Raw genomic sequence first — 144179 nt, 5'->3', positions numbered from 1 at the left:
AAGATATTCACAGTTTAAAAAAAAATAACTATTATACAGAGTGTACCTATCGTCATGAGCACTGGGTGCTGTATGTTAAATGTTGTATCACTGAATTATACACCTGAAACTAGTATTACTCTGTATGTTAACCGGAATTTAAATAAAAACTTTAAAAAATACTATTATAAAAGATGCTGGGGAGATAAAAAGGGAGATTTTAATTTGGACTGCATATTATTGAATCAATTTTCTTAGGTAAATTGTTACTGTGGCTATATAGATGGTCCTTTTTTTTTTTTTTAAGTAAAGGAGAAAATCAAATGTAATAGGCCTATGTATAGGGAATCCACACTGAAATGGAATTCTGAAGACAATGAGGCAACAGGAAGCTCCATACAAGCTAAGAAGGGCAGGAGCCTGTGGACACAAAGGGGAGAAAACTCACCAGCAAGAAGGTGAAAGGAGATGTTCGCAAAAACAAGATTGTTCTATTATCCAAATGAGTTGAAGGTCTTTATTCTTAGGGCACAGATGCTAAATTTTTTTTGAGAGAGAGAAGAGACTGGGGTGGGCGGTGGAGAGGGGGGAGTGCACAAGGAGAGAAAGAAAATACCAAGCAGACTCCATGCTGAATGCGGACCCTGATGCAGGGCTCAACCCCATGACCCTGAGATCATGACCTGAGCCGAAATCAAGAGTTGGATGCTTAACCAAACTGAGCCACCCAGGTGCCCCCAGATGCTATTTTTTAGATGAGGTATCAGAAGTGTCAGGATGGGGGCGCCTGGGTGGCTCAGTCGTTAAGCGTCTGCCTTCGGCTCAGGGTGTGATCCCAGTGTCCTGGGATCAAGCCCCACATCAGGCTCCTCCGCTGGGAGCCTGCATCTTCCTCTCCCACTCCCCCTTCCTGTGTTCCCGCTCTCGCTGGCTGTCTCTGTCAAATAAATAAAAATCTTAAAAAAAAAAAAAAGTGTCAGGATGCTTGCAACTTACTCTCAAATGGTTCCCCATAAAAATAAAGCAAATGCATCAAAGTATTAACAAGTGGCATATATTGATGAATAGTAAATGAGTGTTGCTTGTACTCTTCTTCCAACTTTTCCTTAGGCCTGAGTATTTTCATAATTAACAAGTCTACCTCTTGCCAAAGGCCAATTCTTCCATGAGCTCTTTTCCAGTTCTGTAAATAGGGATACATTTTTAAACCAAATGGCACTTTGTACTGGTCATTTACTGCATCCTCTGTCTACTTCTATAATTACACAGCATTTACAGTCATTACGATATATTGTCTTTTGTCCTCCTCTCTCCCCTAGGGAAGTTAAGAGGGTTCTGTTACTCATTCTGTGTCCTCTTTAGTGCTCATCTTATAGTTGAGCAACAAATAGCTAAACTAAGCACTTAAGTAAGATATGCTCATCTTAATATTCTTACATAGATTACAGAGCTGAGACATTAGAGGCCTTCTCCAGAGCTAGACTTTATAATCATCAAATAGATTTTAAAAGACGTATCTGAAAGTTACAAAATCTCAAATGTCAAAGGTCAAGTGCATTTCTCAGATGATAAGCTGTGCAAAAACACATTTTATGACAGCCTTTTGGCTGCCCCCCAGCAGGGCCATTGGGCAGAGTATTCAGGCCCATCTGGTGAGAACAGCTGGGTGCCTGCGAGGTCTCCCAACTTGCTGGTCTCTGAGTGACTAATAAAAAATAAGATTTGAATCTCAACTTCTTTCTCCTGATTCACTGTTGTAGTAAGACTATTTTGGGTTCTAGCTTAGCAAAACTACTGGGGGGGGGGGCGGGGGAAGAGACTACTGATTTAGGGAAACTCTTGCCATCTTCTAGCACATTTTCTTTCCCCTAACCATTGCCTCTTAATCTGTAATCTCTAAACCAAACAGTGTCTTCAAACTCATGACACCAAGATCAAGAGTTTCGTGCTCCACTGACTCACCCAGCCAGGCACCTCTTTTACAATTCCTAATCTTTTTTTTAAGATTTTATTTGAGAGAGAGAGCCCAAGAGAGAACAATCAGGTTGAAGAACAGAGGAAGAAGCAGACTCCCCACTGAGCAGGGCCCGATGTGGGACTTGACCCCTGGACTCCGGGATCATGACCCAAGCTGAAGGCAGACACTTAACCAACTGAGCCACCCAGGTGCCCTACAATTCTTAATCTTGATGAATAAATGACTTAAAGGATTTAACAAATTACTACAGAAAACTAAAATCCATAGGACCATTCACAAAAGTTCTTCTAGGGTGTATTTGCTCTTGGACATTGCCCTGCTTTTATCAGACCAGTTAAACCAAACCTACTTTAAAATATTCTATACAAAGACCCTACCACGCTCAGATAAGTTAAAACAAGCATTTCCACTTTCATCAGATCATAAAGAAGTCATATGAGCAGAATTCATCCCAAATCATTTTCTCGTATTGTGGTGACAGTTAAGAGAATTGTGGAGTATGCAGTATAGGTGTGCACATGCAAAGTTCTTATCCGTTGGGTGAAATCAACAGATTACACATGTAACGTAAAAGGAAGTGGCACAACTGCTATATGGAGCTGACAAAATAACTGAATAGAAATAAGCTGCCTTTGGGAAGTAGGAAGGTTTGGGGTAGGCAAGCGAGGGATTTCCATTTTTCATAAAGTCCCATCTTGACTTTTTGTTTCTTTAAATGATATGCCGGCTTAACAATTTAAAAAGAGCCCAGAAAAACCCAGGCACATGAAACTTAAATACACCACAGGTGTTGTGGCAGGTTACATGGGGGCGTCATTTAATAAATGGAGCTAGAAAATTGGATATGAATATGGAAAGATTTCTGACCTCTACACAAAAACGTACTCCAGATGGATTGGGACAATCTTTTGTTAAGTAAACTCTACACCCAAAGTGGGGCTCAAACTCGCAACCCCAATATCAAGTCTCTACAGACTGAGCCTGCCAGGGGCCCCAGTGACAGTCAATCTCTGCGTCAACATGGCTAAACTATGGTAACCAGTTTTTGGCCAAACACCAGTCTAACTGCTGTGAAAGTATGTTTTAGACATGATTAACACTTAAAATACTATGACTAAAAGATCACTTTCCATAACATGGGTAGCTCTCATCCAGTTGAAGGCCTTTAGAGAACCTGAGGTCCACCAAGGAAGAAGGAATTCTGCCTCCAGACACACTCTTCCCTGAGTCTCCAGCCTGCCCACCTGCCCTTTGAAATTTGCCAGCCCCTACAATCTCTCTATATACATCCTATGTGTTGTATTTCGCTCAGAACTCTTAATACCTGGATTAAGCTCTTAGGTAACAAGAGCAAACCTTTAAAACTCTTAGTAAAAATATAGTTATCTTTGTATATTGTAGGGTGAAGATTTCCCAAATAAGACCAAAAATACTAATCATAAAAACTGACCAGCTTGATTACAATTATAAACTGCTACTTATAAAAGGTATAAAAGTTAAACAATACTTAACAATGAAAAGGTATTGACAAATGTTCATAATTCTACCCGCTGATATGTCCTTTCTCAATCTGTCTTAATCTTTCAGACTTCACTTAGCATTTTTTTCATTTCTTTGCGAATTTTAATTGTCTTATCCATTTTTTGGCTACAGTATTTCTTTATATAGATCAGTTTCTCGGCAGAGAAGCCAGTGAGACTCTTCAGCATTACCAAATGTGACCTCTGGCACATATCCAGCTACCTAGCTTATGAACTCTTCTTTAACCAATCACAAAGCAGTCTAGAACCTTACAAAGAGCTCAGCCTTGAATTCTCTAAAAAGCATGCTTACTAATTCAAATTAATTAATTTCAGTTCTTTTAAAAGCAGCACTCAGACCACAGAAAACCGCCAACCAATATGGAACCTTTATTTTTAAGGTCATTTCTGTACATCTGGAGTATGAGAGTAATCCTCTTACAAACGGAACTGATTACTAGAATAAACGACGACGACAAAACCAAACTGGTATTTCATGTGAATCCACAGGAGTTTAAGCTTCAAATCCAGCCAAGAAGTTTGTTACAATCTCTTTCAGCTTCGCATCTGACTGTTCTGAGATCTTTCCATCAGTCCTATTTGGAAATGAAAAGCAGTTCATCAGTTCTGACCTAAACAGAAATCCAATGACTAGCTACAAAATTCAAAAGAATTTTAACAAGACTTTTTATTTTAAAATTTACAAAAAAGAGGCCATCAATTGTGTTCATACCTTATATTGCCCAACAGTGCCTGGTGCTGGCTGATAACATGAGCCAGGAAAGCATGCTCAAACTTTGTGATCTTGCTGGGCTCCAATTTATCAAGATACCCTCTCACACCAGCATAAATAACAGCCACTTGTTCTTCAATAGCCATGGGAGCTGAAAACAAAAAACGCCAAGTAAGTTGCTCAAATAAATAAATAAATGCCACATTAACAAAGAGAAACTTACCTTTTCTAATTATTAATAATAATTATTATTTCTAATTATCTCTACATATCACATACTCTCACTTTCTCTGTGACAAACTCCACATTAATACTCTTTCCCATTTCTCTCCCCGGGAAAGTTTTTTCCTTGTATTTGCAAGCCATAAAGTATAATCTTTGGGCATATTCCACAAGCACTGTTTATCATCTGGAAGCATGTATATGGTTTGAGGTATAAACAATTTGCTGAAACTTTACAGCAAGATAAATAAAAATCTGCCCAATTCCATTCTCTCAAAACCAACGGGGAAAGGGGCGGAGGAAGAGATCTAATAGGTTTTAATTCTTAAAAGAAAACTTTAAGTGTATTTAGTCAAGTTTTCCTGGTTATTCAAATAATGACAGACTGTACTAAAAGTACAACAGGCATCAATCACATTCAAACCACTGTATCTTTAATGAAAGAACACCATGTATTACTCTATGGGCTACTCCCAGGCCCTTACACACAGTACATACACTGGTGAAATGAAAGAACTCACAATACTGTCCTTGCTTCAGCAACTCAGTTAATCGCACACCACGACTCAAGAGTTGCTGAGTGGCAGCATCAAGGTCAGAACCGAACTGGGCAAAAGCAGCAACCTCACGATACTGGGCCAATTCCAGCTTCATGGTACCTGCCACCTGAAGTACGGAAATGGTCAATTCATGAAACAAAAAAATACTTAACCCACTGACAAAAAGCACTATACAAATACGTTATGATTTTAACCTAATGACAGCCCTTCTCTTTGACAAAGTGATGCAAATTACCTGCTTCATGGCCCTGGTTTGGGCAGCAGATCCAACACGGGACACAGACAAACCAACATTAATGGCAGGGCGGATACCTTTGTAGAACAATTCTGTTTCCAAGAAGATCTACAACATACATAGAATGCTAATAAGCTTAAAAAGCAAAAAACAAAACCCAACCACAACTATTTTCAAGATTAAGTAAAAAAACTGAAGCCCAACATCTCCAAGGAAAAATGTTAAGTGTCTTCTCATCATAAAGAGCCCCTCCAATCTTTCCCAGCACATATCAACTTACATACTCTATTGCTAAGATTAAGAGATGTGAGGAGAAAAAACAGGTGATGAATTTCTATTAAAATATATGCAGATGAAGTGATTTGACCTCTGAGATTTGCTTCAAAATTATCTAGGGCGGGGAACAGCGGTGGCTGTAAATGACACAAAAATGAAGTTCACTACACCACAAACTGAAATGGGTGAGAGATACGTGGGGTCATTACACTGTTCTCCGTACTCTTCTACACATTTGACATTTTCCACAGTAAAAGGCATTTAACAAATCAGTTCATCAACCCTAGTTCCAACCAATGCCTTGGAACCATCCAAAGCTTTTACATTTATCTTAATCATAAAGTAATACCTGTCCGTCAGTGATGGAAATGACATTTGTTGGAATGTAAGCAGACACATCACCAGCTTGTGTTTCTATGACTGGTAAAGCAGTCAAGGAACCACCACCAAAAGCATCGTTCATTTTGGCTGCTCTCTCTAGCAGACGAGAGTGTAGGTAGAACACATCACCAGGATAGGCCTCACGACCAGGGGGCCGGCGGAGCAGCAGAGACATCTGACGATAAGCAACAGCCTACAGTACAGGAAAGGGTTATAAAGTTCAGTTACTCAAAGCTCAATTTGTCACCTTCAATTGTGGTGCAAACATACAAACAGATTCTAAAAATATATATCCTTTGACCTGTTTGGATAAGTCATCGTAGATGATCAAAGCATGTTTGCCATTATCTCTAAAATACTCTCCCATGGAACAGCCGGAATAAGGAGCCAGGTACTGAAGGGGAGCAGCATCAGAAGCAGTAGCTGAAACCACAATGGTGTACTTCATGGCATCTGGGAAGAAAATAAATTGTTAAGTTTCACTAGGTTATCAACATTTTGATTTTAGAGACTATTGTAATAAAAATTAAGTGCTTTACTAAGTAATTTATCAAAGTCAGATTAACTAGAGCCAAACAGCACCTATTTTAAAGAAACTGACAAAAACCTTAACATTTATTGTTGTTTTATACTTATTTTACTTATTGAACTACAGTAGTAGAAATTTCAGTTCATTGGGGACTAATTAAAACCAGCCTTCATCAAGTAGAAGCTATTCTAAGGTTAGCAACAATAGGACTCCCAGAGAACAATCAGACTAAAGTTCGTTCTTTCTGACTAAAGTTCGTTCGTTCTTTCTCTCTCTCTTTCTTTTTTAAGTAAACCCTACCCTCGAGGGTTTGAACTCATGACTCCCAACCCCAAGAGTTGCATGCTTTACCGACTGAGCCAGCCAGGCATCCCTGGACTAAAGTTCTTTAATACCTGCATCTGTAAGTCGCTTCACCAACTGGGCAACAGTGGATCTCTTCTGACCAATAGCAACATAGATACAGTACAGCTTCTTCTTTTCATCAGTTCCATCATTGAAACGTTTCTGGTTAATGATTGTGTCAATAGCAATTGATGTTTTGCTTTAAAAAGAGAAGTAAACATAAATCTTAGTAAATACTTCAAAGGATTTCTCAACTTAAATTTCAGTACTACTTCTAATCCTCATCACATTCCACTCTCCCCATATATCCAAAGCATTTACCATTCCAAGCCTAAAAAGTAATCTTTCCACAAGTAAATTTTAGTTAGAATGTTTAACAAGCTTTACCCAGTCTGTCGGTCACCAATAATCAGCTCACGCTGACCACGACCAATTGGCACCAAGCTATCCACAGCCTTAATGCCAGTCTGCATTGGTTCGCGCACAGAGATTCGAGGAATGATCCCAGGGGCTTTCAGGCCAACTCGCCTACGCATCTTGGAACCAATTGGACCCTGTTAAACAATAAAAAGGAGCCCCCAAATCAATCAGTTTTGATGTCTGTTAGAAGCTACAACCACATCTAATAACCGTTAAACGTACCTTTCCATCAATGGCATTACCAAGGGCATCCACAACACGGCCTAAAAGCTCCTCACCAACGGGAACATCCACAATGGCTCCTGTTCTCTTCACAATATCTCCTTCCTTAATTAGTTTATCATTTCCAAACACGACAACCCCAACATTGTCAGGTTCCAAGTTCAGAGACATACCCTACACAAAACACACAATTGAACCCCCATGAAGCCTGAGTAGTACTTCTTCCCATGTCAACACTACAGGATATGAAAACAGCTAGCAAAAAAAAAAAAAAAAAAAGTAGTATTGTACTTTAGATCTGGTTTGCTCAAGTATTTTTACGACAAACAACCTTCTTTGGTCAAGACTTAAAACAGCAACATGTTCCCCTGAATAATCCTAGGACGGCATCATGATGTGCCTAACATGCTCCTTTACCGCATCCTCAAGGAACCAAAGAAGCAAAGAAACTGAACAGGTCAAGCTTTTTTCACGGCATTTCTTTTGTCTATGGCTTTTAAACCAGGTGATCGGTATGAAATAAAGTGATCAACTGGAAATTTTAAGACACAGTTGATTTACATCTTTTTATCTGTGAGTAGTGCCATAAAGTTTAAAAAATTATACTAAGAACTCATCAGGTTAGTAGAAATTGAAATTAAAAGCTACCCAAACAAGGACAAAATGCCATAATGTAACAGTGGTGGGTCATCTCTCATCATTACAACTTTAATTCAAAATGTAAGATTTTTAGGTCCCTAATCATTACTCAGGAAAAAGGCTATTCCAGGAACGGAGTCTGTTCAGTAATTAAAGCTCTGTAGAAGTACTTAGAACAAACAGATGAGTATCATGGAATTTCACTGCAAGTTAACGTTCAATACAAGTCACTAACCACATGTGGCTATTTAAAATTTGAATTAACACCATCTTACAGAAGTCAGAGAACTTACTCTTCTTTCCAATTAACACATCTCTACATATCACCCACTCTTTCTCTGTGAGAACTCCACACTGTACACACTCAATAGCCTTACGTGTAAAATAGTTATCATACTTAAACAGCACAGACATAAAATATTTCCATCACTGCAGGAAGTTCTACTAGACAATACTAGACTCTTAGATCCTAAAAGCTAAAAAGAAACTCAGAGTTCATTTATTTCAGCCTCACCTTTCAAAGCTATGTAACATGTATACACAGAAGATACAAGAGGCTAAATTTTTTGCCAAGGTCTTACAGCTATGGAGAAAATGTTTGGCTCTGTAATTATTCTTCCATATCAAGGCTTTCACCATACCCATCACTAGCCAGAGGACTAAGACTGTCTTTTCCCAGGCGTGCTGAGTGGGTAATCATCCCCCTCCCCCTCCCCTGCCTGGGGTCTACCCAGGTATCATGCTCTGCTTTTCTCAGAAAACCCATGACTCCTACCATTTGTTTTCATCCCACTGGCCAACTAGGCTAAACCTAATAGAAAGTAGACTTCTATCATCGGAGGGCTTCTGATAACTATACCACTAGCTTAACAATAATAGGTCTACTCTTACAAGAAATACAAAGTCAATGACTTTCAACTTTCCACCAGAAATGAATTTAGTTGAAAGTTTGTAATGCTTTTGTATAAGACGATCCTAATGGCTATAAAACAGACTTCTTAGAATTTGGCTGAAGGTTTCCTCAATTTTTTAATTTCAGCACTAGTGGCTACAATTTCTGTATACATCAGTCCCTAAAGTAAAAACCAAAACCCTTAAGTTTATTCTTTTCACAATCTATGATAATGACTAAATACTGAAGAAGTTGAGATTTAAAGTTAAAATACAAAAAACACTAGCACAATCTCTGAATTACTAAATAAATAACTCAGAGACCAAACCTAAAACACCAAATCTCATTTTATAATTTACCTTTAAACCTGAAGAAAACTCTACCATTTCTTCTGCCTGAACATTTCTCAGCCCATGTACACGGGCAATACCATCACCAATGCTTAGGACACGCCCAGTCTCTTCAAGGTCAACAGAGGTATCAGCTCCAAGAATACGCTCTTCAAGGATAGAGGACACTTCGGCAGTGCCTATTGAAAGAAAAATTCCATTGCAAAAATAGCCTTGTCTCAAGATCTTTTTAAAACCCATTTCCCCAACAACATAAAAACTATAATTTTATAATCACAATAACAGAATTATTCTAAAATGTAATATGCATAGTTCTATTCAAAAAAGCTTGATATCTACCACTACTACAAATACAAATCCAAGTGACTGAGAGAAAATTTCACAAGACAAATGTAAACCAGATAAGAAGCTAATCAAATTAAGCAACACCATTATAATAAGAACTTTCGCCTTCTACTCCTTTGGTTTAATTTCTAAGAAATTTCTATCTATGCCGAAATCTTACTTTTTGGCTAAACTCTGCAGGAAGCTTAAAAATGCAATCTGTTGTTTTTTTTTTTTTTTAAGTAGGCCTTATACGCCCAGTATGGAGCCCAACAAGGGGCTTACACTCATGACCCTGAGATGGAGACCCGAGCTGAAATCGAGAGTGGGACACTTAACCGACTCAGCCATCCAGGCACCCCAAAAATGCAATCTATTTTTAAAAGCAACTGTTAACAAAGTATAAATATCTTTCCCTTTAAAGACATGCAAATACTCACTATTCTTCATCTTAGCATGTGGGAGATTTATGTATTCACTTGTTTAATCTTTAGTTCAAAAGCTCCACTCACACATCCCCAAAGGAATTCCCTAACCTACAGCATCTTCCCATGTCACCTCCCCACTTCTCTATTTGCAATGTGCAAATTTATAGGTTGCCACGTATAGATCAGCAGCTATCACCTTCAAAACACATGAAGGTAAAAGTTGTTTACTTTTTTCTAATGTTTTTTAGTAGAGGAAAAATACATCTTTCATATTTCAGAAAGGATACCCACCACCTGAATGTGTACTTTGTTTCCACCCAGGGATATTATATCAGGATAAAAAAAAGCTATAGTATCATGAAAAAAGAAGTATTTCACTAGAACAAGAGAACCTACCAAGGCAGGGCTAAATGGCACATTACAGGCAAAGAATCTGAGATTTGTAGCAACTAAAATTAAGAGAAAAAAATTAACAAATGAAAATTAAAAAAAAGTTACTTAACCTATGTAACTTATTTTTTCCCTTAATGACAAGGCAATAAGTGTGGTGTATGTAGACTTAGAAATAATAACTTACCCGTCTTCTGAAGACGAGTGTTAGAGGCATGGAGGTTCCTTGCAGCAATGAAAGAGGATCCCAAAGCATTTTTGGAGACCTAGTGTATAAACATTTTTAAAAAGTTTATTTAAAAAAAAAAAAAAGCCTATAATAAAACTGGCAAGCTTAAACAAATGTGGGTTTAGTTTGCTCAAATTATCAGTTTGATCACATTATCAGTGAAAATATTAATTATATTCAAAAATTTTGCTTAAAATTGGAAGGCTATTAATCACATGACAAAATAGCTTTTGATATATGCAAAAATGTATTAAGCGCTCCTGGTAACACTAAGTATTTTATAAAAAGCATATTTTAAAAACCAACAGTTACCAATTATCTTTTCCTTTAAAGGCATCAGGTACTATTATTTCATTTTTAGATATATTTCAGCTGAACTGTGGAAATTCTCAGTAAGATAAACTGCTTCCTAAAAGGGGGAAATATCAATACATATCCTATTTTACTTAAAAAACAAACAAACAAAAATTAAATTAGTAAATGTTGGAGTTTTATTAGAAATTAAGTATGGCTTGGACTCTTTTTTTTTTTTTTTGTCTTGACTTCGACAAAGCCTACAGCAATCTGGACCCCTGCTTTCTCCAAGTTGTAACAAAGTGATTGGTCACCGTCAATTCTGAACCTACTACTTTCTATAGGACCGGATGAAAACCGTTAAAAATGTTTTTTGCGAATAGTTGTATTAGAACAGTAAAATAGCCAGTACTGATAGTACGTTTAACATGGAAAAAGTAAGTAAACGCAAGCCTTAACTTCAAGGGCGATAAGGAAGGGCATTGACCTTTACAGGCATTTTCCAACCTATGTTCTACCTTGAGTTCTCAATCACTGTCTGACGATTCCTCAAGTACGAAATCTTAACACATGTCAAAGTACCACTGCACAAAGTCTTCTTTCTGCCTGAGACAATTTAGGCTTCACTGCTGTCACGGTATCGGCCACATGAAATGTACATTTGCACTGTACGGCGTTTCACAATCGTTTCAGTATTCAGCACTGAGATCGCCTACTTAAGTATTCAGAAAAGCACCTTCATTTATTGCTTTCCCCTGAACCGATCTCCGAGCAGAGGTGAAATGCCGGGGCGTGCTGACCTTCATACAATGTCAGGCTTCCCTAGGTCGCTTCAACTAGAGCTACCAACAGTGCTAACCTTCAGCGGGGCAGTCCCGGTGAACCAGGGGGGACAAGCCTCGCCGTTTCAGAGCAGCCGTCGGAGAGCAAGCGCCCCGGCCCTGACCTTCACCCACGGCCCCCTCTCGGACAGCTCTCAACTGAAGTCGTGAACACCCCCTGAGGCCCCATCTCTGGACAGCATCAAGGTCACCACCTCCCCTGCACAGCTCAACACCGTCCCGCACCGATGGCGAGCAACAGGGCCCTTGCGCCGCCGCCCAGCCCAAGGCCGAGCAGCCAGCAGTGCAAGATGGCGGCACCCGTCAGCCCCTCACCCTCCATGCAGCAAGAGCTCTCGAGTCAGCACATTACCAGCCACCTGCCGGGCCACCTCCCTGCCGCCGGTTCCCCGCACTCACCAGCCCTGCCCGCCGAGGAAGGGCGCGGGCTACCGCCGCGGCAACGCGCACGGACAGCATCTTTGCAGGATCTCCTCGGGTTGCTCCTCTGCAGCTGCAGCCTCCGGACCAACAGGGACAAAATGGCTGAGCGGCGAGGAAGGTCAAGGCAGCCGGCCCACCTGACCCGGAAGTACCGCCCCTCGCGTTCACCCACCAGACGCGAATCTGCCTTTTGCGGGAGGGTTGGGGGCGGGGTTACTTTTTTAAAGTATTGTTTTTAGATTTAAACTTAAAAATGAGCGATTAGACCTTTGTCAACTTCGGCCCAGGCTTTCGTTAGAGATTTATTTTGACCTATTGAGTTGACCTTGTGGTTGCCCCTGGCGACCATGTGGGTAGCGGAACCCCCTACGATGCGGTTTTCGGGCCCAGTCAGGGCTGGGGACTGTGTAGGCGTCACCTTGTACTGGGACGCAGCTGGTTTGAAGGTGACAGGAGGCTGATGATGTGGAGTCCGAGATTACAGCTTTTAAAGCCTTGTAGCAAAGTAAACAGTTATCACCGGGGGCTTGCGAAACTGGTTAATCCGTGGATCCCTGGTCCCACCCCCAGACCCTCTTAAAGTCGAAAATTTGGAGCAATCTGAATTTTTGAGAGGCACCCACACCATTCTAGGTGATCCATTACGCACTCAAGTTCGAAAGTCGCAGTTCTTTTAGAGCCTATCTAAATGAAATCTGTATATTGGAACAAATTGTTTAAAAATGGTAACAAACACAAGGAGTTAAAGAAGAGTGGTTGCCAGCTCTACTGAGAATTGTGCAGGATCAGAAGTCTTAGCCGAGACTGGACTAGGATTCAAGGTCTCCTCTACCAACAGCTAGTTTCAGGACAGCAGGGACTATGCTTTTACATTTCGAATAAGTTGGGGACGGTTGAGCCTCCGCCCTGGGCTCAGGTCATGATCCCGGGATCCTGGGATAGAGTCCCACATGGGGCTCCCTGTTCAGTGGGGAGTCTGCTTCTCCCTCTACTCTATCCCCCTGCTGGCCTGCTTGTGATCTCTCTCTCAAATAAATAAAATCTTTAAAAAAAATAAATTTGGAATAAAATGTAAATGATAGGAGTGCCTGGATGGCTCAGTCAGTTAAGCCTCAGCCTTTGGCTGAGGTCAGGATCCCAGATTCCTGGGATGTAGCCCTGTGTCTGGCTCCTTGCTCAGCCGGGAGCCTGCTTCTCCCTCTCCCTCTGCTGCTCCCCCTGCTTGTGCTCTCTCTCGCATGCTCTCTCTCTACCAATAAATAGAATCTTTAAAAAAACAATAAAATAAAATGGAAAGGATGAAGAAAAAACACCTTCCTATACCGACACATCAACATTGGGGCAGAACTTCCCCACCCACACATGCACAGAATCTTTGTGATACTGATTTTTACGATATGCACAGAATTGTTGAGGGGGAGATATGGGGTGTCTTATCTGGTTTACACCCGAAACCTTAATTTGGGTGGGGCATATGAATATCTGGATTAAAAGGGTCATGTCCTAAAATATAGCTTGCAAATGTATGGTCAACAATCTCTTATCTAATACTCAACTCCGTTTTCAAGGTGAGCATCCTTCTCGTCATGGGTAAGAGTAGGCTAACAGAAAAAAAAATGGTTTGTAAAAACAGAAAGGTTGGAGCCGTATTTTGTGAAATTTGTAGTGATGAAAGTGGACAAAGGGCATAAAGATAACTTTTCTCCCATACTCAGGGGCTGTACCAACTTACTTGAAATTTGGTTACTGAGCAGAGACACATTTGACTAAAACAAAACAAAATAAAAAAATAAGCAAGCTATACAATATGGTATTGGCTAGTCAGTAAAATTCTTTTGAAAAAAATTTCATCATTTTAAATATGCATATGACTTAGAAGAAAGATATTTAGTGCTAAGAGTGATCCACGATTTGATATTAAACCACATATATCAGACCATTGAGTACATTGAGTACATGGTCTACCTTTCCTGTGTTTCACAGTATACTAAGGAGGCTGCAGGCAGCAGTGTGGTCTTACTAGCCTTCAAAGATAAATCAAAACAAGAACATTATGGTCAGACTCTAGCTCTACTACCCAGTCTTGGTCAAGTCATTGAATCCGTGTGTGTGTGATTTTTAATGTGAAAATATGTAGAATAGTGTGTTCTTTTATTTTTACAAGGTACTTGTAAGAATGAAACTAAAATAGGAAAACATAGAAAACTATACATTGCTGTCTGTGTAAATATAGAGAACCTCTCATAGTGTTAACCACAGTGATGGAGGGAGAACTTTAGGGAAGGCAAGAAATGAACGAAAAATGGCTGAGTGGCAGTGACAGTGCCAGCAGTTGGATGCTGTCAACTGTTGTTTTTTTTTTTTAAGTTTTATTTATTTAAGTAATCCCTACACCCCAGGAGAGACTTGAACTCATGACCCAGATCAAAAATCCCACTGTTCTGATGGAGCTAGCCAGGTGTCCCAACTGTCAACTATTTTAAAACAGTCTCCAGCACATGTAGCTCTTTGATAGTGGAAACTAAAGGATAAGATAAGACTGCTGCAGCTCATATTGCTAGTTACTCTAGCAATAAAAATTTTAAGACAGTGCACTCCTTGTGGAAGAAACTAATATCTGCTCTCCAAAAACAAGTTTCAGGTATTTTTTTAAGACAAGTGATTCAAGTCAGAAATAAAAATATAAGAAAGAAAAAAACCAGCCTGGTTCTAGACGGCTGTCCTGCTCATCTAGGAAATGATACCACCGAGAGCAGAGATAGCCGCGAAGCGGCAAGCGAGAAGAGGCTCGTGGTGCGGGAGCCTTGGACCAGCTTTGCCCAAGGACTCGGAGGCCGGAGTCCTCGTAAAAACTACAACTCCCAGAAATCCCGGGCTCAGGGGGCGGGACCAACGGCGTGTGGGCGGGCCCTTCAGAGCAAGCTGTGAACTTCTCCCGCGAGGAACTTCTCGAGAAGTGGCGGGAGCGGCGGCTATGGAAGCACAGGAAGAGAAAGAGGCGCAGGTGATGGGCGGGAGTGGGGATTTATGGCCTCCTGGAAACGGCATCTTTGACACACTCTCCCCGCCCGCCGATGTCCTGGGCGCACCATGTTTACTTTTTTCCTCCTTCCTACTCTGCTGCTCCATCTTGAGTCCCGCCTTCAGGGTCTGCGAGCCCCACTCTGCTTAGACCCCCGGGAAAGGGCGTTTCCCTTCCTTCCCGGGGCTCTCCTTGCTTCGACTCAGGCTTGGAGAGCGGTGGAGGAGCCCCTTGGTACGAGATTCCTCTCAGCCGACTGGAGTGGGACTTCCGAATCCAAACCCGTTTTCCAGCCAAGCCTCACTGTTCACCGCTGCTTCCTAGTAGGATTTTCACATCTGACGTGCTTTCTCATCCAGCATCCCAACTCTAGGTGCCTCTGCGTACAGTGAGGCTTCTGGTGTGTTCAGGGCAACTCATTTTTCAGACTTTGCGCGTATAATAATGCTTTGGCACCTTCATACTAAGCTTTGAGATCATTCGAGTGATGCAAATTACTAGCCTATACTGCTTTGTAGCTTTAGGAAAGGGTGGATTATTTGATTTTCTTCATTGGGCGTATTGTTTTCTGATTTTGTTCATTGGTTGCTCACTTGTTTCCTGATATCTGCTATCTATCTCTGTAAAGAGATAATGTGAAGTAAGTAGGTTGCCAGAATATTTCTAGAGAAACATTTTGTTTGCTTCTGATCACTCTGTCATATTTGCTTCATGCTATTACAATAAACAAATCTTATAATATTTGTTTTTCTTTTAATGGTTAGGTTGCTGCGTGGTTAAAAAAAATATTTGGAGATCACCCCATTCCGCAGTATGAGGTGAATGCTCGGACGACGGAGATTTTACATCACCTTTCAGAACGCAACAGGATTCGGGACAGGGATGTCCACTTGGTAATAGAGGACTTGAAACAGAAAGCAAGTGAATATGAAGCAGAAGGTGAGATTAATTACAGAGTTTTGAATGAGATAACAACTCGATGATAACATTTTGTATATATGACATTTTATAACATAACACTAAATAATACAAAATTAATTGTGTGGACTGCTTGTTAGTTTTGCTTTTACTTCACCCAGATTTGCCTCCCACTCCATTATTATAGCCACTTAATAAGCCATAAATTTCATTATAATGTAAATTTTTTTTAAAAAAAGATTTTATTTATTTATTTGACAGAGAGAGAGACAGCCAGCGAGAGAGGGAACACAAGCAGGGGGAGTGGGAGACTAAGAAGCAGGCTCATAGCAGAGGAGCCTGATGTGGGGCTCGATCCCATAAGGACGGGATCACGCCCTGAGCCAAAGGCAAAGGCAGACGCCCAACCGCTGTGCCACCCAGGCGCCCCCATTATAATGTAAATTTTATTAGTACTCTGATACCAAATAGTAACCCCTAAAATATGTGTCTAAACTTAGCCTGACATACAAGCCTTTGGTTTTTCATTTATGTATTTCTTTGGTCTGTTTCTGGTGTCCATGCTTTAGTTATAATGAGCCATCAGGACATTCTGAGGTGGCAACCCTGAACTGCAAGACTTGAAGAATCACATTCTCACTATGTGTTCATGGGATTGCATTAGAATTTTCTGCTGTGCATATGTAGCTTGAAAAAGTGCATTGAAGACACCTGTTGTTTTTATAACACAAACTACACACAAAAGAATTGACAAAAACTTTTCTATGGGTTGGAATATATAAAAGAGGAAGAAAGTGAGACCTACAATTGCCCTGTATTTATTTATGTGTGTGGCATGTGTTACATGCAATGTTTTGAATGTAGTGCAATTTATATTGTAATTCTACTGTTTATGGCATGTTTCCAATTTTCTTTTTTTTTTTTTTTAAAGATTTTATTTATTTATGTGACATAGAGACAGCCAGCGAGAGAGGGAACACAGCAGGGGGAGTGGGAGAGGAAGAAGCAGGCTCACAGCGGAGGAGCCTGATGTGGGGCTCGATCCCATAACGCCGGGATCACGCCCTGAGCCGAAGGCAGACACTTTAACGACTGCGCTACCCAGGCGCCCCCCAATTTTCTTTTAAAAATTAACATACATACAGCAAAATTGACTTTTTGTTTTGGTGCACTGCTTTTAGCCTATATATTACATTTCTACAACACAACAATACTTTATATACATATTATTTTATGCAATTGCTTTTTAAATCAGGAGAAAAAATATGCATTTATGCTCCTTATAATTCTATAGCTACCTTTCCTGATATTCATTGTTTTTTGTGTGTGCATTCGAATTATTGTTTGGGGTCACCTGCTTTCAGCCCACAGAACTTCCTTTAGAATTTCTTCTAAGTCAGGACCGCTAACAACAAATTCTGTTTTTGTCTATCTGGGAGTTTTTATTTTGCATTCATTTTTGAAAGATAGTTTTGCTAAATGTAGGATTCTTCATTGATAGTTTTTCTCTTGAACATTTTGAATACGTTATCCCATTGCTTTCTGGCCTCCATTGTTTCTGCCAGGAAATCAACTCTTAATCTTATTGGGGTTTTCTTGTAAATAACAAATCCTTTTTCTTTTGCAGTTCTCAAGATTGTGCCCTTACCTTTTGTTTCAGCGTTTTTACTTTGATATGTTTGTGGATCTCTTTGCATTTAGTCCACTTGGGTCTGTTGAGTTTCTGAGTTTTTTGTTGAGTCATTCCTTGGATGTGTAAATTATTATTTTTCAATAAATATGGTAAGTTTTCGGGCATTATGTATTTGCTTTTTCTGCTTCTTTCTTCTGGACTCCCATTGTGTATGTGTTGATATTCCTATGGTGTTCCTTATTTTTCTGAGGCTCTCTCTTTTTTTTTTCTTTTTTCTTTTTTACTTTTTTCCTCTCTGTTCTTCAGCTTCCATAATCTCTATTGCTTTATTTTCAAGTTCACTTATTATTGATTCTGCTACTTCAAAACTATTGTTCATTTTTTTAATCAACTTTTCATTTTAGTTATTGTACTCTTCAACTCTAGAATTTCCATTTAATTTTTTTTTTTTTTTTTTTGGCAATTTCTGTTTCTTTTCAGTATTCTCTATGTGATGCAACATTGTCCCCCTATCTTTTCTTACTTCTTTCATCATGGTTTCCTTTGGTACTGTGAACTTGTTCATTGTGGCTATTTTGAAGTCTTTTCTGATAAATCCAATGTCTGGTCATTCTGACAGGGAGTTTCTGTTGCTTGCTTTTTACCATAGGTCATGCTTTCTTGTTTTGCTTTCCTATATATTTTTTGTGGAAACTGGACATTTTAGCTAATGTATTGTAGCAACTCTGAGTACAAGTCTCCCAACACCCCAGCCCCCCGGAACTTGTCGTCATTGTTGTTTTCTTGTTTGTTTAATGACTGACTGATTGTGTTTAATGAAGTCTATTTACCCCTGAGGGTGTTAAGCCTGCGATGTTGCTCCTCACGGAGGCACGTATTTAAGTATCCCCACAGTCACTGTGGGATGTCAGTGGTTTTGGTAGGCTTGTCTTCCTCTCTTTCATGGACCACATCCAACTGTAAAATTCTGCTAATTAACAGCTGACTATTGTTTCCAACAATGCTATGGGACACAAATTGCTCTACAGGCTAATCCAATCAAATTCTGGCACCCTTAAAGGAAAAGTTTTGGAGGGCAGTGTTTGATCTGTGTTGTGACCCAAGGATGGCTCCTCTTACATGTCTTACTTTCTGCTTCTCCCGCGCAAACTAACTAGCCTGCAGTTTAACTTGTGTCTTGACTCTTCTCCCAAATGCTTTTTACTATAACTTACACAGTTCTTGAGAGTCTCTTAGGCTTGGACTTCTCCAGGCTCTGTGGCAAATGAATTCGGCTCCTTTGGGAAGATACTGGGAATTATCTCTTCTATGGCTTGCTTCTTCCTCTGCCCCAAATCTCTGAGCCAGGGATCCGGAGTTGGAGGTAGAGACAATAACAAGCTTTTCTCTGAGTGGCAATGCCAGTGTAGATGCTGAGTGCTTGGGGGACATGGGAGTACAGCAGCCTTATGTTCCCTTGGCTTGCCTTTCCTGCTGTGGCATTGCTACCTCATGAGTTGGTACAAGGGCTCTTGGGTCCTGGAATTCTCAGCATGGTAGAAGCTCACCCACAGTAGAGCTTCCGTTCCAAAAACAGTGGCTGAGTGGAGGAAGAGAGCCCATACCTCTCAAACACATTCACCTAGGACTTAGTCTCAGCCACAGATAGCCAGTGTCAGGATGAGAAACATTGAAGAGCAATTCTTCCTGGACAGAAAGCCCTCTGTCTGGGAGCTGTGGGCATGGAGATCCCTGTGTTCCTAACTACAACAGTCTGGAGTGGAGCGTCCGCCTCACTGAACTGGGAAGGAGAAGGAGAGGGTGGTCTTAGTTTAAATATCACAAACTCCCACCTTCCTTACTGAATTTTCATAGATTTTCTAAAATAGATGTTTCTTTATTTGCTGTTTGTCCTTAGGACCATTTCCAGAGGCTTTAAATCATCTGTTTTTTTGTTGTTATTGTTGTTGCTTTTTACGTGGTTGGGTTTCTTGTTTTGTTTTTTACAGTTTTCGCCAGTTTCACTGGAGAGCAGGTATGCAGATCTCCTTGCACTGTTAGGCTGGAAGTCTTAACTCCTGGCCTACTGATTTTTGACAAGGGTAATAAGACAATTCAGTGGAGGGAAGAATAGCCTTTTCAATGACTAGTGCTGGGATAACTGAATATCCACATGTACAAGAATGAAGTTGGACCCTGCTTCATACCATATGTGAGAATTAATTCAAAATGAATAAAAAACCTAAACATAAGAGCTGAACCTAAAATTCAGAAGACAGGGGCGCCTGGGTGGCACAGCGGTTAAGTGTCTGCCTTCGGCTCAGGGCGTGATCCCGGCGTTATGGGATCGAGCCCCACATCAGGCTCCTTCGCTATGAGCCTGCTTCTTCCTCTCCCACTCCCCCTGCTTGTGTTCCCTCTCTCGCTGGCTGTCTCTATCTCTGTCGAATAAATAAATAAATAAAATCTTTAAAAAAAAAAAAGTAAAAAAAATAAATAAATAAAATTCAGAAGACAACATCAGTGTTTATCTTCATGACCTTGAATTTGACCATGGTTTCTTAGCTATGATTCCCCTAAATGCAAGCAACAAAAGAAAAAGTAAATAAATTGGACATCATCAAAATTAAAAACTTTTGTCCTCAAAGGACACCATCAAGTAAATGAAAAGACAGCCCATAGAATGGGAGAAAACATTTGCAAATCATATCTGATAAGGGATTTGTATCTATAACATATGAAGAACTCAATAATAAAAAGATAAATAACCCAATAAAAAGTGGGTATGGGGTGTGAATATACATTTCTCCCAAGCAGTTATAAAAATGGCCATGAAGCCAGCATTATTAGACATCAGGGAAATGCAAATAAAAACCATAATTCCACTTCACACCTACAAGGAGGGCTACAATAAAAAGAAAAATATTCAGGTCTTGGGTTATCATTTTATTGATCGTTACTAAATTCTGTGAGCGATTGCTATGCAAAAATAATAGTAATCGCAATAACTGTTGGTGAAGATATGGAGAAATTGATGGTGGGATTGTAAAATCACACTGTCTCTTTGGAAAACAGTCTGGTAATTCCTCAAATGGTTAGACATAGTTACCATATGACTAGCAGTTCTACTCCTAGGTACATACCCAAATATGAAATGAGTAAAGACAGAATGTAGGTTAGTGATTGCTAGGGCTTCATGGGTTGGGGAGTTGGAATATGATGACTAAGAAATGTGGGGGGTTTTGAATGGGTGATGAAAATGTTCTAGAATTGATCGTATTGTTGGGTGCACAACTCTGTGAATATAATAAAGGCCATCAAATTGTATACTTTAGGTGGGTGGATTGTATGATCTGTGATAAGATTTCAATAAAGCTATTAAAAATTAAAATAAAACAAACATCTTAGTCACCACAGAACTCTTCTGTCTTTTCAGCCAAGCATCTTCAGAGCCTTCTCATGGAGAGTGTGAATTTTTCCCCTGCCAATCTGTCCAGCACCGGTTCTAGGTACCTGAATGCTTTGGTTGACAGTGCAGTGGCCCTTGAAACAAAGGATACCTCACTAGCTAGGTAATTGTTGTAACAATTTAAATTTCTGTAGTCATATAAACTTTAAGTTCTCGACCAAAGGACTTTTTGTTTCTCTGGGTAATTCTACACAGGAAATTAACAATAAATGCAAAAACACTGAATTTACTTAATTCCTCCTTATCATTGCCAGTGAGTTTGTATAATTAATTCAGATAAACTTGGTGTTTAAATTTTCTTCTTCCAAGATTAGGTTTGTGAAGGTTGGTACTCATGTATATTTGGAAAGAGATTAGTTATCACTTACGTTGCTCCCTGTAAACAGTAAGAAAAGAAGTAGGCTAATTATGTCTGATTAAGCATAGTGAATTTTGGTCCTGTCCCCCCTTCTGCATAGAGTAGGTAAGGATCTTTGTTCCTTGTGACAGGCATCCTACCTATATAATAATAATATTCTTTCCAACAACATTAAGAGGAAACTGAAGCTCAGGAGAGGTGTGTTAAATAACTTCTCCAAGCTGATAAATGGCTGATAAATGGCAGAACTGGAATTCCAACACATTATTACACCAAAGTCCATATGATTACGACCGGTGGCCATTTCTTAGCTAGGACTACCACTAATCAGAGAACTGTATAGCTATTCTACTTAATTGCCCATATAAGGACTTGAAATTAATATATATATTCAGATATAAGAACAGATATAAGATATAAGAACATAAGGCTATATTGCAGCAGAAATATAAACTTGAATTAATTCAGCAGACACCAAATACCAGTTAATACGCTAGGCATATAACCATAGCTATACACACACACACACACACACACACACACACACAGAGGCACTGGGGAAGTAGAGATGGACAGGATACTAACTGTCAGCAAGGACAGTCTGCTTATGGTCAAACAAGGGAGATGGGTACGTAAAACCATAGCATAGTTTGACATCTGCAACAATGCAAGAATGTACCAGCTACGCACAGAGAAGGGGTAGTGAGTTCCAGAATGGGAGTAAATCTTATTTGAGTTTTGAAAGACAAATGGAAATTTGCCTGAAGAAGGGCTTTTCAGGCGATGGGAACAGCATATAAAAAATGCGTAGAGAAAAAAATGCATAGAGGTATGAAACTGTGATGATAGAAAAATCCATATAGAGATAAATTCATTGTTAGAAATGAGGAATAATTGTCATTATTGTCCTTAATGTCCCTTTATGTGACCAGATTCTTTTTTAGTTTTATCCCTGCAGTGAATGATTTGACCTCTGATCTTTTCCGTACCAAGTCCAAAAATGAAGAAATCAAGCTTGAATTGGCAAAACTTGAAAAAAATCTAACTGCAACTTTAGTGTTAGAAAAATGTCTACGAGAGTAAGTAACTGAGTTGGAAGTGGTGACAATGTTTATCATAAGGGCAGTGACAGGATATTGTCAGATTTGGTTTTGGCGGTAGATAGGACTTAAAACAGCACATTAGGAACTGGGGTCCATAAATGGTTTTCTAAGTAAAAAATGATGTGGATGTAGACTTGGATGTTGGGTATAGGCTTTCACCTTTTACTTCGTACAATTTTTTACCTTTTTTTTTTCTCTTTTACAAATAGTCTAGATTTGTGGGTTTTTTTTTTTTTAAGGATTTATTTATTTATTTCAGTGAGAGAGTGTGAGCAAGGGTGGGACAGAAAGGGAGAGAGAATCTTAAGCACACTCCCCACTGAGCGCAGAGCTCAATGCGGGGCTCGATCCCTCCACTCTGAGTTCATGACCTGAGCGGAAACAAAGAGTTGGATGCTTAACCAACTGCGCCACCCAGGCGCCCCAACAAATAGCCTAGGTTTTATAATTTTGAAAATGTATGTGAACTTTTTTTTCTTATAAGTTATGGTGCAACCTAAAGTCACATTATATTTTGTTTCCCATTCTTATTAGAGCTCTGGTAGCGCTCTTTAAAAAAAAAAAAAAAGATTTATTTATTCATTTTAGAGAAACAGAACGTGTGTGTGCACGTGCGCATGCAAGTGGGGGGTGGGGGGCAGGGAGGGTTATAAGGAGAGAATCTCAGACTCCCCACTGAGCATGGAGCTTAATGCAGGACTTGATCTCACGGCCCTGAGATTATGACCTGTGTCAAAATCAATAGTCAGGGGCGCCTGGGTGGCACAGCGGTTAAGCGTCTGCCTTCGGCTCAGGGCGTGATCCTGGCGTTGTGGGATCGAGCCCCACGTCAGGCTCTTCCTCTATGAGCCTGCTTCTTCCTCTCCCACTCCCCCTGCTTGTGTTCCCTCTCTCGCTGGCTGTCTCTATCTCTGTTGAATAAATAAATAAAATCTTAAAAAAAAAAAATCAATAGTCAGATGCTTAATCAACTGAGCCACCCAGGTGCCTCTAGAGCTCTGGTATCCTCCTGATGCTCTGGACCTTCTTTAGGTCCCTGTTGCCCCTGAGATTAGATGCTGTAGATCAGGAATGTGGATATGCACAAGTAATTTGGTGATGTGTAAATTTACTTCATATACATATTGAATATGTATATGCAAGGCACTCTGTCATGTCACTTTTAGGAAAGAGTTCTTTGGGACCTCCATAATTCAAATTGGCTTGGATATATTAAATCACTTCTTTAAGCAGCTGGTTTACTTTCTCCAAGAATAATTGGCATAGATTAATCTTAAAATTACTTAGTGTTCCTTGAGAAAAATTCCAGGTGGCAACATGGTGGTGGGGCGGGGGAAGATGACTTGGAAGAATACACGGTAGCTAATCTGGAATATAAAATATATGGGAGAAAATCCAGCAAGTATATTACTAACTTTGGGCTAATCCAGAGTTGAATCCCAAAAGTAGTGGAATTTCTTCTTTATAATAATTCCACTGAGAAGAAGAGAATGTTTTCAACTTTACTTTTTAAAGGGATCTAAAGAAGGCCGAGTTGCATCTGTCTACGGAAAGGGCCAAAGTGGACAATCGTCTTCAGAACACAAGCTTCCTAAAAGCAAAGTCGGAGGAGTTCAGGTTTGGAATCAGAACTGCGGAGGTGTGTATGAAGGACTGAATATATTTAGTTCTTTTTGTTTTTTTTTTTAAGATTTTACTTATCCATTTGAGAGAGAGAGCATGAGAGGGGGGATAGTCAGGGGGAGAAGCAGACTTCCTGCTGAGCAGGGAGCCTGATGGGGGGCTTGATCCTGGGACTCGGGGTTCATGACCTGAGCCGAAGGCAGATGCTTAACCGACTGAGCCACCCAGGCGCCCTTGTTTAATTCTTTTCAGACTTCTTGTTGACCTTTGTCCTCACAACTAGGCAGTATTATTCCTACCTTTTTGCATATAAGGGAACTACAGAGATCAGTGACTTGCCCAAAGTCATGTAGCTGCTTCGCGTCGGATCCAGATTCACATGCAGGCAGCCAGGTCCCAAGCCCAGACTCTTAGCACTGCACCCACCTTGTGGCAGATCTATGACTATTTGAAATGATCTGCATGCTGCATAAAAGTGCTTAGATGCATGTATAGTTTTTCACCTATGATTTGTAGCTTCTCACCCCTGTGTTATATAATGAAAATGTGTCATGACGGTCACTTTCAAGATACTGTTTTTAACCGAACTCCCTTTTTTGGAATTACAGGAGCAACTTTCAGCCAGAGGCATGGATGCTTCTCTGTCTCATCAGTCGCTAGTAGCACTTTCAGAGGTGAGCTCAGTTTAACCCAGTTTAGTGTTCTTTAAAATCTTAGCACACAATCTGCTTTTTCATTTTTTTTTTCTGTAGAGCTTTGTTCACTATTGAGCTGTTTTTCTTTATCTCTGTACTTTATGTTCACTAGTATTTATACCTTTATTACTTGGTTAGCTGTAACTATCCTCACGTTTGTTTGGTTTCCTTTATTACCATATGCTAGAAACTCTTTGCTAGAGTCGGTTATATGTTATTGATTTATTTATAAAATAAATTTATTGAGGGATTATGTGCTAACCATCTAGGTCCTTTTCTTCTCTTTCCACTTATAGTAAAAATGCAGGCCTGAAAACTCTACAGAATGCAATTCTAGGTTTTTAGGTTGTATGAGTGTCTCATTTATTTTGGTGGGAAGGAGAAAGAGGGGGTTTTGCTTTGTTTTGTTTTATTATTATTTATTATTTTATTCTTAACATTTTTTACACTTTAATTTTTGGAATCTAAGGTTGAGTTCATCGGTACATATTTGAGATTCTAATTGTTCCCTTACATTCTGATTCCTCTTAATCACATTATTCTTTTTTTTTTACAGCTTTTATTTATTTATTTGACAGAGACAGAGACAGAGACAGCCAGCGAGAGAGGGAACACAAGCAGGGGGAGTGGGAGAGGAAGAAGCAGGCTCATAGTGGAGGAGCCTGATGTGGGGCTCGATCCCATAACGCCGGGATCACGCCCTGAGCCGAAGGCAGGTGCTCAAGGACTGCGCCACCCAGGCGCCCCTAATCAGATTATTCTGTACTCCTAGACAGCATACTTAGATCCTATTCTCTCTCTTTTTTTTAAAGATTTTATTTATTTATTTATTTGAGGGCGAGAGAGGAAAGAGAGAGCGTGAGCGGGGGCAGGAACAGAGAGGGAGGGAGAGGGAGAATGACAAGCAGAGTACGCTAAGCATGGACCCTGAGATCATGACCTCAGCCAAAACTGAGAGTCATACGCTTAACCGATTGAGCCACCCAGGCACCCCTATTCTATTTTTTTTAAAAGATTTTATTTTTAAGTAATATCTACATCCAATGTGGGACTTGAATTTACAACCCTGAGATTAAGAGTCACATGCTCCATGGACCTAGCCAGCCAGACGCCCCACTTAGATCCTGTTCTTAATAAATGGGAGTTTAACTTTGCTCTTTTAAGCATCTTATAAGGATTGTTTCCATTGGAAGTAAGCTTGTTATTCATATATCTTTGACCCTCATTTGACCTATTGATACAATTTGATACATTATTTAAAATAGCTTCATGTTAATGCTTTATTATGTTTTATTTCAGAAATGAACTGTGTTTAGTTCCATTATGAATATCTCTGTCACTCTGTGACTCTTGTGTTTTTTCCACCCCCAGAAATTGGCGGAACTAAAACGACAGACTATACCTTTGAAGAAAAAATTGGAGTCTTATTTAGATTTAATGCCGGTAATTATTTTTATAAACTTAAAAAAAGTCATCTCCAGCTTTCCCCAAGGATACTAAATGATCATAAAATACTAGGTCCATGTTTAAGGATTTATTTAAAGTCCGCTAATTTCAGTATTGTATGTTCACTGGATACACTTCTGTAAGGTTTTTGCCTTTTGAAAAAAACTGTTGCACTTTTTCTCCTTGAGTCCTGGGTGATGCAATATAACCTCTTCTTGTTTTATTTTTCTTTAAAAGAACCCGTCCCTTGCTCAGGTGAAAATTGAAGAAGCAAAGCGGGAATTAGTAAGTAGTTCCATTTTTTTCTTCTGATTTTTTAAAAAGAAAGAAAAAACTGCTGATATAACTAAAGCTCCCTTCATCTGTCTTCTTTGCTTCCTACTCAGAGGTAAACCACAGTCCCAAAGTTGCATTTTTTAAAAAAATTTTTTTTGTTTTCTTGAGTCAGCTCTACACCCAATGTGGGGCTTGAACTCATGACCCTGAGATCAAGAGTCACATGCTCTCCCAACTGAGCCAGCCACGCACTCCACCATGTTTTTTTAAAATACTTTTTGGATATATATATATATTTCTTTCCATAAAACATGCATAGTAATTTTTTATCTCTTTTAAATTTTTGCTAGATTTTCCTGGCTGGAAAAGGGGGGTCAAGAGACATAGAATATTTTAGGCAAAAGAATTAACAAAGGTATAAGAGCTAAAAAAATGGAGGATTTGCCTAAGCTTTGGCAAGTGATGCACTCCAGCTGCTTAGGAGTATACAGTGGATGGTAGGGCTAAAGATGATCAATTGGTTTATGATATAAAGGATCTTAAATATAAAGAGGTTTGAACTTGGAGGCTCTAGGGGACCACTAACATTGCTATGTGTTTCTTTATTTTCTAAGCTAAAGAGAAATGTGATCAAAGCTGTGCTTTTTGGTAAGGACAATTCTTTAGACAGATTATTCTGGAATCTGTATAGGGTGGATTAGAGGAAGGAAAAAGAAAATTGCAGAAACTGGTTAGCGTATTTTGACAAGGGGAGAAGTAATGAGACAGGGGCAACGAAAGTGGGAAAGAGGTGACGTGAGAGAAGTTGCAGAAGTACTTTGGTCAAGCAGTAGATGTCGGAAAAATGGGTTCATGTATCTTTATACTGATATAGCGACTCATCTCTCTAAAGGGTTTTTCCCCCTTGAGGTGTTTATTAGAATTAGGAGTCTGAAAACTTTTGGGGTGTGGAGGATAAGGGAGAGATACATAAGCAAGAAATATCTGAGAGCATATTTAATATTTATAATGGTATTTTTTTAATTTCTTTTTTTTTAAAGATTTACTTATTTATTTTAGAGAGAGAGCACACCAGTCAGGAGAGTGGCAGAGGGAGAGGGAGAAAGAGTCTTAAACAGACTGCTCACTGATCATGGAGCCCGATGTAGGGCTCGATCCCACAAGCCTGAGATCATGACCTGAGCTAAAATCAAGAGTTGGATGCGTAACCAACTGCATCACCCAGGCACCCTTAAAATTCTGTTTTAATGTTTTTCTTTTTTGCTTCCCTTACTTAAATAACACTAGAAGTTCAAGCACCTGTTTTATGTCCTTATTTATAGAATTTATGGTGTTTCTTTCTTCCTTTAGGATACCATTGAAGCTGAACTTACAAAGAAAGTAGACATGATGGAATTGTGACCAGAGTCAAGTAAGCTTCGTCTTCCCTAACAGAGTACATTGAATAGGACTTGAAAGAATTGTTTTCTCTTGGCCTTCCTTAATAACTTTGCTCCTGTGTTCTTAGAGGAGATAATAATGTCACTGTTGATGAACAGTGGTTTCTGGTTATATATTGCATTTCTGTGCCCAAATACATAGTTTTCATATTAAAAAGCTTTGTGGGTTCTCTATGTTGCTGGCAGTTAAGTGTCCCTCGCTGGGTCTCTTTGGTGAACATTGTGACATTTGTCATGCTGTCACTCATGAGGTCAGCTAAGTGAAGAGAAGAGTTCTGCAACTTGGTTATGTTTCTCCCACTCCTCCCTCCAGGGCTCTGCTGTCATTCCTTCTGATCAGCTCACCTGCCTACCTCTAAATGTTAATATATGCAGGAATTTAGTTTATGAAAGAGTTGACCTTTTAAATCAGTAGTGGAGAGATGGATTAATTCAACAAACAGTGCTAGATCCTTACTTCACGCCTTATGTTGGGATAATCCCAAAGATCAAAGATTTAAATATTAAAAAAAAAAAAAAAAGATAGTGAGAGGAACCATGAAGAAGCTTCAATGTTTTGACTCTTAAATAATCGTAGAGTCAGTAACATGGGTCCCAAATCCAGGAGTCATAAATGAAATGATAGAAATATTTGAAATTTCAGAAATATTAAAAATTCCTGTGTGGTAGAATCTTGAATAAGTAAAATCAAAGGACTTCACAAATGTGGTGTAGGGAAAAAGAAAGAAATTTTTCACTATGTTTCTTTTTGGACTTTTTTTTTCCTTTTTGGACTTTTAAAAATTGTGCACCATGTGATTAAGAAGCAATCAGTTAAAAAAAAGAAAAAAGAAGCAATCAGTTTTGTTTTGTTTTGTTTTTGCCATCAGTTTTTTACAGATTATCTAAATGACCTTAAAAATTTCCCTCTCCTGGGGCGCCTGGGTGGCACAGCGGTTAAGCGTCTGCCTTCGGCTCAGGGCGTGATCCCAGCGTTATGGAATCGAGCCCCACATCAGGCTCCTCTGCTATGAGCCTGCTTCTTCCTCTCCCACTCCCCCTGCTTGTGTTCCCTCTCTCGCTGGCTGTCTCTATCTCTGTCAAATAAATAAATAAAATCTTTAAAAAAAAAAATTTCCTTTTCCTTTCCCACAAATATGTGGAGATACAAAATACAAGAGACATTTGTATTTCCTTTTTTGGAAATTGTCCATATCATTTAGCCATTTAGGTATTGCAATTTGATCTTTAGCTTAACAATTTATAGAAGATCCTTGTATATTAGCTAAATTAATCTTTTGTGATTTGCACTATAAATATTTTTTTCAAGTTTGTCATTTGTCTTTTGACTTAATTCCAGTGTTTTTGGTGAGGCAGCTTGGTAGATTGATTGTGGAAATGACCACAGTAATTCCTCTTGTCCCTGGGCATTCATCCTTTATATTGTGAATTTGCCACTTCTCCCAACAAGAGACGAATCTCCACCTCTTCTTTCTGACTTGGCCTTATGATTTGTTTTGGCCAAGGAGACAATAGGAAACATAACAAAAGCAGAGGATTAAAAGCCGTGCATCAGAGCTTGCCCTGTCTTATGGCTCTGGAATTCTGAAACCACTATGTAAAGAAACTTGGACTGTTGAGGATGAGAAACTACATGGAGCAGAAACAAGTAATTCCAGCTGAGCCCTGCCCCCACCCAAGACCAAGCAGGCTGTCAACTGCCAGCTATGTGGACAAGGCCTTCTTAGACTACCCAGCCCTGGCCAAGCCATATGCAGCTGCAGAGATCAACCAAGCCGGCCCAGGCCAGAAGCCCACACAGTCAACCCATAATATCATGAGAAATAATAAATGATTTTTTGAAGCTTATTTAAGTTTTGGACTGGTTGTTAGCTGTAGTAGCTAATTGATAAATGTAGCTTGTGAAATTAATGTTCAAAGTAAAAGGAGAGCAAAAAATATACATTGTAAGAATCAAAGAAACTTGGTACCAGCATAAGTTTATAAAACAGTAATTATATTAAATGTAAGTGAGAAAATGTTTTAGTTAAAAGATAAAGATTGAAAGAATAGGTTTTTTAAAAAACCTCTAAGTATATGCCATACATGAGAGAAATCTTAAAAGTAAGGATAGATGGATCCACAAGTATGATATATTACATACTTCTTTTAGTAATTGATAGAATAGGCAGAAAAAAATTACCAAGGATACAGAATATTGAAACAACACAATTAACAAACTTGATCCAAGGGATGTATAAAGAATCCTATACCGACCTGCCACTGGATACCTGTTCTTTTTAGGTGTATCCAGAACATTTACAAAAATTGTCTAGCGGTGCCTGGTTGACTCAGTCAGTAGAGCATGTGACTCCTGGTCATGAGTTCAAGCCCCGCACTGGGCATGGAGCTTACCTAGGGAGAAAACAAATTGTCCGAATAGTGGGCAGTAAAAAATCTCAACCACTACAAGAGCTCTGAAATCATAGACAGCGTATTCTCTTATCACAATGCAATTAGATAAAAATAAGTAACTAAAAAGTTTTATGTTTGGAATTTAAGAAATACATTCTAAATAGCCTATAAATCAAATAATAATATAAATTAGAAAATACTTAGAACTGAACAATAATGAGAACTATATATCAAAACTTGGATTTCTTCTTCCCGTCCTGATGGAGAAGAGTAATCAGATTGACTGTCTTGCTTTACACAGAAAAACAAACAAAAAATAGAAAACTCTAGTCTTCTGACATTGAATAACAAAGAAGCACAGGACATTAATTCGTAAGAGAAGAGAAAAAACAAGGTGAGCCCTATGACTGCCGTAGCTTACCGCATGGAGATAGATAAACCGGACTTAATGAAAATTAAAAACTTTGGTGTTTCAAAAGACACCATTAAGAAAGGGAATAGGGGCACCCAGCTGGCTCAGTAGGTGGAGCATGCTACTCTTGATCTCCCAGTTGTAAGTTTGAGCCCCACCTTGGGTGTAGAGATTACTTAAAGATAAAATCTTAAAAAAAAAAAAAAATGAATAGACAATCCACAGAATGAGGGGAAATACTCACAAATCACATATCTGATAAGGGACTTATATCCAGAATCTGTAAAAATTCTTACAACTTAATAATAAAGACAACCCAATTAAAAAATGAGTATGGGATTCAAATAGCCATTTCTCCAGTAAAGATGTACAAATACCCAAATAAGCACATTCATGAAAAGATGCTTTACATCATTAGTTATCAGGGAAATAAAAATCAAAACCACAATGAGATGCTGCCTCATATTCTCTAAGATGGCTGGAATAAAAAGACATAATAACAAGTGTTGGTGAAGCTGTGGACAAATTGGAATCCCCATACACTAAAGTGGTACAGTCATTTCAAAAAACAGTTTGGCAAGGTCTCAAATAATCAAATATAAAGTTACTATATGACCCAGTGGTTCAACCTCTAGGTATATACCCAAGAGAAATGAAAACACACATCCACACAAAAACTTAGCATGTGTATGTTTACATTAGGATGATTCGTAAGAACCCAGATGCCCACCATCTGATGAGTGGACAAACGAAATGTGGGTATATCCCTACAATGGAGTATTATCCAGCCATAAAAAGGAGTGAAGTACTGATACATGCTACACCATGGATGAACCCTGAAATCATTATGCTAAGCGAAAGAAGCCAGTCATAAAGACCATATGTTACAGGATTCCATCGACATGCAATGTCTAGAAATGTACAGAGACAGAAAGCAAATTGATGCAGCTTAGGGCTGGAAGGATGAGAGATAGGGGGTGATAGCTAAAGGGTACAGAGTTCCTCTTGAGGTCATGGTAGCACATGTCTGAATATATCAAAAACCATTGAATTATGTACTTTATTTTTTAAATTTTTTAAAAAGTGGATTCCACACCCAGAGTGGGAGTGTTCAGTGCGGGGCTTGAACCCACGACCCTGAGATCAAGACCTGAGCTGATACCAAGAGTAGGACACCTAACCAACGGAGCCACCCAGCTGCCCCTGAGTTATATACTTGAAATGGGTGAATCATATGGTAAATAAGCTGTTGAAGGAAAGGTATGCAGATTAAAAAAGAAGTAGAGCTGTTTCTATTTGCAGATGAAGTTAGTGATGTGAGCACCCATCCCTGGAAGTGGATGTGGGGTGTGGGCAAGCAAATATCCAAAGCAGTCCAGAATTAAACCTTTTGTTGTAATTCCATTTCTAGGCCTCTAACCTGCATATTTTCTGGAGACATCAAATATACCCATATGGATGGGGGTTGGGGGGGCAGTGTATGAGAAGGAGCCTCTGTTTTTTTTGTCTCTAATTCTGACACCTGGACTGCATGTCTATCTATAGAGAACCATGGCTTTACCCTGAAATACTTCTTTTTTTTTTTTAAAGATTTTATTTATTTATTTGACAGAGAGACAGCCAGCGAGAGAGGGAACAGGAGCAGGGGGAGTGGGAGAGGAAGAAGCAGGCTCCCAGCGGAAGAGCCCCATGTGGGGCTCGATCCCAGAACTCCGGGATCACGACCTGAGCCGAAGGCAGACGCTTAATGACTGAGCCACCCAGGCGCCCCTACCCTGAAATACTTTTGCATTGATCTCTTAAGTACAGAGACATTCTTAGATAATCATAGTGAAATGGTCAAATTCAGGAAATTTAACATTGGTAAAATATTACTATCTAATATATAGTCCCTACTTAACTTTTTCCAGTTCTCTGAATAATGTGCTTCATGGGTGGGGAGATGGGTGAAATAGATAAAGGGGATTAGGAGATACAAACTTCCAGTTACAAAATAAAAAATTCACAGGGGTGAAAAGTGCAGCATAGGGAATATAGTCAGTAAGACTATGAAAATGTTTGGTGACAGATGATGACAGACCGCACTTACCATGGTGAGCACTGAGTAATGTATAGAATTGTTGAATCGATATGTTGTACACCTGAAATTAGTAGAACACTATATGTTAATTATGCTTCAATTTTTAAAAATGTGGGACGCTCAGGGGCACCTGGCTGGCTCAGTCGGTAGAGTGTATGACCCTTGATCTCCAGGTCGTGAGTTCAGGTGCTGTGTTGGGTGTAAACCTTACTTTAAAAAAATGTGGGGGGCGCCTGGCTGGCTCAGTTTGTGGAGTATGCGACTCTTGATCTTGGGGTTGTAAGTTCAAGCCCCACATTGGGTGTAGAGATTACTTAAAAATCTTCAAAAAAAATTGGGGGATGCTCAGGCGGATTAAAGGTTTTATATATATATATATATAAAAATTTCAGAGCAATTGTTTTTGCAATCCAGGACCATACATTGTGTGTAGATGTCTCTGTCTGAAGCCCGCTTTTGATGCCTGGTTTTGACCATTTTGCTTTTACTGTTTCATGAGGCTCCCATTCCTAGGTCTATGAAACTTTTCCCCTCCAAATCCAGGGGTTTGAGCTAGTCCAGCCAGCATGGCACAAACCTAGGGACAATGCATTTTGAGGTCCAAGCCCTGAAGCATCACTGTGCTTTGCCCCACGTTCTGCCCTGTGGGAAGGGCAGTACTCGCAAGAGATTTGCCTTTACCTCTACTAAATTAAGAAGTTGTGACCTAGGCAGGGGCTCGAGTTTCCAGCAGAATGGGATTAGCTATTACAGCTTCTGCTGCTTGGGAGGCTTGTGAAGCTCGATACTGGGTAAGAAGTGTGGCATGAATGAAAAGATGTTTCTCATCAAAATGTGTCTGAAGCTATTTTAGGAGCAGACTGAGGATTGTGTGTGTGGATGTCCTTGGAGCCTGTTTGGTTGCCGCGGGATCTTTTTCTTGTGATTGATCACGGGCGCACATGACGGATGGCGCACCACAGCCTGGCTAGGACCCTGTGTCTCCACGTCCTGGCTTTGATGAGACACCACCCAAAGAGGCCACTGTGCCAGCTATATTTAGTACCGTGATGCACGCAGGTCCTTCTGACCTTAGCTTCCTCTTACGTTGTACAGATACATATTTTTAGGTTTATCTTACAGCACCCAGGTCTCACATTTACAGTTCTTTAAATTCTGCAGCAGCGGTCGTGGGCTGACAGCCTGCTTCCGCTGTGTTGGGAAAAAGAATTGCTCTCTCTGCCTTTTCAGGATCCACATTTTCTACAGCACGTTCAGACGCTGAGCTCGAAACCTTGTTCTTGCGCGTCCTAGCAATGTGACCTTAAAGATGCCATGTAAACTCTCAGGTGTCCAGAGGATATAATAGCTGCCCTCCGTCCCTTATCACTCATTCCATTCATTCACTTATTTAGCAACAAGCTTTATTAAATACTGTCTGTTAGGCTGTGGAGCCTCAAAGATAAATAAGAATTTCCCCTCAGTCTCAGAAGGCAGTTTATAAAATCACAGAATATCAGACTGGAAGGAACTGTCCAGTCCAAATTTTAGTCTTGTAGACCAGGAAACTGAGGCCCAAAGAAGTAAAATGACGGCCCAGATGTCATACCGAGTCACTGACCAAGTTGGGATTAGAACCCAGATCGCTTATTTCCCAGCCCAAGGATCTTTGCTCTGTATCACCTACTTTTAGCTAAACTGTAGTGAGCTTCAATTTCCCTTACATTAACATTGCGAAATTAGTATCAATGATCGAGAAAATACACAGTAACTAAAACCTAATATGAAATCAGAAAATAATACCATTTTGGAGGCGCCTGTGTGGCACAGTCTGTTGAGCGTTTGACCCTTCATTTCAGCTCAGGTCATGATCTCAGGGGTGTGAGATCAAGCCCTGTGTTGGGCTCCACGCTCAGCACAGAGTTTGCTTGGATTCTCTCTCCCTCGCCCTCTGCCCCTCCCCCCTTCTCTCTCACTCTGTCTCTAAAATAAATGTTTAAGAAAAAAAAAGAAACTAATACCATTTTTATATCAATTGGAGTTTATTCATCAAAACAGCAACAACAGATACTTGAAAAATAGTTGTCATGTGTGTGTGAGACATGGTACATAGTCAGCCTACAGGTTTTCCTGTGTGTGTGTATAGATTCTGGAGCCTTCCTGATAACTTCGTTGTCCCTGTCTCATCCCGTTTCTTTGATGGGGACCCCTGTTGTAGTGCTGCCCGGGATCACTGGCACAAGTTCCCAATACCAAGTGCTCTCTATTGGCCAACAGGTTCCTCTCAGACATTGCATCTGTTTTAAATGGCATTTAACTGCGTATAACAGAAAACACAAAACCATGGCTCAAACAAAAAAGAGGTTTATCTTTCATATGTAGAATACCAGAAGCAGGTAGTTCAGGGTGGAGATGGGGGCCTCTCTGGTCATCAGGGACTTCGGTTTCTTCTGCGTGATTCACTATTGTTTTTTTTTAAAGATTTTATTTATTGGACAGAGATAGAGACAGCCAGCGAGAGAGGGAACACAAGCAGGGGGAGTGGGAGAGGAAGAAGCAGGCTCATAGTGGAGGAGCCTGATGTGGGGCTCAATCCCAGATCGCCGGGATCACGCCCTGAGCCGAACGCAGACGCTTAACCACTGTGCCACCCAGGCGCCCCTGATTCACTATTTTTTAGCACTGGTTTTCATCTTCATGTCCTCTAATGTTGCATTATGTCACTTCACTGTCATATCATGGTTGCTACAGCACCAGCTTTCAAGTCCACATCACTTCGGACAACCCCAGCTGCAAAGGTGGGCTAGAAAATGTAGTATTTTAATGGGCACATTGTTACACAGAATAAATTTGGGCTTTTGTTACTTAAGGGTGAGTGAGAAGAATTAACAGGGGGATGACTGGAAGTCCCTGGCACAGAAGAAACCCTTTTACCTCCCAGTCCTGGGTTGAATGTTCTCTTGTAGCTCCATTCTGTGGAAATCAGATTTGCAGAGATTAGATTTCCTTTCGTTTTATTCAGCTTTTCCACTTCTCTTTCTGCCACTTTTTGTTTTAACAAAGTTCAGTTTTATTTCTCTTCCAATTTGAGATGTCAGACTCCCTCTGCTTGGATTTTAAAGTAACTCTTCTTAACATTTGCTTCATATTCTAGTTATGTCTTTCTTTGTCCCTAGGTTTACAAGTGTATATGCTTTTATTTAAAAAAAAAGATTTATTTATTTGACAGAGAGAGAGAGTGTGCATGAGCGAGCATGATTTGGGGGAGGGGCCAAGGGAGAGAATTTTCAAGCAGACTCTGTGCTGAGTGCAGAGCCTACCGCAGGGCTCAGTCCCACGACCCACGAGATCAAGACCTGAGCTGAAACCAACAGTCAGATGCTCAATTGAGTCACCCAGGTGCCCACAAATGTATATTCTTAACTTTCTTTTTGAAAAAGAACGTATGTGGCAAAATCAGAAGTGTATAGTTTGATGAATTTTCACCAAGTGAATATACCCATGTGCACATCACCCAAATGAGGATACATACGTAGACTATCACCTAGAGACCACCTTCCATGTGCACCTCCCAGTTTTCACTCTCACAAAGGTAATAAAAACCCCAACTTCTATCACGTGGGTTAATTTACCCTGTTTTAGAACTTTATTTAAGTGAAATCATACAGCGTTACCTATTTTGTGTCTAGCTGTTTTCGTGCGTTATATATTTGACATTGGTTGGCAATGTTGCATACAGCACAAACTTGTTTATTTTGACTGCTTTAAAGCAGTGATTCTCAGTGGCTGGGGAGGGGGTTTAATGTCTCCTCCCAGGAGACGTTTGGCAGTATCCAGAGACGTCTTCGGTTGTCACAACCAACAAAGTGCTACTGTCATCTAGGGGAAGGCTGTTAAATATGCTACAATGCACAGGTCAGCCCCTCATTCTTGCTGACCATCTGGGTACCCTATTTTGTGAGGTGCTTGTTGAGTCTTTTGTCCATTTTTCTATTAGGCTGCTTGCCTTTTTCTTATTGATTTGTAGGAGTTCTTTATTTATTCTGGATATGAGATCTTTATCAGCTCGAAGTATTGCAAATACCTCCTCTCATTTTGTGGCTTGCCATAGTACTTATTTATTCTTTTTGTTTAAAAAAATTTTTTTTCCAAAACCAGAATCTTTATTCTGCTACTAATCATTGAAATCCTTAAGGTGAACTGATGCTCCAACAGCTGCCCGCTTGGGTTTAGGTGTCGTTCCTCCGTGGAATCGTGCCTATATCTGCCATGTGCAATTTTTAGGTGCCTCACTTGACCCCTCCCAGTGGTATTTCATCTTTTCGCCTCAGCACTCCAGTTACGCTTTCTCTTCGGTTTGGCAGGGCAACCACATTTGCCACAGGTCGACTTCTGCAGGTGGTAGTCCTGACGACCACAGCGAGGGCACAACGTGTGCGTCTTACTGTGACGTCATCTCGTTCCTGCAGCTAAGACTGAAGAGGCTGGAGGAGAAGGCCGCCATTTTATTTGTTTAATGGCATCTTTTTGATGAACAGAATTAATGTCGATACCCACTTTATCAATCTTTTCCTCTTTCGTGTGTGCTTTTTGCCTTCATCTTTAAAGCTATTTTCTCTGGGTTTATAGCTGTAGGTTATCAGCTATTTTCTTTTAGCACTTTGAATATATAATTCAAATATTTTCTTCCTCCCATCATGTCTTAGTTTTCTGTCACCGTTTAACAATATTACCACAAACATAGCATCTTAGAACAAAACACATTTATCATCTCACAATTTCTGTGGGTCAGATATCTGGACACAGCTTATGTGGGTCCTGGACAAGGCTGCAGTTAAGGTGTTAGTCTGGCCTGGGTTCTCATATGGGGTTTGACTGGAAAAGACTCTCATGTTCATTCAGTTTGTTGGCTGAATTCATTTCCTTGAAGTTGTAGGAGTAAGGGCTTTAGTCTCTTGTTAGCTGTCAGCTGAGGTGCCTTCAGCGCTGAGTAGCTAGCTACCCAAAGTCCCTTGCCAAGTGAGATCCTCCAATATGGCCACTTACTTCTGGAAGCCAACAAGGGAGGTGGGACTTCAGTAGATGGCAGTAGACAGACGCCATGATCTCTCTCTCTCTTTTTTTTTTTTTTTACATTTATTTATTGGGACACCCGGTGGCTCAGTCAGTCAAGCATCTGTCTTCAGCTCAGGTCATGATCTCAGGGTCCTAGAATCAAGTCCTGCATCAGGCTCCTTGCTCAGCAGGGAGCCTGCATCTCCCTCTCCCTCTCTGCTGCTCCCCCTGCTTATGCGCTTTCTCTCTCTCTGACAAATAAGTAAATAAGTAAAATCTTTAAAAAAATAAGATTTATTTATTTATATGAGAGAAAAAGAAAGAGAGAAAGGGAAAGTGCGTGCACACGCATGCATGTGGGAAGGGGCAGAGGCAGAGAGAGAGAGAATCTCAAGCAGACTCTCTACCAAGCAAGAAGCCCAACACAGAGCTCAGTCCCACCACCTGAGACAATGACCTGAGCCGAAATCAACAGTTGGATGCTCAACTGACTGAGCCACCCCCAGGCACCCCCCTGTGATCTAATATAACATAACCGTGTAATCTCATCATTCAGGTATTCACGTAATCATGTACTTCTCATCACCTTTGACTTACTCCCTTGATTAGAAGGAAGACACAGGCCCTGTCCATCCTCAAGAGTGGGTCATACAGGTCACAAACACAGGAGGCAAGAATCACAGGGGCCACGGCAAGAGTCTATCTACACATCATTTCTGTTGAGAAGTCGCCTGTTCATCTTAACATTGTTCATTTGAAAGTAATGTGTATTTTTTTCTGTGGCTGCTTTTAGGATTTTCTCTTTAGCTTTCAGCAATCCCATGATACTCTAGGTGTGTTTTTCTTTGAACTTCTCTTAAGTTCCATGGAACTTCTTGTATCAGTGGCTTGATAGTTTTCATCTAGTTGAGAAAATTCAGCCATTATGTCTTCAAACATTGCTTCTGCTTTATTCTCTGTTTTCTTTCTAGTATTCCCAAGTACCCACATTAGACTTTCTCACTGTTATCGCAAATGTTTCTTGCACCCTTTTCTGTATTTTCCGTCCTTTTTTCTTTCAATGTTTTCTTTTTTCCCTCTTGAGTCTGGATATTTGTACCAATATCTTCCAGATTACTAATCTTCTTGTTAATCTGCTGCTGTTAGACACTTCCTCCCCTCACCACCCAAAATCAAGACACAGCTTTTATCGTATCTTTAAAATATCACAAATAGGGGCGCCTGGGTAGCGCAGTCGTTAAAGCGTCTGCCTTCGGCTCAGGGCGTGATCCTGGCGTTCTGGGATCGAGTCCCGCATCGGGCCCCTCTGCTGGGAGCCTGCTTCTTCCTCTCCCACTCCCCCTGCTGTGTTCCCTCTCTCGCTGTCTGTCTGTCACATAAATAAATAAAATCTTAAAAAAATAAAAATAAAAAATAAAATATCACAAATAAGTGAGGAATCATCTGGCATCTTGCTGTTTCTGTAGCTGGGCAACTTAGCTCTCATTCATCAGCCTGCTGAACTGCATTCCTTTTTCAGAAACATAGATACCATCCAAAAATTTTTTGATATCCTTGTTTTTAACTTACTGAATCAAAGCAGCTGAATTTGGTACAAGTTCAATGTCGTTTCCTTCAAGAATTAACTCAGATTTCTGGGGTCAAGATACTGAACAAGTGATGCTAGGCCTCATCTGAACCCCATGGATGTATTTTTCACCCAAGAAATTTTGGGTTTCAATAAGAGAACCCTTCTTCTGAATAACAACATTGATAGTGAAGTGAGCGTACGCAGACCACATCTTGTAACAGAAGCCCAGTGTAACACCCTTGGTCATGTTCTGTACATGACTACACATAGTGTGAATGGTAGCCAGTTCCTTTCTATTTCTCTGCCGTTTGTCAACTTGGAGCTGCTTCTTTTTCTTTCCAAGGAGACTGAGATCTACACTGATGCGTTTGAAAGTCCTCCACAGGGTTCCTCTGGGGCCCTTCACAATAACAGTGCATCCCTTCAGAGGGATGTCGACATTTTCTGGAACGTCAACAGTCTGATGAGAACAGTCCTCACTCTCACAGTAGATGTGGCAAAAAAGGAACCTTGTGAGACACTTCTGTTGTATTACTGCCCAGCTTTTCGGCATTCCTCTCCCACGCCATTTATGATTCAGCACATTTCTCAAAGGGGAAAGATATGGTCAGGTAGCAAGAATTTCCTGTCCCTTTTGGGAAAGGAAGAATCAGCCAGACTAAGAATCAAATTGATATGAGACAGATTAACAGGAGAAAGTAAAATTTTCCTGCATACGTGGAATCCACACAGACATGGAAATTCCAAAGACAGGCAAAATAGAGTATATATGTCAGTTTGAACCAAGGAAAAGGGGGTAGAGGTCTGGGACTTCAAAAGGAAAACATGCAATTTACAAGACGATGAAAAAAAGTAAATGTTTGGTAAATGAATGTTTGCTGGGCCACTATAAAACAATGGCACATAGAGAGGAGTTTGATCAAACAGGCCTTGCTATGTTCCTCCCTGTCCACCATAACTAGTTCATATCATAATGTAGTTATGGTAATATCTCTTTTCCTGGAGCAGGTCCTCTATGAATTCTTTTAGGCAGTTGTGGGGGAGGTAAAGAGCTTTTCCTGAATTTGCTGGGTTTTGATTGCTTTTTAACTCAATAATTTTCACGCCAAAATGGCCCATCTTGGCCCCTAAACACTCGGTTCTTAGAATTTCCCTTCTCTCTGGAATCTTGGCTCCTTGAGTGCTGGCTGCCTGGGCAGCTCTCCGATGCCTTCAAACAGAATTTTCCTTTTCCATTTTTCTAGCCTTTCCAGTTGTTCTCAGCGAAAGGATTAATCCGCCCACTTTTATACTTTAATGTAGATTTCTCTGTACCACCCCATCTGGTCTGAAATTTATACTTCAGTTCACATCCTTTTCTAGGAAGCAGATATCATCTCACAAACCTGATATCAATCGATCATATGTTTGTAACTGGCTTACAGACCTCTGCAACTCTGGACATATAAAGTGCAAACATCGTAGGGGCACCTGGCTAGAGCATCGTAGAGCAATGCAACTCTTGATCTTGGGGTTGTGAGTTCAAGCCCCACCTTGGTTGTAGAGCTTAGTTTAAAAAATAAATAAATATATTTTTTTTAAGTGTAAACATTGTAATTCATCTCTCTTCTTTCATTTCGTTTATTCACATGGGACAGAAGTACCAACACACGCATTCAATTCAACACCAGGTAGATGCAAATGTTGTGGGAAAAGCTCTAAGCCCTTGGTTCATCTAATAAAGTCATTGCCCAAGGAAAAAATTTCAGAGGGAAGGTGTCTAGACTTGCTCTCTGAGCAACAGTATCTGTTTGGAATAAAGCGGATTTCTTAGAAAAATGTATGAAGCCGGGTATGACAGGGGGCTTTCTTTGCTGTTCATCTGAAATTCAAACTTAACTGGGTGTCTTGTATTTTTATTTGCTAAACTGGCCACCAGTGTGTATTCTCCCCTCATGGTGTCTCTAAAGAGAATTGATTCCAATGTTATGGATATGTTGACAATGGGAGTCACAACTTTCATTGGTCATTAATGCAAGTAAAAAAATGGGAATAAATTTCATTTTGAACCCAGCCCCTTATTGAATTATTGTTCTAATACCTTTTCAGTTGGTTTTCTTGGCTTTTCCAGTTATGTAATTATTTCACAGCAAATAATGGTAAATTAACTTCCTCCTTATCACTTTTGGTTCTTCTCATTTTTTTTCTTAGGAGGTACTCTCATGTTATGGTAATACCAAAGTGGTGATGGTGGTAACAGTCAGTGTTTTAGTCATTATTGCTGTATAACAAACTACCCCTACGCTGACATAAAACCACCATGGATTCTGTAGATGGGGCATCTGGACAGGGCAGAGTGGGCATGACTTATCCTTGCTCCTTGCTCTCTGGTGTCTCAGGTTGGGAAGATTTCAAGGCTGGGGATGATTCACTGGCTGCTGGTTGGAATCATTGATGTCCTCATTCAACATGGCCGATAGTTGTGCTGGTCTCAGGCTGTCAGGCTCTGGCCGGCACATTTACACATGACCTCTCCGAGTGATCGCTCCGTGATGGCTAGTTTAGGCTCCTTCCCAACATGGTAGCTGGCTTTTAAGAGTGAACATCTCAACAGAGCAAGGCAGAAGTGTATTGCAGTGTTATGATCTAACCTTAAAAGTCACAAAGCATCACTTACACCATACTATATCTGTCCAAGCAGATTCGCAAAAGACCACCCACAGAGTCAAGGGCAGGGGAGAAACACAGACTCCTTACCCAGCGGTTGGATTGTCAGTATTACATTCTAAGAAAAGCACGTGGGATAGAAGATATCCTTGAGGCCCACTTTAGAACATACAGTCTACCAAAGGAACGGCCTTACTGTGTTCCTGAGTTGAATAGAAATTCTCCCTCTAAGGGTATTTCACCTTTAAGCCTCAGTTCCAATTTATTTATTTATCATGTCAAAGAAGTTCCCCTATTCTGATTTTATTAAGTTTTAAAAAAAAATAATAGGAAAATAATAAATAAATAAATAAATAAATAAATAAATAAATAAATAAATAAAAGAGGTGCCTGGGTGGCTCCGTCGGAGCCTACTTAAGAAAAATTAAAATTAAAATTAAAAATAAATAAGTAAATAATAGATGGTGAATTTTCTCAAAGGCCTTTTCAGCATCTGTTGAAGAGGTATCAAAATAAGATAAAAATGAACAAGGCTATGTTTGCTCTCTTTGAGCCATGTCTGCAGCTGATCCCTTCATTCAGTGAGTATTTCTGAGCACTTATTGTGTGCCAGACCGTCTGCTAGGCACTCAGACAGAACACTGAGCCAAAGCAGAAGTCGTTCCAGCCCTCAAGAAGCTTATAGCCAAAATGATCCGGATCCAGTTCAGTGCCTGAAATCTGGCTTTGTGCCAAAAAATGCAGGAAGGGGAGTTTCTTCCCACTTTCCCACCCAAATCCCAAACTCAGTAGCTTGGGCCTGCAAACTCTCTCATTTCCATTTCCGTGCCATCCAATCACAGGTCTGAATTGTGCTTGAAGGCACGGGGCATTTACATGTATAATTTTAGCCACCAGAGGGCAGTCACATTTAAAAAACACTTTCATAGGGGAAGAAAGGACAAACCCAATTCCTTGAAAAGTATCCCCTGGGTTCCGGGGCTCTCCGATCCCCATGGTGGGATTCTCTCCAACGGAGACATAGCCCAGCACCCAAACCACTCTCCCTTTTCAGGCCTGGGGATCCCACCAGTTTATCACAAGGCCTTGAGTGGAGGATGATGTCATGGAAACTGACATGGACCATAATGAAGTAGATTAGAGGGTCTCCCAAACCAAACACTTTAGAAGAAGTTAATTGCATAGGCACCCCCACAGGGAGGGACCTAGGGCACCCACACACCCACCTCCTTTCAAGTCCTTACTGAGGGGAGTCAGTCAGTGAGCATTTATGGAGCCGGATCTCCTCAACAACCAGCCCTGTATGGGCAGGGGTGAAACAGACTTGTTCTGGCTACAGAGAGGGGCGTTGCCTGCACAACATTATGAGAGAGCAGTAAGGACAGCCCCAAGGCAAAGAGCCTCCGGTTAGGGTGTGCCTTCCCTCGGTTCCAGGGGAAGCTTCCAGGAGGCCACCCAAGACAATAGCTTCTCCAGATGCACTATGAAGCACTGACCCTTGGGGTCCTGCCAGTGAAGGTGGTGCTTCCAGAAAGCCCAGTCCTTCTCTTTCCTAGCCTAGAATGAGGGATCTATTTCCAGTTTGTTTTGTTTTGTTTTGCTTTTTGCTTGTCTAAGGTGTTTTGTCAGAGCCCCACGTCCCCTTCCCAGTCTGGGGCTTGAGCAGCTTTGGGAACACATAAGCAACAGAGACTTTCAGCCGTCTTCCTACCCGCCTGAACGAGAAGAGGGAAAGGGAGGAAAATGATTAGTATCTCAAAAATATTCTCCTTCCACAGGGTTGTGAGACTGCACAAGACCTAGCCCAAGACTGGCATAGAGCAAAAACCTGATGGGTGTTAATTATTCTATGTCCACAGTTCCTTTCTGGAATTTCCCAAGCTCTAAAAACACAAAGGTCTTTCATAATTCATTTGGCGAAACTAATCTGACCTGAACTCATTTGGCAGCAAAACTTCACCTGAACCATGATGCCGCTAATTTTGGTCTATGTGCACCCCTTGGTGTGAGTACTCATGTATTCCACTGCAGAAATCTATAGTGCTTGGTCACAGGGTGTGGTCCCAGACTCCACTGCGTGAGTCGTTGAGTCTATGGTGTAAGTACCTGCTTGTCTTTCTAAAATCGAAGATTCTGAATTCTGAAACATAACTGGCCCCTAGGACCTGTTTTTAAATGAAATCTAGGTTCTATATCTTATCTTTCCTATTATCTAGCTATGTGATATTAGATATGGTGGACAGACCCTAGGGTGGCCTGCATTATGCATGCCCTGTATAATCCACTCCCTTTGAGTATGGGAAGGACTTGTGACTTGCTTCTAAGTAATAGAATATGGCAAAGGTGAAGAGATTTTAAAGGTATAATTAAAATCTCAAATCAACTGATTTTTATTTGATCAAAGGGAAAATTATCCTGAGTGAGTCTGAGTTAATCAGGTAAAAGCCTTTAAGAAAGGGACTAGGTTAGGGCACCTGGGTGGCTCAGTCCATTAAGTGGCTGACTTGATTTTGGCTTAAGGTTGCGAGATCATGCCCCAGGTTGGGCTCTGAGCTCAGCAGGGAGTGTGCTTGAGATTCTCTCCCTCTGCCCCTCCTTGCCCCCTCTCTCTCAAATAAGTAAATAATGTGTGTGTGTGTGTGTGTGTGTGTGTGTTTTAAAGAGGGACTAGGCCCTCCCTGAGGTCAGAGACTCTCAGATGTTGGCTTTGAAGAAGCTGCCATGCTGTAAGTGGGTCTCTGGAGAGGGCCATGTGGCAAGGAACTATGGGCCTTTAGTAACGGAGAGTATCCAGCTGACCACCAGCAAGAAACCAGGACCTCAGTCGGGCAATCATGAGAAGATGAATTCTGCCCACGAGGGAATTCTGCCAATAGCCTGAGGGGGCCTGGAAACAGATCTTTCCCCATTTGAGGCTCTGATGAGACAGCAGCCCCGACTGATACCTGGATTCCAGCATAGCAAAACTGGGAAACGGTGGATGCAGCTAAGCCAAACCCAGAATCCTGATCCATGAAAATTGAGCATTATAATAAGTGTGTGTTGTTTTAATCCACTAGATTGTGGTCATTGGTTATGCTGTATAGAGAATCAGCACATTGGACACATCCCTTAACCTCCTTGGGCTCCAGGTGTTCATCTGCAAAGTGGGGCAGTGGTTGGTCACACCTAGATGTCTTTCCAGCTCTGGCTCTGAAGACTGCATCTACGGGGCAGATCCTGGGTGTTTTGGTGTTGGGAGGAGGGAGAACGATTTTCTTCATGCATGAGCAGATGCGGGGAAGGGGCTGTGGATGCCAAGGAGGTGAGCCACTGAGGCTTCTGCTGCACAAGCAGGAAAAATGCAGGCAACTGAGGACTCACCCTGAGTCCCCAGTGACCCGGCTGCCTGGCTGGACGCTGACCACAGTTGGCATCGCTCCTGGCTGCAGGAGCGATCATCTTTCAGAAGCAGGAAAAACAAGCATCCTCTTTTCCGTGCTATGTAAGGGAAGCTTCGCCGCACTGGGCACTCGCCCCCATCTCTGTCAGTTTAGCAAGAGGCAAAAGATCCCCTCTCACACTCTTCATCTCCAGACACCTAAAGTTCTTGGGCTGGCGACCTCAGGAACTGACCTGGGGAACTCACGGGTAGCTGAGTCAGGGAGGGCATCAGGTTTCCTGTGAGCTCTTGGCAAACTCGGAAGTAGGTGAGGTTGTGCCTGTGTGTTCTCCCACCAGGCCAATCCATCATGTCCCCTTACTTTCCACACTCCTGTCGCCTGTCACAGGGGCCCCAGACCACTAATATGTCCCAGAGGTGGCGCATCAATTCTCAGTCTTGCCTCCCCCAAATACTCCCTCAGACACAGCTGACAGGCTCGTTTGACTGGCTGAAGCGATTGTCCCTTATTAAATTCCTTAGGGGATGATCTCATTAAGCCTTGTTATGGGTCACTTCTATTTCAGGGAGAATACATTTGCTGGAATCTTTCTATGGGCAGCTAGTTAATTGAAACCTGAAGTAGGGGGTGGGGGAGGGGTAGGCGCCGGCAAGGTGGTGAGCAGGTGGGCAGCGAGACTGGCTGGGTGAGGAGCTAGGAGCTGGTGGAAGGAGGAGGCAGGGGGTCCGTGTGAGGGGGACTGATAAGACAGAAGACACAGGCCATGGAGGGGGAGGGGAGATAAAAACAAGGGCACCCTGCAGCCTGATCTGCAAGATAGCCTCTGAGCTGCCTCCCAGCCTCTGTGCTCAACCCTGCCCGACACATGAGTCCAGACCAGCATGAAGCGATAAGGGCCTAGGCCAGGATGTGGCAACAGAAATGGAAAAGAAGGAGATGGGAGAGGACTTGGAAACCAATTTAATACGAGGACAAAGGAGAGGAAAGTGCTCAAGATGACCTTGAAAGATCCCTGGAGGATGGGGAGACGTGCCAGCAGACAAGCCCAGCAGAGGCCTCAGATCGATGCCAAGCTCACGGCTCTATCGTTTGAAGAATCCCTCTTCACCCAGTCTGAAATAATGACCGTACCCAGTCTTCTGGCTCTTCAGCCATGATGTGCACAGACAGGAAGCATGAGCTGCGGACCACCGCGAACCGGCGTCTCTGCCGGCACTGGGGATGCAGTATAAACCAGCGCACTGCCCAGGCCAGGCAGCTCCAGCCCCTTCCGGGCAGCTAGCTCCTCTCAGAATGGTTTACTTCAATTCCCTTTTCGAATAGTCGTGCTGATCTTCACCATGGACACTGTGCCCGAGAGCCCGTAAGGACGGAGGAGCGTTTTGTGTTGGGGACCTTAACATCAAGTGAACTTGGTATGGTTGGAAGACAGGTGGCCGCTGATTAGTCAAGTGGCCGGGGTCTTGAACTTCTGGACCTGGCTTCTTCACCTGTAAAGGAGGGAGGGGGATTAGGTGATTCCTGGAAACTCTCCTACCTTTCTTTCTTTGCTTTGTTTCATGCATGGGCAAGTGCTGCGACACGTTTGATTTCCACAGAAGTGTAGGGTCGTCCTTTAATGCAAAAAAACAATAGTAGTGTGAGCACCCACAGAGTGGGCGTGCGGTGTGACATGGAACCTCTATTCTCTACTCCTCGTGTGTCCACGTGGAGGTGGCTCCATTGAGCCCCGTTCCTGGAGTCTCCCTGGCCTCTCTCCCTCTGGAAGAAAGACATCTGGTTGGAAACTTGGACGGAAGGAACTGAGCATGCTGCACTAAGACCAGCTTCCCAAGTTCACATGTTGAAGCCCTAACCCCCGTACCTCAGAATGTGGCTGTATTCGGAGACAGGGCCCTTAAAGAGGGGATTGGGTTAAAATGGAGTGGTTAGGGTGCGTCCCAGTCCACCACGGTCTGCGTCCTTAGGAGGTTAGGACACAGACCACACAGACTGAGGAGAGGCCACGTGCAGACACAGTAGGAAGGAGGCCATCTGCAAACCAAGGAGACCTTAGAAGAAACTAACCTTGCTGACACCTTGACCTTGGACTTCCAGCCTCTGGCACCACGAGGAAATAACTTTCTGTTGGTTAAGCCCGTCTGTGGCACTTCACCATGCCCGCCCCCGTGAGCTAATACACTGTTCTCTTTAGGACCTGCCTGCCTCCAGAGGGTGTATATCCAGAGCCTCTTGTCATGCACCAAACCTGCTTTAGGGGGGAGGGCTGAGTCTGTCCAGGTCTGTCTGCTGCCACGTGAATGTCCGTCTGCAGTGGCCGGGATGGCGCATGTGTACCGTGTCCTCCAATCTAGTTTGTATCTGCCATAAAGTTGACATTTAACGTTCATCTATTTCTTGTGTCTTATTTCTCAATTGGTCCCAACCTAGAGGAGGAGAAGAGGCGGGGTTATTTACTGCACCTCCACCCCCACCCCAGAAAGAAAAGGAAAGAGCACCATAGCCCATGTTACATATTAAACCCCTCTCTCAGTGGTGCCCTCACTGCTCCCAAGTGAGCTCTCTACATCCAGGCCCACTCATTCCCAGGGTGGCCTGGCTCTTAGATTCCACTGGGAACCCCACCTATTACACCTTTCCTCTCCTCTATGCTGCAAAATTCTCTTCATTCTTCAGGTCTTGGCTCAGAGGTCTCCTCCTAGCTGAGTCCTCCTTGGGGCCCAGGTCATGCTTGCAGCTTCCTCATGTCAGCTCCTATGACTCTGGGTACATATTCCTATTATTCTGTCCTACCGTCCTGTCTGTGTTCTCCACTAGGACAGATAGGTTGAGCGCTGCGCCTGGAAGGATTTCTTCTGGTCACATCTGTGTCCCTAGTTCTTGGTGCTTGGCTCCAAAGCAGGTGTCCATAAAGGGCTGGAGTATTAATGAGTGGCAGGATGACATTTTGATATATTAATCTGTGTGTTTCTCATAGTTTTCCACCCCACCCCTTCCATTTCAAGTGGACTGGCTGGTTGGTAATTCCTTCATTTGGGCTTGGTGTAAAGCAGAGGAGCCTGAGTTCAATGACTTCCTGTCCTTTGAAAAAAATCTAAACTCACTGGGTTTGGGGTGTGTGTGTGTGTGTGTGTGTGTGTGTGTGTGTGTGTGTGTGTGTGTTGTGTGGGAAGGGTAGGAGTAAAGAGGGGGGATGGCTTTTGAGAGAGAAGAAAACATGAAGGCCTAGAAGGGGAGAGAAGTGTGGGTGCCCTCACCCTTGCACAGCCATCCATGATGGACGTGGCCAGTCCTCCTTTATGGGGTGGGAGCAAAGATTTCTGCTCCCCAAAATGACATGGAAACAGAGCGAGCTGCCACCCATCACTGGGCTTTAGCAAATCATGTATCTGCATTGGTAGAAGACAAGACCCCCACCCCACCTTTCTGGGCACTTAAGATCTGGAGTCCTAAGTGAGGAAGGGAAATGAAAATTCAGCAATGACTTGGGGCGCCATTAAGCATCTGCCTTCGGCTTAGGTCATGATCCCAGGGTCCTGGGATGGAGCCACATTGGGCTCTCTGTTCACCAGGGAGTCTGCTTCTCCCTCTCCCTCTCTCTCAAAATCTTAAAAAATTCAGCAATGACTGACATGGACTTTCCTGCCAGGTGGGGGCCTTGGAGTAGAAATTAAATAGATTTCTAGGACATAAAGAAAGTGGTGTTTCTTGCATACTTAAGTTGGGAGGACTAGATTATCATCCACTAGAAATGAATTCTGGATCCTCTAAGTCCTGAAATGCTCCTCCCTTTCCCCCTCTTCTGACTCAGAAATTTTGCCAAGATCTGAAACTGGTCCAAAATTTATCCCCTCGTTTGTCCCCTCGACTGTTGTCTAGAGTGCGGCAATTTGGGAGAGGGTTTTATCATTCTCAAGACTTTATGGTGACTTGTCCTCTCAGCAGCCTGGGGCAGCCCCAGAAGGCGAGTCCTTCAGCCATTGGATGTTCCCTTCCAGAGATTAAAGGTCCCAGTAAAGGAAAATTATATCCTTCCTTCAATGAGGATGGAGAATAGAGTGCTGCTCAAAGTCAAGCCACGTGCACGGGAGGGTGAGGCACCCAGGGAGGCCAGAGAAGCTCTGCAGGGAAATGAACCCAGGCGGGTAAGGGGTGGGGGTGAGGCTATGTCAGACAGGAAGGATCCCTCTAGCCAACACTGGGCCACGGGAGCAAGGTGCCCAAGAATGCCAGGAGATCAATAGAGCTCTCTCTCTCTCTCTCTCTCTCTCTCAGGCCCAGCTAGTCTACTGCAGTTAAGACCTCTTAGAAACCACAAACATCTCTCTCCCATCTTTAGCCCCTCTCTTGTCCCTGCTGCCCCCCTCTACCTTGGTGCAGAGCCAAAGCTCCCAAGGGATGGTGTGGTGAAAGAATGTCGACCTCCTCACCCTCAGTAAAAGCCCAGGGACACACCATCTGTCTCTGAGGTAGACTAGGGAGGAGAATATACGTTGAAAGGAGGAGAGCAGACCAGCAAAGACAAGAGGTGGGGACTGGGCAGGAGGGGACAGAAGAGAGGAAGGAGAGCTTGGGTTTGGGTGCCCCCCAAAAAACAGAGTCTGAGACAAGAGCTGGCACACAGGTAGTTAATTTGGGAAGCTCCTTGGGAACAGGAGGGAGGGACTGGGAAGAGTGGCCTGAGGAAGGAGGGAGAGCCATTCCGGGGGGAATGCTACCACTCTGGTCTCCGTGGAGGCTGAGTGGGACATGGTCCTGCTGGTTGCCTCTGAGGAGCACTACAGCAGGGGCCACAGAGTTGTCCACCTGAGGGAAAGAAGGAGGGTCATTGGTCCACTAGCTCTGGCCTCTGCCGGCTGAGTGTCACCCTGTGAGCTGTTGATTACTTCTTCCAGGTTCCTCCAGAGTCGATGGTCTGCCGCAGAAGGGAGGCCCCAGGGCAGGTGACGTTGGCACACAGGCAGCCAGGGCACAGCGCAGGAGCAGAGGCTGAACAGAAGATGCAGCAAAAGAATGGAGAGAGAGGAAGGGAAAGAGGGCGGGTGCCACGGGCTGGGGTGGACAAGATGAACACGAATAGTTCCTGTTTGGGGGAGAGTGACAAGCCCAGCAGAGGCAGCACAGTGGCTGCTGGGGACCCTCCGCAGAGCTCCTAGAACCGGCTGCGGTGAGCCCTCAGTGTCATCGCCTTGTCTGCTACCAGACTCTGGCAGGCACAGGGGAGCCTTGGCAGTGACGGTATGTCCCCACGCTCTGGTAGCCAGGAGCAACCTCTTTTGGGCCTTCCAGGAAGTTACACTGTCTCCTTAGTGTTTCTGGCTCTTCTAGTTCAACAACGTTGACTTAGGGGTTCTGGCTGAAAACACACCTCTCCCAAGAGGCAGACTGATGGCATATGATTATACTAAAGGGTCATGACCATGACCTGCTGAAATGGAAGCGAGCTTCCTTCAGTCCTTGTGGCGATGGGAAATCCAGTTTGGGGCATGGTTGCCACCCCTACTCCAAACCCTCAGTGTCGGGCAGATTTGATGAGATAAGCTCTTGAAGCTTCTGAAGTTTAGAAAGGCCTGGAACATTCCATATTTGTATTCTATCTGCACTGTAGACCCAGGCTCCTCCCATAGAGTAGGACTCTTCCCACACAGCACTGACCTTTCCTTCTCTGATGTATTATCATACTACTAATAATCAATAGCCCAGTTTGATCTCTCAACTGTCCTCTTTTTTTTTTTTTTTTTTAGATTTTATTTATTTATTTATCTGACAGAAAGAGAGCACAAGCAGGGGGAGCAGCAAGCAGAGAGAGAGGGAGAAGCAGGCTCCCTGCTGAGCAGGGAGCCCGAGGTGGGGCTCAATCCCAGGACCCTGGGATCAGGACCTGAGCCAAAGGCAGACACTTAACCGACTGAGCCACCCAGGCACCCTTCTCAACTGTCTTCTTAATGTTCTTTTCCTTTGAGTTATTCTTGTCTTCTTTAATAGTGAATTCCAGAGTTTCTTGGTTCCCAGTACACCAGAACTGCGAAACGGTTGGGGTTGGGGCTCAGTAAGAATGTATAGTTACTGTATACATGTGTGTGTTAGACTGTGTGTTAGACTGGTCCTCCTAGGCTGTCAGATTGTTGTGATTCAAGAATTCTGAAAAACCTGGTTAACCAAAAATACCTCCCTCCTCCCAGCTGACCTGCCTTGCCATCTGTGATTCCTATCTTTTATGTCATTCCTGGATGGCTTCTGGAGAAGCCTTTATTTTAGTTTGACAAAATGCCATCGCCTGGGAGACATCACGTGTTAGTCAGCTATCACTCTAGTAAGAATTGGCTTCCTTAATTAATTGTTGTTAAGATGTGAAGACTAGAAGCTTAGAGATTGAGTCCTAGGCCAGGATGTTTTGGTTGTCAGAGGTGGGGAAGAGAGAGGCAAAGAAGGCTAAAGTCCTGGGGGCTTGAGTGGTGACAGTGGCAGCACTGACTGGGTCAAGGAGGGTCCTAGATGTAGTGAGCACAGACACACCAAAGAGAAAGTGATTTTACAGTTTTGCCTTAGGTAAGGCCAAAGTGACCTCCCATGAACAAGTTCTTAGTTCTCTGAGGGCAGAGACTGGGCATTATACATTTCATACATCCCCCAGACTGACCCACAGTGCATACGTGGGTCTTCTCTTGGGTGACAGAATGGAGCCAGCTTTGCACACACACATGAGTCTGTGAGTCCTCCCCATCAGTTAGCGGGTCTTTTGCCCTTCTGGTGATTTGAACGACTCACAGCAAAAACCACCGCAGGATTAAAAAGCTAGAGCAGCTCTACTGGGTGCTCTAAGGGACATATTTCTCCAAACAAGCAAAACTAGCCAAACAAAAACATTATTTCTGCAAAATAAAAGGGCTGCCTCTAAGGCCCCCTTCTCGGCCTGATGGTTTCTCCTGGTTTTCAGTAAATGACAGGAACTCTAGAGGAGGGAGGCCTTTGGAAGCTGCCTGGTGTTCCCTGGCCTGGCTCGTGAGGGCCCCCCCAGCCTGCTGCCCCCACACGGGTTCTGTAAATCCCTGCTTTGTCTTTTTCCCAGGGGCCCCATCCTGTTTCCCAAAGCCTGGTGCCTCTGCACTCACTCCTCAAGAGAGGAGTCACATGAGAGACGACCCTCCTTCCTTTAATTTTAGGTTATTGTTGCTGCTGTCAGTCTATTGAAGTACTTTAATGAATGCTTGTATTGTTCTCAGGCTGGAGCCTTTTTCAAATGATCAGCACATTATAAAACACAATAATGAGTCTAATTCCCACCCCCCCAACACATACACACACACTCACACACACACAATGGCATTGCTAAGTCCCCCAGATATGCACGGTAGTGAAGAGTCTGGGATGTAGGGGCAGCAGAGCTGGGTTTGGCCCTGACTCTCCTGTTCAGTGCTGGTGACCTTGGGCAAGTCCATTCATTCATTGATTCATTCATCCATCCAGTAAGTATTTATTCAACATTTCCTTGTATCAGTCATATAATCTCGGCAAAATGGTTTTTTTTTTAAGATTTTATTTATTTATCTGAGAGAGAGAGAGTGAGAGCATGAGCAGGGGGAGGGGCAGAGGGAGAAGCAGACTCCCTACTGAGCAGGGAGCCCCATGCGGGGCCAGGACCCCGGGATCATGACCTAAGCCGAAGACAGGCGCTTAACCGACTGAGCCGCCCAGGCGCCACTCTCTGCTAAATGTTAACAATGTCTGCTCTTGCTACCTTTCCTGACTAGACGAGCTAACGAAATCGTTATGAAGTATTCTAGGTAAACTCCAAACACACTTGTGTTGTTGGCATTCATCAGCAAAGAGCTTAAAACAAAACTGGAGGGGTGGGGGAAGAGGGCCCAAACCACAGCACTCCATACATCACTTGTACAAGAAATATACCTCTTCCGGGCTGTCTGGCTGTGCTTGTACTTTGGGAGCCCAGCCTTTCCGCAAGCCGGACTTTGCCTGGCATACCCTTCTTTTCATTTCTGTTCTTGGAAACCCTGCTTTCTCCAACGCCCTAGTCGAAAACTTCCTCTTCTACGAAGTCTTTCTTGCTCTTGGGCATTCATTTCTTCCTCCCACAAGTCCTTCCCCTGCTTTGGGGATCGCCGAGTCCCACCTATGAACTACTGTGATTTGTTTCTAGATTGAGCCCTGTTACCAGACAGATAGCAGTGTTCTAGAAGGAGGCAAGAGGTGTTCTTTTCCAGGAAGCCTGGCTCTGCCCCTTCATCTCATGGGACCTTGCTCGAGCACACTGTCTTCTCTGAGCCTCAGTTTCCTCTTCTGTAAAACCTGCCTTGCCCTTGCTGACTGTGGGGAGGATGAATGAGATACCACATGCCAAGGGCCCAACACAGTGTGCCTTGCTTTTACTGGGTAGGCTTTCAATAGCTGTCTTTTAAATGAAATCGAGGGGCATGCAGGCAAACTTTGGTGGGCTCTCCTAAGACACAAATAGAGGAGGTGGCCACTTAGTAGGTGCAAATGAGGAACTTTGGGACCATCTCTACACAGGATTTGGTACCTGAAATATCACCAGGAAAGGTGAATTCCTCCTCAAAGGCACTCCTTTCTGTTTCAGTACCACTGGGAGAGGCAAAGCGTCAAGGCACTCTACCTCCCCAGGGGTTGGGCGCTGACAGCATTGAGCGCCAGTGAAAAGGTGGAGACACCACAGGGCAGGGAGGTGAGGAGTCTAAGGAGAAATTTAGTAGGACTGGTCTTGCTTAACATAACATTTATTTAAAACCAAGTATGTTAATTTTCAGTCGAAGTTTTTACCATCACACCAATTCTCTGACTACAGTTGCGTGTTCCAACGATTCAGGTCCATTCTGACATGAATTTCCCTGAGTTAGTGCAGACCCCAGAAGAGTGCTCCCACTTAAGATGCCAGGAGCAGGAGGAGTCCCCAGGCTACCCACACTTATGCCTGGCAGACTATAGATTTGGGGTTTCCTACAACTCTCCCCTAAGTTCGATAATTCACTAAATGTCTCACAGAACTCAGGAGAGTATGTTACCTAGGATTATTGGCTTACTTCAAAGGATACAACTCAGGAACAGCCAAATGGCAAAGAAACATGGTGGAAGGGGGTTGGAGGTTGGCGCAGAGCTTCCACACCCTCCCCGAGAGCGCCACCCACCCAGCATCTCAATGTGCTCACCAGCATGTGGTCTCCGTGAACCCTATCGTTCAGGGGGTTTTATTGATGTTTCATACAGATTAGTCATGACTAATTAAATCAGTGGCCGTTGGTGACTGGACTCAAGCTCCAGCCCTTCTCCCCAGCCCAGAGTGGGGGTGGGGCTGACCGGTCCAGCGTGCTCCTCCCAGGAGGACTTCTCCAGCAAACAGCCCCCATCCTGAAGCTACCTGTGGGCCCACCCAGAGAACCCTCATTAGCATAAGCTCAGGTGTGGTTGAAAGGGCTTTCCTAAGAATGACAAAAGGCACTCTTATCACTTGAAATTCGAAGCCTTTTAGGAGCCCTGTGCCAGGAACTGAGGACAAAGACCACAGTTTTAATTATGCCCCAGATTCCCTGATGTTGTTCTTACTTAAATATCACAGTTTTCAGAGCTGGAAAGGGGAAAGTGGGGGACTGGGGACCTTCTCCATAAGGCTGGTGTTTCTGTGGCTCTGAAGCCCTTGAATCTTTTCTTTCCAATTCCAGTGTGTCTTCGGAACTATCCTATCCACCCCCAACAAGGAAGGTTCCCTGGGGCTGCAAGCCCTTCCCTTCTTTCCTAAGGCTTTCCATCCTTCGCCTTCAACAGCAACCAGATTGAGCCTTCCCCCTCCCAGAGCTCTCCCTACCCCCTGGTGTGGTCCATGTGGGGTCAATTCCTTGCCGGGCTATTTGCGGGCTGGGAGGATCTACTGTCTGAGGTCTTGATCAGAACACTCAGCAGAGGGGGAGACGTCACACCCTGCTTCGCTATTAGCGCTGAAGGAACACAGCCCAGACTCCCTTCGCTCACCTGCAGCCCCCCACCTCCCTTCCGGCCATCCATCTCCTCATTCCTCTGCTGTCCAGCCACAGGCAGCTTGGCCCCAGGGTTGTCGTCCTCTGAACATCCCAGGGGCTTTTCCACCTATTGCCCCCTTTTCCCCAAGGTCAGCTTCTCTGCATATTTTTCCATCAGTCGCAAACATTTATCGGATCGCCCTGTCTGCCGTGCTCTGTGCTGGACACCAAGGGAGCTCAGAGGAAGGAGGCATGACCTCTGCCCTCAGGGCGTTGCCTGTCTCCCTCCTTTGTAACAACAGTCAGGCAGGCTCCAGGCCTTCCCCGAGGCATCCCTCACTGCCCTCAACTGCAGGCCTACCTCCTCCCAGCCTCTCACCCACTTGGCATCTGGCACCACTTCCTTGTCCTGACATCCCGTCGGGTTTCTGTGTCTCCCCAGCTAGATGCACAGACGGACTTCCTCCATTCACACCCGCGTTCTCGTGTCAGCCACGGAATAGTGCCCCGCTGCGCTCTCCAGTGAGTCAGGCGGGTGAGGAGGGTACGCAGGAGAGCAGATCTTACGAAGGGAACAAACAACCGGAGGTGGGCAGTGGGATGCTAGTCGGACGGCATGTCCGAGGAACCCCTCGCTCCTCCCACCCTGGAGGTCACACAAGGTCGAGTCCTGCGTCATACAGAGCTGTTTCTTACATTGAAAAATGAGAGGACAACACACCCTTGCTGAAAATTTGAAACTGTCCGTTGCATTTATTTCCATGTTTTAATACAAGTCATGACTTGCCATATAGCGGGGATGGCATGGGGGCCACCTGATTGGAAAGAGGGACAGGGAGCCGAAGACAGAGAAACCTCACTCAGCCACCCCAGAGCACAGGGATGCTAAGGGAGGTGTCCCCTCTGAGCCACCCTCAGCCACGACTGGCTCCACTTTCATGGCCTCTTCTGCCCTGTTCCATTCTGGTTCCAGATGAACTTGGGAGTTGAGCTGGCTGCATCACTGTACTTAACCAGCGTGAGTCTGGGTGCCTGAGGGAGGTGCTTGCCTGGAGGGTTGCCATCAGAACAAGGCCCTGTATATGGAATGTTCTCTCTGAGCCAAGGATTGTGCTGACAGCTTTACATATACGTCACTTCACTCTGAGCCCTTACAAGAGCCTGCCAGGTAGTGTCAGCAGTTACCTGTGTTGAACAGGTGAGGACCCTTATGTTTGGCAGGGTTACCGAACTGCCCAGGGGGTCACTGCTAGAGGGAGGCAGAACTGTTCCAAATTCAGATCCGTCAGATTCCAGAGCCCCTAGTGCTGATGACCATGTGACCCTCTGCTGCTAGGAATCCTTAGACTGTTCTGGATGACCTTCCACATGGAGGACATAATTTAATTCTGTGGACTAATGCTCTGAGGCAAAGCGGGTAGTGTTAACTCTGGAAGCGGTGACTTGTCTGGGGTTCTGTGGCCAGTGCAGTGCAGAGGCTCAACACGTCCCCTCATAGCACGTACTGGGAGATCGTAGTGAATGCTGGTCATGCTGGGGTGGGAGGGTAGAGGGGTGGGTGGTTACGCTGAGGTAGGGGTAGCCTGGTTCTTAGCAATCTGAGAAGAAAGAGAGGGACAGTCCTGAGCCCACAGATAAGAGTTCTGTCTCTCCGATCTCCCATTTTCCTCACCTAAAGAGTGGTCCTAATAGTAACATCCACCTTACAGGAGGAAATGGCAGAAGTAACCTGCTTGGTCAGGAGAGAAGGGGCTATAGTCAAAGCAAAGGCCAGCCACACTCTGATGCTACTTACTGCTCAGGCCACGGTTTCTATCAGGCACCTGCTGCAGGCCCAGCCCCAGCGCGGGTAGTACACCAGGTGTAAGCAAGGATGCCAGAGAGTGATTCAGACAGGTCTGGCTTTGGCCTCCAAGACTTAGGACCGAAGTTGAGAGGAGAACCACTGCTACGATTCAGTAGTAACACTGCAGGTAGGTTAAGGGATGGACGTGTTTGTAGGACGGTGTCTGTGAACAAAGGGATCGTGATCAATTTCTGGTAGAGACAATGGGATGGAGGGGGTTGCTAGTGATGTAGATGGGGGGAAGGGGGTTGGGCTGGTTTTATGGAGATGGGATTTCAGGAGCTTGGAGAGCTGAGCATGTGACCAATGTGAGATTCTGGGAGACAGTTCAGTATCTCTACAGCATTGATGAGATAAGATCGCCAAGGAGTTGTTTTAAAACCAAAGGTATTAGTCCACATTTATTCTTTCACTTCAAGACTGACAGGTGTGAGTTTTGTAGTGAAATTTTCTCTTTTTCTTCTGAAAGAGCTTGGGCTCTTATCACTGCCCCACAACTTCTCAAATTCCTTGAGGACTAAGGTAGCAGGGAAATAAATGAACAAAGGGATGAACAAGTGAGTTCAATACACACAGAATGTTCCTCCGGCACCCGGTATGTTCTCAGTGAGTCTCAGAGTGGTAGGTGGTGGTAGAGGTTGGGAGAGCAAGCCCTAGAGTTGGACTGTTTGTGTTGGAGTCCTGCCATTTACTGATGTGTGACCTTGGGTGGGTCACTTTAACCATTCTGGGCCTCAGTTTCCATTTTTCTCACCTGGGGCTGGTAATGGTACCGAGCTTATATGGTTGTTATGCGGATTAAATGAATGAATCCATTTAAACACATGCTACAATGCCTGGCACATAGTGGGCATTCAAAAAAAGTTAGCTATTAATATAAAATTATTTATCAATTTATTCGTTTAATCATGGATGGAAACTTCCCATGCTTGTGGGCAGTCAGCATAAGTGAGTGAACTGGGGGAGCTGAAGCGTGTGATCTAAAGGGGAGACTGATGTTAAGGGGAACTTGGGGCCAGCGGATTTCCATAATCTCCTCCTGGGTAGTGTCACTCCAGGTGCCAGCATGGCTCCTCTCCTGAAAAAGTAAAGACCTTTTACATTTTCTTCTCAAGCTTTTATTTATTCCTTTACTTCTCGAAACCCTGACTTTGGGAGGGCCGGCTCTTGGCTAGATCTAGAGCTGCGTTTTGTTCTCCGTATGTCCTGAGCCTTGTATCAGCCAGATGGCCGGCGCCCACTTCCCCTTTCCTCCAGGTCCCGCGTACAGCATGTTTCTTTCAATCACAGACCTGAAGGAAGGGCCTCAAAAACTCAGAGTACCCCGGGGCGTCACCCTTCCCACGGTGAAGTGCAAATGAGAGGAGTGACTCTGCAGAGGTGGAATTTGGGGCGTCTGCAACGCTAGCAGGGGCGGAGCGGGCTCTCCCCGGCTGACCCTGTGTCACCAGCAGGTGGCGGTCTATCTTCCAGGCCTGCAAGGTTCCCAACCAGAAACTTGAACGGGATGTTGATGCCACTGCGAAAGAGGATCACAGCCCAGTCTCCTCGAGCCGAGCTGTCGGCATCCGTGAAAAAGTGGGGAGAGAAGAGAACGGAGTCCCTGCTGGAGTCACTCAAGGATTCAGACACTACGAGCTTCATTCGGGAAGGCTTCAGAAGGGGTGAGTACTGAGAAGCGCACGGAAAAGGGAGTGTTGTCCTTCTCTTAGGGCATTATCCTTGGCTTGCATTGACTGATTTCCGACCCTCTGGGAAGGACATTTCTGGAAGGGAGCTGCCTGATCAGATGGATGGAGCGCGGGAAAGAAGCCCGGGAAGCTGGTGCCTGCGCCCCCGGCGCTCTGCAGCGGGAGGAGCGCCTATTCCCTTCCGCCAGATGGCGCTCTCTGGCTTTCCCTCGGCTTCCCGCTCCAGTCCCTGGAGGGTGCCGCCGCAGCGGCCGCTCTAGCCGACCCGTGCGGGCTCTGTGGTTCCGGGCGGAAGTGAGGCGCCGAGCGGAACGGCCTCTGGTGACATTTTCTCCGGGCGGCGCGGACGAGTGAAGGGACTTGGTGGTGGAGGCTGTGGAGGTGGCGAGATTCGCTTTAGCCGCGGCGGGGCTTTGACCGCGACCCTCTGCTCGCCGCCGGGGCTTGTGCTGAGGAGGAGAAGGCGGCGGTGGCCGTCGCGTCCCGAGTCACCGCGGCCGGGGGAGTCCCAGCCGGGGGGTCGGTGCGTGCCCCGACGGGGCGCGCGGAGCGAGCGAGGAGGTGCAGAGCTGCCGCGGAGCGCAGGTGAGCCGGGAAGGTGCGCAGGGCTGGGGCCCGGCTGTCGGTCAAGCGGTGGGACCAGGCTGCGTCCCGGGGAGGGGTCGGGTTTGGGTCGGAGGGGCGCGGGCCGCGGGTGTGGGCTCTGCGGCGCCCGGGCGCCGGGGTCGTGACGGGCCCGGCCGGCGGGCGCAGAGTGTTCTCGCCCGGACTTGGCGGGAGGCACGGCCCGGGTGGGGGCTCCCGACAGGAGCGGAATCCCTGGACGCCTTGTTCGTCCGCCCGCCGTTGACCCTCAGGTCCTCCCGGCGCGGCCGAGCTGGCGGGCGGAGCTCCCTCTCCCCTTCCCCGGGCCGCACGGGTCTCTCTCCTCCGGGGCTGAGGAGGCTGGAGGTGCCGCCGCCCGCGGGCCGTGCAGGGGAGCGGTTTTTCGGCCCCGGAGTTATCTTCACGCAACTTTCCGGCGCCCCGGCCCGTGGGAGAAGCGGCGGCGGTAGCCCTGCCAACTCTGCCAGCTCCGCGAGCTGGGATCTGGCGCCGACACCTGCCCCTGCTCCCGGGAGCACGGGCGGGCGCCCCAGCGCCGCGGTTGCTGTGGCCTAGGAAGAGGGAGAAAAGGCTTCCTTTGGCTGGCGCCGCCTGCCTCTTGGCGCTTCTACTACCTTCGGTCGGCAGACGCCGCCAGTTGATGGGGAGGGATGTGTCAGTCTCCAAAATTGCCTCTTCTGGAGAGTTTGTCAACTTTATGTCGAAAATCGGCGCAGATGTAAACTGACGGGCCCCAATTAAAGATCATTGTCTTCTTTGACTCTTCTTGGGGAGTTTTCACTTCTCCCCAAGTAGCACTTCGTGCTTCGTAATTTCTTTCTTTTGGCACCGACCTCAGTTTATTGTTGGGGCCGCAGCCCCCACGAGAAACCGCAGGTCATCCGTTCTTTTAAGTCCTCCTCTCCGCTGTCGCAGAATAGAGGCTCGCAGGTTGAAGGAATGAACCTCTCTCTACTTGTTCTTCCAGATCGAACCGCCTGAGCAGTTTATGCTTAGATCTGCTTTTCATTTCTTGACTGAGCTTTTGCTTTCTGAATCCATCCACCCAGTAGGATGAAAATCCCACTGATGATGCTTTGTCAAGGTTGGACCTCTTAATTACAATACATCTGGCAGTTTTGCTTAGGCTATTATTGTGTAGTGTCGTTGGGCACATGCTAACAGTTTGAATCACTCCCTTTCTTCTCTTGGGATATTTTAAGGATGGAGGCTATTAACTTTCTAATGTAGTTTTGCTGATCCAGACAATCTGGATTCCTCCAGTAAGAGCATTGCCTTTTGGTTTAACAAGCATTTTTAGAGGCCTACAATTGATAGTTATTACCTGATGTCCTGAGGAGTCACAATGCTAACCGTTTGTTAGTGGGAAGTGTAATATTTTGGCTGTCTAATCTGGCCGATACAATGCTTAGTTTAGTGCTTTGTGCACAGTAGGTGCTCAGTAAATATAAAATTGAGTTAAATTTTAATTCAGGAAACAAAGATGGAGTTTACTGCAATGACCTATGCTGCTTTAAAAAGAATCTTAGTGAAATTTCATGAGTTCCATTGAGAAATAAAAATATTTTTAGCCATTTTTAAATTAGAGTGCTTTTTAGTGTCACTGTACTCTTAAAACCTCAAACCATATTAAGTTTTCATAACGTTAACATTTTGTAGGTGTAAACTTCAATACAAGTGTATTACAACATGAAAGGCAGAGAGAAACTTCAAGGTAATTATACCTAAAGCATCAGCTAAATGATTTCTTAGTGACAACATTTTTTCTGACTCCTTTTTGTGAAAAAGGAGTGGAGTTGGAAGCTTTCCCCAGTGCTAGCTTCATATTACCTTCACAGTGTAGTTGTTACATTACTAATTTAGTTTATATTACTCTTAAATGCATTTATGAAAGTATCCTAATGCTCTTTGTCTTACACTCTTCATGATTAATCCAGGATCTGTATATTAAAGATAAATTCAGCTTAAATTTTAGTGCAGTTTTGTTGGAACTGAGTGCTGAGTGTATGTTATTTTATAAGTGACATTGGTACTTTAAGTCTCCTTACTATTTGACTAGTAACTTCTAGCTTGTGTAACTTGTAAACTCATTTTTCAAGGAGTTGTTTTGCTGGGATCTTCAATCCTATGGTTTTGTTCTGACATCTGCATGAGTAAACTTGATGTATGTGCAATTAGAATGGTTTTGTTCTTTCTTTTTAAAGTTTGGAATTGGTATATACTAGAGACCCAAACTGTATGTTTGTAATTTTGGCTAATCATCTTAGACTTTCCCAATTTTCCTGTATGTAACTAGGGATGTGAAAACAAATGTATATTCATGTTTATATGCTTACAATCGACAGTACTTGAGAAACCCTGTAAAAGATTAAATGTTCTACTTTTAAAATTTTTATTTTTTAAGTAAATGTTACACCCAACGTGGGGCTCAAACTCATGATCCCGAGATTGAGTCACATGCCCTTTGGATTGAGCCAGCCAGGTGCCCCTCAAAATGTGCTGTTAATGTGTTTTCTTTTGAACTATACTGATTATGGTATTCTCTATTAATTTAGGAAAGAACCTGGGGCTAAATAAATTTTCTTGGATAGCTGTAGTAAAAATGACATAGACATATTAATAATTGGGGAAGAGCTATTGAAAACTGAGAAAACAGAGGACAACACATTCAGGTGGAACCTCTTTATTCTCACAACACTAATTTAGTGATTGCTTACTGTGTGCCACCAGTGCTCTAGTTGCTAGAGATAATACTGGTGAATAGGACTGACAAGGTCCTGATGCTAAAAGAACTTAAACATTTAAACCTGAGTTTGAGATGAGTTTTTTAGGTAGGCATTCTAGGCTAGGCAACAGCTTTCCCCAAGTAATGAGTATTAATCCTGACTGGTTAAGTGTGGCCAGTGCCTTGAGTTTACAGAGGGATAGATGTGAAGGTACCTTAGTCTGCTAAAGTGTTATTTTCTTCTTTTAGGGGAAAAAAGCTCAGGTGGAATATGAATATGTGATAGGCATTCCTTTTGAAAGATTTTCTTCATCCTTATGTTCAATGAGTAGAAATGTTACTGGTTTAATTTTATTATTATTATTATTATTATTAATATTACTATTTTAGAGGGAGCAAGCGAGTGAGCAAGCGAGCGGAGAAGGGCAGAGGGAGAAGGGGAGAGAGAGAATCTTAAGCAGCCTCCATACTCAGTGTGGAGCCTAACGCTGGGCTTAATCCTAGGACCCTGAGATCATGACCTGAGCCTAAATCAAGAGTCAGACACTCAATCGAACGAGTCACCCATGTGCCCCACCGCTTTTCATTTTTTATTTTGGGTTGATTCTTATTTGTCAGACTAATTTGATAGTTATTTTTCTTTAGTTTTTTAATTCCAGTCTTAAATTTAAATTTGATTGTTGTGAAACTTTTCTAAATCCTTTTAGGGTTTATCTTTAATTGCACCTACATTCCTTAACTCTTTCAGGGCTCATAATAGATAAGGGAAATAAACAGTGTTTTCTGCTTCTGTGTGGGCAGCTTCTCAGCACAAGTGGGATTGATGTTCAGTTTTCACACTCAGCCTACAGGTCCTTGTGGTAAAAGGAAGGAGCAGGGTGAAACTAAGAAGTATTTTATATTCCTTTGATACATCTGGGCTAAGGGAGGAAATGTGTGTTAAATATATTATACATATTTTTCGTAACATATTAGTAGCAGATGATAATAGTGAATGTGATTTAAAAATAACATAAAGTAACCACTATGACTCAGATTTGATGATTGTCCTGTTTAGGATTTGTGGCTTTATAGTGTTCATTTTGAGTTTTGTTTCTGTTCTTTTTCATGTCTTTATTCAAAACAAGAACCTCCGATTCTGTCACTTAGTAGCTGAAAGAAAGATGTTATAAACCCCAAAGTTATTAATTTGACTTGATTCAATTTTAAAACTACTTGGATAGGTATTTCCTCTTTAGATTAATTAAAAGTAGAAACCTACCCCGGAACTGACTTATTTGTATGTGGGAGTGTTTATACCTGGTTAAATCAGAAGCCCATTTACTGAGTACTTAGGTGCCAGGTGGGGACAGGTAGAAAGATGAAAGAAACAATTTCTTTGTAAGGTACCCAAATCTAGTGAACCAGATGACCTCTAAGTTTCTTTCCTGCCCTAAAATGTGAAGAAAAGTAGGGTCTAGCAGAAAAAGCACTGTATAGCAAAGTATAGTATGGAGTTAGTCTTTATAAAATCATTTTAAATAAGGTATTGGAGAATGACAACCCCCCCCATATGACATTTTTCTTAAATAGGTCTCTAAGTGTGAAAGAAAATGATTGGAGACTTGAGTGTTCTTGTTTGTACTGAGTTCATTTATAAAATACTTTTTCCTCTGCCTGGAATTCAAGTCCATGTATTAGTAAATTAGTTTTGATTGTTCAAAGAGCAACAAAATTAAATCTTTTAAAACTCAGAGCACTCATTCCTAAGAATGTGGATAAACTAGGCTTGTGCTTAGGTAATCTAGAATTTTAAGTTTTCATTACCATGGTAAACATTAGGGAAACAAGGTACTGACCAGAGTGTCCAGAAGTTATTTTATACTGAGTTGCCTGGTTTAAAAAAAAAATAACTTTTATGGTGTTCTGAGTCAGCATTTTGCTAGGTGCCTTATAATTAGAGAAAGGTATTGTTGGGGATAGGGAAGTTGGGTGTGGACTAAAACTCTGGGAAAACAGGACTGTTTTCCTTTCTGTATTAAGAACAAAAACCTCATGTGGTTAAGATTTTAAGTGGTATCCTGTCTGCCCTAGTTTTAATCTAGCATGGAAGCATAGTTTATTCTTACATCAGTGCTTTACCATCAAGGGTTTCCCATTATTTAACTCTACTACAGTCCATCAAATAATTGCTATGGTAGGTTTTGGCACCATTTATCTTGGGGACCTCAGGTCCTAGCATGTGGTGACCCATCTTTATCCCGTCTTTATGTGTACCGTATCCTGAGGGAGATAGAAATGGCCAGAGCAGCGATCTTGGAGGAAATCTAGAACCACTGTTTTAGAGTATTTTTGATTTACACTGATGGTGCTTTTGAGTACTTAGAGGGTCTCATATTAGCCATGGTGCATTCTTTGCATTTGGTAACTTCCTTGGCTCTTGATGCTGGTTTATTCACAGCCTGGGGCTGGGCCAGATACATGTCAGTAGTAGTAGTATCTGCAACATGAAGTGATTTGAGCAGCCATTATCACTCTTGGCCTATTTATAGAACTTGTATCAGTGGAGAAAAGGTTGGCTGGCAAGCAAGCAAAGCTGCTCTCTTCCCGTGGTTTCAGTCTCACAATTTGGGTGGGCCAAATCCATTCAGCTGCATTAATTTTTAGTGTTCCTTTTCTGTACTCCAGTCTTTTAGCACTGCAGTTTCTTAGTCAACTTCACTCATAAAGGAAAAAACCTAAATAACTACTATCACACTGAAAATAATTAGCAGTAATTCCTTACTATCCTGTGATATTTAGTGTTCAGATTGCTCCATTGTCTCATAAATGTATTTTTATACTTATTCAGACTGAGTCAAATAAGGTCTGTGTATTGTTTGGTAATCTAAAGGTTCCCCCTACATTTTTTCCCCTGGCAAATTATTTGTTGAAGAAACAGTTTTCCCCATTCGAATTTGTCTGTTAACATTCCTATGATGGCTTTAAACATGTTCCTCTGTCCGATTGGTCTCTTGTTATTTGGTATTAGGTTTAGAGGCTTGATCAGATTCAGTTTCTGTAATACATGTTGTTGTTGTTTTTTAAGATTTTATTTATTTGACAGAGCACACACACACAAGCAGGGGGAGCGGGAGAGGGAGAAGCAGGCTCCTCACTGAGCAGGGAGCCTGATGTGGGGCTTGGTCGCAGGACCCTGGGATCGTGACCCAAGCTGAAGGCAGACACTTAACTGACTGAGCCACTCAGGTGCCTCTGTAATGTATATTGTTTCTCCTTTTTTTTGTTTTTCTTGTTTCTTGTTTGTTTCTTCTTTTTCTTTGAAGGGGCAAAATATACCTTATAGATGATGTTGAGTAGGTGCATCAGGAGGCACATGATGTTTGGTTCTCTGTGGTGTTAGCAGCTGTTGATACTCATTGCTGAGCTGTATTAATTACTCCTAATTCCTCGCTCTAAATGCCTTTCATCATTCTCAGTTCTGAGGCTTTTATACTGTACCTTGTTTATAGCCTCTTCAGCCTCTTCCTTTTGAGAGCTAAGGGAAGGGATGAGTTGCTCTGGAGAAGAGGGCTATTTCTGCAACATTGTAATATTGTAGGGGTTTTTATTTCAGTCCTGATCTTTGGTTCCTGCAGTGTTCATATTATCCATGCTACCTACAACTTCTCAGTGGAAAACTAACCCCAAATCCAACAAATATTCAAAAGATGTCCTTTGGGAGCAAAATTTGTTTTGAGATGTTGGTGCTCACTAAGAGTGCTGTTGTTATTAAAGTACGTTAGTGGGCGCCTGAGTGGCTCAGTTGGTTAAGCTACTGCTGTTGCCTCAGGTCATGATTCCAGGGTTCTGGGATTGAGTCCTTCATCGGGCTCCCTGCACAGCGGGGGGTCTGCTTCTCCCTTTGCCCCTCTCCACTCATGCTCGCATACGCTCTCTCTCTCAAAAATAAAATCTTTTAAAAATTTTAAAAAATTAAGTGTGTGTATATAAAAATTAGAAAAGTTAATTTTTCTGGGGGCGCCTGGGTAGCGCAGTCACTAAGCGTCTGCCTTCGGCTCAGGGTGTGATCCCGGCGTTATGGGATCGAGCCCCACATCAGGCTCCTCCGCTATGAGCCTGCTTCTTCCTCTCCCACTCCCCTGCTGTGTTCCCTCTCTCGCTGGCTGTCTCTGTCAAACAAATAAAATCTTAAAAAAAAAATTTAAAAAGAAAAAAAAGAAAAGTTAATTTTTCTATTTTAAAAGATTTGGCAACATCACTGTTAGAGACATAATGGACTCTTCCTAGCACTGAACATCTGGGGAGAGGGGGCTTTGTTTTAATTTTTAGTAAGATAATTCTGCTTTTACCTTATTTGTGTTATGTTGCCTAAGAAATTTAGTTTCGTAGTGTCTGCTTTTTGCATCTTTATGCATAAATTCACAAACATTTATATACAGTATTCTAACTAAGGAAACAGATTTACCAGGCTATTAGTGGTGTCTGTTTTTGTCTTATGTTTTTATGTGGAAAGATAAAAGGAGAGTTACACTGTCAGAAATCATGTTGACTCTATGTAATGGAATACATTTTTATATGCAAGTTGATAGTGCTATTAAGCAAACAAGGGGTTTCATTAGTGGTCTTGGTGATTTTTAAAAATGATTCTGTTCATCAGTTTAACAAACATTTATTAAATATTATGTATTAGGGGAAAAACATTATTTATTAGGAACTGAATGAACCGAAGATGAGGAACATAATCCCTGTTTTCAAAGGAGATTGCAGTATAATGGGGCTATAGGGGGGTGAGTAAAAACATTTGCACAACTAACTGGTTTCTTTTTATTGCTTTCTTCATAATGTGCTGTTTCCCTCCTCCCCCATGTTTAAGATTAACTCTTAATTTCTTGGGCTTAAATTTTCTCAGTCTTTGCTATGTGTGTGTGTGTTTGCTTTAAAAACCACTCTCCTAGCAGTGTATGCGTTGTGTGCCACAGTCAGAAAAATCAGGTAATAATTAAGAGGTGCTAATTTTTTTGGATATTGTGATTCTCTCCCACCGTTAGATAGTCATATTATCTGTTCTGATATCCAACTTGTCTGACACTGTAGAGTCACTTTATAATCTTTTGACAGTTGCCCACACCAGCAGGAAGTAGGCATAGAAAACTGTTTGAAAGCCCTGCTTCATTCTAGTTTTATCTTCTTGGGTTGCAATTTGTCTCTTGGTCTCTGTCTTCTGTTATGTTTATATTTTAAAAAGTAAAACAATGGGAAGCTTCAAAACACCTTAACGTAGGCCTTTTTTTTTTTTTTTTTTAAGCTTTTAGGTGTAGGGTGGGCAAAGTTTGGCAAAGAGCTTAGAAAGTGGTTTTAAAGACCCATAATTGATTGTCATGGATTTTGTTTTTTTAAAACCTTGGTCTCAATTATTAGGAAAGTTACTACTACTTAAACAAAGTGAGTCAGTAGAATATGCAAGCTGTAATCTATTTTGTATCTTAACTGTCTTGGAGGCAGAAGTTTCTACTCTCCTAGAATTAAGCTACATTGTTGTTGGTGGTCTCTCTCTCTTTTTTTTTTTTTAAGTTTCATTCATATAAGAAGTGTTATTACAACAGTGTAAAAGCAGTCCAGTTGCTTTGAGTTTTAGTGCTAGGAGAGTGCATCATTTTTGGATCATAGATTTTAGTGATAAATGCATAGTTGAGGGGTGCCTGGCTGGCTCAGTCAGTACAGCGTGTGACTTGATCTCAGGGTTATCAGTTAGAACCCCACGTTGGGTATAGAGATTACTTAAAAATTATTATTATTATTTTTTTAAATAGAAGAGCCTCTTTTTATTGATTTTTTTTTTTTTTAGGGGGGAAGGGGCAGAGGGAGAGAGAGAGAACCTTCTTACCCAGCATGGAGCCCCACATGGGTCTCAATCTCACAACCCTGAGATCATGACCTGAGCTGAAATCAGGAGTTGGATGCTTAACCAGCTGAGCTACCTGGTTGCCCCCAAAATAAAAAGTCCTTAAAAAAACCCCAAACAAACAAAAACCTGAACGAATACATATAACTGAATATTTAAACTGTAAGCCAGCTAACGATTTTTGGATTTCAAAGCTAAACCAGTGAAAAAAATAACTTTAAAAAATTTGCTAGACTGCTGTGAGGCTATTTGGACTGCACTTCCCTTGCTTAATAACTCCTTCCCTTCTTTATATGGCATAGTTTTTACTTTTTTTCTTTTTTAAAGATTTTATTTTATTAGAGAATGGGAGAGCAGACTCCCTGATGAGCAGAGACCCCTGCCCCCTTGCAGTATGGAAAAGTATACTGCTTTTTTCAAATATAAAGATACCAAAGAGATGGTGGTTGTGTGGTTTCTATAAAGTGGATAAAAACAATGGATATTTGTTTTTAGGGAAAGTTATCAAAGGAGTAACCTTGTTTACCTTCTTAAGTGTAAAATTTAGATATATCTTGATTTATACAAAAGATTTTTTGTTGTTATTGTTGATTTATTTATTTTTTTAGTAAACTTTACAGCCAACATGGGACTTGAACCCATGACCCCAAGATCAAGAGTTGTACACTCGGGGTATCTGGGTGGCTCAGTCAGTTAAGTATCTGCCTTTGGCTCAGGTCATGATCCCAGGGTTCTGGGGGGAGCCCCCCCACCTGCTTCTCCCTCTCTCTCTGCCAGGCCCTCCCCCTGATTGAGCGCATGCTCTCTGTCAAATAAATAAAATCTTAAAAAAAAAATTGCACATTCTTCCAGTTGAACCAACCAGGTGCCCCACAAAAGACGTATTCTGGTGTAATTGTGAAAATTGTGGGTAGAACCAAACCGTGAAGTGGCTTAGTATTTATTTAAACATTAATAGCTTATATTAATTGAGCCATAGATTTAAGTAAGGAAAAAATGGCATGTCATTTGCATTTCCTATAGCTGCTATTAAAAAAAATTGTTAGTTAAGCCTTTATCATTATTGTATATATCTGAAAGGCATGTGTTAAGCTAATATGATGCATTTATAGATAAAGTTAGTGCTGAAGTAAAGGGTAACCGCACTTGTTGCAGAGTTTGTCCTTAAAAAAAAAATTTTTTTTTTAAAGATTTTATTTATTTATTTGACAGAGATAGAGACAGCCAGTGAGAGAGGGAACACAAGCAGGGGGAGTGGGAGAGGAAGAAGCAGGCTCCCAGCAGAGGAGCCCGATGTGGGGCTCGATCCCATAACGCCGGGATCACGCCCTGAGCCGAAGGCAGACGCTTTAACAACTGAGCCACCCAGGCGCCCCTGTCCTTAAAATTTTTAAATGATTGGGAAATTATTTAAAAATAAGGGATCTTAAAATGTCAGTGTTTGAAAAAGCAAAATGTCCTCAGGATTCTATTTTAATGAAACTTATTTTTATTATTTATTTATTTATTTTTAAAGAATTTATTTATTTATTTGACGGAGAGAGAGACAGCCAGTGAGAGAGGGAACAGAAGCAGGGGGAGTGGGAGAGGAAGAAGCAGGCTCCCGGCGGAGCAGGGAGCCCCTTGTGGGGCTTGATCCCAGGGACCTGGGATCACGCCCTGAGCCGAAGGCAGACGCTTAACGACTGAGCCACCCAGGCGCCCCTGAAACTTATTTTTAAAAAACGGTATCCACAGGCCGTAGCAAAATCTTTTGCTTAATAAATACTGAATATAAATATGTTGTTAAACAAATATTAGTGTCTGGAAGGTTTTGGGTATTTTTATAGATGCTGCAGATACAGTAATTAATGGGACAAATCCCCTGCCCTCTTGTATCATATTCTATGAAGCAGACAGACAATAAACTATAAACACAAATGAACAAGGTAATTTTAGACTCCTTTTTAAAAATAGAGAATAATGGGGTATGGGTGAGAGAGGAGGGGTTTTAATATATTTATATACTTAGTATATATATTAGTATATTTATAAAAGTCTTTTAAAGGTGGATTTGAATTGAGATCTGAAATACAAGAGCGAGCCAACTTTCAAAAGAGTGATGGGGAGTGCTTTCCTGGTAGTGGGAACAGCAAGTGCGAAATCCCCTGAATCAGAAAAGATCTTAGCATGTTGAAGAATTTGTAGCCTACTGAAGCAAAATGATGCTGAAGTGAGACTTGAGCAACACATGCCTTGTAGGCATTAAAAAAATGTAAGGAGGGGCGCCTGGGTGGCTCATTCATTAAGCGTCTGCCTTCGGGCTCGGGGTGTTGAGCCCCGCATCAGGCTCCCTGCTCTGCTGGGAGCCTGCTTCTTCCTCTTCCACTCCCCCTGCTTCTGTTCCCTCTCTCGCTAGCTGTCTCTCTCTCTCTCTGTCAAATAAATAAATAAAATCTTAAAAAAAAAAAAAGTAAGGAGACGTATATAGAGAAACTGTAGGTCTAGGCAAGGAGAAGTCTTGTTTACCTTCTTCAGTGTACAGGTAGATGTACCTTGATTCACACAGAAGAGATATTCTTGTATATTTATGGGCAAAACCCCAATTTTAAATATCAAGCCTCAAATATATTAGGAAAGCTTATTTTAAAGGAGTCTGTATGAGAGCCTTATCTTTAAAATGTAAAACCTAAATGATCTTTTGTAAAGATCCAGATGTTCAGAACTTTCATTTGGTTAAAGGAGGCTACTTGTGTAGCACAGTCTAGTCTTAGGTTAAGAAGCAGGTTGGAATTCAGAAACCGTTCTAAATATATCTATCTAAATCTATCTAAATATATCTTGGCCATTGACCTACATATTCTTTTCTTAGAAATGAGGATTATATATTTCAGGTTAACTATGAGCAATAATTAATAAAAATAATTAAAATGTTCTGGAAACCTAAATGGAATTGTTTAGGTAGTTTACAGTGTGGATGGAGCACTTATTGTGTGTATCTTTTTAAATTATAACTTTATAAAAAGCCTACAAGTAGGCAATAAAACAGTCACCAGTTTGTTTTTAAAAATAGTGACCGAAGCATTCTTTTAGTAGGCTTTTCATTTGTAATCACCTGTCTTTTTTGCTTTTCAAAATATTCCTTGAGGGGCGCCTAGTGGCTCAGTCAGTTGGGCATCCGGCTCGTGATTTCAGCTCAGGTCATGATCTAATCTCATAAGCGGTGAGATGGAGCCCTGAGTTGGGCTCTGCCCTCAGCAGGGTGTCTGCTTGGGATCCTCTCCCTCTACTTCTTCCTCCATGTGTGCGTGCTCTCTCTCTCTCTCTCTCTCTCTCTCTCACACACACACACAAATCCTTGTTTATTTATTTCTTTTAAAGATTTGATTTTTTTATTTGAGAGAGAGAGCAAGAGAGAGAGCACTAGCAGGGTGAGGGGCAGGGGGAGAAGCAGACTCCCCACTGATCAGGGAGCCCGTGTGGGGCTCGATCCCAGGAGTCCCGGATCATGACCTGAACCGACGCATGACCTGAAACCAGCTGAGCCACCCAGGCGCCCCAATAAATAAATCTTTAAAAATAAAATAACCCTTGAAAGTTTTTGGAACATTGAGGTCTTGGCTAATTCATGGTTGAGTTTTATGTTGTATCTAAAATTGACAGTAGGCTTCAGTAGTAGTGCTTACAGGCACTAGTTTTCTGATGCTGAGAAGCAGAGGCCAGGGCAATGTAGATTGCTCTCATGTCGACTTTCCAGTGAAGTGTATAAGTAAATCTGTTAACCGTGGTGGTTTTCTGTGAGCAGTGGCCCTAGCTCTTACAAAAATGTTATGCAGAAGATGACTGTAACATATGTATATTGTAGCATCACATGCATTTTTTAAAAAGCAAAAATGAGATTTAATAGGTTCATTTAACTTTGATAAATCCAGTGTGCAACTGGCCTCTAACCTAGTTGGAGCTAGAAACTCATTTGATATCTGGGCACTGTTTTTCTCTTTGTATACTGGGTCTCTACTGCTTTTCTTCATGGGCTTCATTTTCCGTTGGGCTTTCCTCTCATGAGGGCAAAGTTGGCTTTCCAGCAGCTCCAAGCTTACAGTTTCCTAAAAGATTAATAGACTTTATATTTTAGAGCAGTTTTAGGTTTGCTGAAAAATTGAAAACAGAGTTCCTATATACCTCCTCTTCAGTTTCCCTATCATTAACATCTTGTGTTAATTTGGTACATTTGTTAACAATTATGAGCTAATATTGATACATTACAAACCTCCAGGTCTCAGTTTTTGTGCTGAAGAATAGAGATACCATAACACGGAATAACAGTTCTGTGGATTTTGACAAATGGCTAATGCCTGTCCATCGTGATGGTATCCAGTGAAATAGTTTAACTGCCTTAGAGATCTTCTTTGCCTCACTTACCAGTCCTGCCCTTTCTCCGTTTCTCCTTGGCAACCATGGATTTTTTTTTTTTTGACTATTTAATAGACTTTATTTTTCTTCTTAGGTAGTTTGTTTACAGCAAAATCGAATGGAAGGTACAGAGATTTTTCCATATACCCCTTGCTCCCACACATGCATTGTTTGCCCCCATTATCCATCATCCCCTGTCAGAGTGGTACATTTCTAGCAACTGTGAGGAACCTACATTGACATCATCACCCAGAGTCCATAGTTAACATTAGAGCTCACTCTTGGTGTTGTACAATTTTTGGGTTTGGACAAATTTATAATATATACACGCCACTGTAGTATTATACAGAATAGTTTCATGCCCTAAAAATCCTCTGGGTTCCACCTGTTCATCTTCCCCTCCTCCAAGCCTCTGGCAACCACTGATCTTTTTACTGTCTCTCTCCATAGTTTTGCCTTTTCAAGAATGTCATATAGTTTGAATTATAGAGTATGTAGCCTTTCAAATTGGCTTCTTTTACTTAGTAATTTATATGCATTTAAGTTTTTTTTCATGTCTTTTCATGGCTTAATGTCTCTCTCTTTTTTTTAAAGATTTATTTATTTTCGAGAGGAATAGAGCATGCACAGGCAGTGGGAGGGGCAACGAGAAAGGGAAAGAATCTCAAGCAGATGCCCCACTGAGCTCAAGAGCTTGACCAGGGGCTCGATCTCACTACCCTGAGGTCACGACTTGAGCCGAAATCAAGTCAGACTGGACCCTTAATTGACTGTGCCACATGGGTGCCCCATAGCTCATTTCTTTTTAACACTGAATAATATTCCATTGTCTGGTTGTACCACAGTTTACTTGAATGGTTACTTGCTGAAGGACATCTTGGTGGCTTCCAATTTTTGGCCGTATATCCTTTAGCACTTTTGACTGAAAATCACAATACTGAAAGCATTCTTTTTCTTGACTTTATTAGTGTTATCAATAGCGAGTATTTATGTTTCTTCCCCCACACTGGTGTAAGAATTTATTATTAGTTTTTCAAAAGATGCCAAGTGTTAGAAGAAATTTTTCTCTTAGGCTAAGACAAGAACAGATCTGTTTTAAAAACAGTAAAATGCGAATTAAATGTTTCTCCATTGTTAATCTAGCATTCAGTGGTTTACAAAATATTTTCTCACACATTAGTGAAATTAAAACTCAAAATAACATTCCGAGGGGGATGCCTGGGTGGCTCAGTTGATTAAGTGTCTGACTCTTGGTTTCAGCTCAGGTCATGATCCCAGGGTGGTGAGATTGAGCCCCACATCCAGCTCCATGCTCAACAGGGAGTCTGCTTGAGACTCTCCCTTTCCCTCCCCCCCCAATAAATAAATCATAAAAAAAATAACATTCTGAGGTTTCTATAGTGTCATTTTGTAGCTGGAAAATAGGCTCAGAGAAGTTGTGTGACTTGTCCAAAGTCACATATGTGCCAGATAAAAAATTAAAGTCATTTTACTGTAAAAATCTTGTGGGTTTTGCATGGCACTTTGCTCTCTCTTAACTTTATCCTAACATTTTTTTGGGGGGAGGAAGCACCAGTTAAGGGTTGTATTTAAGTGTTTCAAAATCTGCAGATTCTCTATATAAACTCCTCTGTATAATCTCAATTTGGTTCTCTAACTTCAAAGCCCTTACACTTTGGTTTAACAAAACTACCACCTAATTATTTTTAAAAAAATAGGATTGAGGATTATCAATAGTAAATATTTACTGAGCATCTCCTTATTTTAAGATATGGTGCTAGGTGGGATACACTGTGGAGTGATGAGTGATAAAGAACTCGGGACTCTGGAGCTGCTTCCCTGAAAATCCCAACTGCGGTATTGAGTTTGCGCAAATTCCTTAACTTTGCCCCTGACTGTAAAATAGGGTGATAGTATTTGCCTTATGGAGTTGTTGGGGGTGGGTTATACGTTTAAATGCTTAGCTGAGGGGCGCCTGGGTGGCTCAGTCGTTAAGCGTCCCTTCGGCTCAGGGCGTGATCCCAGGAGTGATCCCAGGGTCCTGGGATCGAGCCCACGTCAGGCTCCCTGCTTCTTCCTCTCCCACTCCCCCTGCTTGTGTTCCCTCTCTCACTGCCTGTCTCTCTCTCTGTCCGATAAATAAATAAAATCTTTAAAACAAAATAAATGCTTAGCTGAATTTCTGGAGGTTAAAGAGTGTTTTGTTTTATTTTAAAGATTTTTACTTATTTATTTGACTGAGAGAGCACAAGCAGGGGGAGCAGCAGAGGGAGAGGGAGAAGCAGGCTTTCTGCTGAGCAGGGAGCCCAATGGTGGGGCTTGATCCCAGGACCCTGGGATCATAACCTGAGCCACCCAGGCTCCCCTATTTTATTTTATTTTATTTTATTTTATTTTATTTTATTTTATTTTATTTTATTTTTTTAAAAGATTTTATTTATTTGTGAGAGAGCAGGAGTGTGTGTGCATCCAAGCGGAGGGAGGGTCAGAGAGACAGGCAGACTCCCCGCTGAGTGTGGGGCTCAACCCCAGGACCCTGAGATCATGACCTGAGCCGAAGCCAGAAGCTGAACCGACTAAGCCACTCAGACACCCCAAGAGTGCTTGATTTTAATAATGTTATTATTTATATAAACAAATGTAGTGTATTCTTGGGCATCAAACAGTTCTATGCAGTCATGCCAAAGGTGGATTATTTGCAGTTATTTTTACTAAAATGTAAGATTAGCACTAAAATACTAAAATAACTGTTTGTCTTTTCTACATACGTGGTAAGTATTGAGAAGTGTCTAAATAGTGTGTTGAGCAGTACATGTCTGTGATGCTTTAGACTTTTTAAAGCATTCTTACATTGTTTAATATATACATGTTGGTTTCTCTTAACCTGCAAAATCCGTATTTCCATTTCTTACTCAACTTTTTAAGTTTTACAGATAAGGAACTGAAGAACAGAGGTAGAGACTCATCTTAGGTTACACAGTTAGTGGCAGAGCTAAGGTTAGAACCCAAGTTTCTGACTTCTACCTAAATTTTTTCTTTCTCTGCTTTGCTGTCTTTCATGTCATTACTTTTACAATAAAGTGAGAGTCAGGTACAGACAGAAATAGAGAAAATGGTAACTGATTCTCAAAAATTTGAATTTTTCTTTTCTCTCTCTCTTTTTTTAAAGATTTTATTTAAATACTAGAATGAACAAGCAAGGTGGCAGGGAGAGGGAGAAGCAGGCTCCCTGCTAAGCAGAGAGCCTGATGCAGGGCTTGATCCCAGTTACGACCTGAGCCGAAGGCAGAGGCTTAACCATCTGAGCCACCCAGGCACCCTTTTTAATATTTTTTAAAAGATTTTATTTATTTATTCTGAGTTTTAGACCTGAATATTACTTAGTGCTTCTCCAACATTTCTTTGGATGTCTCAAAGGCACTTTAAAATCCCTAAGCCTAAAACCAAACTCTTGATGTTCTTTTCCCCTCCATTCACTACACAGGTCCTTTCATGTTCCCTTAGTGGTTGGTTCTACTGTCAGACTAGTTGCAGAATCCAGAAACCAAAGACTTGTCCTTGACACCTGCCTTTCTCACTCCACATATGTGTTCTATGATCCCGTATCCGTCCACATCTCTCTGTTGCCAGTACCATCAGTCTAGAGCTACTGTAATTTTTGCCTTGCTTTCGAATTGTTGTTGACATTTATTTGTCTTCTTTTCCATCCTGTCTGCTGTGCTGCCAGAGTGCTCTTTTTGAAATACAAATCAGCTTAAATCTGCGTCTCCTTCCTCTCTTTAAAACAGTAGGTTCCTATTTATTTTTCAGGGAAGCCTTCCTGGTCTTTTAGGCTATGTTACATTCCTCTTCCTTTTCTTTTTATGATGCCAGTATATCTTCTCCTTGTAATACCACAGTAGTAAGTTTTATATTTGTTACACAATTATTCAGTTGTGTGATTATTCATTTGTCTCTTCCTTCAACTGTTAAGTACTGTTAGGGAGGTACTGTATATTTCCCAGTGCCTGGCACAGTAGCTGACACCAGGTACTCAATAAATATGTGCTGAATACATGAATGTATCCAGATAACATTGTATAGAAGTGACACATTAGAGGAAGAAGAGAGAATAGAAAGACACAAAAAAAATACCGTTTCTTGAAATTTGACTTTGTGGTGGTTACGTATTAGGTACTTTGAATGTGTTACTCATTTCATCCTACCAAGGACTGAAGTTTTACAAACAAGGAAATTGAGGCTTAGAGAACATCAGCAATTTGTCAGTGGGACACACAGCACTTCAAATTCCCTTTCTTTTCTAGTGTCAGGACTGGTGTTTTTGTGAACTTTGTTTTCTTGTTTGAAAGGTGTTAGATCACCATATCTCATTGTTACCACTGTATTGTATTAGTGCTACTACCATACTGTATGAGTGCTGAGAGTAACATTGATGAAAAGGGACCGAGAGCAGTTTTGGTTATGCAGGATTATTGTCTCTGCTAAAATAGACCCCTCATCTTAATCTAATCAACTCCGTTATCTCGTGAAACTTTGAAATCCCATCTTTGGTAGGTAAGGGATGAAGACAAAATGTCTCTTGGGTTTAGTGACTTGAAATAAAGGTGTTTTTGTTTTTTTTAATACTTTTTATTTTGTTGTATTAGTCACCATACAGTACATCCCCAGTTTTTGATGCAATGTTCCATGATTCATTATTTGCGTATAACACCCAGTGCACCATGCAATATGTGCCCTCCTTAATACCCATCACTGGCCTATCCCAATCCCCCACTCCCCTCCCCTCTGAAGCCCTCAGTTTGTTTCCCAGAGTCCACCGTCTCTCATGGCTCATTCCCCCTTCTGTTTACCCCCCTTCATTCTTCCCTTCCTTCTCCTACCGATCTTCCTATTTCTTATGTTCCATAAATGAGTGAAACCATATGATAATTGTCTTTCTCTGCTTGACTTTGAAATAAAGGTAGTTTTAGCAAACTTTAGGTGGAATGATGGGAACAGAGATTAGATTAGATTGGGTTAAACAGTGGAAGATAAGGAATTAAGAGATGCTGATAGATCCTGAAGTTTGATAGTTGAAGTGAAAGAGCAAGAAAGATGTGTACTTTTGGGAGTGCTTGGGTGGCTCAGTCGGTTAGGTTAAGCATTGGACTCTTGGTGTTGGCTCAGGTCATGATCTCAGGGTTGTGAGATCAAGCCCTGCATTGGGCTCTGTGCTCAGTGGGATGTCTGCTTTAGGTTCTCTCTCTGCCCCTCACCCTCGTCATGCTGTGTCAAAAATAAAATCTTTTTTTTTTTAAAGCGTTTTTTTAAAGGTGAGACTTGGACATACTTTTCAAACTTTTCATTCTCTTGTCAGTGTCTGCAGAGCAGAAATTTTTAATAAAATGAAGTCTTTTTTATGGGTTGTGTTTTTGGTATTATATTTAATAATTCATTGCCAAATCTAAGTTCACTTAAATTTTCTCCTGGTTCCCACTAGCAGTTTTATAGTTTTGCATTTTACATTCATGTTTCTCATCCATTTTGAGTTAATTTTTTTTATTAAAGATTTTATTTATTTATTCGACAGAGATAGAGACAGCCAGCGAGAGAGGGAACACAAGCAGGGGGAGTGGGAGAGGAAGAAGCAGGCTCATAGCGGAGGAGCCTGATGTGGGACTCGATCCCATAACGCTGGGATCACGCCCTGAGCTGAAGGCAGACGCTTAACCGCTGTGCCACCCAGGCGCCCCTTGAGTTAATTTTTGTGAAAGGTGTAAGGTCTGTGTTTAGATGATGTTTTTTTTTTCATGTGAATGTCCAGTTGTTCCAGTACCATTTGTTCAATAGACTTTATGCACCAAATTGCTTTTCTTGTTCTTTTGTCAACGGTCAGTTAAATGTGTTTGCGTGGATCTGTATCTGGGCTCACTATATTCTGTTCCATTGATCTGTGTTATTTGTTCTTTGGCTAATACTACACTGTCTTGATTACTATAGCTTTTATAGTAAGTCTTGAAGTTGGGTAATGTCAGTCCTTTAATCTTCAGTATTGTGTTGACTATTCTGGACCTTTCGCCTTTCCATATAAACTTTAGGATCTGTATGTCAATATCTACAAGGTAGCTTACTTTAGGAACTACAATATCTGCAAGGTAGCTTGGGGTTTTGATTGGGAATACACTGAATCATTGGATCAGGTTGAGAAAAATTGACATCTCAACAATAATGAGTCTTCAGTCCGTTAATATAGACTATTCCACTGTTTGTTTATAACACTTGAAGGTTAAGAGTAGACAACATTGGCCTGTGGTGATAAAGTCGGAAAAATGGTTACTTTTGGGAGAGATCAGGTAATGACTAGAGATGGCATGGGGGAGGCTTCTGGGGTTTGGGGAATGCTCTGTATCTGTGTGGTCATTACATGGGTATGTTCATTTTATAAAAATTATCAAATTGTACACTTAATGATGTGTGTATTTCTCTTTGGTAGTATTTTCAGTATTTCTTAAAAAAAAAAAAAAAGAGTCTGACTATTTTGATTAAAGAGCAAAAAACTTGTATCCAGGGGCGCCTGGGTGGCGCAGCGGTTAGGCGTCTGCCTTCGGCTCAGGGCGTGATCCCAGTGTTCTGGGTTCGAGCCCCACATCAGGCTCCTCCACTAGGAGCCTGCTTCTTCCTCTCCCCCTCCCCCTGCCTGTGTTCCCTCTCGCGCTGGCTGTCTCTCTCTGTCAAGTAAATAAATAAAATCTTTAAAAAAAAAACAAAAACAAAAAACTTGTATCCAAATTTGTGTTTTAGTGGTCCAACACCTACTTAGTAGCTTTGAAATTTTGTGGGTATAGATTTTTTTGGGGGAGGGAAGTAGGTAAGGAATTTAAATATTGAGGATAAGAGCAGACATTAAAGGTTTTGGTGTTCCTTGTAGATTGTTTTTATGTTAGGTAGTTTTTGGTCACAGATATAGACAGAATTTTTTTTTAGAATCAATTTTAAACAGAATGAAATACCAAGGTAGACTAAATCTTGAGAAAAAACTATGTTATAAATTCTGTTTGAAACAGTGTTCTCCCAGGGGTGGTTGGTGTAAGCCCCTATCACTTGGTATTTGACACTAGATTAGATAAAACAGTAGAAGGTTTCCTGTTTGGAACAATCCCACTTTATTGCAAGGAAATAGGATCACTTGTAAGGGTTTTTTTTACTTAAATTTTTGTGACAGAGGAAATATTATATCTTCTACTCTAGTGGTCAGAAGCATTGTTGTTTTGTCATTAAAACATTGACCCTCTTTAAAGTTGCTTTTTTGTCTAAATAGAAAGCCATATTTAGTGCATTGTTTTGTGTAAAGGCAATATTGGAATTCATGAATTATCTAATACTGTGGCTTGTACATGTGCAGAAGCAGTGTAAGTTAACGAGTTCATATAGATTGAAGCATTAGCTGCTTATATTTCTTACAGGTCTGGGGTGGTGATATGAAATAAACAGATGTAGGAGTGCTAGCAGTTAGAATGCCCCATTTTACATGACTGTAGTGCAAAATTTTACCTAGAAGCAGTTTCACTTAATGGGCTGTGCTTGTGTCAACTTGTGGTTTCAACGGAAAATTGCCTGTAGCAACAGTAAACTTCTAACAGAAAATGACTTGAGTTTGCATTTTGTCACTTAGGAAGGACAATACAGTTTCAGTTTATTCATTCATTTTATGTCATTATAATGGTGTTAAAGGATGGTTAGTTGCTCATTAGGAGTAAAATTGAACAGCATAAAAGGCAAACCTTTCTTACAATGAATGCTTAATGATTTTATATATATTGCTATGTCAAAACTCTCAGGAGGGTTTCTTCTAGTGGTTGGTCTTAGATAAGACCCCATCAGTCACGGTCCATTCTCACAATTCTAAGTTCATAGGAAGTTGTTAAACATCTAAGAATATATTGTGCGAAGGAAGACTTTCTTCTGTGTGTTTTATTGATACTTTCATATCTTTTTTTTTTCTCCAATATACTAAAACAACAGATTCACATTTAAAAAAAAATGTTTCAAGTTTCTCCTCTTTATTTTACGCTTTCTCCCTGGGTTAGTTGATATATTCATTTAGCACCTCTGCTTACATTGATAACGTCCAAATCTGTATTTCTGTATTTTTTTCTTCAAGACGTATGTTCCTAAGCATTTGGTAGTTCAAATTAAAGTTGATTATTTCTCTGTTTACTTTTCTAGTAGTTCACATCGTTTTTTTGTTTTTGTTTTTGTTTTTTTTAAGAGGGGAAGAGAAAAAGGGGGGTAGGGGTAGAGGGAGAAAGATAATCTTTTTTTTTTTTTTTAAGATTTTATTTATTTATTTGACAGAGATAGAGACAGCCAGCGAGAGAGGGAACACAAGCAGGGGGAGTGGGAGAGGAAGAAGCAGGCTCATAGCGGAGGAGCCTGATGTGGGGCTCGATCCCATAATGCCAGGATCACACCCTGAGCCGAAGGCAGATGCCCAACCACTGTGCCACCCAGGTGCCCTGAGAAAGAGAATCTTAAGCAGACTCCATGTCCAGTGCAGTGACGGATGTGGGGCTCAGTCTCACAACCCTGAGATCATGACCTGAGCCGAGTCAGACACATAACCGACTGAGCCTCCCAGGCGCCCTCCAGTAGTCCACATCTTAATTTGGGGTTACCCCGTACCCGGTTGTAAATGCCAGCGACCACCCAGGAGTGGGGTGTTCCATATTGTCATATGGGTTGAATTGGTTGAAAGTCTTCTCAATTCTTAACTTTCTGTCTTGTTTTATCTGTTTACAATGAGGGCTGGAAGTCTGCAACTATTGGTGTTGAATTCTCTCTCTCCTTTCCATTTTGTTAGCTTTTGCTTCATATATTTTGAATTTTAGATTTTCCTGATATATTAAGCTTTGTATCATTATGAAATGTCCTTTGTCTCTAGTAATATTTCTTAAGGTTTATTTTGTCTGACATTGATACAAACATTTTAGCTCTCCTATGGTTGTTCTTTGCATAATACATCTTTTTCCATTTTCTCTCAATCTCTTGTATCTTTGAACCTAAGGTATGTTTCTTAGACTATATACAATTGGATCTTTTTTAACCATTCTGACAATATTTTGCTTTTTGGTTGGAGTGTTTAGGCCATTTGTATTTAATACAGTTATTAATATTGGTTGGATTTACATTTGCCACTTTATTTTTTAATGTCTCATTTGTTGTTGTTCCTCTGTACCTTTACTGTCTTTTTTGGAGGGGTTAGTTTAACTGTATTTTTTGAGGTTTTTCTCTTTTTTTTAAAAGATTGCCCTAGGAATTACATCTATATCTTTGTTTATCACAGTCTTCTTCAAATTAATATTTACTTAATTTCAATAAAATGTAGAAACATTGCACCAATAGGGAAGAGCTCCATCTCCTCCCTCCTTTTTGAAGTGTTACTTTTATATATGTGACATTTGTATATTATAAATCTCACATTATAGTGCTGTACTTACTGCTTTTCGCAGTCTTCTATTTTTTAAAAGAAGATAAGAGAAGAAATAAGAATCATTTATAGGGTCTTTTATGTTAACATACATATTTACTGCTTTTTGTTGTTTGCGTTTCATTTTGTGAATTTGAGTCATAAATTCTTTTCTTTTAGTCTAAAGAATTCCCTTTATTATTTCTTGCAAAGCAGGTCTGCTACCAATGAAATTTCTTAGTCTGCTTATCTAGGAATTTTCTTTTTTCTTTTCTTTTACATTTCATTTTATTTCATTTCAAGATTTTTCTCATTGTCTTTCACTTGTTTGGCTATGATGTATCTATGTGAATCTTTATTGAAGTCTGCTTTGAGATGTGTTGAGCTTCTTGTGTGTGGATTGATGTTTTCCATCCGTTTAGAGGATGTTTGGGGCCACTATTTTTTCGGGTATTTTTTTCTACCTCTTTCTCTATTTCTAGGATGCCTGTTATACACATGTTGATATTCTTGACATTGTCCCTTGTGTTTCAGAGCCCCTATTCATTTTTCTTTAATCTTTTCCTTTGTATTCTTTAGATTCACAGTTATTTATTTATTTATTTATTTGACACAGAGATAGCCAGTGAGAGAGAGACAAACAGGGGGAGTGGGAGAGGAAGAAGCAGACTCCCAGCAGAGGAGCCTGATGTGGGGCTCGATCCCAGAACGCCGGGATCACGCCCTGAGCCGAAGGCAGATGCTTAACGACTGAGCCACCCAGGCGCCCCAAGATTCACAGTTTTATTGACTTATTTTTTTCACTGATTTCTTTATTCTGCCATCTTGAACCTGTTGTTGAGCCCTTTTCATGAAATTTCTTTTCAATTTTTTAACTTTCCAACTGCGGAATGTCCGATTGTTCCTCTGTTAATAATTTGTTTCCTGGGGCGCCTGGGTGGAGCAGTCTTTAAGCGTCTGCCTTCGGCTCAGGGTGTGATCCCAGCGTTCTGGGATCGAGCCCCACATCAGGCTCCTTTGCTAGGAGCCTGCTTCTTCCTCTCCCACTCCCCCTGCTTGTGTTCCCTCTCTTGCTGGCTGTCTCTGTCAAATAAATAAATAAAATCTTAAAAAAATAAAGAAAAAATAATAATTTGTTTCCTTATTGAGATTCTCTACTTGTGGATTCATTGTTATCATACTTTTCTTTATTTTTTGAAATGTATATTCCTTTAGTACTTTGAACATATTTAAAATAGCTCTTTTGGGATGCCTGGGTGTCTCAGTCGGTTAAGCATCTGCCTTCGGCTCAGGTCATAATCCCAGGGTCCTGAGATTGAGTCCCACCTTAGGCTCCTTGCTCAGCAGGGAGCCTGCTTCTCTCTCTGCCCCTCCCTCTGCTTGTGCGCTGCTGTGTGCTCATGCACTCACGCACTCTCTCTCTCTGACAAGTAAATAAATAAAATATTTTTAAAAATTAAAATAGCTCTTTTGATGTCTTTGTGAAGTCCATCATCTGAGGACATTGTTTTTCTGGTGACTGCTTTTTATCTCCTGTGTATGAGTCACATTTCCTATTTTTTCAAAGGTTTCTTAATTTTTTATTGAAAACTGGACACTTTAGATAATATGTTGCAGCAGCTTTGGATTCTTACCGTTTTTCCCTTTGAAGGTGTTGCTGTGTTTTTGTTTAAGTAACTGGGATAAATCTGAAATCTGTCTGTCCTGCAGTGTGTTGTTGCTTAAGTCTCTGCTCAGTTTTTTATTTTTTCTATTTTAACTTTTAAACCTGGCTTCCTATTCTTTGCTCTTGTCCTTTCCAGCATAGTTTACTGGTCAGCCAATACTTGGACAGAAATTGTGCTCAAATACCTCCCACCAGCAAAGATTTTTGGCATCTCCTCTGCGTAATCCTGTAGCTTCAGCCAAGAATATGCTTGACCCATTCATGATCACATCCTCAGGCTAGTGGAACCCTTGATTTCCCTGCCTGCCTGCTGCTGAGATCGTCACTTGCACCTGTAATGCCCCTGGGTGTAGGTGTGGCCAACCGTACCAGATTGAGTGAGGCCCCTTTGTAAATGCAAACACAGACCTTGCAGGCCTGTCCCCCCTAATTAGGCAGAACCTATTGAACTGGGAGGTGGGGGGGAAATGGGAGTGGCCCCAGGTAGGACCCCATTGTTCTTAATAAAAGTCCTGCAGGTTTTTATTTTTTAGGATTTAAATCTTATTTATTTGAGAGAGAGCGTGAGCTCGCAAGCAGGCGGAGGGGTAGAGGGGTAGAGAGTCCTGAAGCAGGCTCCCCTCTGAATTGGGAGCCTAACACGCTCAATCCCAGGACTCTGAATCATGACCTGAGCCAAAACCAAGAATCTGCCGCTTAATTGACTATGCCACCCAGGGGCCCCAAACCTGCAGTGTTTTGTTTTGTTTTGTTTTTGTTTGTTTGTCTAAGATTTTATTTATTTGTTTGAGAGAGCGTAAGTAGCGTGCATAAGCAGGGGAAGGGGCAGAGAGGGAAGGAGAAGCAGAGAGCAGGGAGCTTGACGGGGACTCCATCCCAGGACCCTGAGATCACGACCTGAGATGAAGGCAGACACTTAACTGACTGAGCCACCCAGGTTCCCCAGTCCTGCAGGTTTTTAAGCATCAGTACTTCTTTTTGTGTATGCATTTGATAGATCTCCAGAGCTTTGAAGTGGTGGCTTTTTTTCCCCCAAGGTTTATTTATTTATTTGAAAGAGAGAGAGTATGTGCACACAAGTGGGAGGGAGGAGAGAGAATCTCAAGTCGACTGTGCCCAGTGGGGAGCCCGACTGGAAGGGGGTTTGGGGGGGTCCCGGTGCAGGGCTGATCTCATGACCCTGAGGTCACGACCTGAGCTGAAATCAAGAGTCAGGCATCCAACCAACTGGCACCCCTGAAGTGGTTGTTTTGATTAATTTTGTCTTGCTTTATAAGCACATTTTGGGAATATTTGCTAACCCTTTCCCTTGCTCATAGCCAGAGCAAGGCTCATAGCCTTACCAATACTTATGAAACCCTACATACTCTCATAATCTATCACCTCTTCTTCACGCTGAGGTAACCACTATCCTGTCATTTTGGTAATCATTCCTGAGCTTTTAAAAGTAGCTTTACAGCACAACTAAGTATCCATATATATTATGTCATTTCATTTTGTCTTGGTCTGAACATTATATACATTGAATGATATGGGGGTGGATTTTGTTTTTTGTTTTTTTTTTTTTGCAATTTGCTTTTTGTTTTGTTTTTGCTTACCACTGTTTTTATTGTTTTATCCATGTTGATATAGTTGTCTGTTCCATTGCTATATGCTCCTTTATTGTAGGAATGTACCACATCTTATTTTTCCATGCCACTGTTAGTAGATGTTTTGTTTTTGTTTTGTCTATCACAGAAACAGTGCTGCTATGACACATGTGTTTCTCTAGACAGTGTTTTTCAAGCTTTTAGGTCACCACCTATTGGGTTGTGAAATCAATTGACTGAGTCATGACCAACACTAAATTTTTTAAATATATAGAATGAAAAAATATCTGAGTGCTTTACATAAGTTTCTGTCTCACGAATGTAACCACAGGAAGCTCCAGACTCCAAAGTCACCCCTTATTTCCTGCACTCTAATCTTCAGAAAGCACTGCACATCCCCTGTTCTTTTCCCTGCCCTCCTTCTCCACCTCTTTTCTACTTTGGTTCATCATCAGCAAAATCACCAGTATTCTTAACTTCCTGTCTGAACTTCCCCTTTACCTTCTTGCACTGGTAGCACTGTGACTTTCCACTGAGGGCACAGCTTCACCTTGCGAGGGGTAACTGCTTTTTTTTTCTCTTGCAGTCCTTATCCTCTGGCCTGAATTACTTTGTTCCTCATTGCCACTTTTCAGATAATTTTCGTCTTCCATTAATTCCCATATTGCTGTCCTCTTTTGACCACTGATTGTGGTGATTTTTGTTCCTTGCTTAGTGTCATTTTGTCCATTATTACTCTTGTCTTAATTCTTCGTGATTTCAGTATACACAGATGATCCTTCTTACACTGCCCATTTGGTTCTGTGAACTCTCTCATAATGATTTTGTTCTCTACCTCAGCCAGTTATTCCCACAGTCATACACTAACCAGTGCTTCTCGAACTATCTGTTGTGAAGGACTAGTGTGTATATATATATATATATTTAAAAGATTTTATTTATTAGTGAGAAACAGAGAACTTGTGTGTGCGCATGAGTTGGGGGGAGGGGGAGAGGGAGAAGCAGATTCTCCCCTGAGCAGGGAGCCTGACATAGGGCTCGATCTCAGGACCCTGAGATCATGACCTGAGCTGAAGGCAGACACTTAACCAGCTGAGTCACCCAGGTTCCCCAGGACTAGTATATTTTTATTTCCAATACATCATTAGTGGATTTTTTTTGTTAAAATACAATTAATTAGAGTGCCTGGGTGGCTTGGTTGGTTAAGTGCCTTTGGCTCATAGTCCCAGGGTCCTGGGATCGAGTTCCACAACTGGCACCCCCTGCTTTGCCCTCTGTCTCTGCCTCTCTCTCTCTGTCTCTCATGAATAAATAAATAAAATCTTTTAAAAAATACGGTTAATTACTAGGAAGTTGAAATGCTGTTTGGTTGTCATGACAATACCAAATTGCTGTAAATCTCTAATCAATTTTCTTAATTTCTGTACTTCTCTCACTGCAGACGGTCCTTTAAGAACACCACTTTGAGTGGCACTATTTTAGATCTGATGAGTTACCAATAAATGCAACCTTTCTGTAATCTGTTTCATTCACAGTGCTCTTGGACTACCACCTTCTCTTTGCAGTTCACTCATCCCAGTTCACTCCACTGGGATGTCCATTCCATTAGACATTTTCACTTGCCCTGTACCTTCTGGTTGGTATCGTTACAGTCATTTCCTTGTATACACTTTTGTTTCTTTCTTGCACTGATCTAGTTGCTTGGTAAAACTAGAATTCTGTTTAAAACCCAACTTCTTCCTCCTTTGTGCTTGGACTTACACAGCTGAATTTCAGAGGAGAAGAACATACCTGTGTGTGCCAGTCTCACTTGAAGTTCATGCTACAACCCTTACGGTGGGCCCTTATTATTGTCTGAAAATCATATACTGTCCTTCTGTAGTGTCTTCACTTTCACAATACTTTTTCACACCCGGTCTTCTGATCAGCCTCAACACCACCTCATTCATCCTCACTCTTAATGATGACGTTGCTTTCTACTTTGAGAAATTTGTAGTCAGAGGGAACTTACATAGATTCCTTTTATGTTTATCATCAGGGCATGAAAATTAGATTGATACCTTTTGTCTTGACAATTTCTGTCTTAAGGTCTGTTTTGCCTATTAATCATAGAGATAAATAAGCTGGGGGATTATGTGGTTTTTCATTTATATAATTTTTTATTTCTTTAAATCTTTATAAGTCCCTGTGTATGGTAGATGGACATTAAACAATAACACAATTAACTATAATTATGCAAAGTGCTGTGAAAGAAAATAGGTGTGTAATCTGTATATAACAGAGATCCTATTAGTAAGGTGCCAAAGGCTACCCCAAGCAAATGATACTTATTCTGATATCTGTGCAGAGTAGCCAGCAAGACGGGGGCAGGCACAAAATGAATGTGAAAGGCCAGAGATCTGAAAAAGCTGCTCACGATACATTCTTTGTATCTGGAAGAAGTTAGGGTGTGAGTGGCCCAAGATGAAACTGGAGATGTGGGCAGAGGTTTTGAGCAGGGAAGAGCAATCACACACTACCTTCTCCCCTTAAGTTTGTGTTAATGGTTCCTACCTAGTGTGGAAATTGAGTAGTATTGCAAATTATTCTTTTTGACACTATGTAAATTATTGTGCTTAGCAGTTTTATTCTCCTCACATTTTCTGTAGCAAGTGTTACAGTCCTTTTCCATTTTCACAAAACTCCAAACCTGCTCTTTTCACCTTGTATTAAACTTAACACAGCAAAACTTTGCTGACCAAGAATGAGGTCTGATATGAGGGAAACTCCCTCCAGATTTTCACAGTAGCTTCATTTAGCCTTATACTTTGTACTTTCCACTTCTTTTCAGTTAGTGCTTTCCACTTCTCTGTCTCAGAGAGGCGGTATATTGCTTCCTTTCCATGGTTTAGCTCTCCTACCTGTCCTCATCTTTTGTCATCTTAGTTTCTTAATGAACACAGGACTCATAACACAAATGCTGCATTTTGATTGTCCAGAACTGACAACCTGTTTTTAATTTATTTTTATTTATTTTTTTAAAGACTTTATTTATTTGAGAGAGAACACACACACACACACACACACACACACACACACACGAGTGGGGTAGTAGAGGGGTCAGGGGGAGAGGGAGAAGCAGACTCCCTGTCGAGCAGGGAGCCTGATGTGAGGCTCAATCCGAGGACCCTGGGATCATGACCTGAGCTGAAGGCAGATGCTTAACTGACTGAGCCACCCAGGCACCCCTTTATTTTTATTTTTTTTAAAAAAGATTGATTTAGAGAGCACGAAAGAGTGCAAACGCTCGAGAGAGTGAGTGGGGGAAGGGCAGAGGGCCAGACCCTTCAAGCAGACTCCCACTGAGCTCAGGGCTTGATCTTACCACCCATGAGATCATGACCTGAGCCCAAATGAAGACAACAGTGCTTAACTGACTGAGCCACCCAGGCACCCCTGACAGCCTGATTTTTAAAATTATTGCATATAATCCTTTTTAAAGAGGAGAGAGAAACTCAGATAAGACTCAGGTTGCCTTGAACTACTCTCCTCTTGGTCATCCCCCTACTCTTGTAAAACGTTTATAAAATACTTTCTGTTTATGTGGAATCTAAAAAAACTCTTTCTAAAGACATGTTATATTTGCCTTGTAAAATATTGTTCTGCCTGCTGTATAGAGCACAGGTTGGTGGGCAGGAGAACACTGAATATAGAGAGAGAGGAGATGATGATTGTTGGTTGTTCCATTGAAAAATAAATTGTGGAGGTTGTGTTTAGAGTGGTTGACAGTGGAGATGGAGAATGGTAGGCTAGAAATCTGAGGTAGGATTGATAGGAATTAGTGAATGATGGGATGCACTGAGTAAAGGAGAAGGCATTGTCAAGGATAACCCTCAGGTTTCTGACATGAGCAACTGAAGTAAGAGTGGTGCTATTTTTTAAAAAAGATTTATTTATTTATTTATTTATTTAAAAAATATATATAGAGAGACAGCATGCGCACGAGCTTGCATGCAGTGTCGGAGGAACAGAGGGAGAGGGCAAGAGACTCTTAAGCACATTCTGTAGTCAGCACGCAGCCCGATGTGGGGCTCAGTCTCATGACCCTGAGATCAGAACTTGAGGCGAAACCAAGAGTCAGATGCTCAACCAACTGTGCCACCCGGGTGCCCCATAGTGGTGCTGTTTTTACTGAGCTAGGGAAGGCTAGAGAAGGAGCAGAGTGGAGCAGAGTAATTCAGAGATGAGTAATTTGGTTGTGGACATGAAGAGATTGTGGTGCCTTTGTGAAATCTAAATGCAGATGTAAATGGCTTTTTGGGTAGACTGGTATAGAGCTTGGAGAAGAGCTGAGATGGAGAGACAGAATTACTAGTATAGGGATGGTTTTGGAAACTGCATGTAGACAAGGGTTACTTTGATGGGTGTGAAAAGGACCTAGTCCTAGGACTAATAATGCCCGAGGTTTGGTAGAGGAAGTTAAGTCTATAAAGTAGGCTAAGAAGGAGCAACCAGAAGAAAGGAAACCTGGAAGCCAAAGAAAAACATTAGCTTAAGGAGGAGAGGGGAGTGGTTAAACAGAATGCTGCTCAGACATGAAGATGAGAGCCAAACTGTTGGTTGGCTTTGGATATACCGGGGTCATTAATGACCCTGGAAAGAACTGTTCTACGGGTTTAATAAAAGCAGATGTCAGATGGGATTGGGTTGGAGGAGTATGAGAGGTAAGGAAATAGAGGCATGGAATTTAGACAGCTCTCTTAATGAGGTTGTGAAAGAAGAGAGTGGTTTCTGGAGAAGATGTGAGGTTGAGGTGGTAAGTACAAGGGAGAATTTTTCCAAATGAATGAGTAAACGGATGGATGGATGATCTGTTTAAGTGTGAAAAGTTGATGAATGCCAAAGAATAATCATTAGGCTCTAGGGAAATGAAGGGGGGATTAACTGTAATATCCATGTAGAAGGGGACCACCTTTAGACTGGAGGGAAGAACAGCATGGTAGAAAATGCTGTTCTAAGAAAATAAATGCTATATGTTATATATTTACTACTACATTGTGAATTTACTGTCAAACCACGTGGTTGAGAGCCTTTTATTCCATTTATAAGATGCAACTATCATTTGATAGTTGTATCTTTTTCTACTGCCAGCTACTTCTGATTACCTCTACCAGGAAAATCCATGTTTTTTCCCCAGACTAAAACAATATATGCAGTAAATACTCTGATTTTTGGGGAAGATTACTCTGCACACATGACATCCTTCCCCCATGTGTTTAGGGTACTTTATTTTTATTCCACTGCAGGGAATTTTGTCAAAGCTTGTATTTTCACTTCCTGTGACTTTGTGTGTGTGTGTGTGCTTTATGAATTACGAGAAAATTCCACTACAGAGGGGAGACTGTAATAGACTTAACTGACTAAATTTGACCTGAAGAGTAGTTGGTGTCATGAGCAGAAGGGTACAACTCCCCTTTTTTCAGAAGACTTTTCAGTAGACTTTTATGTTTGAGTGGGGTTTTGAATAGGTAATACTTGTACATGGCAGTAGAATCAAGAGGTAAAAACTACGTACAGTAAAAAGATCTTTTGACTCCTGTTCTCTTATTTGCTTTCTTTCCTTGCCAAAGTAGCTGGCGTTAACTATTTTCTTAAGTATCCTCCCAGAGATTCTGTACGTTACAGAGGAACTCACTTATATGTATAATTTTGTTCTTTATTTACACAAATGGTATAATGTATCTTTTTTATTCATTTAACATTATGTGTTGAAATTTGCTCCATATTAGTGTATTAAAGAACCTTTTCATCCTTTATGGCCACATTGTATGGACATATCACTATTAGCTAACTGGTGTCCTGCTTATGATTGATGCTGGTGTTTGTGATTAAAACTGCTTTTTTTAGGCAGCAGAGGTCATTGTAGATCTCAGTAAACTCTTAATGTAAGGATCTTGAAATGAAAGACAATTGAGGTGTCATACTGAAAGACAATGATAATGTCATGTTTTCTTACAAAGAAAAGCAGTCTAGATTTATTTGTCCTACCCACACAATTTATTTACTGAACAAACAGGAGTTTTATGGTCATATTAACATACTTACTTTTCCACCTGATGTTATATTACGTACTTCAAAAGGGTCCAGTGCCTCCTGCTTTCAGAAATTAATTTGAGACTTTTGATTCTTGTGCTTTATGGCTGACATTAATTTTATTTGAATATATTTCTCAAGTATTTCAGCTGTAAGAAACATTTTTATTCTGGAATATATAACATCATTCTCTACAGAAGAATCAGCTCTCGTTGTTATTTAGTTAGAAAATCTTGGTTTATTCTTCATATTTGGAGTATTTAATATCTGAATATTTTATTTCCTGTTTTGCCAGCATGCTTCAGTTACGACACTGGCTGTTCGCTGTTTTAACTTTTACTCCCTCTGTTGGCTTTCAGAGGTGTTACATTCCTTTTGGAGTGGTGTTAGGAACACCATTTATGCTTATTTTCATTTAAGTAAAAAATTAATGATATAAATATGCTTATGAAATAAGCTACATATGGGATTGTTTTACATTAGTGAATGTTTCCAGTGGCTGCGAATGTTCTGGTTTTCATGAATGTGTTGAGGAGCCTTCATCAGAACGTCTGTTTGATCAGCAGCTGAGATCAAGGCCATGAAAAAGAAAAATAGGAATATAGAGTATTCATGTTCATAGTAAGCAAAAAGTAGGCTTGGCATGTTAGATCAATAAAAGGATTTTCTGAGTATCTTCTAGTTGCCGCCTACCATGTATTACACTGACAAGTAATAGAGTTGATAGAGTGAAGTGATGAAGATGTCTATGGCACTTGATTAGCACACCATCTAGCTCAGTGTTTGTGTCTGTTACCAGTGGGACATCATGCTAACTGCCTTCTGTAACATTACGTGTACAGAGTGAGGTATTTACTTGCTGTGCACATTCTTATCACCATCCTTTTAAAGCCAAACCACCAGTTAATGAAGTTTGCTCTGTATAAGTCACAACTCTTGTGGTTAAAGATTATGTCCTGTTTCTCCGTGATTAAGCAGAGTTGTAGCACACTGAGTAGGGGAAGGACGTTAGGTTCTAAAGTTAGCATATAGGGGCATCTGGGTGGCTCAGTCAGTTGAGCATCCAACTCTTGGTTTCTGCTCAGGTCATGATCTCAGGGTCTTGGTATCCAGCCCCGAGCTCAGCGAGCAGTCTGCTTGAGATTCTCTCCCTTTCCCTCTCCCTCCTCCGCTACCCCTCTTCCCATTCATGCTCTCTCTCTCAAATAAATAAAATCTTAAAAAAAAAAAAAAAGTTAGCATATAAGGTGGAAAATGTATGTAGGGTGTTTTCTCTTAAACTCCTTAAGTCATTCATAGACTGGAGTGTACTAGGTTTTCTGGGTTCACAAAGTATTTAGTGGCTGTTTATGAAACAAAACATGTTGAAAACTAGGGTCACATTCAGCCTGATGAGAGGTATGTGGGAACTAGGAAGGACTGTGAGGAAACAGCATAGTCAGGCCTGGCCTCTTAATACGCCTGTAGAGCATCTCCTCCTGAGAGGAATAGCAGATAGGTTTGGTGCATACAATTACTTTGGGTGCTCATTTGCCAAATGCGTGTAATTGGAAGTTGTTGTTTTTGTTTTAAATATAAGTGTGTTCATTTGATGTTACTCCACTGTAACTTCCTCTCTTTGAGGATTTGAGTATAAAAGTGATCATTCTGGTTAACTTGTTTCTGAGACTAGGTTTTTTGAAGCATTCTTTTTCATTTATGTTAAAGTCAGAACATACACATTTAACTCTGTCAGAGTTTTGAGGATCCCTTTCTTGAACAATTTAAGTTTTAAAATTGAAAATCCTTGTTTTGTTCCTTGCTGGGCTTGCAAGTTCAGTAATTGAGGATTAATATTTTGCCATTTTTAGTAGTTGTGTATGCTAGTTTTTTGATAGTACTAAGTCCTTTGAATTTGACTGTTAAGCATAGGACAGATACATTTTAAAGGCCTGTGTGATGGTAACTTTTGCTACTCATTTAGAAAGGTAAGCATGTTGTGTTGATTAAAATAATCTACCATTTCTGTTTATTGATTTTGTGTGTTTTTGTACAGGTTGCTTTCCTGTTGCATCTTTGACCTAGTTTCCTAGACTCTGCTCCATGATTTAATTTGAAAGTCTGAAATGAAGATGGAGGAGGCAGTGGGAAAAGTTGAAGAACTCATTGAGTCTGAAGTTCCAGCAAAAACATCTGAACAAGAGACAGCTAAGGAGGAAGATGGATCTGTAGAACTGGAATCTCAAGTTCAGAAGGATGGGGTGGTGGATTCTACAGTTCTTTCTTCAATGCCCTGCTTATTGATGGAACTGAGAAGGGACTCTTCTGAGTCTCAGTTAGCATCCACAGAGAGTGACAAGCCGACCACTGGCCGAGTTTATGAGAGTGACTCCTCTAATCACTGCATGCTTTCCCCATCCTCTAGTGGTCACCTGGCTGATTCAGATACGTTGTCTTCTGCAGAAGAGAATGAACCCTCCCAGGCAGAAACAGCGGTGGAAGGAGACCCTTCTGGAGTGTCTGGTGCCACAGTCGGGCGCAAGTCTCGGCGTTCCCGATCTGAAAGTGAAACATCTACTATGGCTGCCAAGAAAAACCGGCAATCCAGTGATAAACAGAATGGCCGAGTCGCCAAGGTTAAAGGTCATCGGAGCCAAAAGCACAAGGAGAGAATCAGGCTACTGAGACAGAAAAGGGAGGCTGCTGCGAGGAAGAAGTATAACCTATTGCAGGACAGTAGTACCAGTGATAGTGACCTGACTTGTGACTCAAGCACGAGCTCATCAGATGATGATGAAGAGGTTTCAGGGAGCAGCAAGACAATCACTGCAGAGATACCAGGTAGAGGATGTTTTTTAAACTGACTGTAGAGCAACCGATGGCATTTCTAAGCTGTCAGGCTCAGTTAGATGAGTGACACTTGAAAAAATCCAGGAGACCTGCAGCTCTGTGTAAATTTGAAGACTGCAGTGTGTTAACAAGACATGGCCAATTTTAAAAACCTGTTCTGAGGTTGTGCACTTTAGCACGTCAGCAGGAAAAAAAAATTTAAATGGTTAATGATAGGGACAAAATTATTTTTAAGTAATGGAATTTCTCACAAGTCTCTCTCTGTGTAACACATTACCTGAACTCCCATCATTGCCTTTTTAGCACTGCTTAGATTTAATACTCACTGTTCAGCATTATTACTAAGTAAATTCTCCTCAGGAATAGGCACTTTGCTTTATTATATAGCCACTGTACTCGAGCTTATGGTGTCTGAAACGACATGTTCTTCTATCTTCCGTTAAAGTTTTCTAGTAACTGTACCTCCTAAAACAGTAGTTTTATGAGTTTCCTCCCCGTTCAGTGCATGATAAGATAGTTATCCTTGTGCATTTTTCTAAGTTGTCACTTGCATTGGAAAGGATGCTTTTTTGCAGTATTTTCCCTTTACTCCCCTAAACTTTAAGAAGTTTGATAGAAATCTGCTTATTCTAGCTCTCATTGGTGTAAGGGTGTGTAATTTATTACATGTTTGACATATCTGCTTTCTCCATATTATCATGACTGGTACTGTGTACTACAAAGGCAGTCTTGAGATTTCAAGGTGGAAGAAACATGAGGTCTGAATGGTTCTTAATTGGTAAATTCTCATTATTGAAGAGACTCTTATGATTAGGAACATTTTATAAACTACATGGCATTTAATAGATATGACAGCATTGTTTATTGCTACATTAAAGAGGTGGAGGTTTTGGTTTATAAAATTTTATGGGTGGCTGTTCTTTCCTCCTAGTTTTCTGAAAAGTTTGTTTCTACATGTGAAGACAGCATATTGCTGATATACAAAGAATATTTCAAGAAAAATCATATTGGTTAATTAAACCTGTAGCCAACCAAACTTACATAAACTCAGTAACAAGAACAATCCTATAGGTGTTCATCTTATAATAATAAAAGTCTCATCCATATATTAAGTATGACTTTTTAACAGTTAGAAATGCTTACTGTTTTAATATCTGTTGAATTTATTTGGTAGTTCCTTGTGTTAAAATTGCTGGGGAGGGGGTTTATTTGAAGTTCATCAGTTGAATGCATGAGAGAAGCAGACTTTGGGGTTGTTCTCAGGCAGGTCCTAGGTATATTTCAGTTTTGCATATAGTAATATTTTTTAAAAAGCTTGCTTAACACCTGTAAAATTGTTTGTTCATTCTTATGTCCTGTGTTCTGATCTGTTAATCAAGATCATAATGACACAGTGCTTAATTTCACTCACTAAACAGATTTTTATATAACCACCCCAATATTTTGTCTCCTTATGGAAAGGGAAAGGAAGGTGGGTGAACAAAATAGACCCAGTTATAGAGGTGGCATGAGAAATGTGTTTGTGGGCACTCTCCTGTTTGGCTTACATAGTTAGGTGTGCTTTGTTTATATTATCCAAACCTCCTTGCTAATTGACTACTTTCACCAGTGTTTAGAACTTCTAAAACACTGGTGGTCTGTTTCTTGTCTATTCTGAATTGTATACAAATCAAAACACCAAAGTAAATTAATCTGAATCTGTGATTTAATTTCTCTTGTTCACAGCATGTAGTAAGATTGTGGCTTTTGAAAGTTTGTAGAGTTTCTAAAGTAGTCCTGGAGAATCAAATGGTAGTTAAGGTGCCAGGCCACCGTATATGACTGCCTGGACTGTGCACATGCTGCACAGTTTCAGGAGGTGCTGTTCATGTAAGTGGGTGTGCAAAGCAGCAAAGATGGAACAGCCTAAGTTTAAATATTAGGAAGTTCGTTTCAACTGTCCATATTGCTACCCCTAAAAAATTGTGACATCGTGCATTTTTAATGTAATATGTATATGTCAGTTTCCTGAGTCACATTATGACTTCAGGGAAGGGGATACACTCAACCTAATAGCAAGGGCAATTGTTGAAAAGTTGTATAAATTGTAAAGATTGGATAAGTTATGAACTGACTTGAGTGCAGCAACATGGACATTCAGGTGAACTTAAACTGGATGTGCCTGACAGAATCTCTTGGATGTTGACATTTGAATCAAGCTGTTTATACAGAATGGAAATCAAGAGGAAAATTAAAAACTGAGATTCTTGCTATACTTTTTCATCAAGGTACAACTAATTTAGTAATTCAGAAAATGCTTCATTTATAAGCTTTGTCAGCAGCATAAACATTGAAGTAATTAGGCTAGATGTTCTCTTATGCCAAATTTACAATTAATGCATTTTCTTTTCTTTTTTCTTTTTTTCATTTTTATTTTTTAATGCATTTTCTTTAAGAGTGAAAATGATAGAGACTTCTGTATTCTATAGTGCATGATCATGCTTAATTGAGTTCGATATCTGGAAACAGATGTTTATGAAGAGTGTTTTTTAGTTAACAGTTAACTGACAGACAACTTATTATCCGCACTAAATCATTGTCTCCATGAGGTTTTTGAGACTGTATTGCTGTTTTAAGAATCTGTTTGGAGATATCATATCGAGATAATTCTGGCAGTTCTTGCATTTAGAGGACTTAGAGATGAGCAAAAATAGAGTATTTTGTAGTGAATATTAATGTGAAAATACTTTGTAGTGGTCTTGAGTATTCAGGGCTTTTAATCAAATATCTCCTTTATTATAGATGACCTTTTTGTACTTTTAATCACTCTTTGCAGTTTTATGGTGGGACGTCACTTCTCTGTAAAATCACTTTAAGTTGAAACTAGTTCTGTAAAGTCCGCTCCTGAAAAGAATTTTGATTTTAGTGAATATGATTAATGGACATCAGACTTCATTTAGTTCAAGAAAGTAGTTCTCTGAACAGACTCACGTCCATCAGCGTACATGGGCAACAGGGAGAAGTTTTTTCAATAACTTTTTTTTTTTTATTTAAGATTTTATGTATTTATTTGAGATAGCGAGAGAGCAGGAGTGGGGGAGCAGAAGGAAAGGGAGATGCAGACTACCCACTGAGAAGGGAGCCTGGCATGGGCTCTGCCCCAGGACCCTGGGATCGTAACCTAAGCTGAAAGCAGAGGCTTAACCAACTGAGCCACCCAGGCACCCATAACTGTTTTTGATAAATATTTAGCATAGAGTAAACCTCAGGGTGGCTTCATCTTGTCTTGGCTATAATGACCTGCTTTGTGTGGTTTAATAGTCCACCATATAAATGCCTCTTCAGATTGAGGTTCCAAAAATAGTATCCACCTTTGTAGGTAAGGGTCAGTTTTCTTGGTGGGTTTGCATTTAGAAAATCTCATTTTGCATTTAGAAAAGCTCTATTTCGGAGAATGTCAGGGAGGCTGTTGAGGACAGCTGTCTAAGATCACCTAATTCTCAGTCCGTGTGGCCAGGTTCAGTCCCACTGAAGCCAGAATCCCAATACCCCTTACTCACCATACACATTTATGCACTGAAATGCATCCTGATAAGCTATTATCTTACCTCACAGTGTTTCTGAGGCAGAGACTTACTATGCTTCATCAATTAATTATTGTTTGAAAATGAAAAATAATTTTTTAAGTAGTAAACGCTTTGTAGAAAATTTTGAAAATAGAAAAATGTGAAGTAGAAAATTAAAATCACTCACAATCCTGCTTTTGTTAACATTTGAGTATGTTGCCTTTCATAATATGTAACAAAATTTATCACCCTATGTATACTTCTGTCTTCTTTCCCTCTTAACGTTGCGTTTTGAACATTTTAACAAAACACAATATTCTCCCTAAAATGTAAGGATTTTGAATTATTTAGCTAACTATAAGAAAAATTCCCCAATCTTGGGCCTTTGGGCTGTTTTTAGTTTTTGCTATTAGGAGAAAAGGCTATGAATACTTTAAGGCTCTTGACACATACTGTCAAACTGCTTTTTTTAAAATATATTAATTTTATTGCATCCAGGAGTTTGTGTATTCTTTCTATTGAATATTTATATTTTTAAAAAGTCTTGCTGATTTGATGGAAGAATTGTATCTTAGTGTTATTTTGCATTTCTTTGGTCACTAGTGAAGCTGAAAAATCATGTTTGGCCATTTGTTATTTTGGTAAACATTCTGTTCACATTCTTTGCACATTTTCCTCCTGCCACTTTGTTTTTCTTACTGATTTGTGAGGGTTCTTAGCCTGTTGGGGATTGAAGTACTTGAAAAATTTTTGTATTGAGCAGTGGGAATTCATGGGAGAAGACCCCAAACCCGCATCAGCAGTCCTATAGATTTTTTCCTAGATTGAATATGAAGTGGCTAAAAGCTCCACCTTCCCATTTTAAGCCTCTTGTAATCTTACTGTATTTTGGTAGCTATTTAGGAGACTCACTAAATACATCGATAACAAAACACTAAGACATAGTAATCAGGTGAGAACTGCCCATTTTCAGCTTAGTAAATGTAAACAAGGCAGGTAAAATCCATGCAGTTTTCAGTCTGACTGTGGGTTAGAATCACTTGGGAGCATTTAAAACTAATGATGCCCAGGCCTCACTCCAGACCAATTAAATCAGAATCTCTGGGTATCACCCAAGGCATCATCATTTTTTCCCCAGCTTTTTTGAGATACAGTTGACATATAACATCATGTAAGTTGAAGGGGTACAATGTGATGATTTGATATATGTATATATTGCAAAATAATTACCACAATAGGCTTAGTTAACAATTCTAGCACTTCACCTAGTTATGTGTATTGAGAACTTTTAAGATCTGCTCTCAGCAACTTTCAAATATACAGTACATTGTTAACTGCAGTCACCATGCTGTATATTACTTCCCGAGAACTTATTCATCTTATAACTGGAAGTTTGTATTGATCACCTTCACCTGTCTCCCCATTCAGCCACAGTCTACTCTATGTTAATGAGTTTGGTTGTTTTAGATTTTACCTACATGTGAGATCATGCATTTTTAAAGCTCCCCAGCTGATTACAATGAGCAGCCGGGGGTGAGAGCTACTACTTAGTTAAGTGATGTTTAAGTCTCCCATAGCTAAAAATCATTGCGAAACTGGTAGTCTGACTCAGTTTGTTACTGCTAATGGGTATCAAGTTATGAACAGTGGAATCTAGTTTTTAAAAATCATATTAGTTATAAAAACCACAGCACAGTTTTGTATTAATTAACAAGCATAAGCATTTTTTTCTTTTACTCCACGTAAGTGATTATTTTGAAAGCATGCCTTATTTAAATGTGGTTTTCTCTATGGTACAATGTCTAGATAATGTTATCTTAAATTTGGAAGCTTTGCAATCTTACTGATGGGTATCTTTGGCAATCTCTTATGTTAAAGCACTAAGGTATTATTTTTGGCCTGCTTTTCATAACTTCCTAAAGTTGAGTGCCTATATTAACTTTGTAAATGCAAAAGTGTAATCTTTGCTTTCAATAAGTCTTTTTCCTCAAAGTAGGATATATCTTAGTATTAATAAAAGGACATATGTGTGTTTAAGGTGAGAATATGGTCCCTGTTTTTTTTTTTTTATAGACTTTATTTTTTAGAGCAGTTTTAGGTTTACAGCAGAATAGAGCAGAAGGTACAGAGACTTCCTATATATTCCTTACCCTTACATATGTACAGACTCCCCCACTATCAGCACCCCCCACCAGAGATAGTGATGAACCTACATTGATGACATTATCACTCAGAGTCCATAGTTACATTAGGGTTCACTCTTGGTGTTGTACATTCTGTGGGTCTTGACAAGTATATAGTTAATTGGTCCTTGATTTTAATACTTTAAAATGTCTTGTTTATCAGTGTTTATTGCTGATAGTCATCTCTATGAGGCTGCAACTTACCTCAGTATTCCTAGCATAAGTATTCTTACACTGTTTTCTGAATTCAGCCATTTTTCAGTGTCTGCTGAAAAATAAACAGCACCAGAAACTAAAACAGATCAAAGTACTAGGTATCTTAATTTCCTGTCTTATACACTTAAGTGCTTAAAAAAGTGTAATACTCTTTAAATTTCATTTAGTGTTTCCATAAACCAAACACAAATTTTGGGGAAAGTTATATTCTGATTGAGAAAATTTTTGTATAAACAAGATTTTTTTTTTTTTTTTAAATATGAGGACAAGGGATGGAGTAGTCAGGGGAAAAGGTATAATGTGAACTTAGAGAATAATAAACTCCATGAGGTTTTTATTTGCTAAGTAGACTTGGACCAAAAATTCGTTCCATAGCCGTTTAGGCATTGAAAAGAGGTGGTGTGACAGATTCAACGATTCTCACTATCTAGGAGAAACACTGCTATTCTTAATACTGAGACCTGGGAAATTTTTTTTTTGCATCTTCATAAAAAGCCACTGTGAGATAAACTAAACTGTATTTTCAGAAATATCCTGGAATAAATACAATAGAGCATATCTTAGGGCTGTTCTTCATAAGACTTCTTGGTATAGGTAGATGGGTTAAGGCCTAGATTGATTGATTTCCATCAGTCATTTATTGAAATATTTGAGCACCTGCTATGCAGCATGTAAGTGCAGCAGTGAATGAAAAGTCTCTGCTGTCATAGAACTTCATCTTTTTTTGAGGAGACGGATTAAAATTTATCATATGCTATCAGGAATATACACTATGGATAATAAGCAGGATATAAGAGATAAAGTTTGACTAGGAATGTGGTAGAAAAGCTATTTTAGATAACGCTGTAGTCAAGAGTGGTCTGACGAGATAACATTTTTAATAGCTCCCTGAAGAAAAGAGGTCAGCATAATTAGTTTTATGGAGATCCAATCCAAACCAAAGATAATCTTACCTAGTTCAGGGATAAAACAGTCTATGTAGAGGAACATACCCTAAACTGGAATCCCATGAGATGATTTCCTATTGGATAGTAATAGCTGTACGCTGTCCACACATTTGTTGGAAAGTGCTGGACCATGTGGAAACAGGTTTCTTTAGGACAAGTCAGAGCCCTTAATGTGCTCAGGAGAGGAGGAGCATATGATTTGTAGCATATCCTAAACTTAACCACAAAACTTTTTTTTTTTTTTTTTAGATTTTATTTATTTATTTGACAGAGACAGCCAGCGAGAGAGGGAACACAAGCAGGGGGAGTGGGAGAGGAAGAAGCAGGCTCCTAGTGGAGCCTGATGTGGGGCTCGATCCCAGAACGCTGGGATCATGCCCTGAGCCGAAGGCAGACGCTTAGACTGCACCACCCAGGCGCCCCCCCCCCTTTTATAAAGGCACACCTTTTAGCACTTCCATAGACCAGGGTTTGTAAAAAGCTGACCCAGAGGTATATACATGGGTTGTATATCTCCTTTATGTAGTTTCCTATAAGGAATATTTTTTAACTTAATATTAGAACATTTGATAAGAATCAGTTGAGAATTCATTGTATACTGATTTATTATGGGTCAGCTGTGAAAACAGCTTTTAGAATTTTAAAGTCAAAGCAGTGAAAATATTCAGGGATACAATGGTTCTCAACCAAGTAAATCACGTGGGGAGCTTAAAATAAATCAAACCTTCAGTGCCTAGGAGCCCTAGGTTTTGATGTTTGCTCAACCACTGTAGGTTTTTATGTTCAGCAAAGGTTGAAAACCGCTCTTATAGATTAATAATTAGTTGTATAGTAACAATGCAAGTTGCCAGGCAAATAATATTGAAGCTGTGAAAAATGGTAGTGTGTTATTTTTCTTGGAATTACTTTGCTTTTGTTAATTTAAGTGCTTGCCTATCAGTGCTTTATATGGCTCTTCTTAGTAATGCTTAAGCCATTTTCCTAAATAAGCATGTCTTAATAAAAAATAAGTTTTCTGAATTAATGATGTTTTATCAAATGGCCTCAATGTCTTTAAAGCTGACTTCAGTCGTGCTGGGGGATCTGAAGGAGTGCCCAGGGAAATTCCAGGATTACTTGACAGGGGTGCTGTGTATGATAGGAACTGCATAGGCAGTGTCCTGGAAGAGACCATGAGCTGTTTTTCCAAGATGCAAAGGCAGACAGAGGAGAAGTTTCACATGTGGATGGAAAAGCTAACTCACCTTGACACTGGCGAAGAGAACAAGCAGCTATGGAACCCAGGGAACTTAAAATGCAACTAGTTGGCCAAAGAATTTCCCCTCTCACCCAGTCAGGTGCTTACATGCAGATGCCTGATTTCCAAGAACTGCCACGCAGCCCTTTGGTTCTTGTGTGACGTGTCGAAATGTTGACAGTACAGAATTCCCAAAGACTTATAACAGTTTTCCAGTTAACTTTGCCAAAAATGGGAATATTACAGAACAACCTTTGAATCTTTCACAAAGTCAATTGTGTTAATGATCTGGTTTTTGGATTGTATAAGAAGGAATATAGTTTTGCCTATTGTAAGTTTCTTTTGATGGTGTTTTAAAAATTATAATAGTAAACAGTTTCTTTTTAGAAAATTAGATATTCAAAACAGAGTTGGATAAATTTTAGCTTGTGTTTCGTTATATATGGTTGGAACATAGAACCATATTTAGATGATAATAGGAGTGATCCTCATCTTTATGCTTTTTTCATGCCAAAAATATAAATAGGATATAAGATAGGGAATGTTAGTGAATCCAAATAGGTAAGTGATTTAATTCCTTGAGAATCTTTTAGCATTTATTCTCTACAAACACTTGACTTCCTTCCGTTCCAAAGGAGGGAATCATGTAATTAATCCCACTCTGAAGATCATAAATGGTGAATGTACTGCATGAACATTTTTCTATCATTCTTCCATATGTTATTTAATGACTGCATTTGTTGCCAGTCTTTAATGAATTATAACTTTCAATAACATTTGTATGCAGTAAGAATGAATTAACTTTTGAGGAATGTATACTATACCTCCTATGTAAGATATTGTAGAGAAAGCAGAATAGAGCAGAGTTTGATTATATGCATGAAAATTTTTCATTGCTACATAGGTGAATTTTTGTCTTGAGCATTAACTTAAAGCTCAGTGTCTGAGGCAGTAACCTGGCAGACATCATTCAGTGAAATTGTCTGGTACCCTGATGTACAAGGTACTTCTAGAGGAAACAGATTAAATGGCCACTCTATTAAGGGTGCGTATTGAATGGGTTTTTAAGTTACTAGTGACTAAGTGTATTAGCTAATGTACTACCAATTTAATTTTGTTTTTAATCCCCGGACAGAAAATAAACGGCCCTTTGGCATGTAAAAGGACCCATAGAGTATGTCAAAGGGGAGAAACTATCACAGGATTGAAAGTCTTGCAACATGATAGCTGTTTTTATGTGTGGCCTGGGATTGGGAAATATTGGTATTTTATCTTTTCTGGGTTGGTAAGACTATTGTAAGAAACCGCTAAATTAGGATGAAATTTTTTAGTAGGAATATGTAACTTCGCTAAAACACTGTCGTTTAAGATTTTGCTTTATACTGGATTTATTTACAATAAAAATTTATTAGTCTTTCCCTTCACATTTACAACTTATAATTTCTCAATATGAAAAAGGTTAATTATTTTAATATTTAATGAAGTTGCAACTTTGGGAAAACTCTAATTTTCTGTTTTGTAAGAGGAAGGATAGATGGTTTATATAACAGTGATGACCTTTATTTTAATAATTATCAGTAACTTAGAAAATTGTCAGTACATTTTCTATTTTGTTCTTTATCCAAATATTTGCAACTTCTAAATTAACTGTAATAGAACAAGTCAATTTTTTTTCTTTTCTAGTTTTCATTATGTGAAAAATAAACGTGATTTTTTTTTTTTCCTTTTAGAAACTGATGGATGAGAATTGGGAGTTAACTTTGGGGGAAGCTTGTTAATGTGCTCTGTTCTCTTTGAAAAATGTATGGTAGGAATTGATGAAAAAGGCTAGAAGTCTCTTCTTTATTGTGTAATGACTGTCAGATTTCCTGAACTTGATATTTGACAAATAGGGGTAAGGTTTGTACACCAGTGCAACTTGCAATAAATTTCTTAACATCAGCTAAGCTCTTACATAATGTTAGTATGAATTTTCACCATAAACTATATAGGAGTTTATTATAACTGATGTATTTTTCTCTGAAATGATACTGCAACATTTGTAAACAACCTCAGCGAGTATTTTTCTTTTTTTAGATTAAGTTTTATATCAATAGGAAGAACATACTGGTTTGGGATGACTGACTAGATTTTAACTAATCTGTAATCTTTACTTGAATTTGAGATATTTTCAGGGAAGTTTGTTCTGTCTTCAGTTTCTTACTGGGATCACAGATTTTACTAGACATGGACGTTTAGGCATAAAAACAGTGTTAATTTAGGGGGGTCCCTAGCTGGCTCTATTGGTAGAGCATGCAACTCTTGATCTCAGAGTCATGAGTTCAAACCCCACAGTGGGCATGGAGCCTACTTAAAAAAATAAATTCAAAAAGTTAATTTCAGCATGTTAACATGACTACTTTTCTATGCATGTATAAACTGCTTTAAGCACTTAGTAGGTTTCTTTTTTGTTCCATGATTTGTTATTTGATATATTAAGCATGTACTGCTGTTTTTTATTTTTAAAATAGAACATATGAATTCATCTTTTAAAAATAACACAAATTCTTCCTAGTATTGACTGGATATATTCTAGTTTTTGTTATTAGATAATTGAGCAAAAAGTCTACAGATACATTTTTCCCTTTAAGTGAAAAATGAAAAAATTTCAATGGAATAGAATTATTAAACATAGGTTTTAAAAATTGATATTGTAGGTAGGAATGACATTTAGGATATTTGGGAAGGTTTTAAACAATAATTTTGGGAAGCCTTTCTACATAATTTTGGGTAAAGAGGTGAAAAGAGGTTTTGGTAGAAGGAAAAGGACCACCAAAATATATTGATTTCATTCATAGAATATATTCCAAAATACTAAAATTTATTCTAAAGTAAAATTTGACACTTTGTGGTTTGGAGTGTTTAACCTTAAGAATAATTTTGTAGCAGAAACATACATGCAAATTTCATCCTGATTTTCAGTTTCTCACAGTGCCTTGAAAATGTGTTGCTGTCTTAGGGAATATTGTTTTGAAAAACAGTAAGTTTTTATATGAGTTGTGCTTTAAAATGATTACACCTTGTCCAGATTGCACAGTTAAAAAATTCCTCTTTCAAAAAAGTTTGTTTTTTATTATGTTTATTTAAAGAAATATCAAGTATTGGAGTAGTTTTAATACTTATTTTTATATGACTGCTGTTGTGGATTATTCAGTTCTCCTTTAGTGAGGCAGAGTCTGTATCCCTAAGATTATACCCCCTCATCTATGGGAATTATGTTCCAAGACCCACGTGGATGCCTGAAACCACGGATAGTACTGAACTCTACATATACTGTTTTTTCCTATACAAACATACCTGTGATAAAGTTTAATTTATAAACTAGGCACAGTAAGAGATTAACAACAATAATAAAATTGAATAGTTATAATAATATATTGTAATAAAAATTATATGAATGTAGTCTCAAAATCTCTTATTGTACTGTACTTGCCCTCGTGATGATGTGAGGTGATAAAATGGGTATGTGATGAGAGGAAGTGAGGTGAACGACACAGGCGCTATGACGTGTTGTTAGGCTACTGTTGACCTTCTGACCATTTGTCAGGAGGAGGATCATCTGCTTCCGGACCTCTGTTGACTGATGTAACTGAGACCTTGGAAGTGAAACCACGGCTAAAGGGGGACTGTTGTACTTAAAAGGACTACAACTAAGAAGTGGGAATGACTTTTGGGTCATGCGTGGCATTTTAACATAGGTGTTATTTTAGAAGTATCTAGTGGTCTTACCTAATTTCTCTTGAATTCCCTTAATTTTTCTAGAATTTTACGAAGGGTAAGGAATATATTCTGTTTGGACCTTTTTGTAGTATATAAAGGTCTAACTAATGCTGGGAAGAAACTTCTTTCAACCTAAAACATTAATCTAGACATGGTTGAAATGCTTTTTAAAAATAAAGTCCCATATTTGAACATGTTATTTCTCTAATATGTACATATGAAGTTAGGTGATCCTTAAAAAGAGGCATTATCCCCTCACTAAAGGTAAGTGTGTTTCTGATGCTTTGTCTACAGACTACTTTCTGCCTAGTTTGTACTAATTCAGTGTTCTAAGACATTAGATTTTTAAATCATTTTAACAGCATTTAACCAGCAGGTTAGAACGATCTGGTTATTTGAGCCACTTGTTAGGTGATAATAACTCTTAATTGTATTGATGTGTATTTTGTTCACATTATATTAAAAACGAGTGTAATATAAGCCCAAATAAAATTTAAATTTAGAACACAACACAGTGAAATTAAAATGTTAAGATTTAATATTTTGCATGAAGTGTTTTTTTAACTTAGAAGTAGAATAAAGGATTCTGTCATTTTGGGGCTCCAAAAGAAAAAGCCTGTTTTCTTGTTACCAAGTGAGAGGAATGAGCCTCATCTCAAGGATGTGTGTGCCTGTGTGTGCGTGTGGACACATACACCCATTCAGAATTCTGAAATAAGTTCTGTATTTTTATTAACGTTCTGTTTGACAAGTTGTTGGAGACAGATGACTAATAGTCTTAAAGGGATTTAAATGAATTCACATCATTAATATCCATTCATTGCTTCCTATTTGTATGTAAGAAAGAGAGTTGCCCACGTACACGCCTAGTTAGGGTGATTAAACTGGAGAAAAAGGTTATTTTATGGAATTTCTTTTAATTGTCAAGTAAAGGTTTTTGACCTCTTGTTTATTTCACAGACTGAGTAAAAAAATAACTTTGCTTCATTGCTTTTGTCGTTCTCTCCTGTTAACAGACTTAACAGCAGAGATCCAGGTCTCTGGGTCTAACTATATCTCAATTTACCTAAGATTTATTACTGAAAATTTGTATGTAAGTCAGAATATTAGATATGAAATAATTTTAAGTGTATTAAATTTGCTTGTTAATAAAAGGGATGCTATAGAGAATCTTTTTGTTGCAAATAAAGCACCCAAGTTGATATTACTGATAATTTTCATTTTTAACATATAGCTGAATTTGCCTAATGGTACAAGCTACATGGAAGTCATAGGAAAGATGGCAAACAGGTTTCTTGCTGTCATTTGTTTAGAATAACAGATTATAGGCAAGCTGTCTTAAAGATGGTGACCTTTTAAAGTAATTGTACCTGTTACGTTTTGTTTAGCTTGTGTTGATTTCTCTCTCTCGTGTTTGAATTAAATGATACAGTCAGTGGTGGCGACAATGAAAAAGATTTTGTGGAATGTCATGCATTAGAAGATACAGCATCAAAACCATTTCTGCAAATTTATTAAACTTGAAATTTTTTTACTGTTCAGTAAAAATTGTTCTTGAAGAAAAATTCTTCTCAAGATCCTTTCTAAAAATGGCATGTGTCCATAACCATTGTACAGATAAGAAACTTCTTAATTTGTCAAGAACAGATTGTACACAACATGAATAACTTTGGAGGTTCTGTACTTCTCATTTTTTCTTTATTTTTGTTTTTAATTTCTCTGAATTTTAGGAAAGTTAGTGGGGATTGAAAACAGACTGTTAGTTTACTAGCATTGAGTATATCTTCTTAGCTTATATTAAATTTACCACAACGTAAAATAGAAGACATCCTAAAAAGTGAAGGGATAGTAATCTATGAGGAAGTATATTCTTTGGTAATGAAATCTTACAACTTTAAGATTTGGGGAGAATGTTATCAAATAACTGATTTTTATTTTATTACATTTTCTTTATATCTTTTACCTAACTGCATTTGAAGTGTAATAACTAATCTAGATAAATAAAAGTTTTAAAAAAGAAATGTTTGTTACACTGTTGAGGACAGCATTGGTTGTATTAGTGATTCTCTACCAGTTAATTCACATTAGGTGTTTGGGAGTCAAGAAGCTTGCTTTTCCATAATGAAATGATGGTATTAGTTTGTAGTTAGAATAATTAATAATAGATTTTACATGATGTTTTTGAGATAATTTTCAGGTTTTTTGTAATTGGTGTATTGACAAAATAACAAATACCAATGTTAATACAAAAGTTGAGATTCTTTTCCTTTACGTGTCCTATTAAGTTATCCTCTTAAAAACTGAGGAATATTTGGAAAATAGCAGAATTGAGACTACTTTGAGGAGTAATCAGAAAGGAATGGAGGTATCGTTAGCAGGGAGCATAGACATGGAGATGTGGCTAAAGTCATACCTAATTTGTATGTCCTTCATGTACATAGTGCAGATATTTTAGCTTTGTTCTCTGTAGATCTGAATACTAAAGCAGTAGGTTGTGAGTTTGTTTCTGAAGTAGGAAGAAAAATTGAAAGATAGTGACCTCTTCAGGTGCCCTGTTTTCTATATTTTGAGGTTTTTTTTTTTGAATATCCAGATACATATTTACCCGAGTTATCTCATGAATAACCTCCCAATTTTCCCCAGCTTTGTAGTTAGTGGTGAAATGTTAAAATTAAATTTTCTTTCTTGCGATCAACTTTCTAACTACTCTGATAATCTTGAATATTTGCTTTTACCTCTTTGATCCTTTCAAAATTAACTCTTAATCAGTATTACAGGTAACTTTTCTGGGTGGACAAAATGACCTGTCATTTACCAGTATGATGTGAGGACAGATGTAATGCTTAAAACTTTATTCCCGCCTTGCACACTTGATAATCTCACAAATTTTAATAATTGAGATGAATAAAATGGAAAAAGTACAAAATAGGCATTGATTCAGTTATATTTAGAAAGTGACTTAATGCCAGGTGCCTGGCTGGCTCCATTGGTAGAACATGCGACTCTTGATCTTGGGCTTGTGAGTTCGAGCCCAACTTTGGGTGAAGAGATTACTTAAAAAACAAGTAAAAATTTAATTAAAACATAGAAGTGACTTACTGCCTAAACATAAATTTTCAGTGCATTCTGCGCATTTCATTTCCATTTAGCCCTGTTTCTCATACATGTTTCTTTTCACCGAAATAGCTTTTGATATTATTCCGCAGAAAATATACACACACAGTTTTTGGTATTTAAAGCTGTTTTTCTAGGGGAGGGGGGTGGGGGAATGGGATAGACAGGTGATGGGTAGTAAGGAGGGCACGTATTGCATGGTGCACTGGGTGTTATACGCAACTAATGAATCATCGAGCCTTACATCGGAAACCGGGGATGTACTGTATGGTGACTAACATAATATAATAAAAAATCATAAAAAAAAAGCTGTTTTTCTAGAAATGGCACTTTTCTATATAGATTTTTGTTTTTTTTTCTGGTGAATGTAATTATTCGTCTTTTCCAAGAGCTGCTTTGAAAATGACTGCTTTGTTTCTTCAGATTGTTCTGTGTGTGTGTGTGTACACACTTTGATAGTAATAAAAATATAGCATAAGTATTCGCAAGTATTTTTTTCTCATTTGCAAATATAAATTTCCATTTTGGTCAGTATTTTGGTATATAATGAAAAAGCCTTTTTTCTTGAGTAGGTTCTGCTAACGTGCAAATTTCCTTCTTGAGGTTTGCTCTTTCCCTTGATTCCTCACACCCATACCTTATTCCCCCACACCTCATTCCCTCACCTAGCCACCACACACACATATTCTCCCTTCGTAGACCCCTTGCTTGGGTAGGTAATTTCTAGGAACCCTTCTTTCAGGTGTAACTGTTTTGAATCTGACTATCTGGATTGAGGCCAAGTGTGATTTCCACTGTTGTCTTGATGTTGTACGTAATGGCGCTGGGCCTACACCCTTTAATGACTATGGCAGTAGAGCTTGTGTGGGATCATTTGGCAATAACAGGATAGATTTTTCCTCTCCTCATGAGGGGTTTCAGGAGATTGGCTGTAATAGGGACAACAGGAGGAATTTTCCCTGAGCTTTACTGTGTATTACTGTAGTCATAGAAATGGGAGTTGAAGGGACAAAGCAAAGCATCTGCTGGGCCATTGCCCCACCTTTCCTTGGGCCAAAGACTTAACCAATATAGAAGGAGAAGTGGCATTTCTAGGATGTCTGGGGATACAAGAGGAATTCCTGTCTGCTAGATCTAATTAGACCTCATACTGGGAGACTGACAACACTTGTGTTAGTGGGACGGTTCTGTAGGCAAGGATGGTGCAAAATATGAGATAATCCATAAATGATCTCTGTTTGACTTTTAAACACTTTTTATATGAATACACCCAAACTGACACGACAGTTCAGACAAAAACAAAAGTCCCATTTGTGGTGATCTCAGTAATCCTAGCAAAGCATGTACTTCACAAGTTGGGTTAATCTTACAACCAGTATGAGCACCAATCCAGGCAGTGATGTTTTCTCAAAGCTGCTCGCTTGCAGGCTCTGTAGGGCAGAATTTGCATGTAAAGATAAGCAAACATAATAAAGTAGGACAAGTGCTAATTATAATGGAAGGATGGGGCAATGGACCAGTATTGTGTTGTTATGTCATCTTTAACTCTTGCCATAACCCTGTGAAGAAACTGAGTCTTACAGCTAAGTAGTAGTAGGTAGGACTTCTAACCCGTGTGTTTGCTGACAAAGATCTGTGCGTTTCCTGTGCTGCTGTCGAGTCTCCTGTATATTCTCAGTTCCCTCAACACTGAACAACTGTAATGTAATTGATTCTGGTTCCACCTAAGTAGGACTTGAATCTCTCATCTGTAAAACAAGAATGGTAAATTATGTATTACCTTATGTAATTTTAAAAGTTCTGTGCTTTGGGTTGTCAAATTTGAAAAAGGTTTGTCAGGGATAAACATACTAAAGGATGTTGGTTTTGTTTTGCCTCTTTTTATTTTTGATTCATATTCTTTCAGTGAGGTTTAAGAGAACATTTTTTAAAAAGAATATATTTGATTGAGAAAACTAACTCATAAAATTAAACACTTGATGACAACAGTACAGAAGGTTTAAGGTCCATAAAAGTGTAAACTTCACTCTATCAGGAATGTGTGATGACACAGACACATCTGTATTTTATTATTTGACAAGTTAGAACGGTGTTTATAGGCTAGGAGGTCAGTGGGAGGGTACAGACCTATCTCTAGCATAAAACGGACGAACCGATGTTCTTAAAAAAGGCAGTGGATTGCTTGACTTTTAATCGTAATGACCAGCAAAAATTTCAAAATATTTCAATCAGGAGGAAAAACAGCACTTTGATTAACCACAGACCAAATAGTTATTAGCTAACTGTGTTAAATATACCTTTTTGAGATATGCTTTTAATGATTATAGAAAAGCTAGTAAGTTCGTTATTATAAATTTGTGTTTTAAGATTGGGACAGACTTCAAGGTTTGCAGATGGGAGATTGTGCAGTTTGGCTAATCCTTAAATATTGTAACATGGAATGTACTTATATTAATTAAGTTTTAAATTGGAAATGTTTCCATGTGTAACTGCTTGAAGGGACTATGGATGTTTTTGAAAGTGAAAATAATCTCAGTAGCAGTGCATTTATTTTAGCAGCATAGAAGAATAATCAAGTGGGACGGAGGACAGTATCTCCATCTTTATTCCATCCTGTAATGAATTGTTAGAGTCAGATCGGAAGCATAGAGTCAAATTGTTGCTTCTTTATTAATGTGCTGAATTTTCCTAGCTCCTCATCAGTGGCTTTTTTCCCCCTTTCTTTTAAAAGGCAGATCAAATTTCTATAGGATCTTACCTGTCTCTTAATTCTGCTGTGTAGCAAGAACCACTTTTAAAAGAATATCACAGATTATCACCATCAGTTAGCTAATACTTCATGGTTAAAGCCCAAGCCCTGATGCTAAGTGTTTTAAACATACCTTATTTAATCTTGATTTGCTAATGATAAGTGTAAGATGACCTTAGAACACAACATTCTTAATTGTGGTTTCTTGTTGGAAGAAAGATAAAAAGGCAACCATTCCTTTATTAAAGTTTGTATAGTATTGTCATCATTTTGGATACATTGAAAATGAGAAATGACACTGATAATTTAACTTTTAAGTGTAATTAAAATATGAAAATATTACTGTCTTTGTTTATGATGAATACTAAATTTAAGCTAAGCTATAAGGTGTGCTGTTTGGAAATATGGAAGATACAAGAATGAAGCCAGATAACAAGTTTATGCTTGTATTTCCTACTGATGAAGACTTTCAGACAAGTTATTGCCATGGGTAGGTGATGTTAACTCTGCATGTACATATACAACTATACTCTTTGCATGATTCTACATGTAGGAGTGGTACAATTTTGACTTGACTGTTGACCTGATGCCTCAATTTGGTGGTTGTGGGGGGGGTGATGTGCGAGAAAGAGGTTGTGAATGGTACTAGTGGTATAAAATCTAAAATAAATCACTAATTTTTTGTAAAAAATACTTAACTAAAGCCCTTTTAAAAATAGAACATTTGGTCAAATAGTCAATATTGTACTTGACCCTCATATCTTCTGCACCCAAGTATTTGGACATCACACAGTATCTTGATTCCATAATAATCATTTTGAACTCTGACGAGAACTCCATGAATGATAGAGCTTTCTTTTCTTTTTTAGAAAAGAAAAATATCAAACATGAACCGATTTTTTGCTATTTGAGCTAAAATCCACTAACAACTGATACTGAGGCCACACTATTGAATTTTATGAACTTGATTTACCCTTTTTGGGAGAATTGGAAATTATTTTTAAGTAGTCAACTGAAATTGTCATAATCGTCAGAATTTCATATTGTGACATGTCTGTTCTTTATACGGTGGCTCTTAACAACTCATTTGCTTTTATTTGGTCATTTTTATTTTAAAAATGTTGCTACATAAACCTGTGATTTGAGAACTTTGCTTTAAGGGATAAATACCCCAAATGTGTTCCATCTTTCGTTCAGTGACAGTTTGCACAATGGATGTTTGTATTAAAACTAATCCTTCATTGTGTTCTATTTTAATGATTCATTGGCATATGTATTCATAGTCAAGAGTTTCATAAAATAGGTGTGTCTAATGTTAAACAGTCTTGATCTTAAAAAATCTTTATGGAAATACATAATTTGCCTGCACTTCATAAATAGCTGTTGGGGGAGAAACTGCATTCCTTGATTTCTGCTTTATTCTAAAATGGAGATAGTAGTAAGGGATGTGTTTCATAATTGAATGAAAACTGTATTTTTGCTTTTCGCTGTTGCATTAGGAAAAGGGTAGCATTAGCATTTTAAAGCATGTATCTGTTCTACAAGCATGAATATTGAGTTATTTTAGCATGAGTCACTGCAGTTTAATTACTCTGGAACTCTGCTGCCTTTTTCAGCTAGTTAGGGTGATTTGGAGGTAGAAGGGATCTCTTATTTTCCAGTGAGAACTTTAATATCTTCCTCTAAAATAACCCATGAGGTTGTATATCGTCGCCTTGGAGTGTGAGCTGGTTGTCTTTCTCAGGGAAAAGAAAATTTAAATATCCCTAACAAGACATCCAAAGCAAAATCCTGAAGGTGGATTTTGTGAGTATTGTCTTTCTGTAGAATGTTATAAAATGTATAACATCCCTGATATTTGTAAAGGGTTTTATTGGACATAGAGCTGTTAGTATTCGCCTAATTTCTTTAGAATAGGAAAATATGTATTTGATTTTCTTCTCTGAATCTATTAGTGACTTTTAAGTATTAGCTACTAAGAGAAAGAACTAGATTCGTTCTCTTAAAAACTATAAATTGAGTTTTTATAGTTTGCATCAGTTTTTTTCCTTTAAAAAATCAGTTTTACTCTCTCTGTGGAGTCGTCCCCTTTTTCATAATCTTTTGCTCTTTAGAAATATGACAGGAACTCAGTGTAATTTTGTTCAGTATACTGTTGTCCTCCGTTCTTCATAACCTCCTTTTCAAATGTGTCCCTCATCTTTATAAGCTTGGGTTATCTTTTCCACCTTCACATCATGTACAAACTATTAGATGTATAAAGCGCAGCTTTTCTGAGCAGGTAGAATAAGATAAAGGCAACTGGCATTTAGAGGGCTCTTAGTTGCAGAAGTATTTTTCACCCCAGAAGTTAGATACAAGTATACATTTTCTTTCCTCCCTAGATGGACCTCCAGTTGTAGCTCATTATGATATGTCTGACACCAGCTCTGACCCAGAAGTGGTAAATGTGGACAATTTATTGGCGGCTGCAGTAGTTCAAGAGCACAGTAATTCTGTAGGAGGCCAGGACACAGGAGCTACCTGGAGGACCAGCGGGCTTCTAGAGGAGCTGAATGCGGAGGCAGGTTGGTCTCCCTCCCCTCCCCCTTCTCTAATGGTGTACTGTGCATGTGTCCAGGCAGCTGTTTTCCTTGTAGTGACCCTGCCGATGAGAGCAGGCCAACTAGAGACATCTGGCATTAGAGGATTGTGACTATCCAGGGTGCCATTTATCACTGAAGAGGAGACGTGGGTAGCGTGTCATTCATCTTTCCTAATCTGAAGGAAGCAAACATGAGAAATAATGGTAGGCATAGGTAGATTCCAGTAGACCTATTTCTTGGGTTAAAAATGCTTCACATACATTAAAAACCACCCAGATGGCCTTAATACTCTTCCCCATCCCTCTTCTCCAGGGGCTTCCCTCACTTAATCTGTACTTCCACCTTACCTTGCAGTTTGGGGAAGGAGCTGATTAAACTTGCCCTTGGGGACTGCTCCTGTGCAGGGCTGCACTTTCTTCCGCTTCTCAGTGTGCCTGTCCCTGTCAGTTCCTCTACAGTAGCTCTCAAGTTTGTCTTTGCCAACCCTTTTCTTTCAGTTTCTGCATCTGGTATCTCAGGAAAATCTCTCTCCCTATCTTGCATAAATTATCTGGGCTCTGTGATGATTCTGAAGAGTGATATATATTCACTAAAAAAAACCCCATTGCATTGTTTTTGAAAACATTGCCCAGTGTCTCCAAGTCTCCTTAACTGTGTTCCTCAACACTTTTTCAGCATTCTTTCTCACTTAAACCTTTTTCTTAAAGCATTAGTACTTAAGTTTGAGAAGAGAGCGGGAGGGGATCGAGAGAGTGCTTTTAGTGTGTATTTTCTTACTTTAGTGTTACAGAACGATTATAGTTTCCTAAATTATAAATTGCATTGGCTTTTATGAGCTACTCTTATAATTTAATCACTACCTAAAATATTATGTTTATGGGTTTTACAAAAATAATAATGGGTTTAGAACTTTTTATATTGAAATAGCTAGGAAATAAAAAAAGGAGACTGCGCTCCACAGATCATTGCCCTTAATTCTTCCTTCCATAATCTGGAACAAAATAAAAATCTCTTATTTGTTGAGTTTCTGCTTAATTTATTATAGCTAATTTTGGAGCAGGACCTGACTTTAGTTTTAGATCTGTTTTGACTGCTGACTGTTTGACCTTGAACAAGGTGTTTCTCCTCTGGACTTCCAATTTTTATATGTATAAATACTTGCTTTGCCCAACAAGGATCTTTTAAGGATTTATTAATATATATAAGTACTTTTAAAAATTAAGCAGTAATATTTTATATCAAAGGAGAGTAGTTTGACCACATTTTGTGCAATATGTATTTCTAAGTTATATGATTTGTTCTATACACTGGATAGTTTATCTTCATTTTTCTTCTGTTGACCAGTGATCCATTCTACTTCTACTTTTATTTCCCTGTTTCTTAGTGTTGCTGTTAAACGTAGATCACTGTATAGTAAAGTCTTGGGGAGAACATGAATGATTACTTTTTGTTTTGTTTTTCATGTAGAGAATTTTAATATTAGTTTGAGCCATATGGAATTTTTAATATTTGACTTTTTGACCTATAACAAACCCAGCAGTTTCAGACAGTTCAACTTAATAGTGCAAGGGTACGGGGTCTTAAATTACCCTTAAAGTTACCAGTGTTGGGGATAGCATCACATTTTAAGATTATTTAAATCAATTATTATCTTGATTGTTTAAACTAGCCTTTGTGTACTTAATTCTATTTTTGATTTTTTTTTTTAATTTCAGTCACACAAATTTTTAAGAATATATCACTCAGGTACCTACCACCATTCTTAAGAAATGAAACATTATAAAAATATGTAAGGGAAACACCCATGGCTTCAACTCTGTTCCCCTTCCTTTTCCCTCTCCATTCCAAAGCTGTTTTGAATTTGGTATTTGATGTTTGGTATTCCTGTGTGTTTCTTTACATTTTTACTGCATTTGTTATGTATCTGTAAGCAAATATGTTTTAATACTAATTGATATTACATTGAAGGTAATCATTTGTAACTTGCATTTTTCAACATTTTGTGTTCTTGTTGATAAGGATAGCTCTAGTTCATTTTTCATTGCTATTTAGTAGTTACTGTATGAATATATCACGGTTGACTTACCCATTCTCTTTATTGGACATTTAGGATGCTATTCCAAATGATGCTACCATTTCTTGTACATGTCTCTTGGTACATGCATGTGATTAATTTCTCTAGGATATAATATGTAGAGAACATATGCGTGTATTGGGCAACATATTGTGTGTAGATTTTTGTATATCGTCACTGTTCAACAGATCCTTATCACATTTTCTTAGAAACCATATATTGGCTCAAAGTCTTTTTTTCTAAATCTGACAATGCAGGTATGTGAGTAATAAAACTTAATATACTCTGGTCTTGATTTAATTGTCATAGTGGGAACCCATCTCATAAATTTTGAATATACTTACAGTGCCACAGCAAAACGCTAACAGAATTTATGCTTGCCTACCAGTTTATAGTTTTGAGATTTGAACTATTAGCATCAATGAAATGGTCATTCTTATGGTTTGAGTTTAAGGTAAATGTGTTTTGTTTTTTAAGATTTTATTTACGTACTTCAGGGGGAGAGAAGAAGAGAGAGGGAGGGAGGGAGGGAAAGAGACATTGGGGGGAGGGGCAGAGGGAGAGGGAGAAGCAGGCTCCCCACTGAGCAGGGAGTCTGTTGGGGGACTTGATCCCAGGACCCTGGGATCAGAACCTGAGCCAAAGGCAGACATTTAACCAACTGACCAACCCAAGTGCCCCTTAAGATAAGTGTTCAGATGGTTAATTTGAGTTATCCTACTCTCCCAACAAAATAAAAGCCCAGTCACTGAACAGACTATTCAGGGGTTAATCAGTAGCAGCATCTCAGACCAGGTGTGCAGCCCCACTCCTTTTAGGGTGCTGTAAGTAATCCTTGAAGATAGAGTAGCTTACCTCTTTTTCCAGGCAATTAGACAATGATGGTTTTTTTTTTTTTTAAGATTTATTTATTTATTTGAGAGGGAGAGAGAGAGAATGAGCAAGGAAAGTGGGAGAGGGAGAAGCAGACTCCCAGCTGAGCAGAGAGCCTGATGTGGGGCTCTATTACCTAGGGTGCTTATAAAAATTCAGAGTCCTAAATTTCTCCATGAGGATTCTGTAAGTAGATCTGGTATGGGGTCTGGAAAATCTCTTTTTAGTAATCACTCCCAGGTAGCTCTTGTGTTGGGTATGTTGAGGAAACAGTATCAGTAAATAGGAAAATGGCTTAATTTTTACTTATTGCTCACTGTAAACGTAAATGTAGATGAGGCTAAGACAAGCAGAAATCTGAAGTACTCTTGGCATGGAAGGCTTATAATTGTAAACTAAATTTATTTAGGGTGTCGTCTCCCCCCAGGAAATTAAAACTTTTACAGAAATGATATGATTTTTCCATCAGCCTTCTTATCAAGAAGGTAGCCTGTGAACATGTTTCCATCCTTAAAATAGGGATGATGATCTTGATTGTCCAGAACACTAGTTATAGTGCAGAGAAACAAATCTTGGGTTTCCTGTTCTTAGCCTAGGGCTTTTTATAATCAGACCAGAATGGCCATGTTTCTATTAATAGTACTTTGAAGTCAATGTATCAGTCTTGTGAAGGAGATCAAATTTGGTCAGGCTTCGCTTGTTTTTACCTGGTTCTTATGAACTATAAGATTTTAGTTTTCTGATCTTCTCTTCCCCTACTTTTTAAAGTTGTTTCTCACATTCTTACTGAAAAAACTAAATACAAGGTAATAATTTACTTGTTTTCAAGCTAAATGAATAATGACTTGAGATATTAACCTTTTTCATACCTAATATGTTGCTGTCATCCAGTATGTAATAATTTCCTTTAATGTGCTGCAAATTGGCTTTGGACCAGTTCTTACCCAGTAGATTTGTGATTTTAAAAGTAGCTACATTATTTCTTTTGAAGACAAAAAGAAAATGTTTGCCGTGATAATTTAGTTAATATTTTTTTATGCTGTTTTCTTTCTGACTTGTGTGTTGAAAAGGTCTTTAGTGAGAGGACAAAAATTTAGGATTATAGAGTGAAAGAAGTTATCTTTCCGAAGAGCTACACAGGCAAAGAGTTACACAGAGACAGCCAGCTGCCCCAATAGTTAAATATAAGTGCTCTGATTTATTTTAAGTTTAATATATGATAATTGTGGTATTTACACTTTTTCTACAGGGCTTATTCTTGTCCTGGAACAGGAAAGATTATTGCCACTGACAGTATTTAAGAATCCCAGAGCATCTGTGAGACTCAGTTTTGTGTATACTTTAGCCTTTGCTCTGTCACTGGATTCCTGTGAGGTCGTGGGTTGGAGGGATGACAGTGGAGGATGGCCCAAAGGCCAGAGAATGTGAAGCTGTACGTAGGAGCTCCCAAAGGAATATATGACGTACTGAAGAGGGTTACATTGAGAGAAAAGGACTAATTGCCCTGGCTCTGAGATAGACCAAAGGGGGGATATATTCTTGGAGAAAGCCTTGGTGTCTCTTGTAGAGCATGGCATCCCATAAACTTGGTGGGGTCTCAGCTGACTTGTTATCTGAGTGGCACATTTTATCTAATGGCTCTGACAAGAAATGTGGCAAAACTCTCACAACCATTTAGTCTCCTGAGTTAACATTCACCAGGAAATTTGTATTTATTCCCCATCACTTGACCTCAGTGTCCCTTATTTTATTTTATACTGATTTTTAGACTAAAGAGTAAAGATACTGGCTGCAAGAGCAGATCCTGATTTTAAGTGATCATTTTTAGAACATCACACAAGTTCTGTAAATGCCAGCAGGTTGGGATTACAATTTTTATGGCCCAGATCATGCTATCAAAATGGTTTGAATTGATGTAATTATGTGAAGGTGGTATGTAAATTACTAGTTTCTGGATCTATAATGGATGAATAAAGTTAGAAGAATCTTAAATATTGACGGTAGTTACTGTGTTTTTCTTAAGACACTGTAGTAAAATTGTGAGCAAAAGTAGCATAGTAATTTTTCATTTCTTCCCCTTTATTATTATTTTCTTCTTCCCCTTTCTTTAAACAAAGGCAAAGTGATACTTCCAGATCTGAAATGAGGCCCTGTGGGTGACAGGGTCAGGATGAGGGGCCTAATGAGTAAAGACTGGTTATTCAGAAATATTCATGACTGAGACAGAATATTTCATAAGTTGGAATTACAAATTAGAACTGTAGGCTACCCTCAAATAGAAAAATTAATTAAAAAAATTAGAACCATGGAGATAGAACTGGGCACAGAGATACTAAGAGCTAATTGTGTCATATTCTTGTCATATTTTCTTAATTACTGTTTAAAAGATTTGAGTAATCAAGGAGGAATAGTTTGTAGCAGCCATGATTACTACATTCTGCCTTTTTAGTTTGGTTTAATTCAGTTATCTTGTTTATTTTTAGGATGGTAAGGGCTGAGCCCCTTGCTATGAGTCTACCCCAGGGAGTGTTAAGTGCCTCTTGAGGCTTGGCTCCTTAGAGAGTAGGCATGGAGAATTTGGGGGTGGTTGTCCACATAAATAACGAGCACTCCTATAGTATAAGTAATCATGGTAGCCGGACTTAAAGTGGAAAGAGAGAGAAACTAAGCCCAGTGCCAGTAATGTTCCATGGAGGGGTGAAACTGCCCCGTAGTTAGTATTTGGAAGTGCTCTGGAAGGTGGGTGCTGCTGGTGTTGTACATGAGGATGGAGGGCAATATTCGTAAGTGATTCTGGTCCCCCAGCTGAGGTGTAGGAGCAGCTTCTGAGGACTACAGGGTAGGTGGCATTTTCAGGAGAGTCCGGTTTCCACAGGGAGGTGAAAAGTGCCGTGCACTTTTCCATGAATCTGGCATTCCAGGGGGCAGTGGAAAAGTTGTAGGAAGGTAAGTAGTGGGTGGCTGGAGCAAAGGAGAATAACAGTGGAGTGGAGGATGAGACAGGAGAGCAGTGGATGGGACCCAGAGGCTTGTGTTGGTGGGTGGCCAAGAGGATGGAATTACAATGTTTTACTTCTCATAATCACTGGTTTTCCTCCTACCTCTTCCTCTTGCTTTCTCCTTTTCCACGGGGGCTCTTGTATACTCTCAGGCTGTTACTTCCCTTATACTGTTCTTCTACCTCACTGACCCATCACCCGGCCCTTTGCCAGCCCCCCTGCTAGCGTCACTTCTTCCCCGCTCCAGCACGTTTAAGCCCAGCTCCCTGTACAGCAGCGTTTCCTCTTGCACCCAGCTGGCCAAGTCCGATCCCTGGACGCACTCTTGGAACCTGTATCACTCTGCTTAGCATAGCTGGAGAAAATCAAATGGTGGCAGAATCGAGGGTGGAGTTAGCTTCCTAATCGGCAGCCTCACCCTGGCTCTCAGTGCTGCCCAGCAGATCCCATCTTTCCTTAGGCAGTTCTGTCTTATTCACTTTTCTGAACCCCCACCCTGCTACCCACCCACACCTGTGCTCTGCACGTGGGCTTGCCACATTCTTCACAGATGAACCTTGCCTCAGCCTTCTGCCATCACGCCTGTTTCTTCTCTGCCTTTTTTCCAAATATGGCCGGGTCTCTCCCATCTTTTAAAGTTCTTTATACGTACACATCCCTTTCCCTCAAACCCATTTTCCTTCCTCAGTACTATCCTATTGCCTTTTTCTTCATAGCCAGACTATTTAAAATGTGTCTGTTCTTCCTTCCTTTCTATTATTATTTTTTAAAGATTTTATTTATTTATTTGACAGAGAGACAGCCAGCGAGAGAGGGAACACAAGCAGGGGGAGTGGGAGAGGAAGAAACAGGCTCATAGCAGAGGAGCCTGATGTGGGGCTCGATCCCAGAACGCCGGGATCACGCCCTGAGCCGAAGGCAGACGCTTAACCGCTGTGCCACCCAGGCGCCCCCTTCCTTTCTATTATTCTTCAGCTTGCTTTGCTACACTGGCTGTAGGCCTATCACTCCTCTGAGGCTCTTCTTGCCAAGCTATATGTATGGTTATCTTATTGCTGATTCTAGTGGACTCCATCTAGTCCCTCTTCTCACTGGACCTCTGTGTTGGGCATGGATAAGCACTTCTTCCTAGAAATGCTCATTCCATGGTGTCCTGGCTTCATTTTTTAAGGTTTTCTTCCTGCCTCTCACTTAACTTGGTGAGCTCCCCTTCATCTGCTCATCCTTAATTATTGGTGTTTGTCAGGGTTCTGTTCTAGGCCTCCTTCACGCCTCTACTGCCCTTTACCTTCCCACCTACTGCCGAGGACTCTCTTTCCTCCCTAGACCCCTGTCCTGGGCTTTAGAACAGCATCTCGGCTGCCTGTTGGACATCTTAGAGGCACGCCATCGTCCTGTCCTGAGCAACTACCCTCATCTGTTCATGGGTGTCCTCTAGCGCTGTAACTATCCAGTTACCTAAAGCAGAAACCTAGCCATTATTTTTTCCTAAGTTTGTTGATTTGCCTGATTCCCAGCATTACTAAGCCTCTGTATATACACGTACACGGAGTATCCCCCCATTTTGTTTCTTTATTAGTTCAGCCGTAGTCATTTCTCACCCAGGAAACTATGGCAGTCTAACTGGTTTTCTTGCCTCTCATATTCCCTGCTCTGATATTAGTTCCATTTGTATACTCCAAAAGGAAATTTTTAAAAATGGAAAACCACATCATGTCACTGCTTAAATACTTCAGTGGTTTCCTACTCTCAAGGTCAAGTCCAGACTCCTTACCATGATCTGAGCTCTGCTGACTTTGCCAGCCTCATTTCCCATTACTGTTTTTACTTCATTACCCCACGTTTCGCTGAACTTTTATACCCTAAAGGACAACACAGTGTTCCTTATTGCTACTTCCCCTCACCTGTGCCTACTCTTCCGTAGGAGCGCAGTGTCCTTGATTTTTCCCAAGTCTGGGAAATTTCCCTTTTCTGTGTCTTTAAACGCACTCCTTACCTCTCTAACGGAGCAGTTTTCAAGCCATAGTGTCATGGACTGCTTTTTATAATCCCTGAGTATATCGTGAGTTCATTGAGGGTAGACACCATATACCTCCTGTCTTTGTTCTCCATAGTATTCCTAGCACCTAGTACATAGCCTGTCATAAACAAGTATTTATTGTAGGAACAAATAGATGAGGTCAATTGTTATAGTTGCACAAATCCAGGCTGCTCAGAAGATTGAATGTGGACAAGTTGAAGGTTTGAAAAAAGACTATCAATTTATATTCTTTCCTAGCAGTGCAGTAGGAACAGTGTGTGTGCTAATAGTTGTAACTTCAACATTGAACTAGAAATTGGACAAAAGACTTCGCCACGAGCAAGGTATTAGGGTCAGAGCAAGAATCTGAGTTTACCAAATCAAGTCTTAACCATACATACTCCCATTTAAGCAACCACCCCAGATGTAACAAAACTGGGTTTTGTCTGGTGAATGCCGCCTTTCATATGCTCATCAGATTCAAAGTTACGGCCAATATTTAGAATCCTATTTTTGCTGTTCTTTAATACAGAAAGTTAGCCCTTGCAGGCTAATATAATCTCAATCGCCACTTCTATCTAGAAGCCATTTTAAGCTTTGTGGTCTTGTTTTCTCATATGCATCATAGCCAACTGAAGAAAAAAAAAATATTAAAGAATTGAAAAAAAAAGAGAAAGACCCACAGTTACATTCAAGCTTGATTACTCTTTACTAGCTTTCACCCAGCACCAAAATATTTTTATAGTGTCTTTTGTGACACTTTTTGTGTTATGCATACACTTTTCCAAGTTTCTACATAGACTAATCACTATCTTTGGACATCATTGCATTTTGCTTAAAGTTTTTTCCCTTAGGCTAAATTCTCAGAGATGGAACTACAGGTTCAGAAGATAAAAAATTAAAAGGCTTTTGCTTTAGGACTGTCTATAACTTTCCAAAAGGGTTATACTAAAAGTTTGCAGGAGTATGAAAGTACAAGGTTTCTCAGTGACCTTGAAGCATTTGAGTGAGTGATGTGAAGGGATGAAGGAGGGGGAAAGGAGAGTCGTGTATGTAAAATCTTACTGATTGTGGCTTAGTTTATATGAGGTATCACCAAGGATTCTTTTTTAAATATAGAGACACAATACTGTGTCAGATGACAATATATTTAAATAAAAGTACCTTTTAAAGAGTAATTAAAAATTTGTACCTGTTGCAACTTGGTTTATTTCATAACTCCTAGATATTCTAAGTTTCATAAAGGCCAGTACATTTAAGAGCTGGGTACATAGGCTGAATTATTTTAACTCTTGTTAGAATTGCTTATATTGCTGTGTACTTTGATGCTATGCTTTTAGCCTTTATGGAGAGAGAGTTCTATGAAGCTCATCATTTCGGTGAGGTAGAGAGTGTGTTTTACTGCACCATGTAATAGATGCTTTGTGAGGCCCCTTGTGAAAAAGTTTTTACATGCCCCAGTGCCGCAAATTGTGCTTTTCCAGAATATGTGGTTTCTTTCTGTCTAGTAAGAACTGTCAGCAACGTACAGGTTATATTTCAGTTGCTCAGAACAAAAACTGTGATCTGCCTCTAGCCTCTTCTTTTAGATGTGGTTTTGGGTTTAGATTTTGTCAATTCTACATTCCTTTTGAGAAAAACTGTTAAAATTATTTAAAATTTAAAGAAAATTGTTAAATCCTTCATAAAGCATTCCAGTATAAATATGATATTAATGAGGATTTCTGTTATTTATTCCATTTATGCCTTTGAACGTTTCTGGTTTAGAATTTTGTTTGTTAAAATTCACCGGTAAGCAGTAGAGAACCCCATTGCCCTCTAGGTGGTGACAAACCTGTTATACAGGTCATTTAAAAGCAGACAGGAATTGAATGCAAAAAGCATTGTGGAATAAAATATAATAGAGTGTTATCACAGTTTTTTATTTACTGTGTACTGAAGTACTCAGAGGGTTTTTTTTTTTTTCTTCTTCCAAAGGAATAGAAAGTGAGAGACTTGACAGTTTCGCTCTGGTGAGGTCTTGCACAGCAATTCTGTTTCTGTGATTAAACCTTGATGGGAGATCTGTCAATGAGTTGCTCGTGCTGCTTCTAAGAAGTCGAACTATAGAGCTTATTTTTTCCCCCTTCTCTTCAGGTCATTTGGATCCAGGATTCCTAGCAAGTGACAAGACATCGGCTGGCAATGCACCTCTCAATGAAGAAATTAATATTGCCTCTTCAGATAGTGAAGTGGAGATTGTGGGAGTCCAGGAACATGCAAGGTAGGATATTAAGTGGAACATTCTGATATTTTAAATGTGAATGTGATTTTAATGAGAAGCCAAGTGAGAAGAAAATGGTAATCCTCGTTGCATGGCTGGCATGAATGGTGAGAGCTATTGCTCAGCTTCCTTTGGTTTAAAAAACGCTCTTTGATTAGACATGATATGAGCTTCAGAATGTGTTGCATAATGTCTTATATCAAGAACTTCTCAACCATACATGTATGTGAAATAGAACTGATGTTTTCCTCTCTTATTTTTAGCAAATGTCTAGATCGCTTGACAGATTTTTCTCTTACAGCATAAGTATCACCCTGCTTTTCCCCCTGCCATTCATATTTTCTTGACTTTCACTTTATCTGGAAATATACTGTGAGCAAACAATTAGGAAATACACATCTGACATCATACCTCTATTGCTTGTTTCCTAACGTACCTCTTCTTGTCTTTCATTAAAACTTGTGAGTTACTTTGGTCTGTTCCTAACCTAGATTTCTAGTGATGTTCATGTGACTCAGGCAGTTCTGTTTTTAGAATTAAAAAAAAAGACACAAGACATCAACTTTGTGTAGTATTACAAAAAATTTTGAAATTTGTCATTCTCTAAGATTAGGGGTGAGGGGCGCCTGGGGGGCTCAGTTGGTTGAGCATCTGCCTTTGGCTCAGGTAATGATCCCGGAGTCCCCGGATCGAGCCCTGCATTGGGCTCGCTGCTAAGTGGGGAGTTTGCTTCTCCCTCTGACCCTCCCCCCTCTCGTGCTCTCTCTTTCACTCTCTCAAATAAATAAAATCTTAAAAAAAAAAAGATTAGGGGTGAGCAAACTGTAGCCCATGGGTCAAATCTGGTCTGCTCCCTGTTTTTGTATGGACCTTGGGTTAAGACTGGTTTACATTTTAAATAGTGAAGGGTTAGGTGTGGTGGGGGGGAGGTTTCAAATGTAGAAGAATGTTCTGTGACATGTGAAAATTATATGAAAAGAAATTCAAATAAAATGCATTTACTCATAAATAAAATTTAATGGGAACAGAGCCATACTTGTTCATTTACATACTGTCTGTGGCTGTTGTTGCGCTCCAGTGACAGTGTTGAGAAGTTTAAACAGACACCTTATAGTCCTTAGAGTCTGAGATATTTACCATCTTCCCCTTTGTAGAAAAAAAGATTTACTGACTCTTGCTTTACGATAATCCTAAGAATTAGTTATAGCCCTCCCAGAGGTACTCCTGAGGAACATTTAACACACACACACACACACACACACACACACACACACACACACACACCAAAAATTTAGACTTTGTAATATCTGTATTCTACATTAGCAAACAACTTTTCTCCCGGGCTACAAGAGTTAGGTTGTGATTTCCTGATTGCCCCAAGTAGGTATATGACACAATATCTACATTATCTGGCTCTTGGATCTGATTTTACTCTTTGGTTAGGAAGGTAATAAAACTTGACCAGCATTTCTTCTGTCATGTATATGGAAGGCGAACTTAGGAGTGGAGAGTGCGGGCAAAATACACATGCCTGTAAATTGAGGCTACATTTAATGAGTCTTAATGAGAACTGATCCTAGTTTCTGAGAGCATTTTTCAGGTCATACCTGTTGAGACTTTAAGGACGTAGAGTTAAGTCATTGTTTAACATGTCTTCTCCCCCAAAGTGGCCAGTTCTCAGATGTTATCAGACTTAAACACTTCCTCCTCTGTCCTGTGTTTATGCCATAAGTATGATTGCGTGGCTGCTTCCTTTTTTCTTTCCCGTTTTTAATGGTTATTTCCCCTATTCTGGTGGGAGAGAATTTTCATTCTTCAGTCTTTCCTTAATGCCCTTCTTTTTCCTTTTTTTTTTCTGCCTTAATCGAGAACGTTTTCCTGTTCTCTTTTTTCATCTATTCCCTGCGTGCTGACTTTTCCCTCAGATGAGAGGATAGACCTTCTGATTTTTTCCTTTATTTTAGTATATGTTTGCCATTATTTATTTCACTGTTGTTCCTTACAATATAGAAGACATGATTATCTATTTAATCCCTACTGTAAACCTTATCTTGCCTATTTACAGATTGATAGAGGTAAATTATCTTCAGTTGTGCCAGGAGCACATTATCCATTCACCAACTTCCTCTTGAATTACATTTCATGTTTTAATTTGCTGTTAGTCATGTGTTCCTACGGAAGTAGCAAGGAGTAGGTGATAACCTGTGTTGCTCACCTGATCTCTTTGTCTCTGAGACATACTAGTTGGTCCAGTTTTCTATTAACTTCTATCAGATCTCCCTTCTTTACTGTTTACTTGTGCCTAGAAATGTTACAGAGTGAGCCACCTTTCTTCTTGGCTTCTTTGTTCAACTTTTCTTCCATCATAAACTCTTTAGCTTCTTTTTTTCTACCAGTATTTTGGTATCTGGAGTTAAAATTATCATGATATTTCTGTTAAAACTTGGAAATTGAAATTCTAAGTTCTTACCCACCGCCAATACACTCCCTCTCTCTCCCTCTCCCTCTCTCTCTCCCTCTCGATCTGTAGTACACCCGTCTCCATACTTAATAGGTCTTTTATCCAGATTGTCCTTTTACTCTATAGACCTGTTTGTTCCACTCTTGAACTAAGTCAAGTGACTGGCTACATTTTAAACGACACGCTGTAATGTTACTTTCAAGGACTTTTTCCATATAGGCTCTGAATCATCAAGATGTGTTTTACTCTGACCCTCTGGTTTGAATCCTGTGGAAATGCTATCCTAGAGGTGACCAATTGATGATGAAACCTCAGTGGTGTGAATACTGCCCATATGATAGAACGTACTATTGGCAGGTTTTGTCGGAGTACTTTGAACTGACTCCTGTGTCATTCTGAGGGGATCTTTATTTTTGCTCTTTGGGTCTAGGACTGAATAGTCTCACTGGCTCTTCTGTGTCTTTCTGAACATTTTTCCAGTACTTACTGTAGAGGAGGCCTGACAATCTTTCAAACATTTGAGATTAAAAATCTGAGAAGCAGGTGGGGGGAGAAGCTTTCTTGTTGGTTGCTTCGGAGTGACCGCTTTGGCTGCCTGTATCTCATCTGGAATTTATTTCTTTTACAGGTCTAGGGTTGCAGTTATGAAGTATTGATGGGCTTCTGGCAGGGTTATCGCTTGGAAAAAGGTTTTAGGTTTTGATCCACATCTTTTTGTTCTAATTTGATTTGCATGCAGAGATGTTTTGTTTGGATTTAGTGTCCTGCTCTTATTTTTTGATATTCTACCTTGCTGTGGGCTTTCGGAGAGTTTTTTTTTAAAACTCAGACTTGGTTCTTGAGTTGTTCTCTTTGGGATTGTGGTTGCTCGGACTTGAATTGTGTTGCCATTTTTCCATATTGGAAGCATTTTGTTTCACATTGGCTCAGTAGTTCTAGTTATGATGTGTCTATTTTTTTTAAACAGTTTTTCTTTTTTTGCACGTTGATATCTTTTTAAATTTAGATTTTGATATGTTCTCTTAGTTTCCGTGTTTCTTCTAGTCATAGACTAGAAAGCATGCCTTCTGAATTAATGGTTTGAATGCATCTTTTATGGCTGCCTTGTATTGCTGTGATTAACTCCTGATGTTACCTAAATGTTACCGTTTGTAGATGTTAATTTTGGGACAGTCCCATTTTCACAAGACGTTCTTTGCCAATGAGATACAGATTTTTTCCAGCACCTCTAGTTCCTCTGTATCCATTTAATTTTGCCAGAAGTTTTAATTTATGGCCCTCTGCCAGTATTTGTCTTTGTCCTTCGTCCTTTTTCCATCTCTTCTACCAGCCTCATTGGTAATTGCCCTAGGAAGATGAAGGCATATAGAACAGATCTTTCTGTTATGGAACTGTTGGAACAGTTTCTTTGATACCTGTCCTGTGAAGCTTTTGGGAATAATCAGATCCTTACCTCATTTCACTGTGGTCTTTGGTCTTGTGGTCATTTGTCTTAATGTTGGTTCATCCCTCAACAGAACAACTCATGCTGGAAACCTTTTGCATTTAAGACTGATTGCTTCCTACAACCAGTTTCAAACATTAACCTTAAAAAAGCAAGGGAGACAGACAGGCATTTTTCTGAAGCCAAGGATTCATTTCATCTTCAATTAGGAAAAATAAGTAGGAATGTTATCTAAGAGGTCATGTTCATGCTCTGTAAATGAGAGCAAAAGTGATTAATGTTTAATGTTGTTTTCTTAGGATAGTAAGTTAACTATATCAAAAGCTGGCCATCAGAGCCTGCCCTCTTTCTGTGTTTTTTCTTTTCCACTGTGAAGTCTCTCCTGTATTAGTCTCAGTATATGAAGAGCAGGAAATTATCCTATCAAAACTTACTACTCAGAAAGTAGGTTTTTTTTGGGGGGGGGAGTGAGTCCTAAGCATTTTCTTGGATATAGGACTCAAAATATGACTCTAGGTAATTTTTTATGCCAGTTGCCCATCATATGCAGATTAAATGCTTTGTGAAAACGCAGCCTGCATCTGCCTAGAATTGGATTGGATCAGTTAGAAAACAGCTGAGTATGTTTCCACGCCAGGTCTTTCATCATACAGAAAAGGGGTTTGTCATAATCCATGAAACTGTACTTTGTGGCCTTACCAGAAATTTGAGCCTCTCCCATCCTTCTTTATAGGGCAACTCTGTGGGGCTGATAACAATGTTCTGGTGCCTTTTTCCTTCTGAAATTTTTTCCCTCCCAATCCGGTATAAGTGATGTACACCATCTTATAAAATAGTTGAAATGTTTCTCTAGCACTCTTTGTTTACCAGCTTGAGTCTTTTTGCCCTGTACTTAAAAAGGAAATGTGGTTAAAGCCTTGTTCTGGCCTCATCCATCTCTTAGCTACCATTTTATTCAAGACAGTTGAGATCACTAAATCACAAAAAATGTCTGGTATGTTTTATTGGCTTATAACACACACAGAAAAGTGTTCAGCATACACTTTAGTTTTTGCAGACTGTCCACACTCCGGTAACTAGCACTCCGATCAAGAAACAGAAGTCCCTCCTGTGCCGTCTTCCATTTACAACCTTCCCACCATTGTGCCCCCCGCCCCGTGACTACTAGCCTGCCTTCCCAAAGGAGTTTTGCCTGTATTATTCAAAATCTTAAAGTCAGTGCTAACCTTAGAAGTCATCTTGGAATACTCTGTAATACTCCTGACAGATACCCAGATACCCTAGCACTTCCTTGAACTAAAGGCAGTTTATTCCATTTGGTAGTAGCTGTGATTGTTGTGTAGTAATGATCATCTAAAACTTCCCTCCATAAACTGATTTGTGGTTGTTAGCTTGCTCTTGAGATCTCTGTACAAGGTGAAGTAGCCATGTTCTTCCATGGTGGTTCTCCCTTCTTTGGGAATTGACCTTCCAGTTGCGGTTAAATAGGAGCTGAGAAAGCTTTTGACTGAAGATGGGATCATCACGTAATCCAGAGAATCCGAAATTTTGAAATGAGAGAAACAGACTGAGAGGGTTGAGGCTTGAGTCAAATGAATGAGACCTAGTTAACAACATCATCCTTAGGTTCTTTGAGGTGCTCAGGTATCTTTCCAGTAAATTCTCTTTTTTGCTTAAAGTAGTCCAAGTTGGTTTCCAGTAACTGGAATCATTTGTAACATAATTACGGAAGTGATCTAATTCAGATAGTTGAAGAAGTGCCTCATCTCCTTATTCTCCTCTCTGTGTCCACCATTCCTCAGTGGTATATACTGTCTCTACACCTCTCACTCTCCTACTGTGAGTATATTCTAGAATCTGCTTTGCTGTTTATTGAATGATTCCCAGGGGCCAGGCAGTGCTCCTTACAATCAGACATAGTATAGTGCTTCAGGTACAGTCTGAGGAAGGCATAGTTGCTTAGTGTAAAATAAACTCCCCGATGGAGGCCTTTTTTGGGGTCCTATGCTTAATAACTTGCTTAAGACCCTGTGCAATTGTCTTTTGGCCTTGCTTTTCTCTTTTGTAAAATGGGCAGATTGGATCTGCTCCCTTTTATTTTATTTTTTAAAGATTTATTTTAGAGGGAGAGTGCACTTGAGAGCGAGCGTGGGGTGGGGAGGGGCAGAGGGAGAGAGAAGCTCTCAAGCGGACTCCACTCTGATCTGGGAGCCCAACACTGGGCTCAGTCTCACAACCTTGAGATCATGACGTCACTGAGCTGAAACCAACAGGCAAATGTTTAATCGACTGAGCCACCCAGGAGCCCCTGGATCAGATCCTTTTTAAAGCCACTCCTTTGTATGATCACTTAGGGAGCAGTGCAGGGTAACAGTTGGAACTAAATACCTCTTTTATTTCGGAGGTATTTCTAGGAATTCTGCCAAAGATTACATGGATTCTCTCTGTAGCCATTCATTCTCTGAATTCTGCTAAGTTCTAGCCTCCTTTAATTAGTCCTTGTACAGATGGGCTTTTGAATTATTGGAGAACTTTATATTTTTAAATTGTTAATCTGAGCCTACATTTGCACTCTGCTTTGCACTCACTGTGTTTTGCCTTACCTAATTTAATACACACGTTTGTAAAGCGACAACCTGATGTGAAAAGCAGTGGACTCAAGATCAGACCTGGCTTGAAGCTCCTTGGCCCACCACTTTCAAGCAGTGTGACCCTGGGCAAATCATGTAACCACTTTAATCCTCAGTTTCCCTTTCAGTTGAGTATGAATAGTAACTTCCACATCTACCTCATAGGTCTGTTGGGATTGTCAAATGAGGTGAGACTGCTTAAGAAACTCGGTTTGCTAGTGCCATCAGTCATCAAAACCATTTCTATAAATGTTGAATGGACTCCTTTGGCTGACATTTTTCTGTGATTACAAGATCACTTCATCTGAGTGTACTTAATGAATTGGACAGATCTGGATTAGCCTTTGGACTTTATATAAGTCTCATACTTTAGGGTTTTCAGTAGCTAATCTTTGAAAATGTAGTAGCCTCTGGGTTAATAGCTACTTAGCCCATTCGGAACAAATGATGGGCTTCTGGTATGGTAACAGATCTACATTCTGCCCCTTGCTCTGGCCCTGGGGGATCTGTTTTTTGGCACTTCTCTTGGTAAGGGAGTAACTTCAGGCTACCTTTGTAGGAGCAAGGCCTCTTTGCAGGATCTTAAGAGTCCTTCAGCAGTTTTGCAACTGAATCTTGTCCATTGTTACCCTAATGTTCTTTTGCATCTGGTAGTGCAGTTAGCGGTGGGTCAGAGCTGGAATTCTCCAGCGATCCAGCACCACTCGTATGCAGCCTGTTAGAGCCGCTGCTCAAGACCCACTGTAGTAGTTCACGCGACTGGAGTCCTGTCAGCTGTCTCTGTCACATACATTACATAGGATCTGGTCAGTGATTCACATGTGAGGACAAAAGTAGCAACGAAAGCTTGAGCAGCCTGCCTTCCTCTCATCCGAATCCAGAGTCACTCAGTGATTCATCTGGGAGGCTCATGGTTCTATCATTTGATTGGAATGTGGAACTCATTATGTCACTGTTTCAGAAACAGTTTTCTTCCAGTTAACTCTCGGTGAGATTTATCAGCAAGGCAGTTCTCTCCCTCTGATAAAATACTTATAGAGGACCTTAACTGAGCACCTTCAGCCTTGTTACTTTCCCTGAACTAAAACACATAAGCAGTTCAGATGAGTGAGCCAGGTGTTGTGACCTTCAGGGTAAGGGAAATTGATCCTTTATGCGTGCGTGACCAAGTACTTACTTAGAAATCCAATCTGTAAAGGAGTATTAATGTCTTTGAAGGTATTATTCCCAGGATGGCATAGAACTTTTTTGGGAGAACAGCTTGTACCTATATTTCTTACTGTTTCATTTGGTTAGACTAAGATTGGGTATCTTAATTTTGTTCTGGATTTATATTCTGCCCTGTCCTGAAGACCCCGGAGGTTTAATTGTGTTGAGAGAAACATTATGTTACCTATCCACTTCAGTAACGGATCTAGACATAACTTGAGAATTTCTGACTGAGACAAGACTCTTGTCCGTTTTTAGGCTAAATTGAGAGAGGCGGGAAGGGAGACAAAGAGGGAGGAAGAAGGGAAGGATATTGGTTGTGAGTCTCATGAACTCACACAGTAAACTTATCTTTGTAAAAGTATCAGTCGGTGCTCCTGAAGCCATATTCCCTTCTGGTTTTCCTGTGGTGGGATTAACCATGCTTGTGCTTTTGCTCTCCACCTCAATTGCAGGTGTGTTCATCCTCGAGGAGGTGTGATTCAGAGTGTTTCGTCGTGGAAGCACGGTTCCGGCACGCAGTATGTCAGCACCCGGCAAACACAGTCATGGACTGCTGTGACTCCCCAGCAGACTTGGGCTTCACCTGCAGAAGTTGTGGATCTTACCTTGGATGAGGATAGCAGACGTAAATACCTACTGTAATACAATGTCACTGTGTTTCCTCTGCACTGTTCCCTTCCACTTCCTCCTCCTCCTCTTTGTGACATGGAAGTTCATTGTCATAGCTTCAGCCTCAGAAGCTGTTTGTGGCATTTGTATAATCGAAACTCATGGAAAATTGCCCCCCCTCTTCCTTTTTTTTTTTTTTTTTTAAATTAAAAGAAGTCACTTAGGAAAATAACTTAGCACAGAGAAAAGAATTTCTTCTTTCCCTCAGTAGGAATATGAGAATGATGAATTTATTAGACAGCTTCATTTTACTTGGTGACTTTTGATCTTAGGAAACTCTGCCTTCCTTGTAGAGTGATATTTTAATTACCAGGTGAAAATGGATTTCAGTTTTTGAATCTTGTATTTATTTTTCTGTGTAATAAAATTAATATCTAGACTTGACCACTGTCAGCCCACCCATTGGCACTCCTACGTTAGGGCATTTGCACACATTTAGTCAGGTCCTTCTTGGCACCTAGTAGGGCATGTGCATTTGAAAATCTGTCCTTAAAAATAGGAGACAGAAGTATTACTTTTCTTTTAGCTTAAGTCTTCTGCCTTGTTTCCTGACTTTGCTCCTGGCTGACTTCACACAACACAAATAACTGATATATGGCCCTTTGTGTTTATAAATACCGCTAAGGTGACTTAGTTGGTCTCCTTGTCGCAATAATTCATAACTCTTTGGAAAATGTCTGCTTTTGGGGCAGAGGCATTTCAGATAGATACCCACCATGAGGTTTTCTGGGCATGTGAGGAGAGTAGTGAGAGATCAGTAGGAAAATCCCTTTCCCTCAACTTTTTTTTCCTGGTTTGTTCAAATAATGGGAGAACACAGAAGCCTGTTACTTAGGTAGAATATGAAAAGTTGTGTTCGCCTCTAAGATGTGGGCACTTACAAGTCTGAAAAGACAGTGCCTTCTTTCATAGCTAGTCTCTCCATAAAGGAGGTACAGCAACAGTTTAACACTTGAGCTGAAATAGACCTGATGCTGTATTTGGGTATTTTTCTCCTCTACCATCTAAAAGTGGGAAAATCAAAATGCACCATAAGAAACCAGATGCAAAGCACATAAATGACACTGTAGGTTTTACAGTATCTAAATAAGCAAAGGGTGGTAGGAGCTTCAGGGAATTCAGGAAATGCCAGTGTTGGAGTTATGTGGCATTAGTTACTACCTTTTTTCCTATAACATGTTGTAGTTACTAGTGAATTCTTTTACAAGCAATACCTAGTTAGAACACTATGTACTGTGCGCAGGGAGGAGTGAAGTACTATTGGCTTAGAAGACCTTGTCTTTTGTTTTCCCGTGGTTTTTGTTTGCTTTTTTTTTGTTTCCGTATTTGCCATGTAACATTGCAGTGGCCCTTTGCTTCCCTCCCCAAATGCCTTGGTGGCTCTTCCTTATCATAAGAGCACGAGAACTACCATTTTCAGTTGTCATTCAGTGGACACACATGTACCAGTGCCTGTCCTGCATAAGGCACTGTGCGGGGTAGGTACAGTGGGGCCACCAAGACAAATGGGGATACCCCTGTGTGCGCATGCGTCAGAGTCTGCCTGGCTCCACCTGCCTGGCCTTTTCTTCTTCTTCTTCTTTTTCTTCTTCTTCTTCTTCTTTTTTTGTAAAGACTCATTTAGTCCTTGACCCTTCTTCCTGCTGCTTTAGTTCTTCCATATCCCTCTTCCATGGGAGTGGATATAAGTGTGTGTTCTTTGGTCTTCTCTGATAGCATCTCATTTGATCTGGCCTCTGTTCTTCATCAACTTTTTATTTTCCTGTCAATCTACTTTTACTAGATCAGGCTTTTAAAAGATCATGAACCTCCAGTTTTAGCACCTCATATATCAAGTCTCTCACGTGGCCACAATTCTAGACAAAAACCAAAGATCCAGAGGCCAGAGCGAGATAGGACCTTCTGCAGATTCACTACTGGTGTATCCTTGGACCTTCATATTTTACTTTAGGATTAATTTATTGAATTTTACTGTTACACGTTGTTTTTGACTTGAATTAAAATGCTAGACAAAGCAGAAATGTACAATTTCTGGTCTGTGTTTTCCAGGAAAATCATTGGGAAAAGAATAGAGTGGATTATATGACTTGAAGTTTTTGCAGCTTATTTTTTCCCCAGCATCCGGGCAGAGCCCCATTTTAAAGAATGTTTTTGCATTACCTATCCTTACGTTAATAGTGTGTTTTGTCCAGTTTCACACAGCAGGTGATTTCCCATGACGTACTTTCTTTAGCCCCTAAGAGTCATCCTCTAAAGAGAATTTCTTTGGGTGTGCTGTGTGCACTGTGGATTGGGAGCAGCGAGCACCGTCATAACCAAGCTCTTCTGTGGCCTTTTGCTTTTACACCAGGTTGCACTTCTCCTGCACCTGCCCCTATTTCAGCATCCTGACTACTTGACTTGAGGCACCAGAACAGGGATTTAGAAATTAATATGCAGAAGGGGGAGGGGAAGGGATGGTAGAGACAGTCAGCTGTTTTCCCCTACAGGGGTGGGATTTTCCCACCTACTGACTCGTAGAGAGACTCTGTTTCAACTCTTCTTTCAATGCCAGATCCAGAAGAGTGGGGGTGTGGTTTCTGGAAAGGTATTTTACTGATAATATTCTGTGGGAAACAACAACTGTGACATTTGAAATTTCCTTCAGAGGGATTGTTCTTAACCAAAGTGTTACATTTGGTAGCATAAACACTTCTTTATGCATCACAGAACACTGTTCAAAGTAATATCTCTGCTAAAGCGGTGCACTTGGGTCACAGATTGGATCGTGGCACGAACTCAGTTAAGTCCCTCCCTACCCTCCAGTTTGAAACCACAGAGCGGTAACTGGCTATCGCGTCCTCGAGGCTGCCCTAGAACACGTGCGTGCTGCTCACCAGTAGCTGTCTTTTCATTCTGATGGAAGGGGCCAGACTGAACGGACTCCAGTGTTCATTAAAATTGAGCATTGCATAAACTCTGCTTTTATGATTCTCAGTTGTGACTATGAACCGTCTGATTTGCTCAGTCAGTTGTTCACTGTTACTTTTAGCAGATTAGCACCATAGGTAACTTAAAGATGAATTCGTTGCCTGCTTTTTATACTGTGTCACAAGGTTTTTGAAAGATCTGGGGACACAATTTTGTCTTTTAGTTCAAACTTTTTTTTAAATGCAAGGACCCCCTAATTTCTGTTTTCCAGTATGTGTATGGTGTGACTTCCATGTATATATAAAAATGATTGCGCCCTAACCAAACTTCCTCAGATTGTGCACTGTTTGTTTAAAATAATCACGTATTTTAGTCCAATGCTGTTGTATTTTTCATTTTATTTAAAACACTACATCTTATTCTTTTAACAAATTTTAAAGGGTAGTGATCTTAAAAGAAAAATCACTGGATAACTAGGAAATATTTTTGTTGTTGTTTTGTTTTGTTTTTTAAAGAGTACAAAGGTCCTATGAAGCCTTTTGCTCCTCTTACCATGAAAATGAAATGTTAGCCATTGTATGGCTAGCAACCAATGCACTTGGTGGTTAACAGGTCTGCTGTTGCTGGAGTGTGAGCGTGGACTTGATGCAGTGACGACAAATCATTGCTTAGAATTAATGTTTTAAAATGTGCAACTCTAGTTTTTAAAACAAAATTTGGTTCTTCTTTACATTCATTATTTAGTTTTTGTTTCCATTTAGTATTTAATGGTCTTTGGAGAAAAAATAATAAAACAGAGTGTTATATATATATTTTTTGGTGCAAGATAAGATTTTCTGTTTTTTGAAATAAGTCTGTAGCATAAAGGTTAAACTATTTTAAGACAAAATAAAATAGAGTGTATTTAAACAATGATAATTTCTGAGGTTTTTTTTCTATCTGCTTCAGTTAATTAGATGGTGCCTGGAGCAGCTTCTAAGTTCGCTTTTGGATGTGAAAGTGGCTTATATTTTGTTAACAGATCTTATTGGCATACTGCCTTTTTCCAATCAAGAGCCGTGTCGTACTCCCAAGATGTTTTGCATGTGGCCTTTGTTTGTATTAGATCTAGATAAAAGTAGCTTTGCACTGGCTTTCCTATAACCCCCGCCTCCCTTGCCAGCTAGGACCAGTGAGATTTCAAAGAGAGCAGAAGGCTTCCTAGCGCTAGGCGCCTTTGCTCCTGGGCAGAAAACTCAGCAGATAGCTGCTTCCCAGGGACCAGCACCAGACGCCTGACTGCATGCACTTTGCACGTGGTTGAACGTCACATCACATATAGGGTGCTTCAGAACAGCCCAAAGAACTTGTCCTTTAATTTGGTTCTATTTTCAGGGTTTTATTTGGCTATAAAAATTACGGGAACTACCATATTAACATCTCATGACTTTTGTCTTCATGTAAAGGGGAACGAGGAACTGAGGAGATTGAGGCCTGTCTTTACTGAAATACCACTCCTGAATCTTTTCATGTTCCTCAGGAATTCTTAGTTCTGCTTGCACTGGAAAGGGGTCTGTTAACAATGAGGAAATACACCGTTAACCGTTGGGAAATGTTTTCAGCATTCTGGAATGGTTCTGTGTACCACCTTGTATCTGAGACCTAGACATATTAGTGCCTGTGAGAAACTCAACTTTTCTTGGACTCCAGAAGAAAACTGTTTCGATTGCTTTTGATTCCTTGTGCTCTTGGATGCTGCTTTTGTAGAATGAGTAAGTAAAATAGTTTGTGGCTAGTTCTTAATCTCCTTCTGCCTTCCTCCTTCTACACTTGGCTGGCCTTTGGCCTCGCCTTGCCTTATGGGTGTGTTTTTCATGGTAGATGACAGCTATTTATAACTTTACTCCTGAGAAAAATTACAGATAAATCTTGACCAAATATATAAATAGCTCTTCAGCTCCAATTTTGCAGCTGGAGTAAAGTGAATTTCTTCTGGGTTTGATTTTTTTTTTTTTAAGATTTTATTTATTTAACACAGAGAAAGAGAGCACAAGCAGGGGGAGCGCCAGAAGGAGAAGCAGGCTCCCTGCCGAGCAGGCAGCCCCACGCGGAGCTCAGTCCCAGGACCCTGGGATCATGACCTGAGCCGAAGGCAGATGCTTAACCGACTGAGCCACCCAGGCATCCCTAGGTTTGGTTGTTTTAACTCTATTACTCATCTTGGAAGGAGTGGTCTTCCTAGGTCATTGGTAGGTATGATCTTCTTTACTTCCTTGACTCCACGTTTGGGAGCACCACCGAGTCACAGAGTCTGAGAAGTGCCTGGGCTGCAGTGGAGCTTTGGCTGGGAAAATCTGCTTGGAGCAGAAGAAAGCAGTAGAAAATACCAGAAGGAACAGCGAGCTGGGACAAAGACGCAGATGCTGATTGTGCGCACCAGAGCTGCAGAAGAGCATCTGCCCGTTTGCCGCCGCGGCTGTGGCCCTGTTCAGTTCAGTGCTGCCGTGGTGCCGCCCTGCACGGGCACAGGCCTTGTAGATGGAGGTGGTTTTAGGCAGGCATCCCTTTGTGTGCTGAGGAGTCACTGTTTCTTTGTGTCAGCCTAGCCTTCCGATCCCATTTGGTGGGGTGGGTGAGTGAGGGTCAGCGTGAGTGCTGGCAGTAAAGCCAAACCTCAGAAGGGCGATGTGGCAGCAGCAACCCATGTGATCTCAGAGATCCTGGCCTGCTGGTTGGGAATACCCCTGGCTTGTAAATTATATCGCTCTAGCTTCTTCTTATTTGGTGAAAGAAGCTATATGATACCAGGTTTTTCCTTCATGCTTTTGATAACTGACACCTGAGAGGAGTCATTTCTGTTTCCTTTCCATGATGACTCCATCCTAAGAGTAGGAGGTGAAGTATTATTGTTCACTGTGGAGCCCTCACACCTGTGATGGAGTCTGAAGCAAGCAAGTCTGACCTTAGGATGGAACACTGGGGGCCTTTAGACCAGTGGGGAGGGTGTGGTGGCTAGTGTATAAAAAGCCTGAGCCAGAGCCGAGGAGACCCTAGAAAGACCATCTGACCACCTAAGGGAATTAATTTCTATACCTGTAAAATGAAGAACTTCTTAGATTTCTTTTCTGAGGCTGAAAGATAGGGCCGTGTTCTTTTAGGGGATCATTTGTTGTTCTGCAAAACCGCCAGGCTTTTCAGGCAAGAATTCAGGAGAGCGGCTCACTCTAGGAAGCTGTTCAAAGGACTACGGTTCTGTCCTCTTACTTAGGCTTTTGGAAGGCATTGGATGAGGAACGCTCACAGAACTTTGACTTTAGACAATCTCTTTATTTTCAAAGTTCTAAAAGAATGTTTCAGAATTCCCACATGGGAGTAAGAAGCGGTACAGATTGTTATCCTAATTTTGCAGATTGGAAGACTGAGAACAGAAACAACTTTTCCAGATTTGCGTGGCTAGAGTTTGCAGGAGCAGATTTTTTCTATGGTCCAAATTAGGACTTTTTAGCTTTAAGGAAAACAAAACCTCTTTTCTCCACCTGGTTTTCCTGCATTCTTTTTGCTGCTGATTCTACTTTGCTCTGGCCCGAGAAGAATTGGAAGTCTTCCTGAGAATGTAATGTTTGATTGATTCCCTTTTCTCCTAGGTAAGTGGTCAAAGATTTAAACATCAGAACCACACACTTGAGTACGCGCCCAAGTGCAGGCTCCGGAGTGACCATGGAAACTTCTTCCATAGATAGATTCCCTGTCTCATAGTTTGTGGGACGGGAAACTACAGATGGCCAGTAAGCATAGGAAAGGTGCTTGGTTGGGCTCACTACTAATTATGGAAACACATACTTTACAGGATGCCATTTCCCACAGGCAGGATCAGGAATACATTTAAGTCCAACCAGGACGCGCGGAACAGCGGTAACTTGCTTGTCTTTTTGTGTGAGCGTAATTTGCTACGCTCACACAAACAGTAGAATTGTCTAGTAAAACTGAGTATGTGTCTACCTCACGTATGGACTGAATGTTTGTGTCCCCCCAGCCCTACCCCAAATTCATATGTTGAAGCCCTGCTCCCTGGTCTGATGATATTTGGAGGTTGGGGCCTGTGGGCAGTAATTACGTTTAGATAACATGGGAGTCCCTGTGGTAGGGTTAGTATTCTTATAAGAAGAGGAGGAGACTTGAGCTTTGCCTGTGAGGACAGTAAGAAGGAGGCTGTCTGTATGCCAGGAAGAGGGCTCTTACCCGAATGCAGCCGTGCTGGCACCCTGGTCTTGGACGTCCAGTGTCCAGAACTGATGGAGTGAGAAAACCGTCTCTGTTGTTGAAGCCACCCACTCTTAATAGTATTCTGCCGTGGCGTCCTGAGCTGACTAAGGTGTCTCATGACCCACAAATTCCACACCTTGGGATAATACTCTTGAGCAGGTTTTAAACTTTTCGTGGTAGCCTATATAGGGAAGTCATGAAATTTCAGTGTCTGTAAACCATCTTTTATCTATTTAAGGGAATAGAACAACACAGCAGAAAACAGTATTGTTACATGAAACTTTTGTTATATGCTGATACGCACCTACACGTAAATGTATGTATGTGTGCAAAGGGTCAAGATAAAGTGCATTTTTTTTTTTTTACTGTGGGTTGCAGTCAAAAAGATAAGGAAAGCCGTGGTTCTAGAGAAACTAGTTAATGTGCTCAAAAATATCTAGGGTCATTTTCCCCAGTTTTTGGCTGTTTCAACATGGCTGTTTATGGGGTGGATAAAAAGTGTATTTATACAGTGTTTAACCACTGGAAATGAATGAGCTAGATCTAGGAAGTTTCAGATTACGTGTTACATGATGCCTTCTATATGAAGCTTAAAAGGACACAATACTACATATTGATGAAGGATACATACATGTGTAGTAAGACTATGAAGAAATTAATGAGAATAATAAACAAATTCAGGGTAATGGTTGCTTCCAGAAGGGGAGGTAGGGCAGGAGGGGAAACAGGGACTTCAACTTTATGGGTAAAACTTCTTAAGTTGAGTAGTGGGGACACAGATGTATGTTATTCTTTGTACTTTTATATATATCTAAAATATTTCATAATAAAATTAAAATTTTTTTCTCTTTCAAGTAGAAAGAACAAAAGCTCCTTATGACTCCCCAGATGATATTAGTGGGAATGGGTAAGATCTGAAGCTGATTCTTTTTAGATGTCCTCGACACTTCCCCCCACCCCCCAGCACTTGTTGTATATGTCACCAAAAGCACAAACAACAACAGAAAAATAAAACTGGTAAGTTGGACTTCATCAGAATAAGTTTTGTGCTTCAAAGGACGCCATCAAGAGAGGGAAAAGACAATTCACTGAGTGGGAGAAAATATTTGCAAACCTTTGTCTGGTGAGGGACTTGTATCTAGGATAAATAAGGAGCTCTTACAAGTCAATAATAAAAAGACAAATTAATAAATGGACAAGGGATCTGAATAGATTTATGTCTCCAAGAGAGACATACAGTTGGTCAGTAACATATGAAAAGATGTAGTTATCAGCGAAATGCACCTCAAAGCCACAGTGAATTCACTACAAGGATGGCTAGAATCAAAAGGTCAGATAACATGTCAGTGAGGAAGTGGAGAAATCGGGAGCCTTGTACGTTGCCGGTGGGAATGTGAGGTGGTGCAGCCACTTTGGAAAACTGTTTGGCTGTTACCATACGACTCAGCCACTCCTATCCTAAGTATACCCCGGAAAGAAATGGAAACCTAAGTCCACACAAAACCTTGGACCCAAGTGAGGATAGCAGCCTTAGTCATAGTCGCCGAAAGGTGGCAACAACCCAAGCGGCCCTCAGCTGGTGAGGGGGTAAGCAGTGTGATCGAGCCGTGCAGCTGGGTATCCAGCCGTAGACAGGCATGAAGTACTGATACATGGTACAGCAGTGGGTGAACCTTGAAGGCATAGCCAATGCCAGTTACAGAATCCCACGTATTCTTTCATCTATGGGAAATGTCCAGAATGGACAAATTCTAGAAACAAAGTAGATTAGTGGTTGCCAGGGGCTGGAGGGGAAGCGGAAATAGGGAGTGATTGCTAATGGGTAAGAAGTTTCTCTTTGTGTGGGTGAAGAAAATATTCTAAAATGCCAGAGTGGTGATGGCGCACCACTCTGAATATATTAAAAACCACTGAATTATTACACTTTATTTATTTATTTATTTATTTTTAAAGATTTTATTTATTTATTTAACAGAGATAGCCAGTGAGAGAGGGAACACAAGCAGGGGGAGTGGGAGAGGAAGAAGCAGGCTCATAGTGGAGGAGCCTGATGTGGGGCTCGATCCCATAACGCCGGGATCACGCCCTGAGCCGAAGGCAGGCGCTTAACCGCTGTGCCACCCAGGCGCCCCTAAATTATTACACTTTAAAAGGGTGAATTTTATGGTATGTGTATGGTACTTCAATATATCTGTTACTTGGGGAAAAAAATGCCAAATCCTTTGGAATTGAGAGGACCACGCTTTTTAAGCTGTTACTCTCTTGGCATGAAGGGGTGCCATACACTCTGCAGAAACTGGGTTTAGGTGAGTTACAACCCAGCTATGAAAAGGACCCAGGAGACCAAGGTGACAGGAATGGAAGGCAAGCGGGCCCAACTTTCTCAGTGCAGACCGCCCTGTCCCCGAGATGCAGCTTTGGGGGGGACCTACCCTCTGAAGAGAATTGCAAAGTCCTGAGGTTTCTGTGCAGATCAGATCTGCCACTGGGGGTGAAGTTTATCATGAAAGAAACCAGCTCTTCCCCTCTGAAGTGCGAGTGCATGCCCCCAGCCAATGGCCCTGGCCCATAAAGTTCGCCGCCACCTTCGGGGACCATTTCTGACAGCCGACACCCTGCCCGAGTGGCCCTCGTTGCATCCTTTGGGCAGTGGGTCGCGGTGGGCGGGCTCGGGGTGGTTTCTCACTGTGCACACATGCGCCTGCCCTGCGAGATTCTGCCGCAGTGGTCCCCACCCTGCGTGGTTGTGACGAGCTCCAAGTCGCTGTCACTGTTCTGGCTGGGAGTTGGCTGGGAGTCAGGTGTTCCTAGAGGAGCTGAGGCGGGAAACGTGTTGGGACCTTGGCTTTTAGGCTGTGCGGGGTAGTACCCCCTCTTTCATCCATTTATAGTCTCCCACACCCCAAAGTGGACGACTGAATTTTAGCAATCAGCTTGTTGGGCCCTTGGCAGAGTACCTTAGTTTGTGACGTTACAAATGTGAACCTCCCCCTCTGATGAACTCGTCCAAATCCTGGCGGCATAGGCACGAGCCAGTCAGCGCCGGAAGCAGGACTGCCACAGGCCGCTGCGCCCGTGTGGGATTAGCCCCGTCCCAGCGAACCTGCAGATCCTGACAAAGAGACTGGGGCGGTGGGGAAGGCACTCGAATGGCTCCGGGCAGGGGCAGCTGGCCAACAGCAGTGGAAGGATATTGTCATTTTAACAACCAACAAAACCAGCCTCGTGTATAATCAGATGAGCCGTCCTGCATTCATCGGACCTCTCTGTGTCACCCAGAAAGTGGGGACAATAGTACCAGCCTTATGGGCTTGTCATGAGGAGCGAGTGAGGGAAGGCCAAGCCGTGCCCTTGGTCTTGCTAGCCCTGCTCCAGTCATTTGGCTAGCTCAACCAGGAGGCGTGTAGATCAAATAAAACTCGGCTGTAGGCTGCTACCAATTTCCCAGCAGCAAGACTAAATCCTTAGAATAGTCTTGAAACAAGTGAAGTACGTTCAAGAAGGCAAGCAACAGTTCACGCGTATGCTGACTGGCACGGGGTGGTGAGAAAAACCCCAAGGTCTGGATTTGAGTCCTGCCTTCATTGCTCACAAGCTGTGTGACTTAACCAACATCAGCCACCTC

At 40.6% G+C, this 144179-nt stretch overlaps 3 protein-coding genes and 2 pseudogenes across 10 annotated transcripts; 2 read left to right on the top strand and 3 right to left on the bottom strand.

The window, feature by feature from the left end:
- Positions 1-3844: 3844 nt before the first annotated feature.
- Positions 3845-12343, bottom strand: ATP5F1A (ATP synthase F1 subunit alpha). The gene is made up of 12 exons (XM_045789991.2): positions 12188-12343; positions 10611-10689; positions 9291-9460; positions 7401-7574; positions 7146-7312; positions 6809-6957; positions 6186-6337; positions 5853-6077; positions 5228-5335; positions 4954-5098; positions 4211-4361; positions 3845-4073 (listed from the first exon to the last, which is right to left on the bottom strand). The coding sequence occupies exons 1-12, from the start codon at positions 12245-12247 to the stop codon at positions 3992-3994; spliced, it is 1662 nt and encodes a 553-aa protein (XP_045645947.1). The 5' UTR covers positions 12248-12343; the 3' UTR covers positions 3845-3991.
- Positions 12344-15110: 2767 nt separating this feature from the next.
- HAUS1 (HAUS augmin like complex subunit 1) lies at positions 15111-30155 on the top strand. 4 transcript variants are annotated; one of them, XM_087869848.1, is made up of 10 exons: positions 15111-15215; positions 15998-16172; positions 21200-21335; positions 22535-22669; positions 24209-24332; positions 24925-24990; positions 26383-26454; positions 26695-26742; positions 28084-28144; positions 29678-30155. In XM_087869848.1, the coding sequence occupies exons 1-9, from the start codon at positions 15186-15188 to the stop codon at positions 28132-28134; spliced, it is 837 nt and encodes a 278-aa protein (XP_087725974.1). In that variant the 5' UTR covers positions 15111-15185; the 3' UTR covers positions 28135-28144; positions 29678-30155. The 4 variants fall into 4 exon arrangements, with proteins under 4 accessions (XP_087725974.1, XP_087725975.1, XP_087725973.1 ...); XM_087869849.1 differs by lacking the exon at positions 29678-30155 and adding an exon at positions 29512-29658; XM_087869847.1 differs by lacking the exon at positions 29678-30155 and adding an exon at positions 29042-29480.
- Positions 30156-37211: 7056 nt separating this feature from the next.
- LOC148108481 (large ribosomal subunit protein eL37-like) lies at positions 37212-37929 on the bottom strand (annotated as a pseudogene).
- A 1645-nt stretch (positions 37930-39574) lies between these two features.
- On the bottom strand, positions 39575-40215 carry LOC123787552 (large ribosomal subunit protein uL6 pseudogene; annotated as a pseudogene).
- An 18796-nt stretch (positions 40216-59011) lies between these two features.
- ARK2N (arkadia (RNF111) N-terminal like PKA signaling regulator 2N) lies at positions 59012-133541 on the top strand. Of its 5 annotated transcripts, none has more exons than XM_045790001.2 (6): positions 59498-59799; positions 93629-94413; positions 114557-114739; positions 124860-124986; positions 128076-128136; positions 133186-133323. In XM_045790001.2, exons 2-5 carry the CDS (start codon positions 93699-93701, stop codon positions 128101-128103), a joined length of 1053 nt encoding a protein of 350 aa, XP_045645957.1. In that variant the 5' UTR covers positions 59498-59799; positions 93629-93698; the 3' UTR covers positions 128104-128136; positions 133186-133323. The 5 variants fall into 5 exon arrangements, with proteins under 5 accessions (XP_045645955.1, XP_045645957.1, XP_045645956.1 ...); XM_045790000.2 differs by having other exon boundaries at positions 128076-128143; positions 133186-133318; XM_045789999.2 differs by lacking the exons at positions 59498-59799; positions 128076-128136 and adding an exon at positions 59012-59187 and having other exon boundaries at positions 133186-133541.
- Positions 133542-144179: the final 10638 nt, after the last annotated feature.

The sequence above is a fragment of the Ursus americanus genome, chromosome 19, assembly GCF_024610735.1.
Source record: "Ursus americanus isolate L20-20 chromosome 19, mUrsAme1.1.p, whole genome shotgun sequence".
Lineage (NCBI taxonomy): Eukaryota > Metazoa > Chordata > Mammalia > Carnivora > Ursidae > Ursus > Ursus americanus.
This window is presented reverse-complemented; position numbering and strand designations above follow the sequence as displayed.

Coding starts and splice junctions, on each gene's coding strand:
- ATP5F1A (XM_045789991.2), bottom strand. CDS start 12,247: ATGCTGTCCGTGCGCGTTGCCGCGGCGGTAGCCCGCGCCCTTCCTCGG. Junction 7,313..7,400: donor GTAATGCCATTGATGGAAAG/GTACGTTTAACG, acceptor ATTGTTTAACAG/GGTCCAATTGGTTCCAAGAT. Junction 4,074..4,210: donor GCACTGTTGGGCAATATAAG/GTATGAACACAA, acceptor ATTTCCAAATAG/GACTGATGGAAAGATCTCAG.
- HAUS1 (XM_087869848.1), top strand. CDS start 15,186: ATGGAAGCACAGGAAGAGAAAGAGGCGCAG. Junction 24,333..24,924: donor TTGGAATCAGAACTGCGGAG/GTGTGTATGAAG, acceptor TTGGAATTACAG/GAGCAACTTTCAGCCAGAGG. Junction 26,743..28,083: donor AAGAAGCAAAGCGGGAATTA/GTAAGTAGTTCC, acceptor TTCTTCCTTTAG/GATACCATTGAAGCTGAACT.
- ARK2N (XM_045789999.2), top strand. CDS start 93,699: ATGAAGATGGAGGAGGCAGTGGGAAAAGTTGAAGAACTCATTGAGTCT. Junction 114,740..124,859: donor GGAGCTGAATGCGGAGGCAG/GTTGGTCTCCCT, acceptor CCTTCTCTTCAG/GTCATTTGGATCCAGGATTC. Junction 124,987..133,185: donor GGAGTCCAGGAACATGCAAG/GTAGGATATTAA, acceptor CCTCAATTGCAG/GTGTGTTCATCCTCGAGGAG.